Raw genomic sequence first — 135,138 nt, 5'->3', positions numbered from 1 at the left:
CTCTGTCTGTACCGCCTCCCTAGCTCCTGCAATTCAGTGGAAGTGTAAGGGGCGTAGGTTGTGAACTCAGTCACAGCTGGGTTGCCTGCAGCAACGCCCCCGGGGCCCAAAGGTTGCTCGCGTTTTACCCTTTGCTTCAAGATTGGCCGTGGGGGTTGGGAGCTTTATTGTCTCCACTCACTTCCTCTGCCTCTGCCTCAGGGTCTCCACTGTGGGGCCCCTCTTCTAACAGGCGCACCGAGCTTCCAACGCTTCCAACCGGGACACCTGGTCTGGCACCTGGGCCATTTCATTAAGCGCATTTTCCGTGTTGAGACTCAAGGCCGTGAGGAACATCCAGCCCACGCGGCTGGCTGTAGCCTTCTCCTCCTCCGGCAACCGCTCAGCCAGAGCCTGCAGGGCCCTCTCCACGCTGGCCGGAGAGCCGTCCATGTTCTCTCACACCTCCTTGGGGGTCCAACTCCTGAGAACAGTCACCACTGGACACCACACACTGTGTGGGGGCCACACATCCTCCTGCCCAGAGTCAGACTCTATTCCTACCTGGTTGGAATCCTGCTCGCCATGCCAGGTGTCTGAGTGGGTGGTGGCCTCGGTGTATAATGTCCACAATCCTTGGAGCCTATAGCAGAAGCACATCAACAAAAGGAGGACAACGCCTTCCATGGCCAAGAGGGAGGTGTGCCATCTGGAGGCTCGAGTCTCCCAGGCAGACCGTGCCTCCCGCTCCCAGTGTCGCTCCTCGCGGGCCTCCCGAAGCTTAACTTTTATACGCATAAACTGCTCCACCATCCTTCAGTGAATTTTGGCCAGCACCATACCCTGCTCGCTGCGCCATTTGTCATGCGGGGTGTCATGCAGAGTCTCAGCTCCCGCTCCCCACACAAGAACACAGGATATGGCTAGGCCAAAAAGGAACACCCACGGAGCCATAGGTAGGGGAGTCATACCACTATAGTCTCACTGGAGGGTGGGTTCACACGATGTGCGACCTGCTGTCTGCTTTTCTGCCAACCGATCGACTCCCCCTTTCCACCACAGCCGTGGCAGTTATATCAGTGGCCAATTGGCTAACCGGATACAGCTGACGGCCAACTAGCCACAGCCGACTGCCATCTACTACTACCCGAGCCAGCACCTTTCCACGTGAGGCCAAGAGCCTGGAAACTGCACTCCTGGCTCTGTCCCCACAGTGGAACCTATCTTGCCTTTGGGTTCCCTAAAACATCTTACCTATGAGGGGCCCTGTTTTCCAACAGGTATTCCAAAACACCGGGAATTGTGTGTTTTCCCCTCTTTTAAACAGAATGGGTGACTTAACTAGAAGCTTCAACAAACAGAAACAGATACTAGAAAACAAAACAGAAATAGACAAGCCTGCACAACAAAGTTGGGGCGCTCAGAAGGAAAAGAGAGCAGAGCTTGGATCCAAGAGAGACTCACCTAGGAACCCCACATTGGCTAGAAAATAAGTGAGTGCAAAGGGCTCTGTGGGTACCAGCATCTGGTTTGCTCACCGGCCTTGGAGTTGCAGGGTTTTCTCTTCTTTGGGTCCCTGTTCAGGTCCTATGAAATGTCAAAGGTTCACAAACAGCCAAAGTAAAACCCGTGAATCACTGAAACAAGAATTAGGAAAAATTTATTGTGCACACACCAAAAAGACAGTTTGCAACCCCGGAAGCACTCAAACCAAAACACAGAATGAGGCTTAGGAAGACGGAGTTACAAAGCAGCTTATATAGGGAGGGAGCAGTGACTGTATTCCTCCCAGTGATTGGCAATAAACTAAATTAATGACTGAATGGTTTTGTTTGCTCAGGGAATCCTCAAGGCTGCTCTCCATTTGCTTTTGATTTTAACAGTAAGTAGCTGGATGTTGTTGAAGTGCAGAGCACAAAGCAAGAAACACATTTTTACAGATGCAAGCACACCAGTCAGTTCTGGAACCATGGAGCTGTTGCCTCTTAGTGCTTGAGGCCACTCTGTAAAAGGAAAAGAAAGGTTTTTCATCTAGAGGGCAGTTCTGCTGCTATTTTCCCGGGGCAGAGACCTGTCTGTCTTGTTTACAGTTGTAAGGGATCTGTTTTCACATGGGTGAAGGACACTCTTTTAGGAATTTACAGCCAAAACAATGAGTAATTCAGTGCTCTAATGAGTTGCAGAGATTTTGAGGCTTCTGGAATTACCTTATAGGATTGTTGTAAAAATTAAATGGTGTCATGGCTTATCTAAAACACAGAAAGTGAAGTGCTTGGAAAGTACAAAAATACTTTAATAGTAACAGTACTTAGCACAGTAAGTGCTCAATAAATGCTTGCTCTTATTGTAATTATTATTATTAATGAAAGCCCCACAGTATGCCAGTATTATGATCAATTATCAATAGTAAGAGTAATTTGATTATTCCCAGTGTTACTAATGATAATCAGTAATATTATTAATAGTGATAATATTTATGACGCTTTCATTCACACCCCAGACGGGACTGAGCCCCGAAGTTTGTTGAAAGAATGGTTGCTGCACATGCATGAATAAATAATGAATGAATGTCCAGCATCAGGCTAGCCCCTGTGGTGGGTACAGCAGTTAATCAGGAGAGTAGCAAAGGAACCATATTCTCTTTGCTTTTCTTTCAGGAGCAGCTGGGAGATTTCTTAGTGGCACCTGCCAGTCCCTCAATCAGTAAAGGAGCTGCCCACTTGGTCTGGCCAGCTCTGTGCTGGGAGCAGGGCAGGGACTAGGGAGAGGTAAGCGGCTCTCAGCGTGGTGGGAAGTGATGAAGGATGGAAGAGAAGGAGCCTTATACTCGAGGGTGGTCCTTGGGGTCCCTGGCACGACAACAGGATCGCTATCTCGTATGGTGATTAAATTTGGGTGCTGGAGTCAGACAGCTTGGGTTTGAATGCCTGCTCTGCCTCTCAGCAGCTGTGTGATCTGATCTTGGAAAAGTCACTGAAGGTTGGTACCGACTTCATAAGGTTTCATGAGGCTTCAGTGAGAAAACAAACCGAAACCGCTTCGTATAGACCCTGGCACAAACTTTAACTTCAAATAAATTGCTTTGTGGAGAATCTGCAGGCAGAGATGGAAATCGCTTCTGCCTCCCCAGTGACTTATTTTGCATACACCGTGCTCAACTTTAACTTTTGGGAGGCTCTGTGTGTCTACACTCCCTGGAGCTAGAGGTTTAATAAATCTATGCTATGGAAACAACCAAAATGCCCACCAGTAGACGACTAGATTAAGAAACTGTGGTACATTTATACAATGGAGTATTACGCAGACATAAAGAAGAATGAAATCTTACCATTTGCAACAACATGGATGAACCTAGAGAACATCATGTTAAGTGAAATAAGTCAGACAGAGAAAGACAAATACCATATGATCTCACTTATATGTGGACTCTAAAGAATAGAATAAATGAACGAACTAATCAGAAATAGTCTCAGAGACATAGAAGAAAAACTGAGGGTTGTTAGATGGCAGGGATGGGTGGGGATAAGGGGGAAGGTGAAGGGATTAGAAAGCACCATCGGTAACCACAAGATGGCCACGGGGATATGAAAGTCAATTTGAGGAATATAATCAATAATGTCATAAAGATTGTGTAGGGTATCTGATGGACACTTGTCTTATTAGGGAGACAACTTCAGGGATGGTGTAGATGCCTGATCACTGCACTGTACACCTGAAGCTGAAGCCGAACAATAATGAATGTCAACTATAATTATATATATATATATGGTTACAAGAAGCGGGGAACAGCATTAGGAATAGAGACAGTGGAAATGTAACGGCTGTATGCGATGTCAGAGGCCTAGTAGATTGGGGGAGGAGGTTTATCACTTTGCGAGGGGTATAAAGGATAAATGTCTAATCATTACAGTGTTTTGTACACATTAAACTAACAGAAAAAAATAATAAATCTATGCTAGACTGATCCAGTCCTTTCTGAGGACTGTTCAGCTAATGAACATACATGGATCAAGGGTTGTGCTCATTATTTCACATTTGCAATTGTAGGTAATCCTTACCTGGCCTCCCTGATCTCACCCTTGTATCCTATAATTCCTTCAGCATTCAGTAACCAGCCTGATCTTTTTAAAACTTGAATCCTGTACAAGCCTTAACCATTTTCATTCGCTTCCCACTCTGATTAGAATAAAATCTAAAATTCTTTATTATGACCCATAGGTGCATATGACCTGGTCTCTGCCTACCTCTCTGACCTCATCTTTTACCACCTGCCCTCTTGGACACTATGCTACCCTCTGTTCTGAAAACACAGTATTTTCCCCATCTCCACACGTTTGTGCTCAGTGCTCCCTCTGCCTGATGCTATTCACAGCTCTTCCCATGGTTTGCTCATTCTCGTTCCTCATGTCTTGCCTCAGTTCCACTTAAGTAGCTCACTCTATTATTTCACCCTGTACATCTCCTACATATCATCGATCACATCCATTACAATCTTGATATTTATTAATTCAATCATTATAACTCCCCCCACTAGACTGTAAGAGCTACAAGAACGGAGATTTTGCCTATCTTCTTTGCTGTGAGATTCCCGAGGGCCTTGCACCACAGGCAAGCAACTCTTATATAAATGGATGACACTGGTAGGTATCGTTATTGTGAATGAATAAGACTGTGGCTCAGAGACGTTAGAAGTTTTCTCCAAGGTCACACAGCTATTAGAACAGAACAAGGACATAATGCCAGGTCTAACCACCAAGTCTATGTTTTTCTAAAGAACAGAAGGGGTGGGCAGATATGGCAACCTTAACTGTAAAAAGGAGAAGTGGCCGTTGAGGGTGATCTATATCTATGAAAATATAGACAGATACATACTTGGCAGGAAAACTCAGCAGTTTTTCAGTGTCAAGCAAATGGCCGAGAGCCTGGTTGAAAATGAGACCTTTAATGCTGGTAATGGATGGATGAAGGTACCATATAAAATGGAGACTGACAGTCTCGGAGGCAGTCATCCTGAGGACTGCCAAGGCAAGCAGCCTGCACCCACTAGCCCAACCCCCCTTTGCCCTCAACCTTGGTATTTGGACCAAGAAATGGAATCTGTGCCCCAACCACAAATGGAATGACTGAGCTAGCCCATTTTTTCCCCTGGGATTCATCGGCTGGACCAAATAATTTATTCTGAGTTAAGAAACATACTTCCAACCCTCACTTTTCTGTATTAAATGCCAGTGGCCATTTGAAAGCATAAAGCGTCGTGTTCGTGATATACAAACCTTTGCAAGTGCAGGCGGCGGGCCAATTTTTGTCCAGCAGGTGGCCAGGGCAGGAGTCAGAAGGCAAAAGAAGCCAGTTGGGTGTCAAGCACCACGCTGAACCTTTTCATCTGTCATTCCCCTCATGTAACCCTTCCAACCTCCCTTTGAAGGAGGAGGAAATATTTTCACTTCAGAAAGGAGACTGGTTTCTTTGTCATCCTCTGTTCAGGTCAAAGCAGAGGCAGTGAATATTTGGGGAGCTAAGTAATCTACAAATTCCTCAGCAAAAGCTGAGTCCCAGGATTCAGATCTCAGCATGGAGGTCCCCTCTCTGGGGACTCACATTTTACAGAGGATATCTCTAACCATACCCCACTGCTCCAATTACTCTCTTTCATAGCATTTCATTTCACGAATCATGGCACTTTAGCAAATATTTTCAATTATCATATTCACCTCTTATTTGTCTTTTCTTCTAGAGATAAAGTATAACAGAGTTTTAGAGTAAAAGTTGGCAAACTTTTCCTGTACAGCTCCAAGTCGTACATATTTCAGGCTCTGTGGACTACATGGTGCTCTGCTGCAACGGCTGGACTGCCATTGTCACATAAAAGCAGCCCTAGGCACCATGTAAATGAATGAGAGTGTCTATGTTCCAATAAAACTTTATTGACAAAAGCAGACATCAGGCTGGACTTGATCGGTGGTCTGTAGTTTGCTGACCCCTGTTTTAGAGCATGGATTGTGGCATCGGGCTGGCCAAGATGGAATCCCAGCTCAGCCCTTACAAGTCCTCTAAACTTGGACAAGCTCCTTAACCTCAATAAACTTCTGATTCCTTCTCTGTAACATGAGACTATTAACTAGTCTTATTCTGGGGTGATTGGGAAGCTTAAATGAATTAACATGTAAAATACTTAGAACAGAGCCTGTCTTGTGTAAAGATTGTAATGTTATCAACACTAGCCTTTAAGTTCCACGATGGCAGGGCCACATCAGTTGTAACCTGAGTGCTCGGCTCAGTGCCTTGCAAAGAGTAGGCAGTCAAGAAACTCTTGTCAACAAGTGAACAAATAAATGAATGATCTCTGACTAGGCCTTAGAAAACCAGGGTTTATGCTCTGTTGTTGTTGTTGTTGTTTTTTGAAACATAAAAGTAGGCTTTTCTTCTTCTTTTTTAATAGTAGCATAAAAATTTCACCCAAGCCTAACTTAGCTGGGTTCTCTATACAGTCTGGATCTCAGCATCAGACTGAAATTCTCTCAAAGCCAGAAAAAAGGGCAGCTTCCATTACACAAACCAAACATCCTCTCCAACAAAAACATCCCAGAGTATTTCCATAAATCCTTGGGGAAACTGATCAAAATACCAGTTTGTTTAGGAAGCATCTCTCTTGGCCAAGCTGACTACCTCACAGCACCCTGTGTCTTTGAGGTCAAGACTGAAAGAATTCAGTAACACCTGGAACATACGAGGTCCTGTCTGAAATATAATTTGGCAAATAAAGTATTTGTAGATCTTTGCTATTTAAAACATTAATTATGGCCCCCTTAGAAGACTTCTTGGATGAATAAATATTTAATAAGTATTCACAAATATTTTAAAGGCACAGATTATGAAGGAAAGAAACCAACTTTCCCAACTTTTCTGTCATTTGTCCAATTATCCCTGTGTTTAGAGATTGCAGAAGAAATGACTTGTTGATGTAGGACTTTTTTTAACGATGGTATTTCAACTCAAGCTTTTCAAAGAGCCTAAGACAAATAAAGCTATATGACCCACTGGTGAAATCTCATTTTATCTCCTTGTGTTCTTAAGTATGTTCATGCAAGTGCACGTAAGGTACATTTTCCTCTTTATCATTGAATTTTATACTAGTTCAATCCCTATCTGGCATTAGGAAATATATGGCTGTAGCAGGACACTAATATGGAAGTAATAGAAAAAATACCAGCATCTCTGGGAAATAGGGCTAAAGCTGAATAATTTAAAAATACTCAGCATTTACTTAGCACTTCAGAAACTAACCCTTTGTAATTGAGTATGCATGAGTGTGCTTAATGTAGATTACTTTGTTTCTTCTAGCAGCTCTGAGTTAGACAAAGCATGCATTTTCCCCATTTTACAGAAAAGAAAACTGAGAGCTGGAGGAAATTGAGAGCTGAAGGGACTTGCTCAGGATGACCATGATAGCTAGTGGCAGAGTTTCATTTGCACCCAGAGAGGCAAAGCGATCTCATAGCACAAGAGTTTGTCTCATATGTTCCATGGGCTCCTTTGGCAGTCCACTGGAACTAATGGACTCCTTAGAGAAATGTTTTTTAGTACATAAAACAAAACATACAGGATCATAAAGAAGATAAATTATATTGAAATAAGTTACTGAAATATTAAACATTTTTGTGACATAAATCATATTTGTGAGATATATGTATATATAATCACATCAAATATGGTAGGTGTAATAACTACCATAATTTTGAGGTAATGGTAAGCTAAAACTATATTTTAACATATCTGAACAACTATAATATGCTACAAAAAATCTGATCTCTTTTGGTGAAAAGTCATGGGTTCTGCTAATATTACTGTGGTAGTCTGTTGCCTACAGCCACAATAGAAGAAAATGTTAAATTTTAACTAGAGGTTAGTGAAAATAAGAATACAATATTTTTCCCTAACCAAATTCATGACTCCCTCTCTTGAATTTTATCCATGGCCTCATAGGGGTATGTAGACCCCAAGTTAAGAACTCTTTATTTAGTCCAACCCCTCATAAAACAAATGAGAAAACTGAAGGGCAAAGAGGGAAATTGATTTATCTAGGATTACTTAGCTAGATAATAGCAGGGATTAAACTAAAATCCAGAGGTTGGAAAGACCTTCCTTAAAGGGTTGTTATGAAAAATAAATCCAATAATATATAAATGCTTAGCACAATATCAGGCACATAATAGCCATCCTGCAGAAAACAGTGGCCACATGACACAGTGGAAGCACATACTGTAGATGGGACTTTCTGGAAACCTCTTTAAAAGGGGGATGGAGTCAGCCGTATGTGCCTTTTGCCCTTGTCCCTTTCCTCTTCCTGACAGGAAGAGGGTCATTATGGCTACATCAGAAGGATGGTGCAGGAAAACATTAGAAGGGACACGGGCCTCTCCTGAAACCATGGAACTGTGACATTATCCCTGGACTGCCCACCTTCAGACTTCTCACGTGACAGAAACAAAAAATCTGCCTTGTCCAAACCACGGTTACTTGTGTTCTGTTATGTGCAGCCAAATGTATTCCTTGATTGACACATACCTCTTCCTGACTGGGTGATGACTCGCTCTGAGCCTCTCATCTATAAAATCACCATTTAAGGGTTTTTTTGGCAAGGATTGGGGGATAAAAGGACTTAACACAGTGCCTGGCACATTAAAAGGCAGCTGTTATTCTATTACTGTTTCAGTGCATTTGCAATTCAGTGTGCTTTCTATTATGTTGGCTCACAGCTTCAAAACTCCCCACACAGCCTCAAAATCTCTGGCACCCCGACTTTCCCAGCCCTTTCTGGCCACAGTTCTGGTACATATGCCTCCACTCCAATTCCGTCTTGATTAAATGCTTATCATGTCTCACAGAAAGGAACAGTTTACGAAAATGCTGACGGAGACAAAATACCTAATAATTAGTGGCTGACAACCACAGACATGGAGGCAATTAGGAGGTTTATGTAAATCCAGAGGACTGAAGCAACATCGCTTTTATTCCTCAGATTTCCTGCATAAGCCCCTGAGATGTTATTTCTGCCAGCAGAGCTGACTTCACAGAAGAATGTGGGATGAGAATGATTGGGGAGGTTGTGGGGGAGCTGGAAAGGACCTTTGGACTCCAAAGACCCCCCCACCCCGTTACCTGCTCCAGTGGCCACTCTGCTGGACCTTCTGCCATCAGAGCTGGGGACCCATGGGGGATGCAAGGCCTGTGTAAGCCCCACGGGCCTTAGAAGGGGCCAAAATGTAAAGACGCGGTGGAGGTTCCTAACTCGTCTGGCCCATAGTTTTGTCACAGGATGCTATTTCCCCACCAGACCTTAGCACGGCTGGACTGGGGACCACTTGGCATGCGAATGCCTGCAAAGTAGGCTTCCTGGGGGCCTAGAAGTGAGGCTCATGATTCTCAACGTTCACGGCTGGTTGGCTTCTGTTGACACACGGGGCAGGTTAACATGTGGCACCCCTTCCAGTTAATATCCTTTTATCATCATCATCATCTTGTAAAGCAACACCACTTAAAAAATTCAGGTAGAAGACTAGGACTAAGCTGGAACTCAGCACCACTCCCTAGAAATATTAACAGTGTGCTGTGTATCCTTCCAGAAGATTTCCATACTCTGACTGTCATGGAATGAATTGTGTCTCCCGTTGAATCACATGTCAAAGCCCTAACTTCCAATGTGACTGTATTCGGAGATAGAGCCTAGAAGGAGGTAATAAAGGTTAAAAAACCTATTAGAATAAGGCCTTAATCTAATAGAACTGATGTCCTTATGGGAGGAGCAGACACCAGGGAACCACACAGAGGAAAGGCCACGTGAGGACACAGTGACAGGGAGACCACCTGGAAGCCAAGGAGAGAGGCCGTGGAGGAACCAACCCCACTGACATCTTGATCTAGATTTCCAGCCTTCAGGCCTGTGAGACAATAACTTTCTGGTCTTTAAGGCCCCCAGTCTGTGGCATTCTGTTATGGCCAGACTTCATGATATAAATACACAAGCTGGACCGTTGATCAAAATATTAAATTGTGCTTAACCTCTCTCTGTCCCCCCTTCCTCCTTTACTAAGGCAGGCAGTCGGCTTTTGCAATTCCTTAGCTCAGGGGTGGCTAACGTGCCCCCCTCTGGAGGATGAGGTGGGATTTGGGAGACCATTCTTTTTGTTGTCTGTCTAACCCTTGCCCTGCTGGGGGAATTCTGTGATGGAGTCACAGCAGACCCCCAGTTACCCTCAGGCTCATCTCGAAAGACCTTGGGCCAGAAGTCTGCTCCTGTTTCCTCAGCTTTAATTTCCAAATTGTAGATCTCCCTGGCCCACTCCCTTTACTCCATTACACGGTGACAGGATGGGGTGCATGGGGGCTGGTACAATCTGAGCTCTTAGCCAGAACTTTGCCCACAGCCTATAATTTCTCAGGGTTTTATGGGCTAGAGCTCCTGAGAAGTAACAGCAGTAATTGAACATGGCACTGTTTCCCAGACTTCAGTTATTAGCATATTCACATCATGATTTTGGCTATTTCCATGGTCTTCTATTATTGACATACATTTTAAAATAATTTCATCCCTTTTCACTTAATAAAATGTATATTGAAAGGAAATTTTTGTGTCATCAGCACAGTTAAAATACCAGTGGCACTTACTCTAAAGAGGTTTTCAGTAAAAATAAATACAATGAAAATAAAATGATTAAATCTGAGCTCTGAGATCACCTGCGGAAAGCTCTGAGCCTCAGGTCTGCTATTTCTTACCTAAAAAATATATACAGATGGGAGAGAGAGAGAGATTGGCAAGTGTTAGGGGGGTGTTAGAGATTTACTAGCACCAAACTGAGACTTTCAACATGCTATACGCAATCAGAAGGAGTGAAAGAGACTAAAAAGAGAGTACTTTCTCATTTTATGGTTCGTATTATTGTCTATTCAGTGTTTCACTTAAATCATCCTACAGGGAGGCAGAGTGAAAGTACACCACCTGAGCAGTTATGGCACCTTAGAAAATTAGATCAGAAGGGCATGATGAGAGCAACTTCATCCTTGCGTAAAGGAAGGAACTAGGGCCCCCAGGGGGAGAGGAGGACAAACTAACTTAAAAATTGTTTATTGTAGAAAAATACACATGACATAAAAGTTATTATTAGTGACATTTAGTACATTCCAAATATTGTGCCATGATGACCACTATCTAGTTCCAGAACATTGTCATCACCCCAAAAAGAAGCCCTGTACCCATCACTCACTCCTCATTGACCCTTCCTCTCAGCCCCGGCAACCACCAATCTGCTTTTTGTCTCTATGTATCTGCTGACTATATATTTCATATAAATGGAAACATACAACATGTAGACTTTTGTTGCAGGGCATGACAAATTTTGGCGGTGATGAAAATGTTCTATATCTTGATTGTGGTATTGGTTACATGACTGCAAACAACTGTCAAAACTTATCAAACCATACATTTATTAAAGAGTGAATTTTATTTTATATAAATTGTACTCCAATAAAACTGACATAAAAACTTACTTGAAACTCAACAAAGAAATACATAATTCCACTAAAAAATGGGCAAAGGACTTGAATAGACATTTCTCCAAAAAAGATGTACAAATGGACAACAAGCAATTTGAAAAGTTGCTCAACATCACTCATCATTAGGGAAATTCAAATCAAAACCACAATAAAACATCATCTCTCATCCATTCAGATGGTTACTACAAAAAAAAAAGAAAAAAAAGAAAGAAAATTAAAAAAAAAAAAAAAAAGAAAGAAGAAAAAATCCAGAAAATAACAAGTATTGGTGAAGATGTGGAGAAACTGGAACCCTTTGCACTGTTGGGTGGAATGTAAAATGGTGCAGTCACTATGGAAAACAGTATGACAGTTCCTTAAAAATTAAACATAGAATTACCATAGGATTTAGCAATTCCATTTCTGCATATCTATCTAAAAGAACTTGAAAGCAGGGGCTCAAAAGGCTATTTCTACACTCATTTTCATAGAGGCATTATTCACAAAAGCCAAAAGATGGAAGCAACCCAAATGTCCATCAATGAAAGAATGGATAAACAAAATGTGGTGTATACATACAATGGAATATTACTCAGTCTTAGAAAGGAAGGAAATTCTGACACATGCTACAACATGTTAGGTGAAATACGCCAGTCACAAAAAGACAAATACCATATATGAGGCATCAAGAGCAGTCAAACTCATAGAAACAGAAAGCGGAGTGGTGGTTGCCAGGGGAAGGGAGGGGAAGTGAGGGTTGGATGAGGAGTTGTTTTTTAATGGATATCGAGCTTCAGTTTTGCAAGATGAAAAGGTTCTGGAGATTGGTTGTACAACAATGTGAAATATGAATACGAGTATATTCAATACTACTGAACTGTATGCTTAAAAATGGTTAAAATGGTAGATTTTATGTTATGTGTACTTTACCACAATTAAAAGAAAACTGTTACTTGAATACTTTAGGAATTACCTGTGTAAATTATCTGTGTAAAAACAAAAACAAAAACCAAGAGATAAGGAATATATGAAATAAAAAAAACCTTCCCTACTCCTCTCCTCCTTCCTGGTACTCTCATTCCCATTTCCTGCTGGGAATCACACATAAAAACATACATCTTGAAAGTGCATATAAACGGAATGCAACTATGTATGGCTAGGTAATCTGCCTTTGCCATAGTGTCCACCACATTTCAGAGATTTTTCCATGTCCCTACACGTGGAGTGACCTCATTCTTTCTAACTATGGCATAGTATTTCACAACATGGATGTGCGTAATTTGTTTAAGCATGTTTCTCCGGGTAGACAGTTACGGCATCACCATTTCCCCCTTCTACAGACAATGCTGCAGGAAACATCCTTGTACATCTTTGTGCGTTTACAGGAGTATCTCTGTGGGTTTACAGGAGTATCTCTGTGGGCCAGACTCCTACCAGTGCTCTGCGGGAAGGAATGTTTATTTAAAATATTTCAGACGTTGCCCTCCGAAATTGCCCTCCAAAATGTCTGCACTAACTCACACCATCTCCCAGCTTTCTATGAGGTTGCCTTCATCTCCATACTCCAAATAGATTATCAACTTGAAAACTATTTCCTACTGCACTGTCAGAGGCCTCTAGAACACCTTTTTCTACTGGCACGGTGGCCAACGAGCTAGGTTGTGTTCCTTGTGGTCTGTCCCTCCTTCCCCTCCGCTTTGCCTTTCCAGGTCCTTCTAGGTGGGCTGCAGTTCTCCTTCCTTAGCAGTCTTCCCGGATGCTCCTCCCTCACCCTGGGCACACTCCTGCCTCACCTAACTGCACATTCCACTGCTTGTTCAACATCATCATCTTTTTCTTAATCTGGAGCTTTTCGGATTTTCCCACCAAAATATCAGCAATGGCAAGGGAGAGTGAATGCAAAACTCAGAATAATTGGGAGGCACAATGGCAAGTGGCTATAGGGAGAGGAAAATTTCATCAAAGTCTTGTTTATCTTAAAATTCTAGTTTTATACAAGCATACCGCGCTTTATTGTACTTGGCTTTATTGTGCTTCCCAGATGTTGCATTTTTTGTTTTTAACAAATTGAAGACAAGACCCTCCACCAGCAAAAAGATTAGAACTCGTTTGATTGTGATACTTGCTTTATTGCGGTGGTCTGGAACTGAACCTGCAATATCGCTGAGGTGTGCCTGTGTTAAAAATGGTTTCAATCTTGTCTCACCCTGTAAAATTGGTGCTCGGGAGACGCCCCACATTTATCCTATAGCTTTGTGGAGTCCCTGGCACATCTCTGTACAGCCTAGGTAGAAAAATGCAATCTGAATTTTATCTTCCCCACTAGACTCCAAGCTTTCCAGGAAAGAGACTCAAATGCAGAATTACCTCTTTGGAGCAGGGGATTTCAGGAAACCCACTACCTCAGTGTTAGGTGCACTTTCTGTCTCTTGGACTTGTCTCTTCCTGGAGAGGGGGAGGGCCAGTGATACAGAGAACTTCAGCACTGGAAAGGACTGTGAGTATGTGGTTTCTCGCCACTTTTAGGGTCTGCTAAGTGGTATATTAGTTTTCGGTTACTGCTGAAACAAATCATCACAAACTCAGTGGCATCAAACAACACAAATGTATCCTATTACAGTTCTGGAGGGTGGAAGCCTGAAAGCACTTTCACTGGGTTAAAGTCAAGGCAACAGCTGTTCCTTCTGGCAGCTCTAAGGGAGAATCTGTTTACTTGTCCTTTCCAGTTTCCAGAAGCTGCCTAAATCCTTTGGCTCATAGCCCCCTCCCCCATCTTCAAAGTCAGCAATGCAGCAGCTCCAAATGTCTTTCCTTCCCTGTCCTTCCCCGTCTGTTGTCACACTGCCTCCTGTCTCCGTATCCCTCTTGTTATAATGACCCTTGTGATTATATAGGGTCCACCAGGATAATCCAGAATAATCTCCTCATTTCAAGATATTTATCTTGATCACATCTGCAAAGTCCCTTTTGCCATGTAAGGTAACATGTACAGGTCCGGGATCAAGAGGCGGACATATATGGAGGCCATTATTCAGCCTACTATACAGACTGTAGTCAAGTTCACGTAAGGTCCATGAGGAGAAGTGACATGTCTGTTTGGTCATCACTTACCACTAATAGTTTGCACGTTGTGGGATACATGGTCTTCAGACCGTAAAATATTAATAGTAGTTAGACTCATGAAATTTATACATACCTCTTCCAGAAAAATGTACAGAGGCACTATATTCTGCATAACATTTTAGGGGGCTCCCAGATCCCCTGAAGCCAACACATGACCCCAAGTTAAGTATCCCTAACCCAGATTTCCAGAATGTCTGGCTGCAGCTGAAACACCAATGGGGAGCTCAGAGGAAGCCGGCAAAGCAGCGCAAGATGTATTGCAAAGCAACTTTGTTCCTTTATACTTCCGTCGCCTAGGAGCGTTGGACAGCAGGTGGCGCCCGGGTCCGCCTCAAGGCCAAGCTTGCTCGAATCCGAGCACCTGCTAAGGGGAAGGGGGCGTGGAGCGGTCTCGGTCACTGCAGTGTCTAAAGAACTGTTTCTTAGTCTCTGCACGTACCAAGAGGACGGACGCAAAGCTCCGAGTGGCGAGGAGCAGCTCCGGCAGGCTTCGCCTTCTTTGGGGCGCGCAGCTGGAGACGCCGCGGAGCCGGCACGCTGCGACCGCAGGGGAGACCCGCGCACCTGGGCGCGTACTGCGCCCCCGCCCGGGCACCAGCGATCAGAACTCCTGGCAGTGGAATAAAACAGAAACCGAACGCCAAATACGTTTGAGTCGGCTAAAGAAGGAAACAGAAACCTTCCGGCGTGATTGAAGAGGCATGAAAACAACTGCTGTTTGATTTCTGGAAACGGGCCTCCCTGAGCTTCTTACAACATCGTCCTTGTGCCCTTGGGCCTGGCTCCTTCCTCGATGGAGGCTGGAGTGGGGATGTCAACAATCTGGGACATAAGGGTCCGATGAGAAGGCTGCGTTCTCAGAAGCCATCCTGGGCTTAAGGCGGAGCGTAGGCATAAGGCACGCCAGGTGCTATCAGGCCTCGGAGCTGGAGAGAGGAAGCAGCTCCTGCAATTCGGTGTTTAGCAAAGTGGATCCCAGAAGTGGGCCCTGTAGGGGATCTCGAGGGAGAGGAAAACCTGGTCCTTTTCCCGATGGGGTGCATGCTGCAGTCCAGTGCTTCTTAAAATGTGGTCTGTGGACCACCTGGATCATTTGCTAAAATGTGGATTACTGGGTTTTCTCTCCACCTACTAAATCAGCTGGAGGAGGCCAGAGGTGGTGGAGTGGGTCTGTATTTTTAATAAGCCCAGGAGTCGTGCTTCTACTCTCAGAGTTTAAGAACCACAGACCCAACTCTTGTACCAAAAGCTCTTGGTCCAGATGCTCAGCCAGCCTCTGAGCATCCATCATCTCCCAATGTGACTAGCTCTAGTCCCACCAGTCAGGGGGTGCAAATTAGGTCATGTGCATGTGAGTAATTAGTATTTCTGGCTAGTAGCCCCCACCTAGCAAACCTCGGGCCTTCTTAGAAAGTCTCTCCACATATTTCTGGGAGCCCCTGTGAGTTCCTTTTCTTCCACCACGCATTAATAACTGCTTCCTGCAAGTTGCATGAAACAGTAGCCACACGTGTAACCACTGCAGCTCAACCTCCTGGTGCTTCCTGTGAACTCACCGCCCCCCTTCGGGACAGGTACCAGGCCTCTCAGAGCTGCAAACCCTCAGAGGCCAGATGGAGTATCTTCCCTTCAGGGCTCACTGCACACAAACATGCTTTGTTCCAAGCAGAATGCCCCTGTTTCTAACTCAGAATCAGATTTTGTCACCAGGGCATCCGATGCCCCCTGACATCTCCCTGCAGGTGTTTCCGAGGGGTGGGGAGGGAGGGAAGCCCTGCTCAGCATGGACAGGTCACAGCCCGGGGCTGGGCAGCAGGGTGGTTTAGTTCGGATGGGGAAACACTGCTGACTGCTGTGCTGGGAAAGCCTCTGCCCTGGGAGCCCCTTCCTGAGAAACCTGCTGAGTTCATCCTGGAATCAGGTGGGGAGGCAAGGAAGGAGGCTGCCTCAACCCTGAGTGCTGCACAGATGCTTCCTCACCAACCCTTCCTGTGCATGCGCTTGTGAGGGGTGGCCTGGTGCTGCATTAGCTGTGTGCACCGGCCCCCTGCACACCTGGTGGAGCCGCGCTTCATCCTCCACGTGCGCATGCAGCCACATGGAGCATCTCTGTACTGAGGCACCCTTCAGATGGGGATTGATGGGACATTGAGGTAGTGAGATTGATGATATTTTGTGATATTCATTCGTGTTTCTGCCCTCACTCAGTCCTTTCCCTTCATTCAAATAGGCAGCAGGCTGTGTGCTTCAAGGCTTCAGGTGAGGCCTGGATAGAAGGGAAGCAGAAGCTTGCAAGGTTTCTGGGCTTTTGTTTTCTAAAAGCCCAAGACCAGAGAGAGGGCAGAGTTGGGGGGTGGAGGGGAGAGAAAAGAGTTTGCAGAAGCAGGCAGGTGAGAGGTACTTCCTCCCACATGCAAAGGCAGGCTCTCCAGGCTGCGGGTGTGCGGAGCAAGGTCGGTGGGCTGTGTGAGTCAAGTCCTGCCTCCTCCACCTGCAATCACACCGTCTTGGACTAGGTACTTAAACTTCCGTAAGCCTAAACTTGACACAATACTAATGCCTGCCTCACTGATGTCCTCCTAACGTTATGACTTTAGTCCCCAGGTTCTGGAATATTGATACTTGTTATGGGCTAAGTTGTCTCACCCCCACCCCACAATTCATATGTTGAAGTCCTGCCCTTCCCCAATACTTCAGAATGTGCCTGTATTTGGAGACAGGGTCTTTAAAGAGTAAGTAATGTAACATGAGGTCATTAGGATGGGCCCTAATCCAATGGCTGTGTCCTCATAAGAAGAGGACATCTGGACAGAGATACATCCAGAGGAAAGAACGTGGGAGGCCACAGGGAGAAGACAGCCATCTATACGCCAAGGAGAGAGGTGTCAGAAGAAATCACTATGGACACCTTGATCTCAGACTTCCCGCCTCCAGAAGTGTGAAAAATAAATGTCTGTTGTTTAAACCAATCAGTCTGTGGTACTTTGTAATGGAAGCCCTAGCAAACTAACATAATACTAAATAAACTTTGGAGGTCCTTGAGGTTGGGGAGCACAAAGTTACCCGCCCTCACTTAAAATATTATCCAGCCTTAAAAAGGAAGGAAATCCAATGGTGGTTGCCAAGGGCTGGGGTAGGGGAAATGGGAGATGTCGTCAGAATACAACGTTTCAGTTATGCAGGATGCATAAGTTCTGGAGACCCAGCATACAGTATGGGGACTACAGTTAACAGCACTGTATTGTATATTTGAAATTCTCTAAGAGAGTAGATCTTAAGTGTTCTCACTACAAAAAAAGGTAACTGAGTTGATGGATATATTAATTAGCTTGAGTGTGGTAATCCCATTTCACAATGTCTATGTATACCAAAATATCATGTTGTAACCTTAAATATATACAATTTTTATTTGTCAATTATACCTCAATAAACCTGGGGAAAAACAATCAAACCGCCCGATTTCCTATTCTTTCCTATCATGCCCTCTGTCTACTTTGCCAGTCAAGGCCAGACGGTGCCAGACCTCAGATCTTGCCCAGCATTTTATTAGCACTGTGGAGAAAGAAGGAACACTTGTTGGGCACTAGTTAGGTGATAACTGTAACAGTTATGAACATTAATTCAAGGTCAGACTGTGTCAGAAGAAATCTTAAGTCTTCCCTTCGTTTCTAGTTACCTGTTGCTGTGTAACAAACTCGTAACGTTTATTAAATTTCATTTTTACTTTTAGTTTGGGGTGATCACCTCGTCGCGTAACGTGTTTCTTCACACTGTAGGACACAAAATTCTTTTACTCTGTCATAAATTTGTGTCTTTCTCCTTCAAGATGGACCCTGAGTCCTAAAACACTGGAATCGGATGAATAACAATGAATTTATATCACAGTGAAGAACTGAATAAAGAATACCTCTGCTAATAGCTATGGTTTCTTGGATGTTGTCCAGGTGACTGGCATGGTGTTGTTTTACCCTCAAGATCTCATTTAATCCTCCTAAGGTCCCTATGCAGTAGGTACTATTGTTATCCTTATTTTATAGTTAAGGAAACTGAGTTTACACCCATGTCATGAGTTGCCCAAGGTCACACAGCTCCTAAATGGCAGAGGTAGGATTTGAGCCCAGATCTGCAGGATTAACTATTATCCCATTCTGCCGAGCTACTTACCTCTTTGGTTGGCAGGTGTCTCTCTGTGCACGCCTCCGTGATGACCAATGCCCAGCAGTGTTTGGATGGCTGGAGAGAATAAAGTAGGTCTGCATTGCTGACAGTTGGAGGTCAGAAAGTAGAGAGGACCTGTTTGCCCCAAGGTCTCTTGATGAACTCCAGGCCCTCCCTGGGCCTGACAACAGGGAGGTGACCCGCAGAGGTCAGCATAACGCAGGCTCTGGCTGGAGGTAGGGAACCCAGCACTTTCTGGGGATGTAAGCCACTCACTGTCTGGCCTACCTTTCTTCTGGAAAGAGTCAGGAGGCTGCCACTGCATCCCTATGCTGCCTGGGTGGCCTCCAAACACCAGTAATGTGTGAGATCATCAGAACTGAGCGGCTCAGGAAATGCTTTAGTGCCTGTGGCTTCAGATATTCAAGGTCCAAATTATAACTTGCATTGGCCCAGTGATTCACAGTTCAGTGTTTAGACCACAATGATCTCATTGAATCCTTTGCACTTCTGGGTGGGTTGTGATGATCATGTCCATTTGATAGATGGGGAAACAGACCAGAAGAGGCAAGGAGAATTGCTCAAGGTCACATAGAGTCCAGACTTGAACCTAGGTTCCACTGACCCCAGTCCTATTCACCTGCACTAGGCCAGTGGTTTTCAAACCTCACTGTGTGGAGTCCTCGGGTGCTTGGGGCAGGCCAGAGGCAGGGGCTGGGGAGCAGGATGAGGAGGCCGAGGAGGCGGGGCTCTGTTCTCCTTTCCCCACTTCACTCTGGGCTGCACCTCTATCAGGCTGGTTTGAAAAAGATTTGTGTTGCTAACAAATCCCCCAACTGTTCCTTCTCCCCTGGGAATTGGGTTCAGTTTCCTCTTTCCCTAGATATTTTTCCCTGCCGGCTACAAAAGAGACCTGCTCTCTGTTAGAGGATATACTCATCCCCAGGATGGCAGCACAAGGGAATGTAAGGGTACTGGACAGGGTGGCAGCAGACCTGTGTCTACTTCATTCTGACGTGGTCAAGTTATTCACCTTAGTCTCCCCGTCTGTAAAGATGAGGGGATTGGCCTAGATAATTCTGAAAATCCAGGTTAGCTCAAATAATCTATGGATCTGGGCTATCATGCTTAGTTAATCTTAAACAGGATGAATCACCTAAAATTGTATGAAAATGTAAAAATTTTTTTCTATGTGCGTTTTTCTGCTAGGAATATCTATAGCTTTCATCAGAGTCTTAAAGGGATCTACGATGCAGAAACTCGAGCTTCCCATGACTCTTTCTTTTTCCTTTTTTGGCAGAACTGCTGGGAAATTTTTTCTTTTCTGGAAGGATGAGGGTTCAAGTTGTAAGAATGGTATGAGAAAGCTATTTGCAGAAAGGGAACAAGGGCATCATATAAAGATAAGCAGAGCTAAAAGATGGGAGCTAGATAAAACAGTAAACCCGTGAGCAAGCTAACAGTTTTGTTTAAGTCCCTAGTTCCAGCCATGCCTGATACCCCTTACATTTTTCAGCTACGTGAATGATTGCCCCTCCCCACTTAAAGCATTTTCTGTTAATATTTCAATCACCTATAGAATAAAAGATTGATGTCCTAATATTAGTATAAGAGGTTCTTGCCCTTTGAAAAATTATTAAGCTCAACTTAGAAAAAGCAAAGTAAGGGGTTGAGGTGGGGGTGTGCCTTTCAGGCTTTTTTGGAATTTCAGGGAAGAAAAATGCTCCCTGTTTGTTCCCTGTCCTTTTTATTCTTTTTTAGAAAACTGGAGGCTTTTCGAGGCAGAAAAGACCTTAGAATCAATTCATCAATTACACAGATGTGAAACCAAGATTCAGAGAGGGGATGTGACTTTCTCGAGGTCATACAGTAATTTGTAGCAGGCCTGAGACTGGAACCAAGGTTACCTGGTCACCTTCTCCAAGGTAGGCTCCACCTCCCTGCATGACTTTCCTCAGTGCTTCTTTCCCAGGCAGGCTAGTCAGTTAGGAGAGCTTAGAAGGGCTCTTGAGCCCATGTGTGCAGCGTGGCCATATGGATCCATATCTTAGCCAGAGAATTCTGCAGTCTAGATTTCTCTTTCAGGTTCTGTGGGCACAAACAATGGAGTGTTTGGTCTAGGGATGTGGGGAGGAGGTGAAGGGAATCAGCCTATCTCTCAGCCTGGGTCCCACCTCCTTTCTGGTGACAGGGTCACCTAGGGTCCTGGCCACAGATCCCCAGCTAGAATTGGGGTCCTAGGGGTCAGGGCCAGGCCAGACATTGCCCAGGGCTACCCACAGCAGGAGGATTTAGAAACTGCTAAGAGTCAAAAGCAGGCACGCAGGATTTATGGGACAAGTCCAGGGGGTCACTTTCATCCACAGGGTCAAATTTGTTTAGTCCTTGGGGACAGTAATGGCAAAAGCAAAAATGTAGGGGGAGGGGGTGAGATGGGATGGGGTGGGATGGGGTGGTCAGCACAACTATCGTCCATAAGACCTGCGGAAGGGACAGGGACAAAGCTGAAGTGTACGGAAAAGGAAACTCCAGACCCTGCCTGCCACCCAGATCACAAACTACTCAAAGCCGCACAGGAGAAATGACCTTTAATGTCGGACTTTGTTTCCAACCCCGCCAAAGTGCCATCGTTCAGTGTAGTACAAGGAGGGGCTTGAGAGGTACGAAGTCACGAGACAAACAAGGCCCCCCCCACCCCGCTGCCTCCTGGGCGCACACTTGCTCTGCCCCACACACGCACACATGCAGACCACACATACACCGCACAGACACACGCACGTGTACCCACGGTTAAATACATATACAGAGGGACTCTTTTATATATATACACAGAGAGAGAGACATAATCCCGGCTGGCGTCGGGTCCCCCAGGCTCTCAGCATGCTCGGCCCAGCTCTCGGTGCTGTACCTGGCACCCATGCCCCTGCCAGAAAAGCAGCTGCCCCTCTCCCTCCCCGCCCCCCCACCCCCCGTTTCCCCTTGGGCCCCGGGCTCCAGGGCGCCGACACCCCCTCAGCCCCCCTCCCCCCTCGGTGATGTCCTCCCCAGGGAAAGGAAGCCGTGCGCGGGTCCCTACAACGGCCCCGGCGCCAGGGGCATGTTGCTTTTGAAGCCCGGCTGCCCGTTGGCCACGTCGGGCGCGGCCTCGCAGCCCCCATTGCTGGAGCCCCCGTCGGTCCCGGGGCTCTCGGGCTCCGCCAGGAGCTTGAAGGTGAAGAGCGGGCCCGAGTCCTGGCGGCCGCGGCGGCCGGGGGCCTCGGGTAGGCTCAGGAGGGCACCGGGCGCCTTCCACTCCGGGAGGGAGCACAGCTCGACGGGCGGCTGCGCGCCGCGGCCCAGGTAGCCGGGGCTCGGCGAGGCCGAGGGCAGGGTCCGCTGGCTGCCACTCAGGCAGCTGCCGCTGTCGTCCAGCGAGTCCTTGCGCGACTGCGAGCGCTCCAGCGAGCCGCCGCGCGTCCACGGCCGGTAGGTGTAGGCGCAGCCGCCCAGGCGACGGCGGCGGCGGCGGCGACGGCGACGGGCGCGGCACTGGCACCCGAGGATGCGCACGAAGGCGCGCTTGAACTCCTTGCTGGAGCACGGGTAGATGATGGGGTTGAGGCAGCTGTTGAAGTAGCCCAGCCAGAACACCACCTTGAACACGGTGTCGGGGGGCTTCAGGGTGGAGAACAGGGAGCCTGCAGGGGGAAGGGGAGGGTGGGCACGGGCAGGAAAACAGACAGCAGTTGGTGAGTACTCAGGCCCTCTGCGCTGTGCTCCGCCTAAACACTGCCCACCGGCAGGATGCTGCCAGCCCCCTTCCTCGGCCTGGCATGCTCGCCTTTTTGTCTCAGAATGAATGAGTCTTACATTCACTCTTAGGGCCAACTTCGATTACTTCCCTTCGCCCACGAAAGCTTTCCTGCTCTAGCTAAACAGCATCTGAGCTCCTATATCTCTAGATTTCCTAGGGCAGCGCTTACCACTTTCTACTCAAATGATGATAATCACCACAATTGCACACCTGTTCCGGGTGGGAGGCACTGCGCCGGCACTTTGGGTATATTATTTTAAACTTGACAAAATGCCGTAAAGTAGACGCTGATTTATCTCCAAGGCAAATATGAGATGTACTACAAATCTGAGTGCGAAAGGTAAAACTTTCAAGGCAAAAGAAGACAAGGTAAAGGACGGCCTTTTTGATCTGAGGTGAAGAAAAATGACTTAAGACTTCAAAAAGATAAACTACAAGACAAGGGTGGGAGAGGATATTTACAATGCCCGTGATAGTCAAGGGATTGATCGTTAGACTATATAAGGACTCCTGCAAATCAGCAAGAAAAAGACAGCAGTCCCAGTGGAAAGGTGCACAAAGAAAAGGAAGAGGCAATTTACAAAACAGGAAAGCGGAAGGCTAAAGAGCACACGACAAGAGACTCAAAATACTAGGCAGTCAAATAGATTAAAATGAAGAACACAAAGAGGTATAATTTATACCTGTTGGACTGGCAAAAATTAGGAGGGTGGACAGTGCCAAGTGTAGGCAGGGCTACAGTGGGACACAGGTTGTGAAGACCTGGAGAAGACTCTGGTACCATTTGGTCCCATTAAATATACACACACCTCCTAACCTAGCAATTCTGCTCCTGGGCATAGATCTCAAAGGATCTGCCCAGCTGCATTACATCCTACTGTCTGGATATATATCGTGTTTCCCTGAAAATAAGACTGGGTCTTATATTTATGTTTGCTCCAAAAGACCCATTAGGGCGTATTTTCAGGGGATGTCTTATTTTTCATTACAACAATCTTCATTTATTCAAATGCAGTTATGTCATCTTCTTCTGGAACATCGTCATAACATACTAAAGGCGTCCGTCTGGCTGGCAGTCTTAACTGGGGCTTATTTTCGGGGAAACGTGGTCGTAGTTTACTTAACCCTTTCCTAATGATAGTCAAGTACTCATAGGTGATTTCCAATTTGGGGTTGTTACAAACTGCAGTAATGAAAAGCCTCATGCATTTGCATGTTGAGGAATAAATTGAGGAATCACTGGGGTGAGTTCCACATTCAAGTGCTGACCGTGAGCCAAGTTGCCCTCCGAAGTGGGGCAGCCGTTTACCCTCCCATCGACTGTGTATGAGTACCAGGTGTCTGCCTGCCACCCGCATCAGCTCTGCATTAACACTAACTAACCAAATAATTATTATTTCTCCAAATCACTGATTGGGCTGGAAATGTAATTCTGGGAAACCTACTATGTGTGGGACCTATGTTTGGTAACTCACTGTATCATCTCGGGTAAGTTGCTTTCCCTCTCTGGCCTCAGTTTCCCTCCTTTAGGGGAGCGGTTTTATCTGGGTCCTCTCCAGTCTGTGAAGTCTGTGATGGAAGTCCTGCCCCTCCCGGCTGGGGTGTGCCAGCTTCTCTAGACCCACCACAGAGGGGCAGTGTGGGTGAGGGACTGGAAGGCAGGCCACCTGGAATTCCACGCATATGTCGGCCCTTTTCCTCCTGCCTCTCCCCCCAGCAGCACAGTAGCTACTGGGATGAGGGATCCTGTTCGCCAGGCCACCGGCCTGCCCTGGTGGGATCCAAGAAACCATAATTAATTAGGGATGAAGGAGGATCAGTGACAGGGATCTTTTACTCTGCGCACCCAAACAGACCTTTGGGGACCAAGCAAGCTGCCAGGAGAGGGGAGCAAATATCAACAGGAAATGAAGGTTTCTGGAGCCTGCTCTCTGCTGGAAGTCAGGGCTGTGCTGGGCTCTGCGACACGGCCACTGACTCACTGTGCATGTCTGAGCCCGGCGCCACTTCTCTTGCATATGAAATGGCCTGATGCTCCCTGCTCTGCAGTTGAGAATTATGGCAGGTCAGTGAGGGTGGGTGACTTGCTCAAGGTCACTCAGCGGGTGAATGGCAAAATGACCACCAGAACCTGTTCAAGTTGTCATTCACTTGAGTCTACAAACATGTATTGAGGCAGTGGGGGTTAGTGGTTAAGGACCTGTTCAGACATCACAGGTAGGTAGACTGTGTTCAAAAGCTGACCTTGGCTTCCCAGCTGTGTGGCCTTGGAGAAGCCCCCTGAGCTGGGTGAGGCTCAGTTTCCAGGAAAATGGGGATGCTGATAGTTCCTTCCTGCGTGCATGCGATGACCTTAGGCTTGGTACATGCCTGGCATGTTAAAAGCACTCAAGTGCAGCTCTTCTTACGGCTTCAAATACAACTATTATTACTACCGCCAGTGCGGCGCTTACTGGCAGCACCACCTACAAAGATGAGGGTGGTGGGGAGAAGGATGAGATCTGTGCTGGCCAGCTGTCGGGACTCTCACCCCACTGCCCTTTTCAATACAGGCCCAGGGGTTCTCGAACCAGCTGAAATTTTATGTGACATTCACGCATTTTTCCAGGGGAGAATCCATAGCTGTCATCCCAGGCTTGAAGGGGTCAGCAACCCTCAAACGGTTAAGCCTCACCCATCTCACATCCAGGGCTTTCTCAGCATCAGTCACTGTACCATCTGGACACGTTTTGAATGCTTTTCGTGAAATCAACTCATTTTTTCTTCTTTTTTTCTTCTTCTTTTTTTTTTTTCCAACTCATTTTTCATATCTAAACTAAAAAAACCCACAAAATTTCAAGGAAGCTTTTTATCATTATTTTAAAACCTGTATCATTTGCTATATAAATAGAGTGTCATGGGAGAGAAAAATATGATGGAAACGAAATGGTGTTAGTTCTCTGGCTCACTCCAGACAGGGGTGAGCCTGCGGCCTGCCGTCTTTTTCAAAAGGGACATTAGCAGGCTGGAAGGGTGTTGAAGACTTGCTGGCTCTAAAGTGAGAGGAATTCCTCTCTGAGGAACCTAAAGGATTGAAAGACAAGTGAACAGGGAACAACTGTCTCCCCGGCATAATAGAGACTAAATAAACATTTGTTCAGTGACCAACGGGTTGACCAAACATGTGATTCAAAGATTCCTGTGCCATCTCCAGGCGTCCTTTCAAGCTATCTCGCATACCATCAACTCTGTAGCGAGAGTGAGCAGAAGTGTAGGCAGACTTGGGAAACCACTGGTGGGAGGGCGGCCCCATGGCTCCATTCTGACGCCACTCATAGCCTCTTACTGAGGCTTTTTAAGCAGCTCAAATGAGACTCTACTTCTGAGGGCTTGGAGGGGTTGAAAGCTGGATACTTGGGTCGGGTGCACAGGAGGTGGAGCTTGTGGGGGGAGGGATAAAGGGGCCAGCAGATGGTACAGTGAGCCTACCCCCTCACTTGGGCCTTGCCTGCCCTAAGGCGATTTAGAGGGATTGCGAAGTGCAAGGATCAAAGCTAAGGCAGAGTAGGATCCTCCAAGGGAGAAGAATTTCTCAGCTGGACTTGGTCTCAGCGGGTCATCCTTAAGGGGCCATTCAACAAATCTGAACACTGAACACAAGGTTGCAACCGTCTGCGAACCTCCACCCTTTAAAAACAACGGGCACGTTTGTGGAATAGCAGCTACCATGTAACAAGCTTACTCTGTTGCTAGTCACGGGGCTAAATGCTTAACCATCCTTATGCCAGTTACTCCTTCAACGTGCACAGCTCTAGGGGGCGCCATTGTACACTGTAGTCTACAGCACTCCTGGTGACTGGGATCAGGAGCGTTTGCTTGCTGGAGGCTATGACTATTACACTCCCGGGAACAGAAGGTAAGCTGCTCTAGGTCAGACAGCTAGTGGGTGCATCCAGGCAGCCTCTAACCAAGGGTCTGAATCACTGCCCACACAGCTCATGGGGACACACCATATGTATGTTGATGTGTACAAAGGACCGGAAGGATATACAGGGAAAGAAAAACACTGTTTATCCTTGGGTGCTGAAATTATGGGTAATTTTCCTTCTCTGTGCTTTTTGGTGTTTTCCAAAATGTTCTCTATAAACATGTATTACTTTTATAATGGGTAAAAATCCACTGAATACTATTTGAGAAATAAAAAATTAACAAGATACTGTGTTTATTGGGTCCTTGTTGTATGTCAGCCAACTTTCTTATGTTCTATTTCATGTAATCCCCGTAACAGCTTTATGAACATAGTGGATTATCCGCACTGTAAAGACTGCAGAAGAAATAGAGGCCCAGATCCTGCACAGTTAAGACAGAGACGGTCTGAAACGAGATCTTCTGTTGTTAAGCCCAGTAGCCTCCTGTGTTAGTTCCTGATGTCCGTGTGGGGCCCCTGCCCTTATCCCCTCACTGTGGGGCAGAAAGGGGGTCCTTCTAATTCTTTATGTACTCCTACATCCATAGATCTCAGTAAACACTGGATGAAGGAATGACCCACGGGAGGCCTTGGAGACCGTAACAGAGGCCTGAGGACCCAAAGCATCATTTATCTGGACCACCCGGGGCTGGGTGGTTTATAACATCCCTCTGGACTCTGACATTCTGGGACTCTAGGATTATAAATCGGATTTAACTTATTTCACAGTCTGCATCCAACAAGCCGGTGACTTCAGGGGAGCCAGTAGGTGGTAAAACTTTTGATCAGCTTGTAAATATAGTGGAACTCCTTTCGAGTTGTGGCTCTTCTTAGGAGCATTTGGCTACACTTACAGCCAAGCCGTCTCCTCAGCTGAAGCAGTTTGGCCCAATAGAAACTCAAAAAAAGTAAAACGGTTGCCGATTCTTTCAACACCAGCTTTGTATGGGAGGTTTCCTTGGATTTGGAAATCCCCTTCAAGGTTTTTTTCATTTTCATTTGCCACTTAACCCTGGAATGAGATCATAAAATTCTCCAACAAATACAATATCTTTGAGGCCAAAAGTCTCATGTTATGTTTTAAAGCAAATGCTGAAAAAATAATAATCACCACAGCTACCATTTACAATGACCTAGGAACCAGTTATTAGGTACTATGTTTACAGATCTTCGCACACACAATCCTTCCAGCAGCCCTGTTCTATGGTGTCTCATTTCACAGATGAGGAAATCGAGGTTTAAGAGATTAACAAAGTCACATGTTTAGTAAGTGGTAGAGCTAGGATTAAAAATCCAGCTCAGAAGTCTGGGTTCTTACTGTTTAATATTAAGAAAAAGAAGCTTCTATTTATTTCCTTAGGCACCCAGGCAATTTCTCCCTCAACTGGGAACAATCTCTCTCTGCTGAATTGTCAAAGCACTTTATCTGAACCTAATATATGGCATTTATCACTTTCTACCTTGAATTACAGTTGCTTAGGGCTATGCCTCATGCCCCGATTAGACGGTGAGCGTCTAGAAAAGAGAGTTCGCGTCTGATTTGTCTCTCTCTCCCCAGGGCCTACCACGGTGCCTGATATGTGACAGGCCCTCAATCAACATACGCTGTATGAGTAATAATAGTGATAAAAATAATAAAACTGAAATACATTAGCCCCTGGCTACTCAAAGTGAGGTTTCTGGAGAAACAGCATGGATACCACCTGAGTACTTACTAGACACGCAGAATCTCAGTTACCCAGTGAATCTGCTGTTTAACAAGATCCCAAGGTGAGAAGCATCACCTTAGCCCACACTTTAATTTTAAAAGTTGTTTTTATGGGTGTCTTGGGATTCACAGATGAGCAAAGGCTGAGCTGAGAGCCACCTCACCATGGGATCGACCTCCTTGCCCCAAACCCTCCAGCAGCTCCTATAGTTCATAGGATAGAGTTCAAAGTGCTTAGGCTGGCTGTGATGGATGGACCTGCTCAGCTGGGCTGTGATGGACTGATTCTTCACAACATGAGCTGACTTTTCTGGCTCCTTTCCCTTTACTCACATTGCCCACTCGTGTGACAAGCCCTTTCCTTTCCTCTCTTCCTCTCCACCCTTTCCAAACCTGGCTTAAATTCCTTCTCATAACTACAGCCTACGAGTATGCTTCCTCTGAAGTGTGGAAGCAGGAGGAAGCAATAACCAGGCTGTGAAAACCTGCCAAGATCCAGGTGACCCACACAGCTTACCTAATTTCACCCTCATAACAGGCAAGAGGGATGCGTGGGTCCTGTATTCTCAATTTCCAGATGTGGACATTGAGTCTCTGAGTGTGGGGAACTCACCCAGGGTCACACAGCTATTCAGTGGTAGAACTGGGATTCAAACCCAAATCTGCCTGGTACCAAGCTGGGCAGTTTCTGAACTCTTAGAATACTGCTGGGCTGGGGGAAGGCTAGAATTGTTTACTTGCTATTTGTAATGGTGTCTTTACATATATTTTATCTGGCCTATAAAACACAAATATCTAGAAGTCAAGTATTTTGTGTCACTCTACCCCGGTGGTTCTTAACCTAAGAATGCTGGTTATGCAAATAATTCAGCATCATATAATTTTAGAACTCAGAGGCTCACTGAATCCCACCCATGGTACCCATGAGGTGCACGCTTAACCAAATTAAGGGTCTCTGCTATTCTCTCCACAGCTTTCTGTCATAACAGCCGTTGGACTTATCTGCTTAAGAGTCTGTTTCCCTTGTATACAAGCTCCTTGAGGCCAGGGTAGACATTACTCATTTTGGTTTTTCTAGCATCTAAGGCAGACCTTGGTTTATAGTGAATGTGTAATAATATTTGTTGAGCACATAACTTCCTCTTCATGTGCCTAGCCCAGTATCAGGTTCATAGCAGGTGTGGACTAAATGGTTGTGGCATAATCCCTTGCCTGTACTTCGCTTCCTTCCTCTTCTTTATTATTTAAATGGCAACCAAAGGACAATGCCCAGTTTGGTTCCCACCTCCTTCCTGAACACTTTCCTGACTGCTCCAGGCCTCTTCTCCTTTATTTCCCATCAACGCAAAGTCCATAGCACATGGGATAATATGGAAGCTTATTAAGGGATGTAACTCTTGACTGTTCAGGCAGGCAGCATCAAAGCTCCTTAAAGATGGGGGTCTGTGTCCTATATTCCTAGCACAGGGCTGAGCATATGGTCAGTGCCATCAATTACCCACTGATCAATTGACTGAGCCATTCCATCTTCCGGAAGGGAAGCTACCTCCTGGCTTAGGTCCAGCGTTAAGAGCAGATGGGATGGAGTGGTGTTCACAGCATTTAAGGGTCCACGTTTGATGCCAAACTGAGTGTCTTCCATGCTTTGACCTTACTGGAAATAGCAATTTCCCTGTAGAATACTTTTTAGAAACTGAGCATTGGTGGGACCTATGTGAAGGAGGCTATAAAACTTTATAAAGGGGAATAAAAAGAAGACATGTATAAATGGAGAGACACAGCTTGCTTTAGAACAGGAAGTCTCTGTCCAAGATAATTTCAGTTCTCCCCAGTTAATCTGTAAATTCAAAACAACCTCATGAAAAGTACCAACAGGAGATGTTCTTTTTTCTTTGAGGGAGGTACTCAAGTGATCGAAAATTAAATCTATGGAATATAAAAAAATAACCATGAAAAGATAGCCAGGTCAATTAAAATACATAAGACGAATGGTGGGTGGTATTGGGAAGATGGGTGCACCACCCCTAATATGTGCAGATATTAAAACCTATCATAAAATCACAGTAATTAAAAAAATACTAGAGCAGAAAGTGCAAGCAAAAGCAGACAGATCAATGAAATTATATAGTTTATAAAGAGAATCATATATCTATGAGAATTTTATATGCCATTTCAATGTTTATGGGGAAAAATATATTATTGTATAAGCAGTGTTGGGACAACAGGCTAGCCATTTAGAAACAAATAAAGCTGGAGCCCTATTTTATTTTTTACATCCAAATAAACCCAGATGGATCCAAGATTTTAAATATAAAAATTATTAAAATATTAGAAGATATAAGTGAATATTTTTATAATTTTGAAATGAAAAGACCTTTTAAAGCATGACAGAAGTTCAGGATCTGTGAAAAGTATTGATGAATTTGCCTAGACATTTCTATCAGGTTGCAAACTTCAAAAACAAAGTTAAAAGAAGAATTGGATAATTCAAATGTCAGTAAAAGGAATAATATTTCTAATACACAAAGCTCTGTTTCAAATCAAGAAGAGAAAAACAACTCAATAGAAAACAAAGCAAATCATATGGACATGCAAATAAGTACAAGGGACAGCTGATGAATTCATGAAAACAATAAAATTCCTTTAGAAAATAAATAATGCAAATTAAAAAGCAGCAAAATATTACAGATCTATTAGTTTGGAAGGGATTTAAAAAACTGCTTGAGAAACTAAAAAACAGAACTTGAGAATATCCAGATATTGTAATTAGAAGGTAGCATAAATGTTTATTAATTTAATGGTATGGTGAAAAAAAAAAAAAAGAAATCATGACCAAAGTGAAGTGGGGCGGAGTTTGGGCCCTCCTAGTTTTGCTAGGGAAGGCCTGAGACTGAACAGTTGAGAAGGATCTGGCCAGGCAGAGAGGTTGCAAGGGAGGGCAGTATATCCTGACCCCCAGAGGGATCAGAATGTGCAAAGCTCTCTATGCATGAAGGAGCTTGATGTGTTTCTGGGACTGAGGGAAGTCACGGGGCCAGAGTGCAAGGGAGCCATGGAGAGAATAGCAAAAAAAAAAAAAAAAAAAAAAAAAAAAAAATTTGTTTATGCTCCATTTAGCAAAGGTGTGGGGAAAACAGACATTTTTATACATTCTGGGTAGGGGTGTAAATTTTGGGTAGAAAATTGGTGTTGTAAAAGAAAATTAAAATGTGCCCAGCTTTTGATCTAAGTACGCACATCCAGGAATTTATCCCACAGAAGTACTCTGAAAAGGGAACAAAGATAAAAATACAAGGAACTGCAGTATTGTTCCCCCCCAAATGGGAAATAACCTAAATTCCAACATAGGGGATTGTGAAATAAATCATGTAGCATTCATGCAATGAAAAAATCATACATCTGTTAAAATGGTAAGTTATTCTACATGTAATGATGTCCATGGTAGAATTAAGTAGAAAAAAGCAAATTTCAGGAGAGAATGCATAGTATGATCTGATTTTTATACAAAACATTGTATGCCTGCATGTGTATATTCATAGAAAAATAATCTGGGTAAATATACACCAAACTATTGGGGGCAGAGGGAGAGAGAGAGAGAGAGAGAGAAAGTTGAAAATACAGGGGAAAGAACGAGTGTATGCTGGGAGCTGGCTGACCTTTAGGCCAGGTCATCACATTTCTGGGCCCCAGTTTGCTCACGTCTGAAACAAGGGGGCATTAGCTACCAGGGCCTTCTTCTACTCAGATTCTAAGCTTTATGTTCATCCCATTTTAGAGGTGGAACGAAAATTACGGAGAAGGTACAAATGTACCTGCAGCCAGTGTCTTTGAGCCTAGACCTAGAACAAACATCCATGCATCTCTTAATCTTTCCTTCTGAGGTAGCACATGAACCTGCTGCTTGGTGGAGAGGCCTGGTGTCTTTGGATGAAAGGCTCCAGGAACAAGAACAAAGGTTCCAGAGAACAGGAACAATTACTGGTCTTGGGGCATCAGATGGTAAAACACCAAGATTGGGCCACTTAGGCCATTAGGCTCCGTGCGATGCCTGTCATTCCTTCTCTCAGAAGCTGTCCCCTGACTTCCCTGCCTTCCTCTTTCTGACTCATGCCTCTGTTCTGTCCTTTGGCTGGTGGTAATCAAAACGTCTCCCTACATCCAAACTGATTGGCTGGGTTCAGGTTGGCCTGGAAACCCTGGACAGCTCTGTGTCTTATATCTGTTAGTTGAGCCTGGTTGGGGACGCACTCCTCCCTGAGGGGACACAGCTGGGGGTCATGCCCTCCTTGTCAACTGCAGGCCTCAGTTTCTCGACCACAGAGGGAGAGATGCCAGCCTGCTGACCCTAGGGTGTCATGGTTTCTCATCAGAGCACTCTCCTGCCTTCTGCACCCCGAGAGCCAGGTAGCTGGCTGGTAGCATGAATATTGCATAATGAAATGATTAGTTCTTGCTGCTGCATACGAGCCACTCTCCAGGTTTTAGCAAAGCAGGGCTTACTCCTGCTTCTCATTCCAGGGCCAAAGGCGTGCCATAAAAAGACCCTGAAACGACTGCCCTTTCTCATAGCTCCTCACCCACTAGGAAACTTTCCAGGTGGAAGTGCCTGGAGGATAATTCACTGCTCAACTTGGAAATGTCCTGTGGGACAGAGAGCTGGCTGGGCTTGCTGCGGCCATGGAGAATGTGTCTCATGTTACTGCCCGTGCTGTAGCCCACACATCAGCTAGGGGCCCTCTCACCCCTTAAAAGCTAGATTATCTTGAGTGTCCCTTTTCTGTAATCCTGGAAGTCTCCCTGAGCAGGCACTCGAGTGGAACAGTTAATGTCATTCCTGCTTCTTGGGCTCCCCTCCCATGACAGCCCCTCTGCCTGTAGCACCTGGAGGCAATGATTTCACAAGAGGAAACTCACCCACCCCAAGCATTTGGAGCAATACTTAATGCCAGCTCGCATCCCCCTCCTTGCCCTCTCCTATCTCAGCTTCTCTCCTCCCAGATTGCTCCAAATTCTTATTGGTTTTTTTGTTTTTAAGGTGAGCATTTCTGTTCTCTCTCTGGTAGCTTTGGCATCAGCCTTGGTGAGGGCAGCGGGGAGGAGAGAGATGGGGTTGGTGACGGTGATAGATGGGTTTTCCCTTTCCATCTTCAGCTCTAATTAAGATATTCTTTCCAAAGAAAATCTAGATTTTCAGAAACTACAATTTTCTCCACCTGCTTCCATGTAAATAAATGCTCCATTCTCAGTTTGATGTAGGTTTTTTAGATTCTTGCTCACAGCGGGTACGTGGAATTGTCTGAGCATTTAACCCAGGAGATTAACCTTGGTTGAGGAGAGTAAGGATTATTTTATACAGTCCCCACAGACCTATGGGGTGAGTACAATTGTTATGCCCATTTTATGGGTGAAAAAACTGTAGCTTAGAGCCATTAAGGAAACAGGATTCAGTTCCAGGCCTGACCCCGGAGCAATGGATGTTTCTACTGCCCCAAAGCTAATTCCTGTAGACTGAAGACTTGTTATTTTCCTTGAATATTCGGTGTGCAGCTACCTAGAAGAAAAGTAGGAGGTGCTGGTTACACATAGGGATGGAGAGATGTGCGTGGGAGATAGTTCAGGAAGGAAGTGTTATTTGACTTTGCTACTCTCAGAGAACTTTGCTGTAAAAATGATTCCATCTTCACGCATTTTGGGGAGACAGGAGCTGGAAGGACAGAGCATAGCACCCCACCCCCTTGGTGGGTGAGGGTGCCGTGGCAATGGGCCAAGCGTGGTGCAGAAACTGGTAACGTAAGGTCATTTAGTTCTTGAGAGGGGGGCCTGACTTCCTGCACTGCATCCTGATCACACGGAAGGTAGGAAATGTGTGCTGACGCTCACAATAGTTAGAAATGGACTCACTCTTTACGCTGTTTTCAAAGAAAATCCTATGGAAGATGGTAGTGCTTTAACAATGGCAGCAATAACACCGGTAGCAGTTGCCATCTATTGAGAGCTTATAGGTGGCAAGGGCTGTACCTAACCCATACCATGCACGATCTCACTCAGTACCCAAAACAATTCTATGTGGATGGTACAGTTACTGTCCCCATTTTACAGACGCTGAAATGGAGGCGTAGGAGAGAAGCAATTTGCTTAGAGTCACAGAGCTATTCAGTCTCATTACAACTCCCGAGTTCCTGCTCTCCCATCTTCTGCTGTTTTGACCTGAGTGGCGGACCACCAAGACACCAAGGACTAAAAGGACATTTGAAAAAGTGGTGCAGATTCCACAGGGGACTGCAGGGTGCAGAGGAAAAGTAGAGCCAGGCTTGGGTGTGAAGACAGTTTTCAAAGGACTCATCTTCGCAGCCAACTCCAGGAGGAACTGTAATTATTTAGAATTGAAAAGTCATCCTTCTGCCATCTCCTGGCCTCATGAAAATGAGTCTGGGGCATGCAAGAAGGAGAGAGGAGAAGGGATGTTTAACCCAGAAATTCTTCCACCATCTGTGGATGGGCAATGTCAAGAACAAAAGCAAGAGGATAGGGCAAAGGGTAAATTTTCATAGGATGGAGAAAAACAGATCTAAAGGTAGGTTTAAGCCAGGCAGTAAAAGGACAGGACAGCCTCCTTTCCCATCACCACTCCTCCCCTTATTTCTGAAAAGGATGCGGTAGCCTTATGCAAAATGAGATGGTCCTGGACAGACAGCAAGGCCAGGGCAACTCAGGTTCCAGCCAGAGGAGCTGCCTGCATTCGTGTGTGCAGATGGAGTGACATTCTCCACTGGGTCACCCAAAAGGGCAGTTCACTCAAGTGTGCTAATTCCTCTGTCCACCTCCTTCCTTGCAGGCTTGGACCAGATGTTCCACCCCCAATTCTGAAAATGTCACTGAGCCTCGATGGATCGTTATGAAAAACAACCCCATTACTTCCAGTAGCACGGGCTCATGCCAAGGAAGGTTCCTAGAAAAATCTGCCTGGCATAGCAGCATTCACAGCAGATGGACAGGTAAGGACCTGGGTCTCATGTTCCCTTCCCCCGCTGTCCTAATCCTGTGCTTGTGACACGAGGGGTGGGTAGAGCTGGTGGAGGCAGGACTGATCCTGGATAAGGCTTTCCAAATCATAAAGAAGCAGGATGCAAGGGGAGATAATGAAAAACACCAGCGTGTGAAGAAATGCCTCTGGCAGGAGGATCCCAGACTGCTTCTTTAGAGGCTGCTGAAGTGTATAAGTGGAGGCAGGCTGGTGCTGGCCGGTCCATCTGCTCTGAGGTCTTGCAGATCTGGCGGAGGACAGCACGACCTCAGGAGAGAGTCTTGACCTGGGTACCTCCTTCCCATATGGCAAATGCATCATTACAGTGCCTGGGCATTTTCTTCCAGCCTCTTTTGAGCTGGTTCCTTATGCTACAAGATTGTTTAAAAGAACAATCTGGTCAAACCAGCACTTTACTGGGTTTATTAGTCCTGTTTTTAGTTTCAATGTTGTTGATGTAGCAATCCTCTAGCAAGCATAGGAGTGCTGAATGGTGTGTGCAAACCCCTGAAAAATAAAGGGTCATTTGATGTGCATATGTGCATTTTCTGTGTAGCTGCTTCATTGCTTCCATCAGATTCCCAAAGAGGCCCATGTACCAAAAAAAAAAAAAAAAAAAAAAAGGATAAGAACCATTGATTGAAAGAAAATCAGTGTGTCTCTCAGGAACTGGGTTGCATGCATGCTCTAAAGAGTATGGATAAGCTATCGGAAGTCTGGGCTTCATTTCTCTAATGAACAGTAACAATTAATAGTACCTGGTATTGGTGATGATGTTAAGTGAATGGGCACTCATACCTTGATGGTGGGAGTATAAATTGGGACATACTTTCTGGAATAATATGACATAGGGAGCTTACAATACCTTGCATTTAGTTACCCTGAAATTAGAACTCTAAGAGTTTATCTTAGTGGTTAAGGGTACTGGCTCTGGAGTGGTTTTGCAACCGTGGATAAGTTACTTAACCATTCTAGGCCTCAGTTAACTTCTCTGTAAAATGGAGGTAATATTATTTATCCATAGGAGGGTTAAACTAGATAATACATGTAAAACAATTAGCATAGTGCCTGGGACACAATGCCCACTCAATAAATATTAGTTATGATTTAGATATAGGGGTTTTGTTGTTGCACAATTTACCATAACTGAAAATTGGGAAGAACCCCAAATATCCAACAAAAGTGAATGGTTTAATGAACCATGCAACTCAACCATTAAAGAGTAAATTTGTTAATATGATTGGGAAAACGTTCATAATGTATCAAAAGACAATGAGCAGGTTGCAAAATATTATGTATGATGTAATCCAATAGAAAAATATCTGAATAAACTTGCATTAAGTATTTCAGTGGTTATGTTTGGGGGATGCCTTTTTGTTATCTTCCTTTTGTTTTTATGTATCTTCTAAATTTTCTACAATGAGCATGTATAACTTGTTGCAATAAGACAAAACTAATCCAACAAAAGATACTTTTTTAAAAAAAGGATGACTAATCTGCATTGAGAAACACTTTGTAGCCTTGAGTAACCATTTCTGTGAAGGTTCCCTTTTTCATGTCTAAAATGAAAGTTGTACCTTCTTTCCTTCTTCAGATACAGGGAAACTCAAACGAAAGGGTGATGGTGAAAGTACTTTGTGAAGGGTGGTACCTGGCAGGTGCAGAAAAGTGGGGCTTCTTAACCTGAGGAGCTGTCATGAAATGGTCTGCGTTGTAATGCAGGTGGACCCCAGAGACCCAGCTATCTGGACTATGAAAACCTGTCTGTAGCCCTGGGCTAAGTCCTGTTCTGATTAACTCGGGGGAATTTGGTATGGATTGAGGATGAAAGGAACAGCAACGTTCAGCTACGGAAATCGGTCTGCACTCAGGATCCCAAGTTTAATCTCTGTGAAACCTACGGGCAAGTGTGGCCATGCTTGCTAATTAGGCAGCAGCAATGTAATTGATCAAATCAATTCCCTTCATGACGCAGAGCCAAAGAATCCAGGGACAGCTTGAGCTATGAAGAGCTTCCAGAAAGCCGGAGAACATGACTCGCCCCACTCAGAGATGTTAACATGGTTAACCCAGATTGCTTTGCTAATTGTTGGCTCCTTTCTCAGTAATGGATAACATGGTCACACAGTGAGGCTCTTGCGTCCCTCACGGGGCCAGACTCTGGCTTGGGTGGTTTCAATTGTGCTCATTCATTTCTTCCCTGGATTTACAGCAAGCATTAAATGTCATCAGGCTTACAGAGCCCTTGCTTTCTGGAAAGAAGGAAAGTTACTACCAGGTGCCCTTTTCTGTTTAGGAATAGCTTTACTGTTAGTGGAAAGTCAGTGTATTGAAAAAGAGTGTAAAAGAGAAAACTGTTAGAAGAAACGGGGGTTATTGCAGCAGCCAAATGTTGAGACCAACATTTTCAGTTTATTTAGTATAGATCAAAGGAAAAAAGCACGACAGAGGCTGCTTTCGCTGAGGGAAAGGAACAGGGGATGTGGGGGCAGACAGAGCTGGTTCCAAGCTCAGCTCTTGTCATTTAGGAACCCTGAGAACTTGAGCCAATTATTTCACCTTTCTGAGCCTTGGTTTTCTTATTTGCACAATGGAGAGAATGCTACCATCATCAAAGGGTTATGAGGATTAAATAAGATAACATACTAAAACACCTAGCTCAGTGCCGGGGACACAGTAAGTGCTCAGTAAATATTAGTTCTCTGCCAGTGTCTTGTCTCCTGAATAAAGCATTGAAATCATGGCTTTCAATGTTGAAAGCCATGTTGTGTTATAAACTTATGTATTTTAGTCCTCCCATCTGTGCCATTGGATTTCCAGACTGTTCTCCCAGGAAAAGGTAACGTGCAGTCTTTCCAGAATTTGCACTGTATGATTCTTAAGAGGGGTTGTCATGCGGGGTAGCCTGCGGGGTCTCTGGTCCTGCTCCCCACATAAGAACACAGGATATGGTGAGGCCAAAAAGGAACACCCACGGAGCCATAAATAGGGGAGTCATACCACTATAGTCTTGTTGGCAGCTGGGTTGGAGACACAGGAAGCAGGAGCCACACTGTCTGCAACCTGCTGTCCACTTCTCTGCAATCTGCAACCCACATTCCGCTGTGCTAACTGCAATCTGCGCTTGCCAGCCACCACTTTCTTGCTAGCCCCCATTTTCTGCTAGCGTAGCCACAGCAGTTATATTAGTGGCCAATGGCTCACTGGTTACAGCTGACGGCCAACTAGCCACAGCTGATGGCCATCCAATCACAGTTGATGGCCATTTACTATCTGAGCCAGCACCTTTCCACGTGAGGCCGAGAGCCTGGAAACTGCACTCCTGGCTCTGTCCCCACAGGGGTCATAACAGAATCTGAGGTGGGGAAATTTATCTCAAGTTTGAAAAAAGCATATTGACTATTATACTATAATTTTTAATGTGAAGAACTTATGGTTTTCATAATACACATCATGGAATACAAAGCTCAGACCTTCTTGGCTGGTGGTGTAAGATAACCAGGATTGCAGAGGGCATGTGACTTTCAGTTTAGAAGAAGGGGTCGTGGGTTAAGCAAGACCGAGCAAAACGATTTACAAAATGTCATTCTGGCAAAGCACACTTGGAAGCTAGCGACTGACTGGAAAGGGGCATGAGGGGAGCTTTGGGGGTGGTGTGGATAACCTTTCCTTTCTTGTTCTGGGCGCTGCTTACAGGGATGTGTTCATTTTGGGAAAACTGACAGGGCCCTGCCCTTATGATTGGTGCACTTTTCTGTATGGATGTCACATTGTAATAAAAAGTGCAAAGAAAACATAAGTGGCACACACTTTGCACACGTTCAGCATGAGATGGGACAACGCCTGAAGATGTCTCGTGCTAACATATTAAGGAAGGTGAAGAATTCTCCATAAATCCTAGATCAAGCTTTTTCCTTGGTGGTCTAGACTTTTATGTGGAAGAACAAAACGCAACCTCAAGCCACCATCGCCGCCCTTCTGGACCCCTGCGACAGCCTCCTGAGTGGCCTCCCTGCCTCCACTCTTGAGCCTCTACATTCCATGCTGTATCTATCCGCAGAGGTCTTTAAAACACGTACATCAGAAGATGTCATTTCCCTTTCCAAAGCCCTCCAGGGTCTTTCTATTGCACTTAGTGAAATCTCAGCTCTTTATCCTGACCTACGAGGCCGTAGAGAATGTTCACGCTCTGTTTCTATCTGACATCGTCTGTCCCCTTTCTCCTCTGCTCTTCTCTCCGGCACGCTGGCTGCCATTTTCCCTGCTCAACTATGCCAAGCACATCCCTACATCAGGGCCCTTTGCACGTACTATTCTGCTGCCTGCAGTGCTTTCCCCCAGATCCCTGGAAGGCTGGTTCCTTCTAGCCACCCACGTTTTAGCTCGTGGCCTTAAGGAGCCCTTCCCTCTCGACGTTCTCATGCTTTTCCATGATCTTCACCACCCCATCCCTCTCTAGCACACCGCAACATTTTATTTCTTCTATCGTCCTTAGAATGACCTGATATCCTATTGGCCATTTATACAGAGACTATTTGTTCCTTGCCCACTCCTTCCCTGCCTCCCGCGACTAGACTGGAAGCTTCATGAAAGCGGAGGCTTTGCCTGTCTTGTTTACTCTAGCATCTGCACTGCTCAAAAGAGTGCCCACCACATAGTAGGTACTTAATAGGTATCGGGCAGTTTAACCTTTATAAGTCTTTCAATCTCTGAACTTCAATTTCAAGATCTGTAAAATTAGACTAATACTGAGCCTCTCCCCACCCCCACCCCCAGGGTTGTTGTAAAGATTACAGGAGATAATAGATGTGAGGTATTTGCACAGCACCTGGCACGTTGTACAAATGGTGGCTGTGCTGCCTGGGTGCTAATTGCAAGGCTTTGCTAATCTTATACCTACTAGAGGCGTCTGATTCATTTACCGTGTGCAAACAATCATCTTTTATTAGGGGCACTTTGACAAAATTGTAATCTGGCATGTCAAGAGATCAGGTTTCCCAACATTCTTCTGACGTGTCTTTGGCAAAGCATGAGCCATTCTCTGTGTGCTATATAATTATTGACTGATTAGCAGAGACCTTGCGCTGTTTCGATCTTTCTTCAAAAGACAGGGCAGATGGAATTTGTATCTAGAAGGATGGGCAGCCTGCAGGACACTGCACCGGTCAGGCATGTAAGAACTGAAAGCGCAGGAGCAGAATCCTTAGGCCAGGAGGCGGTGGCCAGGGAGAAAGCAGACTGCCAAGGTTCTCTGCTGTAACAAATGGGGCCATTTGTTCCTGGGGCATCCTGAGTGAACTGCTGTCTTTAGAAGTGTCTTGTTAAAAACCCCAAAAAACCCTGCTCAAAAGGTTCAGAGGGAACAGGACCTGTCTGCTTTCAGAAGTTCACAAAGGGAAAAGTGGTCTCTGTAAGATGCCGATGTACAAAAATGGGCAAATCTTGGGGAAAGAACCTCATTGAATGATAAAGAGCTACTGATTTGAAAGGAAGAGAGAACCCAGAAAAATAAAATTGGGGAACGAGAGTTAGAGAGAGAGAGAGACAGAGAGAAAATGAGAGCCAATTTCAGTAGTTAGCCAGTCACCTTGGTAATAATATACTGATTAGAAGAAAATCATCACAGAATTTTAGCTACAAAATGAGAAAGTGTTCCATGGTGTTACTTTTCATTTTATCTTTTTTTCCCTTGTGATCTGGGGAAGAAAAGGTTGAAAAAAAGTGGGGAAAGAGCCAATGAAAAGCAAATCTCTTCTTTTCCACAATGCCTGGGAACAAAATTTCCCTAAGTAGGTCACTCAGTGTGTCCTCTCCGCAGAGGCACGGGCTCCAGGAAGCATAAACGAATTTCCAGGCATTACCTAGACAGATCTGGTTAGTGAGAGGTGATGACAGGTGACACTGAGAGGAAGTCATGCAACTAACAACTTTTCATCAGGCAGGAGCTGGGGAATTAGGGACCTTCAGATCCAGGGCTCTTGTAGCCCAGAAGCCAAAGGAAATAGCCCTGTGGGGGCAGTTTTCAGCCTCCCCCGGGAGTTTAGGGTTAGGCAAAGTTTCAGAGTAAGTTTGTTTTCCTTGGGAGACTGTAAGAGCTCAATGAACAAAGTATCTGATTATACCCAGGTAGTTTCTTTCTGTAAAACTTGCTCTTTATTATAGTTCTCTTTATCTCCCACAGACATTCTCTCCACATATACTTTTATTTTAATAAAGAGCTTTAAAAATGAATTGTTAATTATGCCTTTGAGTGAGCACGTTTTCCATTCTGTTGGGTGTCTACTCGGACTGGGATTGCTGGGTCATAAGGCAACGAACCCTTAGTGTAACTTTTTGAGGAACTACCACACTGCTTTCCAAAGCGGCTGCATCCAAAAAATATATTGACACAAACACATTTTTTTTAGACAAGAAAGGACATATTCATGGGCAAATGGATGTCTGTCCTCTCGAGACATCATCAACCGTGTTTGGAGCGATCTGAGAAACACGACCTTAGCACTGTCCAGCAGAACTTTTTGCAAGGATGAAAATGTTCCAAAGCTACTGTCCAATATCCAAGTAGTCGCTAGGTAGCCCCGTGTGGCCACTGAACACTTGAAATGGGACTCCTATGATGGAGGAACTGAATTTTAAATCTGATGTAATTTTAATGAATTTAAATTTGATTTACCTCATGTGTTCAGTGGCTGCTGTATTGGATAGCATAGGACTTGTTCACTCCTGTCTATAAAAACTCACAGTTCCCAAAAGGTCACCTTCAAGATCCTGGGCAAGTGACCCTCCTTCTGGTCTGGACCTCGCAGCTCCCAACTAGCGCTCGTGACAGACTGCACAAGAAAGAAACTCAGAGACTGCGACACCTTCAATCAGAAGTCCACCACATAGAAATTTAGGTAACTCCCAACATTTTCAGGGATGTGTTTGGAAAATTCACATTTCGTGTATCTCGTCTATGTTTCCAGCTCACTCGGTTTAAAGAACTGTCTTTGTTGTTTTCTTTCTTATTATTATACAAGAATAAGACCTATTCACTACAGAGAAGAGTAAGAGAAAATTAAAGGAACCACAGCTAACTATTCTAATATCTTTGTGGTGTGTGTGCGTGTATGCAAAGTGAATTACAGGCATTTGAATATCAGGATAGTTGGGAACGATGCAAAAAAGAAGTGAAGGCTAATGGGTCGTTTGTCAACATTTAAATTTAATACAATCGTTTGGGACCTGCGTATTTCAATGGAATAAAGCTTCATTAAAAAGTATATTATTTATATTTCAGCTCTGAGGACAGGAGCAGAAGTGACACAGGAACCAATCTTGTTCCCTCCTCTCAGTTCCTCCTCATAGTTCCTGTGATAAGATTTTATTCACTTACTGACTTCTCACTGTGTGCCAGGCCTGTGCTAGGTGAGACCCAGTCTCCTGGGGGAGGTGGCCATCAAAAACCCATTCCAGTCCAGCATGACAAGCTTCTGGTGGGGATGGAGGGAGGGTAGAGAAAGCAGTCATTGCCAGGGGCGTTGTGGAAGCCTGCGAAGGGGAGAAGGCACTTGAGCTGGCTGGACATTGAATTGGGAGAATTCAGGATGCAGAGAAGAGGGCGAGGGATTTGGCAGGCAGAGTGAACAGCAAGTGCAAAGGCTTCAGACAGGAGCGAGCCAGGTGTGTTCAGGGAAGGGAGGCTGCTCCTGTGTTGGTCACGTGTGGCTTCTCTGCTTTATTGCCATTTCATTCTCCTACTGGCCAGAGAAGCACAATGTCACCTCTCCCCCTCCCCCATTTTAAAGGCAGAAAGTGGAAGCTGAGAAAGAGTAAACAATTTGCCTGAGGTTGTATAGCTAGTGAGGGGCAGAGCTGGGATTCCGGTTTGTTGAGCACAAAGCTCAGTCTTGAGGGATAAGGTGGGTTGAAGCTCAATTGGGAAGAGACTTTTCTGCCATGTACAGGAATTCCGAAGCTACCTCGTGGGAAGTTCAGCGGGCTCCTGCATGATCCCATCAGTGTTTTAGGGAGATCATCGTGGCAGCAATGCAGAGTTTTGGAGAGAACTCAACCCACATTGTAAACAGGTCAGCAGTTTACCTGGGACTGAACCACTCTCAACACACACACACGCACGAGCACACAAACACACACACACACATGCACACATGCACATGCAAACATGCATGAGCACGCAAACACGCACACATGCACGCAAACACGCACACATGCACACAAACACGCACACGAGCACGCAAACACACACACATGCACATGCAAACATGCATGAGCACGCAAACACGCACACATGCACACACATGCACACATACACACATGCACACACACATGAGCACGCAAACACACACACACGCACACATACACACACATGCACACACACACACACAGCTTCAAAGATAAGAGCCTCTGGGAATCTAGCACTTTTTGTTTCCTTCTCCCTTCCCAAATGAAAATCCATACTAGCAGCTTCACTTCCGTTTATTCCAGACCATGTGGAGAAGATTGGGGAAGGGAACATTGCTCCTTGCCGGGGGATCTTGGATAAATCACTTCCTCCTGGCCTGTTTCTTCTTCAATAAAATGAAATTCTTGGAAATTTCATTTTTACATGTTGTTTTCATCTTTAAAATTTTTCTGGCTCCTAACTGCAGTGAGACTTAAGGTACTTCACTCCGGCCGCACACCATGATTTTGGGGAGCTAAGATAGCTGCGGACTGGCTGCCCCGAAATGTAGAGCCTTTGAGCATTTCCTGCAGGAAGCCAGAGATCTGGCTTTCTAGGCATCACTAAAGACATGACAGAACCTTCTTTCATTCTCAGGAGAGTCCAATGGCAGCAAATAACCTAATTAGGACCTCACAAGCAGCTGGCCCAGTGAAAGCTAATTTAATTAGGGTCTTATTAGTTGTTATAACTACTTTTTAATGAAGCTTTATTCCATTCAAGTACGCAGATCCCAAATGATTGTATTAAATGTTGGCAAACGACCATTAGTCTTTGATTTCACTTCTTTTTTGCATCGTTCCCAACTATCCTGATATTCAAATGCCTGTAATTCATTTTTTTCTTTTCTCTTCAAAGCCAGGTGCAACCCTGAAGGCATGTTTTCTTTTTTATCTCATTTCCCATTTCTCTGGGACTCCTGCCCACTGGAGTTATTTTGGAGTGATATGAAGGCTGGAGAAAGGCTCCCATTGGCCTTCCGTATTCCCTAATATCCCCACCATTAGTCACTCCCGATCTACACAATTTGGAGGACTAAGGGCCCCTGGCTGAAATGCTGGTGGTATCTTAGAGGCAACACAGACAACCATTAACATGAATTAACACCTTGGTGAGGATTAGCTGATCATATTAGCTAACATTATGGCCAGTAAATGAGACTTTAAGATAATCAATCCCAGACTGAGTAGTTATAACAGTCAGTGTGGAGAAGAGGATGGGAAAAAACCCCCAAGAGTTAACTATTTTCTACGCGGCACCAGGATCTGGGCTAGATATTTTCATGTTTATTATCCCAGTGCATCCTCTTAACAACCCCGATATAAATGCATTATTAGGACTGATTTACAGATGAGAAACAGGAGCACACAGAGGTGGAGTCAGCTTCAAAGTCACAGAGCCAGTAAGAGGGGAGTGGTGATTTGAAGAACCAGGACATCGGGCAAAGGCTAGGAGAGGGTTCCAACACAGGGAGCCTTGGCCTCTAGGGGGGCCGTATCAGGACACTGGGGGGCTAAGCACTCTGGGGGATTACCTGTGGGCAGGTGAACCCCAGGAGACTGAGGGGCACGAAAGACAAACTGGCTAGGGCTTATATTGTGGCCCCAGCAAGGCTGATCTCTTTGTGTTCTGGCTCTGTCATCAGTGGGCAGTGTGATGTCATCCTTACAAGGATAGAATTGGCATCAGGCTGGCCCAGATTCAGACCCTGGTCCCAGCCCTTTTCTGTAGGTGTGACCCTACGCAAGCTGTTGAAGCTCTCTCAGCTGCGATGTTCTCCTCTGGGAAAAGGGATACTGGTCTCCCTCTCATATTCTTGTTGTCAGAGTTAAAGGATATGTGCCAAGCACCCAGCCTAAGAAGAGTGCTGGTAAGTAGTGGGCCCTGCCCTCCTGAACTGGCGTTGGTGAGCTGTGTGGCTACAGCAGGAGGGCCAAGGGCAACAGACGATGGACCCCCTCCCAGGGAGAGTGGGATCCGATCTTAGTAGGTTAGTGGTTCTTAAACTTGAGTTTGTATCAGAATCACCTGTAGGGCTTGGGAGACTCCTGGTCACCTGGGCTGCACCCCCAGTTTCTGATTCCGTAGGTCTGGGTGATGCCCAAGAATTGTCACCTCTATCAAGCTCCTGGGCAACATTGATGCTGCTGGGCTGGGGAGTATTCATGGAGACCCACTGACAAGGCCACTTGCAGTGGGTGCTCTCTGGCCAACACTGACGGTGGCTCCGAGCCCTTGGGCAGCCATGGACAGAATATTCTGAGTCAACCCGAGCCTAGAGTGTATCAGAGAAGCAGAACCCTGACCTCTCTCCTCTTCCCTAGTTGCTACCCTGCTTCTGTGGTTTCTTGAGCTACGGGGAGCTAGTCCTTGCAAACAGGGGCCAAAACTGTTCATTTATTTTTGATGCTTCATTTATTTTTTGACATGCCAGTCCCTGGGCCTGCTTAGGTTGAAGGGATATTTGTGGTTTAAACGAACCAATTTTGTGGCTGAAAATGCTGACACAATTTGGTTTTCACTGAGAGGAAGGAGGGGTTAGGCTCTGAGGAACAACTTCCAATTAATCAATTAGCCTGATATTATATTTTTAATAAGTTTATCACTGATTTAATGAATAGGATAGATATTCTCAGACATATAGAAGCAACGGTGCTTACTTTCTATCTTTTGTTTTAAACCAGAAAGGGGCAATTCACTGGATACCAGTGAGATAATATATGTGAAAGTGTGTACCGTGTTTCCTCGAAAATAAGAGCTAGCCAGACAATCAGCTCTAATGTCTTTTGGAGCAAAAATTAATATAAGACCTGGTCTTATTTTACTATAATATAAAACCTGATCTTATGTAATATAAGAACAGGTCTTATATTAATTTTTACTCCAAAAGACAATTACAGCTGATTGTCTGGCTAGGTCAATCAGTTGGCATAATGTTGTATAAATTTTAACAAAATTATTTTTATCAGACAATTTTTTTAGTCCTTATACTGACAGCATGCTTTATTTTAGGGTTTCTCTACTTTGGCACTATTGGCATTTTGGGACTGATTAATTCTTTGTTGTGGGGGCTATCCTGTGCATTGTAGGATGTTCAGCTATATCCCTGGACTCTCCCACTAGATGCCAGTAGCACCCCCCAGTTGTTTCAATCAAAAATGTCTCCTGACATTGCCAAGTGTCCCCTGGGGAGCAGGAGAGAAATCACACTTGGTTGAGAACCATTGCTTTATGTGAGTAATCTTATTTCATCCTCACAATCACTCATTGAAGTAGGTGTTATTTGTCCCATTTTAGAGAGAGGGGGAAGGAAGAACAGAGAGGTAGAGCAATTTGCCAAAGACCACACAGCTAACAAACGAGGTTGGGGTAGAATTTAAACTCAGACTGACAGAACCCAGAGCCTAAGTCTTGACCACTCTTCTTTTTGCTCCTGAGAGTACACGTTTAAGAAGGTGTAGAGAAGAGAGTCCATTCGATCTCATGCATCCTGGTAGTTACCTCTGAGGAGAGAGATGAATGGGAAGAGGGGTTGGGGGGCTTTTTTATGTATTTGTAACATTTTATTTCTTCGAAGAAAGAAGAGGTGGAGCAAGTTCAGCAACATGTTAACATTTGTTAAATCAGGGTGGAGGAATTTTGGGTGTCTCCCTTAAATTATTATGTTTTGGAATGACTGAGATAGCTCATAATTAAATATCAAAACAATTTTAAGAAAGAGAAACATGAGTAGAAATATAGTCTTCTGATATTTTCCAAGCACGTGACCATCACACCCAGCACTCTATTTACTTAGTTTTTTAATTATTTTCATCTTCCTTAACAGAGGGATCCCCCAACCTTTCAATGAGAAGAAAGTAGTCCCATTTTGTTTCCCCAAAAGACATAGCTCATTCATAGAGTTAGTCATAACCATGACAATATTAACAGACACTTATTAAATATCACCTCCAAAGTTATAATATATTAGAGGTTTCACAGACATTAACAGCTGATGTTTATGAAATATTTACTAGTATTTGGCACCTGGCTGACTCCTTTTCATCCATTTTCTTATTTATTTCTCACTACAGTCCTATGGGCAGATAGTTTTGGTCCCATTTTACAGATGAATTAACTGAGGCTTAGAGAGATGAGCTGCAGAGCCAGGATTTCAGACCTGGATTCATCTGATATCTATGTCCCTGTTCTTTCCAGGACTCTAAGGGACCACTCAAACAGGTGGCATGAGGGGCTAACAAGGATGTCCCAGAGAAGGGGACATGGCAGTCCTCTTTATTGCATGAGGGGGTGAGATGGCACTGACAGAGACAGGTGGCAGGAAAGGCTTTCCCGGTCAGGTTCTGAGAATCCCTGGTTGATCCCAGGCCCCTGGCTTAGCATCAACTTGATCTGCAGACCCGATGGCAGTGGGTCAGGGTTCACCCCATCCCTGCCCTGTCCTAGATGCTGATGCCAACACCTCTAGATTTAGTATAGCCTGAAAATAACTCTGCCTTTCTTTCCAGATCAGCCATTCAAGGTCAGGATTAAATTATGCCCTCGACTGACCAGGGCCCATGGACTGCCACTCGAAAAGCCTCCTTCCCTTTTAAAATCCGCTCAATGGTCCACCTCTATGCTTCTTGAGTGGCGCTCAGTTCAGTTTTTAATTTAGGAGGCTGGCATCTTCCAGAGACAATTTGAATTTTGCAACTAAAATGTGGTGCATTTGTCATGCGCTTGTCTAAATATAGGCTGTCCACTGCGTTCCCTGGATCCACAGAGGCCCCTGCGGTGGGGTGGGGCAAACTTGGATGCCCGCAGGAATCCTTCCTTATGAACTCATCCTCTGAAGGACTCAAATGCCATTGTTTTCCTGGATGGGAAGTGGGGGGCAGCATTTTATTTCGTTACGGTTTTAAATCGGGAAGTCAGCCCCCTTGCCTTCAACCCCTGATGTGGACTGTGGTGGTCCTGGCAGCCATGTGAAAGATCAAATCCGTTTACACACCATGGGTGACTGCTTTTTGTTCTCAGATCCGGGGTAAAATACATTCCAAGGCCGCTGCTGGCTCTGGCTCCTCTGATGGACGGGGTGTTGCATTCCAAGAGGGCAACTTGCTGGTCCTGAACTCGGGAAGCTGACACCAAATTAATTGGAAGGATTTGAAGCTTTCGAGCTATCTTATCACCTCTGAGGACAAGCTGACTTGTGACCCAGAGGCTTGAAATTTCCCGGGGCCCCGTGCAAGGAGGAGTGATTCAGTATAAAACGCGGTTTCTTCAGCTACGCTGAAACACACTTGTTGGGAGTGTGCATTGCACCCCACTTCCCAGAGGGGAATGTGACATTATGTGTCTGAGGCCTTTTACATGAGTCCACCTTTTGATCTAACTATTCCAAGTGGACTTTCTCCTAAGGCAGTCCTAAAGGGCAGGTACACAGAAGATACTGAAAACATGTGGGTAAGAATATTTGTCACCGCCGAAAATTTAAAAGAAATGTACCTCAAGAGGGAATGGAATGGTAATAACTATGTATAGTGCCGGGTGGGTACTAGGCTAGTCGGGGATCACTGCGTAAATTATACAAATGTCTAACCACTATGCTGCACACCTGAAACTAATATAAAATAACACTGAATGTCAACTGTAATGGGAAAATTAACAAAAGGACGGGAAAGGTGAAGGGGAATGAGTGGTTCAAATTTCCAGGTGTAAAACCAATAAGTCATGGGGATGTAATGTACAACATGGGGAATATAGTCAATAATACTGTGATAGAGTGGTACAGTGTCAGATGGTTGCAGGACTTATCGTGGTGGTCACTTCTGTAGTTATATAAATCTGGAATAACTATGGTGTACCCCTGAAACTAATATAATGTTGTATGTTAGCTATATTTTTAATAAGAATCTTTTTAAAGACCTCAATAAATAAAAGTATTGACATTAAAAAAAAGAGGGGATGGATTGTCTTACGATTATCTTACATATGAAAAGATACTTAGCCTCATTCATAAAAATTTCACCTATCAAATTGGCAAAGATCCAAAAGTGTGATCACACAATCCTAACGTGTGGGTATTCTCAGATGTTAGTTATGGAAATGTTAACTGGTACATTCTCTATGGAGGATGATGGGGCAATATTTATAAAAATAAAAAAAAATTAGAATATAAAAAAAATAAAATAAAATAGGATTTTTATCTTACAGATAACGTGGAAAATAATGTCTGTACAAATATATTTGCTACAGTATTGTTTGTAATAACAAAAGGTTTGAAACAACATAAATATCCTTTAAGAAACGTCTATTTGGAAAAAAGAACAAAACAACCCACAATGGAATACTATGCAGCTGTCAAAAAGAATGAAGTCGCTCTATGTATATTGAAGTGGAAAGATCTCCAAGATATGTTATTCAGTGAAAAAAGCAAGGTGCAGAATACTGTTTATAATATTTCTATTAAAAAAGAACATAGACGTAGTTTTTATACGCATAGAATATCTCTGAAAGGATATGCAAGAAACTGGTAATACCGTGTTTCTCCGAAAATAAGACCTAGCTGGACAATCAGCTCTAATGCGTCTTTTGGAGAAAAAATTAATATAAGACCCCGTCTTATTTTACTACAATATAATATACTATAATTTTATACTTATTTTATACTTATTTTACTATAATATAATTTACTATAATATAACATAATACCGAGTCTTATATTAATTTTTGCTCCAAAAGATGCATTAGCGCTGATTGTCTGGTTAGGTCTTATTTTCGGGGAAACTCGGTAGTAGTTGTCTCTGCGTGAGGGGAATTGGATGGCTGGGGCCAGCAAAGTGAGAGGGACATTTTTTTCACTCCACACTTGGGCCTGTGGATGTGATACCTTGTGTATGTCTCACCTGTTTACATAAGTGGGTTGTCATAAGTGGATTGGTTAAGAACAGTATGGTACCTTCTATGACAGAATGCACTGCAGCATTAAACAAATGTGAAAAGTGAAAAAATGAAAAGATTCAGATTTATTGAAATGTCATGAAGTCCATGCTTGATGTCTAGTGATAAAAGCACGAGGTGATTTGATTTGTGTACACACACACACACACACACACACACACACACACACACGGTGAATTCTGGAAAGTTCCATAGGAATATATTAAACATGGATATAGAGAGGGCAGGATTATGATTATGGGTGACTTTTCCTTTCTTTTTTATATCTTGCTGTTTTGTGTGAATTATTTTTGCTACCGAGAGAAAATTCTTCTCACTTAAAAAAATACAGAAACAAAAACCAACAAACAAATTGAGAACATGTTTTTGAACTGAGGGAGTGCACAGGGGTATACCTAGCAGAGGAAGAGGTCAAAGTAATTTTTAAGTGTTCTAGAGCTGGTGATCACATAGCAGGATATGTGGATTATTTAAGTAAAATTATATAAAATGTATGTCAAGATTAAAAATGACTAGAGATAGCAGTCTTTTCTTTTTTGGCCATTGATTTTGTTTTTCTCCTAAAATCATGAAAATGTAATAGTCACTTATAATTCTATTGAAATGCAATTTATATTCTATCACATCTTCTTAACAGTAAATAGGATATTTGCTCATTGTAACATGGGAAATAACGCAGAGGTGTATAAAAAAAGTTAATCTACTCCTGCTCACTGCGTTTTACCCCCTGAGGTGACTAAGTTAATAGCTTTGAAGAATGGATTACATATTACTCTATATCTTACTTTATAAAACTTAAATATCATGAATAACCCTTCTAAATGATAACTTAGTAGACTTAGATCTAGCCTATTTGTTTTAACACTACTTTACATTTTACTATATTTTAAATTCCATATTTAGTAAAATTGAACATAATCAGGTTAAACCTAGAATACAAAATATTCCTTGCCCCAGTGCTTCCATTTTTAGGAAGTTATTCTGAAGATGTGGGCACAGACATATATGCAAAAGTATTGACTGCAACATTGTTTATAGTAGTGAAAAATTGAAAACAGCCTAAATGCCAATCAATTGGGAAACTGGTAAGTAAAACAGGATACTCCATAAAATGGATTACTATACAGCTAGGAAAAGGAAAGCAGTAACTCTATACCTTGTGAAATAGAACTATGTCCATGATATGCTGTTGAGTGTAAAATGTAACCTTCCCTGTAGTGTTTATAACATACCATTTGTAAAAATAAATAGGAAATATACATATTCCACACACAGAGACACTCAAATATATGCATATGTATTCTTACAAATGAATAGAATATTTCTGGCAGTGTACACAAATAATCTGGTAACTGTTTTCTTCTGGAGGAAGAAAAAACACTGAGGGTGCGAGATGGCAGTGGACCTGGGGTCTAATGAGGACAGAAGAATTTTTTTCCTTTCTGATTTAAATAAAAGCCTATGCATTATTTTTTAATAAAGAAACTAGCTGATTAAAAAATTGCTACAAATAGTCATGCAAAATACTCACAAAGCCAAACTCCCTGTGGTCCCAAGACTGTATTTTTGCAAAGAAAAAAATAGAGAAAAACCTCACATCCTGAAATACATCTATATAATGTTGGGACGCAGGGTTCATATTTTGGGGTTTGGGAGTCCGTAAACTTGGGTGGGAAAAATTACTTTTTTGAAAAAAAATAGTCAGCTTTGTCTAAAAGTTACCATTTCGTTCAATAGGAATGTAGGCAACACACCATACTCGAATTAGCAGAAATTTTCACCAACGGAACTCTGATTTATGATATCACACTACATTTGTTGCAGATATCTTGAAGAAATATTTCCACTTGTCACTACTTCAAAATGATAGGAGTTATTTGACTTGCTGCTACATCTTGTTTATTTAATATGTTAGTAATAAAATACATTTTTATACTCTACCATAAAGGTACTTTTTCAACGTTATAATAACTATTTCAACGTAATTGGTTTCCTTTGAAATCCTATGTCTTGTATTTTATGTGTCTGCTGTGCGAAGGGTCTTCACCAGATTGCCAAAGGGGCCCATGGAACCCTTGGCATTAAGATGAATTCGGAAGGGCTGGGGACAAGAAGTCACAAATGGACGCAGTGAGGGTGTACTGGAAGCAGGGAGAGGGGCCCCATCACCTTCTCTTGATGCCAGGGGGTGATTTATGACCTGAATATATAATTTGGAGGTGTAATTTGTTGTTGTTGTTCCAGTTGGTAGCATTTGCTCCGGTCCCACCAGCTGCCTCCCTGGATCTCTGGCCAGCCGTGTTGGTGCTAAGATGCCTGGGGCCCATGCCTGTGAATGACAGAGAGCCCAGCTTGCCCTCAGTCCCATTTTAACCTCCTTTTGGGACCCCGTCAGGGTGCTGAGCTCAGCCTCTAAGCGATGCACGTTAGCCTGATAGGAAACTCTATGTTAAAGAAGAATTTTAAAAAGCGTGCAAAGCCAAGCCCCAAATGCATCCCAGCTTCGGGGGAACAAGGCACTGTGGGCTGATACCATGGGAAAAGTGAAATGGGGCTCTGTGAGAAATGGTACACTTGCGTGTGCTAGAACATTCTGTTTCTGAACATTGTGGCCCGAACTGTTCATTGGTACAACTTTTATAGCACAATTCATGGGCTCACACCAGAGAGGGACACTAGAGTGTTCAAAGGGGGTTCAGATGTGCTGCCAGCCGGTAGGTGTGGTCACGAGTGTGCTGTTGACAGAGTCCTAAGAACACAAGCTTGCCAGTGAGGACTGTACCCCGGGCTGACTCACACTCTGTCATGCCAGGAGGGGTGATGGACGGACCGAAGATGCCCCTCCCCTACAGTTATTCCAGCCTTACAAGTCCTTAAGACACAGCTCACTTCTTTCTCCTCCCCTAAAATCTTGTTTCAATCCACTCCTCTTTCTGTCTCCTCTATATTCCTCAACACTCATCATTCCGATCACACCATTTGTCTTGTGCTGAAATGGATCCATTCCTTCACTTACTCACTCATTTGCTAAGTATATAGGGTTAGCCAGCCACGGATTGAGATCCCAGCTCACTCACTCGTGTAGCCAGGGTAAATTAACAGAAGATGAAAAAATTTCAAACCAGCACTTACAACAATTCCTGTTTCCCACAAAAAACCACACATCTGAAGTTGCATCTTTCCTCTTTAAATTGATAGTCACTTCATTCTGTCTCTACACTTTCCCTGGGCTATTGAGGCTGTGGGTGCCAGATTCTCTGTCCTCTCCATCTCAGTCTCCTTTCAACATGCTTCATGTGGTGGTTTCAAGGAATGTGACAGGTCACTTAACCCCTCTAAGCCCTTTCCTTAGTTATAAAATGAGCGAAACAGTAACACCTATGTAATGGGCTGTTGCGAGGTTCAAAGAGTAGAAGAACTCAGGCACACACTGAATCATAGCTGCAGTTGCTATATTTACTGAGTCTATTAGGTACATAGTGTCTGGGCAGGGAGGACACGTCTTTTGGACACTGCCCTCCAGGTTTGCAGCCAGGTCGCTGTGACAAATGTGCGTATCAGTCCTGATCTCCACGGACAAATGTGACAAGCGCCATCAGGTACAAAGGGAGTGAACTCTGCCAGGAAAGGGGGTAGGAACCAGGAAAGACCATGAGAGAGGTGTCCACAGAATGAAGCTTTAGAGGTGGGCAGGATTTGGATAGTCAGAGGGTACAGGAAGAGCACTCCTGGCAGAGGGAACAGTATGAACAGGCGTCGGGGAAGGAAAATGCAAGGTGTATTTGGAAAATGGCAAATAATTCTACTACAGTACACTCCTAATTCTTCTGCTGAACGCACAGTGCTGTGCATTCATTATTTGTTTAGCTTTTGTGAGCACCGGTGTTAGGCAGAGAAGAAAGATGTAATCACTACTCAGGAGAAATCCACTGTTTGGAAAGGAGAGAGGGAAGTCCAGCAATCACAAGGTTGCTGGAGAGATCCATCCCTGCGCTGTTAGCCTCAGGGCCCCTCTCTTCATGGGATGCCCCCCAATGCCCTGGGAGGGACCCCAGCATGTTTCCTCATGCTAGTATGATCTTGTAAAGTTTCCAAACGTAAGCTCTATTAACTGCAATTGGTTGGGATCGCTGTCTATTTCGGTTCTGACTCCCCTCTGTCATATTTCCCCTCACAGGGGTGTTAGTGTAAGGGCCATAGGCATTTTGGGGAACTAGCTAAGAGTTAAGATACATTTTATTTGGGTCCTGTTGGATATATGTATGTGGTTTGCAGTCTATTCTTCCTGTATAACTAGGTTACCGCCAGCCAGAGTTAGTGCAAGGTGGAGAAACAGCTTCTAGAAATACTCTCTTGTCCATGATACCCACTTCCCCCACCTGGCGACACTGAGAGGTAAGAGCAGAGACTGGTTCCTGACAGGAGAGCAACCTGTGGTGCTGGGACCATGCAGATGTAGGTGGTGAAGGTGAATCAAGGTCTGAAATGTATGCAGCCTGAAATTACACTTTTAGTGAAAAAGTCTTCCAAATTTGTTGTTTTCCCAAATTTGATAAAAATCTTAAAAATGTGCGTGACATTACCAATAATAAGTTGTAAAGGTGAATAAAGTCCAGAGTGCCTGTAATAGAAGAGAAATTTTGAGTGATCTTGCTGGGGGAAGACCCAATTATTTTCATATTCTCTATGTTCTCACTAAGAAGCAAGGAGAGAGGGAGGGATGGGATGGAAAGCAGAAAAGAAAGGAGGGAGGGAATGGATAAATGTTAGCCTCAGCTTTGCAGTGAGATTCAGAGGACTTGGGCAGACTGGGGAGACGGGGAAAGGTGAAGTGCGGGGGCTCACGCTTGCAGGTATGACAGGGCCATTGGTGGGGGCACCCAGTCCTGCTGGGGCGAAACAGGTCCCAGCAATGCCAGCGGGTGGGTGTGTAGCTGCAGTTAAGATGGGTAATGCAGGAGATACCTTTACCTGAGTGTATGCGTGGCTCGGAAAAATAACTGATGGCCGCCAGGCCACACTGGAAAATTGCTTTCTCCCATGTCTCCCTGACCACGTCTGAGAATAGTAATACAATAGCTGCCATTTATTAGGTCTGGCTGTGGGCCGAGCTCACCGTGCTACAGCGGCCTGCTGGTGCTTTCTACGCATTTTCTCATTCACTCCTCTCCAGAGGCTTATGTGGGGGGCACTCTTCTTGTCCCCATTTTATAGATGAGGAAACCAATGCTCAGAGAGACTGAGTGATTTGCCTCAGGCCACACAGCTGATTAGTGAGAGAAAACCTGGATTCAAATCCAGGCAACCTGATAATGCTACACAGTTCATAGGTATGGGGACTGATCCCAGGGTGATGGAAGCCCAAGAAGAAACTGGAGACACCAGCTCCTATTCTTAGAAGGAGGAAAGGAAGAACAAGGGGCTGCCGAACACTCAACAACCAAGGAGCGTCGTATCCTAGTGAGCACTCCTGCACACATGGGAGAAAGCAAATTTCCAGTGTGGCCTGGCGGCCATCAGTTATTTTTCTGAGCCACGCATACACTCAGGTAAAGGTATCTCCTGCATTACCCATCTTAACTACAGCTACACACCCACCCGCTGGCATTGTTGGGACCTGTTTCGCCCCAGCAGTACTGGGTGCCCCCACCAATGGCCCTGTCATACCTGCAAGCGTGAGCCCCCGCACTTCACCTTTCCCCGTCTCCCCAGTCTGCCCAAGTCCTCTGAATCTCACTGCAAAGCTGAGGCTAACATTTATCCATTCCCTCCCTCCTTTCTTTTCTGCTTTCCATCCCATCCCTCCCTCTCTCCTTGCTTTCTCCCACAAATATTTATTGTGTCCAACTACCGTTGGGTCTCCCATGATTCCAAAATGTTAGGAGGCTCACAGTGCACAGTGAAATTTCCAAACCAAAATTTTTTGGAGGGACTGAGAGCTACCAACTTTTCATTTTGCCAAGTAAGATGTTAAACACACACACACACACACACACACACACACACACACACACACTATCACTACCACTTATTACCATCATTCCATAAAAACAAAAATGCTATTTCAGTGTCCCAAAATAGAAAGGACATAGTCTTTAAAATAAAAGGACAGTCATTTATAGTGAATACGTTTGGAAAAACACAGAATTTTCCTTTTTTTTTTTTCTCATTTTGTTATGAGCCAGTAAAATTTTTATCAGCCATGGGCACCAGACCTCAGACAAATGTTCGGGAAGCACTGTAATAACAGCAGGAACGACATAATGAAGGTTTATTGAATGCCAAATGTGGAATCTGATAGATTTCACCATTTACTAGCTGTGTGACCTTGGGCAAGTTACCAAACCTCTCTGAACTCTTGTCCCCTCACCTATAAACACAGGGATGACGAAGCTTGCTCTGCAGAGGGACTGTGAGAATCACGAGCGATACAGAGCGTTCAGTGTTGAGCAGTGCACACACTCAACTGAAGATGCTGCTTCCACAGGGCTTGTTTTCTTCCTCTTCTCCAAGGAGGCTCTAGTTTAAAGAATTCACCTTCCCTCCTGCCAGCCTTCCTGCCTTCCTCCATGCGGACCATGCAGGATTGGGGTGTTCTGGGGGAAGCTTAATCAAGGTTTCTGGGCTCTCCATGGGGTGTTGATACAAGGGGTTCCCAGGCAGGGGGAGGACTGACGCTATCTATGCTCGCTGTGTAAGAATCACCTGGGGGAACCTGTTGAAAGTCGAGATGCTCAGCCTCATCATAAGAGATTCTGACACAATAGGTCTGCGGTGGGCCCCAGGAATCTATCCTTTTTAAGACAGCGCCCTGCCTGAAGTTTCTGATGAGCAGCTAGGTCAGCGGTTGGTTGTGGCTCCTGGCTTTTGGGTTGGGACATTCTGACTATTCAACTCATAAGAGTGTCTGGCAGATCATTCCTAGTATGGTGTCTTATGGGCCCTGATGAATGAGGTCCAAGGAAGATCCTGGGATGGATTCTCTTGGCCATGTGTTTCATAGCACCAGCCCCTTCCCCCATCTTCCTCATCTCAACAAACGGTGCCTGCATCACCCAGGAACCTCAGGGTTATTGCAGACACATTTCCTGCTCTCACTAACCATCGTACATCATCACCAACCCATCTGCAAGTCCTTGAACCTGTCTACTTCTCTCCATCTCCACAGCTACCAGCTTAGTCTAGGTCACCACCAGTTCTCAGCGGGATTGTGGCCTGTCTCTAGTGTGTTTCACACGGCAGCCAGATTCTATCTCTCTTCGGCTTCAAACCCTCCAGTAGTGACCAATGCAACTTAAGATATAAATCTGGAGTCCTTCCTGTGGCCTGAAAGTTCCTGCATAGCCTGGCCGCTGTCCACACTTCCAGCCGTGACTTGCTCCTGCCTCCCTTCTATTCTCCAGGCTCTTTTAGTTTCTCACCAGTTCCTGCCTCAGGGTCTGCCCAGACCCCTCTTCTGCTACCTGCCATGTGTACTGAATTAGCTTCTCCAAACTGTTCAGGATTCTGTCTAAACGTCACTCAGGATCCTCAGTGATACACTGATTCAGGTCATAGACTTCTAATAGCATCTCAACCCCTTCCTTCAAGTCGCTTATCATAATTTGTGTTCATGTTTATTTGCATGCATATGCTTTTCAGATTATCTGTGTTCCCCACTAGAACTCAATTCCTATGAGAACATGGTGCAAAGCTGTTCTGCTCACCACTGTATCTCCAGCGCAATGCCTGGACATAATAGACATGCAATAAATACATATTATTCAGTGAATGAGTGAATGAATGAAGGCTTAAAGATGCAGAGCTAGCACCTTAGATGAAGGGTAAGGGCCTACTTTTTCCTTCTGGCTGGTGTGATGAGAGGTCCAACCTTGAGAGACCCAATCTTACACAGTGCTGAAGGTGTGGAGAAAATCTAGCCCTGAGCTAAAATGTGGATGAACTTCCCTGATGGTTTTTGGGTGACTCTTTTCGGGGGTGAATGGGGAGTGGAAAGAGGGCTAGGCTTTGTCACGGAAGTACGATAACCAGCTTTTGACGAGATGGGTCTGGGTTCCTGGAGGACATTTGCTGTAAGAGTAGGTTGGGACTAGAGAGCAAAAAGGCCAGACTCTCCTGGGTGCACAGTGGAAGAGGTACGTGCCTGTTCTGACAGATCTGGATTCAACTCTTGGCTCTATCATTTACTTGCTGTGTGACCTGAGCAAGAAGACTAACCTCTCTGAGCTCCAGTATATTCATCTGTAGAGAGGGAGCAATTACTGTTCCCCGTCATGGGTAGCTGTGAGGATTAATGAGATAATGTCCGTACAGGGCCTAGCAGAATGTCTGGCACATAGGATGTGCTCCATGTTTATAGAGTCTCACTACGCTGTAAGCTTCCTGCAGGCAGGAGCTATATTTGTTTTTGGCCCAACAACCCAGTCATTAATAGTGCTTAGTACGTAGTAGGCGCTTTAGCACCTAATAGTCTTTATTAATGATTTCATCAATGGTCAAATATATTTTCCTTGTGTAGGATTTCCCTCTTCCAGGAAGGATTCCCTGTGTGTAAATAATTTCCCCTCACGCAGACCAACTGCTTTCCTTGTAAGCAACTCAAATCCCCGTGCTTGGACACCTCTAAGTAGTGTGTGTTTGTGGGGGTGGCTCTGTCCTGAGTCATCTCTGAGACCCTTCCCCTCCCTGGTGCTCTTGTGCAAGGTGGGGATTCCTTAGCCCCACTCTGAATGAGACGACTGGAGCGCCAAGTCAAGGGTGGGAGGAATTCCTATTGGGTTCCAGTACTATGGCGAGTACAACTGTTTCTTTGAAATTGACCTTCATTTATTTGGAGGGGAAAGCAGTTAGTTCAATAATGGCTTCCTGGTGCCTTTCAGCATTTTAAAAGACGGAGGAAAGATTTGGAACGAGGCAAGGTTCCAGTGTTTTCTAAACAGCGTACTAAGCCCAGCTACCAGTTGGCTTCCTGGGACTTCCTGCTACCCTGCCCCCCTCATCTTTCCCCGCAATGCAATGCACTCCCTTCAGTAGCCCAGCAGCCACTTCTTGAGACCCTGACCAGGCCTTCCCCAGGCGGGTGGGAGCTGGCCTTCATTACAGTGCCAGGCAGCTGAAGAGCCCTTGGACATCTTGCACATGGCCCATCGAGTAGGAGTACCACTATATTATATTCCAATTATTTCCTGTCCCTCCATGGCCTCCTTCCAGGGGCCGAATAAAGAGGTCCTTGTTTGGTGGAGTCCATCCTTGCTCCCGAGTAAGTGAGAGCTGGTCCCTGGCCCAACTTGGTCTGAGGCCACAGGGAAAGGGTGGGGAGGACGTAGGGAGGGTATAACAGGTGGGGAGGGCTCCACAGGAGACCGGAGGCCCCCACTGCGGGCTGCCCAACCTTGCTCCCAAAAATAAAAATAAGGGAGGAGGGTAAACAAATGGAGCCCCTGGCAGGACCCTGCAGGGGGCATGGCTATTTTCCCTCCTTCCTAGGAGGAATCCCAACCCTTCTCTCCCACAGGGAAGACAAACAGGGCAATGGAAATCTCCAGCCATCCAGGCCCCTGGAAGTCCATCGCCAATTGGAAGTTGCTCTTACCTGCACTTCTGTTCGCCAACCACTGTCTCCCCCACGTCTGCTTTCTCCCCTTGTGAGCAAAACGTCTTTCATGGAAAATTTAGAATTTGGAACGTTCTTCAGATTCCAAAGGAGTTATTGTTCTACATCATGCTATTTGTATTTGGGTGTTATTTGAACTCAGAGGAAGTAGAAACCCACACCTTGGTTTTACTTGGATGCTCTTGCTAAACTATTAAGAACACATTAATGAAGCACCTTCTCGGTTGGAAGCTCTTCTGAACCTCTCGGAGTCCATCCCCAACCCAAGGCCTGGAGGCCAAGGCAGGAGTTTCCAGGGGAGAAGGGTAGGGGTGGAGTTGGCTCAGGGAGAGCACAGTGGGAGATCTCCAGGGATAACGGCATGGATGATCAGAAAGTTTTCATGGCAAGGAGAGGAGAAACAAGCTCTGATAGCGTCATGGTGGCAAGAAAGTCTTCCTTTCAATGGCATGGAGGCCAAAGACCTGAACTGTCAGAGAGATGAGGTCTCAGGGAGGCGTAAACAGAAAGGGGGAAAAGTGGAGAGAGTGTGAGTGAGAAGAAACTGAGGGTGGGCCTGACGAGCAGGACCCAGCGAGAAGCCACATCATCCTGCAGCACTGCGTGACTGGGGAAGGGCTAAGCTTTGCAGCATTTAAAACCTTGGCACCCAGGAGGCTGGAGCCTGAAGGGAGCTGGGAGGTCCTCTGACCGTTGACTCTGAAAGCCTGGTCTGTACACCATCTCTTCAGAATCACCTGGGATCCATCTGGTCTACTGAGTCAGGCTCTCTGTGGGGTAGGCCCAAGAAGCTGAATGTTTCTCAGGTTCCACAGATGATGCTGATCCTTATTAAAGTTTGAGACCCCTTGGTCTGGCCCAATCCTCTGGTTCCTTGGAAGTGAGAGCTGAAGCCCAGAGAGGTAAAGCAACAAGCCTGAGGGTACAGGGCTAACTGATGGCAAAGCTCACCCAGGATTGCTCCTGACTCCCAGAGCAGTGCTGTTTCCATTTCAACATGCTGGCAGCCTCTTTACCTATTTTGAGTGGTTTCTTGTGACCCCTAAAGTGAAAGCCTGCACCTCTGACCCATCCCTGCCTCTTGCTGGGGCCTTCTCCTCCCTGAGGATACTTTAGTCATATAGCCTCCTCAGGCCAGTGGGCAGCAGCAGGAGGCAGAAAGGCTCAGTTCTCTTCTGAGCCTTTAGTAACAGGTGTGGGTTTGGCAAATGAGTAAAGAAGGAGAAAACACACAGTTATAGCTGAGGGCTTTGGTTTGTAGTACTAACAGCTAATTTTCCTTGAGCATTTGCTGTGCACCAGACATTGTATTAAGTCCTTTCCACGCATTAGTGCAAACCCCATGGAGCAAATAGTAATTAGCCCTATTTTACAGACGAGGAAACTGAGGCCCACAGGAGCGGTTATGTCCCAAGGTCATTTAGCTAATAAGTGGCCAAATCAGTTCCACGTACAACCATGATCTTTGTATGGCCTAATGCAGTGTGAACTGTCATCCACTTTAACCCAACAAGCCTGCAAAAGGCCCCCTGAGACCTTGGGAAAAAAAAGAAAGCTTCTCTGCCATGGGAAGTGATCACTCCTGGGAGCAGAGCTTCGAACCCTTTCCACTTAACACATTAAAAATATTTCTGACAGGCATTAGCCTGCCTTAGAAAGAACAACATAGTGAGTACGTTAAACAGCCTTTTTTGTCTTCATCTTTTTGAAATGGAAACTCCTGACATCAGTTTGCTTTTTTTTTTTCCATTTGCCCCTTTCTCTTGAAAGCAGTGTGTCTTCCGAATTGTAGTTACTTGAGGAATTTGGTGGGTTTGCGTTCTAACTAAGCCCCACGGGGGAAGGCAGGCGTGTGTGGGCCGTGCACATAGCAGCCCTTACCCCTCGCGATGTCACGGCCCATGACGGTGCTGTGACCATGTCCCTCCATTCATTTTCTGGAGTGTCCCCCAGGGATCGGAGACGACATCAAAGCAGAGCAGTGCCTCCGAGGAGAGGGACAAGTGTTTCCAGGCCATGTGGACAGCATATCACAATCACAGTACCCTCTGCTAGGTTTGCCTCCTACCCAGACCCCTTCTTCCTTGGAAGAAATCAGTCAGGTCGACTTTTGAACAACTCGGTAGGACCACCTTACACAAGAAGCTGAACATGTTTTCATAGGAGGGGAAGGACTCAGTTTCATCCTAGCAGGATCTGGTGTCTGGCAGCTGAAGGTGAGGGATAACTGCAATTTAATTCTGAGCGTTTCATAAATCACCAGAGGTAGGGACATTTTGGGGTGAAAACTGAGAATGTGTAACCCTCTGGTCATCTTCCCCTTCTTTCCCATCTCAGGCTCTGGATAACTTAAAGGCTACTTGGGGCAGTGTGGCTGTAAAACGCACTTATTAACTTAAAATGAAGGGATTGCACTGAGGTGACAGCAAGCGGTGAAGGGAGGAGCGGAAGCACGCAGCCTCTGCAAGCGCCCTGGAAATGCTGAATGAAAACTGCCTTTCTGCGTACGAGCTGCCTCCCTGCTTCCCCAGTGCTGCGTCTGCGGTAACTACAAACTACTTTGTATGCTGCATTCGTGACGCTGCCTTAGCCGGCACATCATTACTACCGAAATAACGCTGGTGTGATGTTCAAGTCCAGTGGCCTTTTCAATGATTAAACCGAGGCTGTTGCATGAGTCATTTCTGCATACCAGATTTTCCTCCCGTGCTTCTATTTTGAGTGACTAGTACCTTAGTCGTGTTCCACTAACACCTGAGTTGGTTCTTAGCCAGCTACCCAGTCTGCAAAACCTTTGCAGAACAAACAATCTTCTCCAATCTCTAAACACACACAGAGCGCGTAAAAAAAGAACCAAACCCACCAAAACAAACTTTACAGTAAGCTCACCGGTAAACCCGAGATGGGGAAACGCCCAGCCTCCCCCGCTCCCCCATCGCCGACTTACCGAGTGGCAGAGCGATGAAGAAGGGGAGCCAGCACAAGATGAACATACCAACCACTATGCCCAAGGTCTTGGCTGCTTTCTTTTCCCTGGAGAACTTAAAAAGTTTGACAGCTATGGAACTCCTGGGGTTGTGGCCCTTGGCCTTCGTGCTGCTGAGGGTGACCTCGTGAAAGTTCTTGGAGTGGATCCGTAGCGTCAGCTCCTTGGAGTTGGACATCTCCCTCATGACCCCAGCCTCCAGGTTCTTGGTGGTCCTCTTGGCCACGATGTAGACGCGGCAGTACATGACCAGAATGACCGCCAGAGGGATATAGAAGGAGCCCAGCGAAGAGAAGAGGGCGTAGAAGGGTTCTTCGGTGACGCCACATTCCTTGTCGTCGTTGGGCGCCGGCTCCTTCCACCCAAGCAGAGGCCCGATGGAGATGACCGTGGACAAGACCCAGACGCTGAGGAGCGCCAAGATGGCCTTCCTCCGCGTGACGAGCGTGGGGTACTGCAGAGAGTAGCGCACCCCAATGTAGCGATCGATGGAGATGGCGCACAGGCTCAGGATGGAGGCGGTGCAGCACAGGACGTCCACGGCGGCCCAGATATCGCAGAAGATCCGGCCCAGCACCCAGTAGCCCAGTACCTCCAGGGTAGCTGAAAAGGGCAGCACAGTGAAGCTTAGCAGCAGGTCAGCGATGGCCAGGTTGACGATGAAGTAGTTGGTGGGCGTCCGCAGGTGACGGTTGCAGGCCACAGACAAGATGACTAAGATGTTGCCCACGATGGCAAAGAGGATGAAGGCACCCAGTACCAGGCCCACGGAGATGGCCCTGGTGATGTCCAGCTGGGGCAGGGTGAAGTTGCTCGAGGTCTGGTTGGGGCCAGTGAAGTTGGCATTTTTCAACTCTCCCCAGTAGCCAGGTGTTGATGTGTTGTGGCCGGTGTCCAGATCGGGATTCATTTTAGAGTCTGCCCTCCATAGCCAGGGGGTTGATAGGGCGAAAAGGGCTGCAGCGAAGGCTCCTTAGCTGCCCTGAAACTTTGCCTCCCCCGTGGTGGTCTTCCCTGAGGCGCCCTCCTGGAGAGGAGTCATCTCCTCCAGCAGCCCAGCCCGGCAGCACGTCTCCTCCTGCACCGCGCCGCTCGCTCGCCTGTCAGAGGGAGGAGGGGACAGGGGACGAGGCGGCAGCTCCAAGTTAACGGTCCACGTCAGGCGCTCGGCCCGGCTCGCGGGGGAGCGGCGGGCGGCGGGAGCGCGGGCGGCGGGCGGCGGGCGGCGGGCTTAGCCCGTCCCGCAGCAGCTCTGCGGACAGCGGCGCCTCTGCCCAGCCAGCGCCGAGGAGGGTCTGCTTTCAATGAGCCGCCTCTGGGCTGACTGCACGGTGGTGACATCAGGCGGGGGAGCCCGGCGCCCTGACTCCGCGCGGCACTAGGGGGCATTGCGGGTCCAGCGAAGGCGCCAGCAGCCCCGACGCCGCCACCCTGTCAGCCACAGGCCGGCCGCGCCCCCGCCCCCCAGGGCAAGCCCTGTCGGGGGGCAGTAGGAAAAGCAGCCCAAGCATGGGGATTCCCCTGTCCCCCACCCCAAGGTGGCTGGCATTCTTTCCCCTCCTATATTCACTCTTCATTTTCAAAAGTGGGGTGGGGGTGCTTACCTCTAATGGGGGGGATCGTCCGGAATCAGCACCCAGATTTAGGGGCATATGCAACTTGTGCGGCACCTAAAAGAAAAAGAATTCCAAGGTTAGGCAGGTGAGAGGGATTTGAGTCAGATGTGAAACCAAGCCTCATCCTTTACTGCCCAGTGAAAATAAAAATAAGGCTTCTCTTCACTCACTCATTCACTCACTACTCACTCACTCACTCTCTCACTCACTTACTTGGACACTCATTCTTATTTATTCAACAGCGGAGTTGCCACTACCTGCCCTGGGCTCTGTTCTAGGCACTGTGGGGATAGCAACTGAACCAAGTGGACAAAGATCCCTGCCTTCCAGGAGCTTACATTCTAGTGGGAGGAGACAGACAATAAAATAAGTAAGCAAATCCTGAGGTGTATCCTATGCCTATGGGTGTAACAGAAAAATAAAGCAAGGAGGAGAGGGAAATGGGGTGTGTGTGTGTGGAGGGGGGGACATTTGAAATTTTAAATGGGTGCTTGAGATGTCACTGAAGTGATATTTGAATCAAGACCTTGAAAGAAATGAGGAACAAGCCAGTGGGCTCTGGAGGTGAGGGTGGCAGCGGTGGGGGTGTGGGGGTAAGAGATCTGCAGACAGCGGGGGAAGGGACGTGGGGAATCTAGATTGTTTGTTGACTCCTGCCCCCCCCCCCCCCCGCTTATGACTGACATCCATGTTGGACGTTCATCTATAGGGACACACTCCCAAAGGTGGGTGAATGGCACCTAGGAGAGACGATATGGGCCAAAAGACGCTGAGGGAGAGCCTTATGTTGTTAACGTTTATCCAGCACTTGGTGTGTCCCAGACAGTGTGCTAAGTAAGTACTCTTTGCACTTTCTCATGACCCTATGAAAGGACTATTCGCATCATCCTTTCCACTTTGTAGATGAAACATCAAAGTACAGCGAAGTTTAACTCGTTGCCCAAGTCCACTCCGCCATCAAGGAGAGGAGCTGGGAATTGAACCCAAGTGTGGGTCCATCCAAAGTTGAGCGCTTAGCTGCTGTGTCACACCTGTGCCCCGGAAGCAAGATAGGGGATGAACTTCTTCCCCCCAAATTTATTGAGATATACAACACTGTGTAAGTTTAAGGTATATAAAATACTGATGTGATATACTTATATATTGTAAAATGATTACCATGATAATATTAGCAAATAACCTCCATCACATCACATCACATGATTACCATTTCTTTTTTGTGGTGAGAACTTTTAAGAGCTACTGTCTTAGCAACTGTCAAGTACATAATACAGTATTATTAACCATAATCACCATGCTGTACGCTAGATCCCCTGAACTTACTCATCTAATAAGTGGAAGTTTTGTACCTTTGACCAACATCCCCCCATTCCACTCCCCCAACCCCTGGTGACCACCACTCAACTCTCTGTTTCTGTGAGTTTAACTTTTTCAGATTCCACATATAAGTGAGATCACACAGTATTCGTCTTTCTCGGTCTGACTTATCTCACTTCTAATGCCCTCAAGTTTCATCCATGCTGTTGCAAATGGCAGGATTTCCTTTTTTTCTCATGGCTGAGTAATATTCTATTTTTTATTATGTTCTATTATATATATTCTATTATATATATTCTATTATATATGATAGAATATATACATTCTATTATATATAATTATATAATTATATACACACACACACACACACACACACACACACACACACACACACATATATATATAATATCTTCTTTATCCATCCATTGGTTGATAGACACTTAAGTTGTTTTCTTATCTTGGTTATTGTGAATAATGCTGCAATTACCCCTTTGAGATCCTATTTTCATTTGCTTTGGATACATATCCAGAAGTGGGATTTCTGGATGATATAGTAGTTCTCCTTTTAACTTTTTGAGGAACCTCCATATTGTTTTCCATAGTGACTGCACCAGTTTAAATTTGAGGAAGGGGCGGATTGATTATTATAGGTGGGGAGCTGTCTTCCAAGTAGTAAATTTTGGAACCCTGAGCTACTAACCTGAGCTCCTTACCGATAGCTAAGCATTTACTCATTTTGCTTGATTCTTCACAACAACCCTTTGAGAGAGGCATAACCATTCTCCACTGGCAGATGAGAAAACCATGATTCAGAAAGTGTGTGTATATTCTTGAAGTCATATGGCTAGTAGACGTGTGGCAGAGCAATGCGTAGTGACAGCTGGAGGTGGAAAAGTAAAGCCTGATGCCTTCTTTTACTCTTGTCCAGAGGCCTGCATCTCGGGCTTCCTACCCCTTCCCTTGGTAATCACTATGATTCAGGGCTGGGGAACCAGGAAGTCACTCAGGGTGATTTACACTTAAGCTCCTCAGCCTAGAGCAGAGGTGTCCAAACTGCGGCCCACGGGCCTACTGCGGCCCACAATCCATTTTTAATTGGCCTGCAGCAAATTCCAAAAATATATTTAGTTTACTTAAATAAACCAGGTGAGGCAATACGTCCTTCACCTCGAGTGAGTGGCCCGGCTGTTTGTGCATTTTACCGCCTATGGCCCTTGGTGAAAAACGTTGATAAAAGTTTGACACCCCTGGCCTAGAGGAAGGTTTATTTTTATTTTTTTACGGCGGCAGTTGGTTATCACATACCTACCTAAGATTTTAATCTTCCATCAAAATGCGCAGACTCCCCAAAATGCACAAAATACACAATTTCAAGAGGTCCCCTGGGATTGAGATATCTGTGGTAGAGACATCTGTGAAAATAATTTTTTTTCTACTTCAATTAAATGGGCTGAAGTTGTTTTTGAAGATTTTAAAATAAGAGATTCACAGGTTTATAGTGATTTAGCGCTTCCAGAGCTATTAGAACCCTTGCTTGCTCATCTCTACATTGTGGAGGTGGTCCAGGAGGCAGAGGGAATCCGCAAGGTACCATAGCTAGTCAGATGCAGAGCTGGTTGTCAAACAGTTTCCCTGGACCACAGAGCAGTGCTCCTGCCTCTGCCCCACCTGTCAGCTACTCATGACTTACACAGTGGGGTGTGAGACGGAGAAAACTCGGACAGCCCTCTGCCAAGGATCCTTAAGAAAAGGGGAGATTGTCCTTGGTCCTGGGTGGCTTATGCACTAATCTGTCTGGAGATAGAGGCTGGGCAGATGGTCTTTTGAAGACTTCTAGCTCCAGGTGGTCAGCTTCCCTGGCTGGATAAAGTGGCCCCTGAAGTCCAACTTGCTGTCCTTCCTCCCACACACTGTCCACATGGTCGGGGGAGTGGAGTGTCACACATCCAGTTCCCACCATTCTCATGTATCTTCAAGTCTAGGGTGATGATGCTTCTCTTGAACTGGTTTATTCCCAAGGGGGAGTGGGAGGAGGAAGAGAATGCCAGTAAGTTTTCAGAAAGCTGGTGATTAGCACAAAGGCAGGGATGTGGCAGAGAAAAAGTGGGACAGAATGAAGAGTAAGTTCCGAGCCCACATTTTGATTGTGGCGACCCATTTCCCACTTCCCTGGGCACTAATCTCACCAGCTATGGAAGAGCCAGCAACACACCATTGAATTTATGGAGTCGGTTCTACATAATCACAGTAACAAGCTGCAGTGCGAAAACTCAGCCTATCAGACATTTTTTTCTATGGTGGCAAAAGGCCAGGAAAATAAAAAGAGCAAGTCTGAGACTCAGAGTTGGTTTATACTTGTTATGAGAGAGAATAGTTTGTTACCTTGATGAAAACTTATGTCTTGACTCAGGTGGAAGGGATTATTGAGCCACAAGTTTCAAAATCCTTGTAGATTTTAGACATGTTGTCATTTATCGGTGTCTTTCACGAAGACAAAACAAACACCCCACTCTAAGGCCAACAGGTATTAGCCTTAATGGCAGCCATGCTCCAGGACTCCACTAAGCAACCTTTGCTAACGGTCCTTTCCTTACTGTTCCTCCCTGTCCTTCACTGGAGATGCTTCTTAGCACTGCTGGCTGATGTTTGACCCATGGAATTGACCATTTGTTTAGGTGTCATGAGGATACAGATGATATTTTACTTTCTCAGTGCTCCCTGGGGCAAAGCCAAGCACAGAACTCTGACTCATTCAAGGCTGGGGGAAAAAGAACCTTTTCATTATCCACCTGATTACGTTAGAAACCCTCTGATGTTGCAAACTCCCATTTCTGTGTGTTATCTAGCTGGAGCTGCCACTGAGTTTGACTTCTGGGGAGACCAAGGCAATGGGAGATTCAGAGATCTGCTTGGAGGCCCGATGGGAGGAGAGTGCTCCCTTGTGATCATGCAGCTTTCTGTGGCTTTCCCTCTCTAGCTCGCTCCAGTTTTCAATTCAAGCAGCCACATATAGGAGCATCTACCCTGTTTCCCCCAAAATAAGACTCAGCTGGACAATCAGCTCTAATGCGTCTTTTGGAGCAAAAATTAATATAAGACCCAGTATTATATTATAATATTATATTATATTATATTATATTATATTATATTATATTATATATTATATTATATTATTATATATTATATTATATTATGCTATATTATATTAAAGACCTGGTCTTATATTATAGTAAAATAAGACCAGGTCTTATATTAATTTTTGCTCCAAAAGATGCATTAAAGCTGATGGTCCGGCTAGGTCTTATTTTTGGGGAAACACGGCACTCTGTGTAAGGCACCATGCTAGGTGCTGTGGGAGAATCAAAGATGAACTAAATCAAGCAAACAATAACCTAGCACTGAGCTAGGCACTGCGGGCAAGGATGAGGATGGGAGAGCACCGTTGAGAGAGTACTTAGTATGTGCCAGGCAGTGTGCTCGGTACTCTGTGTGCATTTACGCACATCTTCACAACAATGCAAGGTAGGAATTATCCCCATTTTACATATGAGGAAACTGAGGCTCAGAGAGGTTCTGTGACGTGACCAAGCCCATTCAGTGAGTAAGTAACATTGGTATTCAAAGCATTGTTGTTTGGCTCCAAAAGCTTGCATCCTTCTCTCTACACCAGACTGAGATTTAACAAAAAAAAAAAAAAAAAAAAAGGTGGCAGAAGATTCAATGTTCGCCCTAAAGGAAATTACAAAATTACAGCAGAAGACAGAATGTGATCAGGTTCCTGAGCAAGCAGAGGTCAGGGAGGGGACGGCAAGGCAGAGCTTTCTGGGCGAGGAGGTCCTGCAGAGGATCTCCTCAGGTCAGGCTTTCTGGTCTCCCAGGCCAGCACCCGGTCTGCTGAGGATTTGAGAGCCGACTTGCATTCTAATCCTGCTTACCTCATTTAATAGCTACTACTAATGTGACCTTGCACAGAATAGTAAAGCGATTAAGAGCCTGAACTCTGGCATCAAACAGACCTGGGTTTATGTCCCAGTTCCACTAATTTATTAGCTGTGTGTCCTTGGGCAAGTCACCTAACCACTCTGAGCCCCAGTTTTCTCATCTGTCCAATGAAGATCATAATAATAGTCCCTGCCTCACAGGGCTGAGGCAAGGATTAAATGCAATCGTATGTGTAAAGTGCCTAGCACAGAGCAACCGGAATACAGTCAGCTAAGAGTTAGCGATGAAGTGCGGACTAGGTGTTGGGCCTTGTGCCCCAAATGGCTGCTGGACAGTATCTGATTTAATCCTGGTAATAATATTATGAGGTGGATGCTATTATTACTGACATTTTTCAGATGACGAGACGGAGTCTCAGAATGGTTGCCCAAGGCCACAGAGCTAGCCGCTGGCACAGCTGGAATACAAAGCACGATGAGAGGCTAAAAATGAAAAAAAGAATTGGAGGTGGGGCGCATCTACTTCATGCCCTTCTATGGGGTTTCCAGGGACTTAAAGGAGTTTTGCCCCTGTGGTAGCCCGGTTGGTGGCCATGAGAGGTACCCTTTCTTATGGGCAGTGGAAGCTAGCTTCAGCAGAGGCATTTCCTCGCCTCCAAAGGCAGTAGGTCGGAGGCTCCATGGAGTGAGGGATTTCAGCTCTCTCTGGGCAAACTTGCTTTTCTCTCTGGTAATTACAGTTTATCAATCTTTGCTGAGCACAGATTCCCCCAACCCAGACATTCCTGGAGCACAGCATTTCCCGGCGAGGTAGAGAACTCAGGAGCAGCCCTTTGCAGGAGGCTGGTGAAGATTAATTGCCAAGTCATCCAGGGGCTGAATTCAATATCACATGTTTGGGAAGAGTCCTGAATTGGGGGCTGGGCTGTGAGCGCACAGGGCTTGGGTGTGTGGAAGGGGAGAAACCTACTGACTCTGGAGCTGGAGAATGGGTCCATTCTCCATTAGGCCCTGGTTTGAAGGTGGGTGTGCAGCTGTGTTTGCACTGTGCCCTCCGCAAGACAGATGCCATTGTCCACATCAAAGACTGGGGGCAGGGAGCTGATGGAGATTTTACTGGCGCTAAAGCTCTCCCAAGCTGCCGTTGTGTTGCCACTGCCAGAATTTACTTTCTAATCACATTTTTTGAAACTATTACAGGTTAAAGCAAAACACAATGAAACAAAACATATGGCCATAGGCTCCTTACAGCTGACCCTTCAAGGCTACTCTGCTACAGTTAAGATCTTGCCCTTGTGACATGTTAGAATCTGAAAGATCCTAGAGAGCATCTAGTCCAGGGGTCAGCAAACTATTGCCTGTGGAATAAATCCAGCCTTGTGCTCATTTTTGTAAATAAAGTTTTATTGGAACACAGCCATAGCCATTTGCTTACTCATTGTCTATGGATGCTTTCATGCTTTAATGGCAGAGTGGAGTAGCTGCAACAGAGACATGTGCCCTGCAAAGCCTAAAACATTTGATCTCTGATCCTTTCTAGAAACCCTTTGTTGACTTTTGATCTAGTCCATCCCTTTCATTTTACATATGGGGACACAAAGGCCCAGAAAGGGGAGGGGATTTGCCTAAGGCAGAGCCAGAGTTGGTAGCCAGGAGATGTGATTCCACCCCTATAACTTTTTTTTCCCCCCCACTGCTGTCATCTGTTTTTGCAGCCTGGTGCAGGCTCTGAGTTTGAATCCCAGCTTTAGTTGACCAGATGTGTGACCTTGGGCAAGCTACATAAATTCTTTCAGACTCCATTTTTTTCTTCTGAGACCTGGGGATAATGCTTTTAGTTTCTTGAGATAATGCACATACTAGGTGGTTGTGAGAATTAAAGGAGCTATAGTTTGTACTGCTTGGGCTGGACCTTGGCTCATAAAAAACACAACCCCAAACAGCTACTATTATTATATTGATGTCCTCTGCAATTTTGTATGCATTAAGCTTATCTCTCCCACTCCAAATTTCATACGGGAAAGGGCCACCCCTCACCAGTGGTTCTTTAACTTTTTGAGTCCTAGAACTTGTTGAGAACCTACTGAAAGCTGTGGATGCGTTGCTTTCCTCCACCCTTTTCCTGAATTCCTTACAGGGGCTTCCTCAGTGCCAAGTTCCTGGCAGGGCCCCTTGATGAATTGATCTTCACTCTATTACTTCTTATTTTTGTTCGCGGGGCCTGTCTCTTGCTAACTCCATCTCCGTGTAAACTCTTTCAGTCTCAGGCAACATTCAAACAAAAATAAACAACAATTTCAGTGTTTCCCCATTCATCACGGAGCAGAACTTGAACAGAATAAAGTGAACGAACACTGGTCTTTCTTTTCCCCCCGGAGTTTGTGGTCTAAGATGAATAACGGGAGTGTGCATCTGAGGATGCTCAGAGAATTGTGTCTGACAATGAACAGGGATATGAGTTAAACAGGGAAACAAATAAGTCCATGACATAGGTCTCAAATTTCTCCATCCTTCTTCTTCCTCTCTTGTGCTCTCTGAACCAAACCAGTTGACCTTTCGGGGGGATTTTCACTGGTGGTGGCCACCAAGTTCAGAAAGGTCTAAAGGAAGTGGTGGGAACCCTCTTCCTTGGGGGCATCTAAAAATTATATCTGGATAAAGTGTTAGAGCCCAGCTTTGGAGAGGACAGACCAGGCCTCTAGGGAGTAAGGCAAGGAAGTGATGTCAGAGGCTGATTTCTGCCTTCTCATCTCATTCTCTGGCAGAGGTGACAGGGTACGACCCTGGGATGGGGGTGGGCATGCTTGGGCAATGGTGTATGGCATCACTTTGGGGCCACGGGCATGGCAACGGAGGGAGGAGGGAGAGAAGGAGGTGGTTTTCTTTGCCCATCTCCATCGTGGACTGAGGAATGCTGGAACAGGAAATGCCCAGCGTATCTCAGCTGTTTACTGGACACCAAACTGGAGGGTTTGGAAGGTTGCTTTGGGAGTCCTGAAGAGATGAAGGGAGAAGGAGGAGGAGCCTTGGTTTTTCTGCCTCTCGTGGGACTGTCCTAGTAAGTGCTTGGGGGTGGGGTAAGGAGAAGGTTTTGTGCAAACTTCTAGACAGGAGCAACCTGGTATAATGGCAGTTAGCTGCATGGTGTGAAATGCAAGTTCCTGGAAGAGACTTTGAAGTGCTATCCATTGAGAGATAGGTACTGCCCTCTTCCTATGGCTCCATTTAATTAACTACGACTGAGTGCAGCTAGGCACCACGTATTGTGCTAAACGAATTCACAGGCATAATCTCACTTAATCCTCCAAACAATACTTTTGTGGACGACATTGTTGGCTCCAATTTGCAGATGAGGAAACTGAGGGTACGAGAGATTAATTAACTTGCCCAAGATTACCCAGAGATGGGATGAGAGCAGAGGCAGTTTGACTCAAAACTGATACTTTTCACCTCCCAAACAACCCAAATTTGGCTGCAGGCTGACCTTGCTGCTAAACAAAACTATAGGAATGTCTCGGCAAACCTCAGCAAGCCAGGGAAGTGGATTGAGAGAGGCAGAAGTTGTTTTGGGCCATGGTCTAGAGCACAGTGCAAACATGGACCCTTCTCTGGGGTGGGGTCAGAGGATTTCATCTCTCCTCCTAACCCCTCCCTGGGAACCTCAAGTGAGCTCAAAGACTTCAGCCTCAGTCTCAACTCTTCCAAGAAGAATGGGAAACCTGATTTGATAATTGTCCTAAAGGATGCAAAAGTTATTGATCCCATGATGGTAACCAACTGTTGTCTATCTCAGAGAGAAAAACAGAGGGAGAGACAGAGAGCAGAGAAAGACTCCAAAGACAGTTGAGAGATGCCAGTCAGGCCTCAGGAAGTAGCTCATTAAACATCAGATCAAATTCTAGTTCTTGGCACTTTCTAGCTTTGTGACCTTGCGCAAGTTACTTCATTTATTTAAGCTCCTGTCTGTTTATCTACAAAACGGATATTTTAAATATTTACCCCATTGAGTTGTTGTCAGGATTACATGGGAGTTTGGCACCTAAAAAGCTCTCAATAAATATGTTGTTGACATTTTGTATAATCACAGAAAATATAACAGATTTCTCAGTATCTGGAATATTAAGGTACAGATTTTTCTAGTGAATCTCAGTGAATCTTCTAGTCCTTTACTTGCCAATTGATGTAACCGAGTTCTTTCTTTTTTTCTGATATAAATAGCCCTACACGAACAGTGGCTGGAAAAATGACAACGATACAAATAACAATAGCTAACATTTGTGGAGAGTGTACTGGGTGCTAGGCTTGTGGTATGGGCTTTCCAAATGAGACAGTGTACACACCATCTTATTGTAACACAAGCATCCTATCAGGCAGGCAGAAGGAATATTCTATCTGGCCTTTGAGATACGACTTCTGAAACTGACTCTCCTACACCCAGAGAATCCAGGGCTTGCTGGAAATATTTCTTCACGCAGAGAATGCCTAGTGAGGTTGGAGACTAAGCCAGAGTGGGTGTTGGTGGGCTTGGGGAGTGGGGCGTGGTGGGCAGTGGGCCTGTGAGCTCGCTGTGGAGAGGCGAAGGGAAACAGCTTGGTCCAGCAGGCAGGCGGCAGGCTCTCAGCCTATAATTCTTGGCCACGGGTGCAATTAGTGTCACCAGGAATTTTCCTTGTGAATCAGGCCAATTAGAAGCTCACAGGCTATAAACCTTCACATCAGAGGCCACCCATTCATGCCTAGAAAGGCAGGGAAGGAAGGGGGGCACAGGAACCTCCACCCGCCCCCGATCATCCGATACTGCAGAGAGGTCCAGATTCATGAGAAGGGGAAGAAGAGAAGGAGGGAAGAGGGCCGGGAACAGACTCCAGTGAATATACAGATATTGTCAGTTAAATCCCAGGGACTGGGTGGAGAAGCAAAAAGAAAAAAAATGTATTTAGTGTGGAAGTGTTTTTTCTCAAGTCCAGCTAGGGAACTTGTCCCGAAAATAGCTGGACCAGCTCCAGGAGTGAGAGTTGGTGTCACCTGAAAACTTGAGAATATTCCTTCGCTCAATCTGGAGAACTGCCCACTCTACCCCTTCTTGGTGTTGCTCCCTTGGGAGCCTAGGAATTTCCTAAGGAGGAAATATTGAGCAGGCAAAGGTTTGCCGACACAGCCAGAGATGCCCCAACTTCTCTGGGCTCGAGTCACCTACAGGGGGCCTTAAGATGAAGATTCCTGGGTCCCAGCCCCAGATATTTTGATCTAGTATCTGAAGTGAGGTCTAGGAATGTATAGCTTTCACAAGTCGCCCGAATGGTTCCGTGCAGAAAACCGACAGACCACATTCTGAGAAACATCGTTTTAGTCCATCCTCCACCACCATTTTACAGAAGGCCAGAAAGTGCAAACCACCTGGCTGAGTATCTCATAGAGAAGGTCCTTGCAGGGTCTAAGTCTTAAACCCGGGTCTTCTGATGACTAATCCTGGCAGTCTTGCCTCAGCTGGACCTACTAAAAATGACTTTGGCCTTCGCTTGCTATGGCTTATTCTTTGCCAGGGGTCTACCTGTTCTTCACGCCTCAAATCAGGGGTCACTTCCTCAGGGAAGACTATCTTGTCCCTCCCCACCCCGGTATAGGTGAAGTTCCTATTTACTCTGCTCTCAGAAAACCACACCCCTCTCCTTCACAGCATTCACCCTGGTTTGTAGGTACATACACCCAGGTGATTATTGGATCAGTATCTGCTTCCCTCCCTAGACTTCAGGCTCAATGAGAGCAGGGACAGCGTTTCTTTTTGCTCTTCCAAGGGCCTAGCACAGTGTCTGATGGATACATAGTAGGTGCTCAACAAATATTTGTTAGATAGTAAGTGAATGAATGAATGAATGAATGAATGAATGAATGAAAAGGGCAGTTGATTTCAGCCTTAACTGAAAGTCAAAATAAAGCAAAATTTGTGCAACATTTGAGATTTCTCTTTATATATATGATATTATATTATATTGTTTTTGGCCCGGACCATTTGACCCCAACTGCCCATTCCATCCCTGAAACTAGAGCTTCCTGCAGGCAAAATTGTGTAGGAAGAGGTCTGCTGCTTTGATTTTTCTGTTTGTCTGTTTGACTCTATTTCTTTAGTCTATTTTGCAGTGAATTATATGTTGGGTATCCATTCTCTTCTATGCAACCCTCTCTTCCTTTCAACTCTAGCCCCTTCCCAAGATCTCAATGCCCTCATGTTGGCTCAGCCACCTTTAAATCTGACCTTTTCTAACCTCCTGTTCCTGGTCAAAGTCCACCAGTCCAATGTCCTATTTCCTGAAGGCCCCGTGAGTGTTAGGACAACTCTTCAAAGTGACGGCTTCCTGCCAACAAGGGATAATGACCTCATCCTTTGCCTCTTCTCCTCCCCTTTCCTTTGAACTAAACCCATCACTTTCTTAGCCAAAGGTATGTGCTTCAATGAGCTGGTGAAACCTTTGGCATCAGGAATCATTTTCTATGGAGCCCAAGAAGCACTGACCATAGCAGGAGGATTCTAACGATCAGCAACCCTTTTTGAGCCCTGTGTTAGGGTCTGAGGGACGTACAAAGACGAATAAAGAGTATTTCTTTCTCTCAAGGATCTTTAGGGGGAGACAAGTCATGGACTCCCACTTACGAACAGTATGGCAATTAAAGAACACTTCTGGAGACTTTGTCGCTTGCCAAACAAATGATGATAACCACAAGCGCTATGAGTTTAATTAGAAAGTATGTATAATGCCCTTTGGATTGGGCCTGACACATAGTAGGCCCACTTAGTCATGCTAATTCTTCTTCCCTCTAAGGGATGGAGACATGTTTCAGGGCTGGAGTAGGTGAGCTGGTCTCCACTGAGGAAGGGTGCTCTCTCTTTATGGCTCTGGGGAACATATTCAACTTAGGAAGAAACTTTTTCAACTCTATAAATGTACCTGTTTGCATTCAGAATTGATGTCTATTTAAAAACAATTACTCTCTTTGCATTCAGGGGGTCCCCTAGGACCCAGCGGGTGCACACCCTTTTACTCACTGTCTATACACAGAAGGAGAGAGGCACAATAGTTTTTTAAAAATTATCAGAGTAAATTGTGCTATGGTAAAGCTATGGAAAGGTACAGAAGACGAAAGGGGAATCACCCTTTATTCCACTATCCAGAGACAGCATCACTGTAAATGTTTTGACAAATGTTTTCTAAACTTCACACATGCGCACACACACATTTACACACACATACCTGCCCATGTGCACACACATCTTTGTACACACACATGTGCATACACACATTTGCACATGTGCACACACATCCGCACACATGCACACACACATCTGTGCACGCACACGTGCACACACACAAGTGCATCTTGTTTGGGGTGTTAGCCTCTGTGCCAACCCACAGCTGTCTGCTGAGTTCCCCACCTCTCAGACCCAGGCTGACCCTCACTAGGGGTGGACCCTGAACCAACCAGAGCCAATCAGAGCCCAGGGACTCTTTTGCCGTGGGATTTGAAGATGAAGGGACGCAGGGTTTGGAACAAAGTCTCGAGATGTTGCAGCCATCACGCTACCAGAGAGAGGGCACCTCTGTGAGTGGAACTGAATGGAGCTGAGTGACATTGTCCATCCTTCCCACATACTCCCACAGGACTTATTCCCACGGGGATAATCCCCATGCCTTCGAGTAGCTAGTGGATCCAATTCTCAGTAGAAGGGTTTTGAGCAAGTTGCTTAATCTCTCTGAGCCCAGTTTCCTCATCTGTACAATGGGATAGCACTTGGGAGATTTGTGCGAGCGTCATGCCATGCTACTGCTATCAACAATACTACGACTACTAATTAAATTTACAGCTGCCTCTGTGAATGCTTCGTTGTGGTCAGAACTTACGCCAATCAGTTTAACATATTGTTTCATTTAGTCTTCACACCCACAGGGAGCGGAAGGGGGATCCGTTATGATTGCTTGTGTAGCCGTGAAGGACTGAAGTGAAGACCCGATTCCAGCTACGCTGATTCCGGTCACAGTCATTTGACTAACTGATCCCTTTCGCCTCTTTGAATGTTTGGTAGTTGGATCTTGGTTCTTTTCAGGGCCTCTTGGCTGAGGGGGACACCTTGCCCTCTGCAGGGGACAGGGCACTGGTTCCAAACGAGAGACAGTGGGAAGTACCTGCTGGGTTGTCACCAAGAGGGCTGGGACACTGGCCAGAGCCCTCTCTGTCTGCAGTGCCCTCCTGCCTGACTGTGCCTCAGTGTTCCCTAGGTAACCACAGGGGACACAGCACAGATTTATGACCCTGCTGCTCTCAAGCAAGTACCTGACTTGTTCTATCCAAGACTGATGGTGTCTGGCTCCCAGATGACTCATCAGGAGGGGAACAGACACCTGTGGGTGGCGCAGAAGGAAGGGAAACCCTCCACCACCTTCTCACCTCCCACAAGCAGAGAGACTGAGAGGAATTGCCGTATCACGCACTGTTAAAAAGGCAGAGATATTCAAGACTCCCATTTTATGGATGGAGACCGAGGCCCTATTCCACCTGCTCCTTCATTTATTTCGTGAACACTGGTTGAGCTTTGTGCCAGTCTGTGTTAGATCAGTGGGGAAATGATAACACGGGAAAAACACAGACTCTGCCATCAGCACTGCTATTGACTACACAGGGGGGTAGGTCACGGCACAGGGAGCTATTGTTAGGGGGGGAGGTTAGATTGTGGGAGGGCACTAAGAGTGGCATGTCAATCATTTGTATTTAAATGGGTCCAACTTCACTTCAGTTCATTCTTTTAGCATCTACTCGGTGCTGAGGACAGCTGAGATGAACAAGAAACAAGTAGCACATTGCTCTAAGGCAGAAAGGAGAAAATAAGATTTCACTGGGTCCTTGCAGAGAGTGAATGATCTATCTTTGGTGTCCACAACTTGGGAGCTTGCTGGAGCAATGCACATATTTCACATAGTGAATAATTCTACATTAATGTGCCTACTTGAAAATAATACCAACACATCCATACATAGGTTTTCCCCTTTCGAGTAGTCACCTCAGGAGGCAATAAGCTTGTTTCAATGTTCCACTTAAAACTTTTGTTCCTCTTTTAATATTGTTCTCAAACCAGTGCACATTCTTGCGACCATCATGGTGAAGCCAAGCACTCATTATTTGAGAACAGAGGTGATTTGTAGAAGTAATCAACAGTCCTTACGAAGACATCTAGCCCTGGTCTGTGGCCTGTCTGCCCCAGACCCCTTCCATGACTTCCCTTGTGCTGTTCTAAATGGCTGGGGGCTAACCCTTTACCCTCCAGGGCTGGTCAGTGGGGGGCATGGCAGGAGGAGAGAAACAGGAGAAGTGAGGACATTTCTCTCTCTCTCTCTCTCTCTCTTTCTCTCTCTCTCTCTCTCTCTCTCTCTCTCTCTTTCTCTCTCTCCCCTCCTATTTCTCAGGGGCTGTTTCTGGTAAAGGTTCATCACTTCCATGGCTTCTGCTCCACTAGAAACATCATATATACACACATATGTATATATGTATATATATATGTATATATATATATATATATGATATCTCAATGACTTGCTATATGGCAGCATGAACTTGCTATAAAATATTAAAAAAAGAGATTTCACTCACAATAGCATCAAATATGGAATACCTAGGAATAACTGTAGCAAGAAATGTACAGGATCTCTACGGAGAAAATGACAGAATTTCAGTGGGGAGGAGGAAAGGTCTTGAATGACTGGAAAGCTATGTTATGCGTCTCAAAGTATTGCAAAGATAAAGATGTCAATGCCCCACAATTGAATCTATTTAACGAAATTCCATCCAAAGTATCAATGGGATTTGGAGGGAACTTAACAACGTGATTCCAAAGTGCTTCTGGAAGAATAAATGCTTGAGAACAGCCAAACTGATTTAGAAAAAGGAGGGTTTTGTGCAGGGAATTGCACGACCCAATTAGAATGCTGGATAAGGTGACGGGCAAAGGGTTAGGCCGGCAGATCAGTGAAATAGAATAGATCATCTAAAACCAGATCCAACTCCACCTGAGAATTATTGTGTGACATTTCCACCCTTCACAAATGGTATGAATTTTGGACATTCGGGGGAAAAAAATAAAGTTAGAGCCTTACTTTTCACCTTCCATAAAATATGAATTCCAGATAAATTAGAGATTTAAATGTAAACTTCTAAATAATAAAAATACTAGAAGAAAATATAGGTGCATAATTTTAGCTGTTTAGGATTAGGGAAATTCTTTTTAACAATGGCATCAACTTTAGAAACCATAAAAGAAATGAGTAGGAATATAAATAAAAGTGTAAAACTTATGTGGCCATACCTCCTGATTTAAAGATGAAGGGACTGATTTAAACACAAAGGCTGTATTAAAGACATATTTTCAAGTTACATGAATAATAGATCATTAATATTCCAGATATCTACAAAATCCTTATAGATCAATCATGAAAAGATGAATAACATCCAAATAAAAATGTGAAAAGGACATGAATAGATAAATCTTAACTGAAATATGTGTGTAATCAATAATCAGGCAAAAATTTGTGTAGTAATAAAATAAATGACACCACAACGATGCCTAGGTTTTACTTACTGTGCAGATAGAAAGGAATAGAACTAAGTGTGAAAAGTCTGAGAAGGATCTGAGGAGAAAGCTGATCATCTCACTCAGTGTTGGTAGGCGAGTAAACTGGCACATTTCTAAAGGGCATTTGACAAAATGTGTCAAAACACTCTAAAATATGTATACCCTTAACGTAGCAATCACACTTGTTGGAATTTACCTTAAGAAAACAAGCAAACACATGCAGAAAGATCTCTTCATTACAGTTTTGACATAAAATCAAATTCACACACACACACACACACACACACACACACTCACACCTAATTGGAAGCAGCATAAATGTCTGTCAAGAGGAAACTGATTAAGATATTTACAGTACATCCCCACAGAGAAGGCTACGCAGCCATTTAAATGACAATGATTCAACTCATCACAGTATATATTCGATGACATTCTGTCCATAAAATATAGAAAGTGAAAAAATCCAGGGTGCCACACTGTACCAATAGCCACATTTACAATATGTAAGTGTTTAGATGACTTAGAAAGAGGTAATAAGCATATATACAAATATGTTAGCTGGGATTATGTCTGGGTAGGTGGAGCGACGATAGGTGATTTCATACTTTTCCATATTTTCTAAAGAATTTCTTTTCTTTTTAAAACAATAGACATGTAATCAGCTGTCCCCATCTCCCCAAAAAATTATTTGGAAAGGGCAAAGTCAATTGGAGTCAAGTGTGCTAAATAATGCAGGGGTTGGGATTCCCTGAGTGGAAAGTCCACACCAGACTACTTAACCAAAAGGCATTGATCGGTTCATATCAGAGAATGTCTGGCTTCAGGTGAAGTTTGGTACAGTATGGCCAGAACATGAATTGTCTATTTTTTGTTTTTGCTTCTTTGGTAAGGGCTCTATTTATAATCAGGATTTCCCTTTACGCTCCCCCAAATTACTGCCAACTCTTCTTGGGGCTACATCCTTCCAGCTTCACATCCAGTAGGAGAGATGAAGCCCACTTCTATGCTAGCTTTAGAAAAATCCTTCACCTTGAGTCTCCTGGTTAAGTTATGGGTTCAACTCTGAGCCAGTAAAACTGAAGCCACCGAAAGATAAAGAGCTTGTCCCAGGACTCAGGACAAAATTAAGGGCAGGCCCTAGGGCTCAGGACTTCACATTTGGAGCTCTTTGTCCTAAAGCACCTACCCTTTAAAGACTCATCTCTACAGCCCACGTTATCATCTCCTACCTCAGTTTTTATTTCCACGAGGGAGCATAGGAGGAAGGATACCAGGTACAGTCGTGCAGGTTTTGGACTGCACCATTCCAGGGGGCTCCATTTACATCAAAATCCATATGCATGGCACCCTTTAGAGTTGTGCAGAACACAACCTATATGGGCATAAATAGGAGGATGGATCTGGAATTTGTTTTTCAGCAGGGATGGCAAATACTTGTCACATGTAGTGACACTTTTCCCTCCAGTACCCATGACAGGCATTGCCTGTCAATCATGTCACTGTTTCCCACTAAGCTCAGGCTTAATCTCAGAATTTTTCTCAACCCAACTCTCTAGGTTCCTACCAGTTGTTAACTGTGGTTGGCACTTGAGCTAAAAATCTATTTGCCTTCCTGTCCTAAAGTAAGCAGCTCAAATCTGTCCTCAGAACGACCCCCTTCCCAGACCTCTACCTTGGTGAAAAAACTTCCAAACATAACAGCCAATACTGCCATGGTAACGTAATAGAATGGCATAAATATTAAATGAGAAAATACAAGCAAAGTCCTTAGATTAGTGACTGGCATCTTGCCAATGGTTAATAATTAGTAATTTAAAATAATAATAAAATATTTAAAAATAATAAAATATTGGAATTTATAAACATGTTTGATGTGCTAACAGCCCTTAATGTCAGTATGTATTATCGATCTAACCCCTAGGTTAGAACATAAGTCAAAGGTGTAAATTTCTGAGTGTTACTGAGAATTAGATGTTTATCACAGTTTCAGTTCACACACGCACACCCTATCTGGAAATCAGATATTGTAATCCAGGGGGGATAAATCTTTCTGTCCTTATGCCTTATATCTTATAAGTTGGTCTCTCTCTCTCTCTCTCTCTCTCTCTCTCTCTCTCTCTCTCTCTCTCTCACCCCGCCCCCCCCAACATGTTCATAGGAAACCAGTGAGCTTGAGGGGTTGTAGTGGTGGCAGGGCTCAGGGGGGGCGTCCTTTGGTGGTTCTCACTGGCAATGCAGAGCCAGCCACATGCATTGGGCAGGACCACAGATATCAGCATAGCTAGTTTCTTTAGTGGAATCAGGCAGAGCCAGTGGAGACACCACAGAGCAGCCTCGCCCAGGGCTTCTCTGCCTGTGGTTTGCCAGCCTGGCAGAGTGAGGAGAGAGGGAGGGCAGGAAGGAGGGAGCAGGGAGGGGTGGTGAGTGTTATTAGCTTGATGGCATTAGAATAGGGAGCGGTGCCAGCCTCTGGCAGGAACATTTCTTTTCAGGCGCCAGTGCCCCGTGTCCTTATCCTGCTATTGGGTTTTTATAAGTGGACAAGGAAGAGGTGGCCAGACTCCTTAGATGTCGGCTTAGATCAGAGTGACAGAAAATGTCCCAGCAGGAGGGGATTTTGGAGATCACGTGACCCAAACTCTTCATTTTACAGACAAAGGCACTGGGAGTCCGGAAGCAAAATCTTGACCCCAATGTTCACCAACAAGGACAGACCTGCGCTCTTTTGAAGACCCAGATGGGTCAACTTGTTGACACTTGACCTTGAAGGAGGTGGGTAAGGATTATGGCAAGTGTTCTTGTGGAAGCATTTCAATAGAACCTGTAAAGGTCACAGTTCAGAGATTGGCAAAAACCAAGCATCTTCAAAGGATAACTATTACTTTTACTTACCAGGAGAAACCTGAATTTCAAAATTCAGCATTGGTAACTCAAGCTTTTTGATTCCTATTCCAGTCATGATAGAAACCTAAAGTGATTCTTCCCCATCAAAACGGGGGCCTAGAATCTCTACACTATTGAGTGGTCTAGAGTTTGTACCCAATTCTGGCTTCCCTGACACCCCTGTGCCCTGGCTTCACACAGTCAGGCCTGGCCTCCAGCCAAAGAACTGAGGGAGCAGGGCTGCCGGTGGGCGTTAGCAAAATTCTCAGCAATGAGTCACTGATGCTTTGCCTGAGGCTAAAAGCACAATTTATTTGGTGCCTTTCCGCTTCCAAATTATCCAGGTCCTGCCTGATCTTTAGCTTGGGAAGCTTAACTCAAGTTGGCCAGGGCCCCCTCTTCCTGCTGTATGAACCACCCTTACCTGGTTTCGTCCCCCACCTCAACAGCTTGCTGAAGTGGATGGAATACATTTCATGCTGACGTGTCAGCCTGTGAGGGGCCGGGTCTTCGTGACTGTAATTCAAGGTGGCAGAAGATAAGCTGGGAAAGTATAGCATGAGCAATTTTCAAGCCACGTTTGTTCCTAACACTGTGTCGTTTTACTTATTTACTTTTTTTTTTTTTGTCAGAAAAGTCATCTTGGACTTTACTGATTAAATGAGCCTATATAAGCAAAAGCACAGTGTGAATTATAAAGCAGTGTGTAGCTCCGAGGGGTTATTGAAATTAGTTTCTTTGGGTTCCCGTGTGCAGCAGGGAGTGCTATGGAGATGACATTTGCGTTTATTTGCTTTTTTTCAGCAGAAGGATCCAGAAGACAGTTTGGGACTCACTGAGCACAGTCCCCTTCTTAGAAGGTGGGTGGGGTAGGGTGTTCTAGACTCAGGGAGGGTGGGTATACTTAGAAGGGTGGATGCAGAGTGAGTCGCTAGGACAATGAGTCCAAAGAGGCCTTATTAACCCGTGAATTACTGGAGGTGACTGTGGCAGAAAGTATTTTCCCAAGATGGCTGCATCAATGGATCTCCCATTCTACAGGCTTGTCTTACAACGTGACACTGACACTCCTCCAATGAAATGTGGGAGTGGGGAGAGTTTCTGTTTCTTCCCCTTGAAATGGGGTGAATCTTAGTAACTGTCTTGACCAACAGAATGTGGTGGAAGTGATGCCATGTGACTTCCAAGGTTAGATCACAGAAGGCAATACAGTTTCTGCTGTAGTGGAACACAGGTGGCTCTTGGAACTCAGCCTCCAATTTGTAAGAAAGCACAAGTCAGGGAGAGGCCATGCGTGGAAGGTGTTTCAGTTGATCACGCCAGCTGGGCCCCCAGCTGACAGCCAGCACCAGCTGCCACATCTATGAGTGAATGAGTCTTACGATGAGTGGAACTGTCAGCCTTTGGGTTTTCTAGCTGAGGCCCCCCAAACATTGTGGAGCAGAGATAAGCCATCCCCACTGTGCCCTGACTGAATTCCTGACCCCCAGAAACCATAAGAGGTAATAAATGACTATTATTGTTTTAAGCCACTAAGTTTTGAGGTGATTTGTTGTACAGTAGTAGATGACTAATTTAATAAATGACAATTTGGAATAAGAAGAGCAGGGCAAGTATCCTACCTCTTGGAGATCCTTGGCTGGTATTGCAAGGATGCTAGAGGTCCCGAAATGGTAAGGGAGTAGAGGTCAAATTTTCTGACAGCGTCTGGCCTGGGAGAGCCAGAAGATGCAACTAAGCCCAGCGCTTAGTAGATGGAGTGAGTCTTTGTGGGAGAGGCAGGAAGATGACTCAGTCTCTGCCACTGGGTTTTGAACGTAGCCCTCAAGGTAAATGACTCTTAGCCATGGTCACGGCTGGAGATAGCATGCTTTCACACTTCTGGATGCTAGAGGCTGGCAGCAGACCCCAGGCCCTCAGGACTTCTGGAGGGTTCTATGCCAAGGCCTACTTATCCATTATCTATTTCTCTTGGATTTTGTAGGAGATGAAGCTCCCTAAAACCTATGGGTAATCATAAGTGCTAGAGTCAAGATACAAGATCTCTGGTCACAAAAAAGGAAGAAGTTTATGCTAGAAGAGGTTTTTTGTTGCAAGCAACATACAATTATTCCAGATGAGTTAAGGTGAAAATGAAATTATTGGAAAGATTTGGATAGTTCTCAAAAATCCTAGGAAGGCTAGAGATTAAGGGCCAAATCACATGACATAAGCAGTTTAGTAAAGGCATAGTTGACACAGCCCTTGGAACCTGGATGTGGCTACTTCTCCATCATGGTGGAACTTCCATGTCTCTACTTCTTTGTGTCATTAGCTCCTAATTCCAAGTTCAGAATAGATGCATCTGATTGGTCGAGTTTTGGTCATGTGCCATTTCCTTGCTACAAGGGGAGCTGGGGAATCGAGGATCTAGAGTTCATCTTTGTATAACGGGGGATTCTTCCTAAATAGGAAGAGGCTTCAGGTACTGGACAGACAAAAAATTACAAATGTCCATTACTGGACATTACTGTTCTTGATTTTCTCCTATTAGGGGTGTGTCAGTGTGTCAATACATGTGTGTGGAGCAGAGGTAGCACAGACCCTGGGGAAATTTCTGGGAAAAATATTACATTTAGAAAATATGAGATGCTAGGTATTTCCTGCTTATTCTCAGCACCATTCTTGCCCTTCCATGCCCTGCACTGTATCACAGGGCCTGGTCCCCAGCAAACCACAGATGCCAGGCCCCTTGGTAGGTTCAGCCAAGGGGAAGCGCTGGTAGGCTTGCTGTTTCTTGGGATCTATGGGAGGGACTGCATCTCTGACAATTCCAAATTCAGCCACGATAGCTTAGCACCGGCCTTGGATGGCCCTCCTGGTTCTGTTGGTCCTAGAACTGAGCCGGTGGTCCCTTCTCGGGGTTCCATCATACTCTCTGGCTCCCCCAGTGGCACGGTCATAACTGCATCCTGTGCTTGGATAATAACTTGTTCTCACCTCTGTTCCAGCCCTCGGAGAACTAGCTGCTTTCTGCCTTTGCCTAGTCCCTGGCTTACCTCACCATTAGCTTTACGTTCTTTTAGCAGTTTCAATACTTTAGAACTACCGTGTTCCCCGAAAATAAGACCTAGCCTCAATCAGACCTCAATACAATCAGCTCTAATGTGTCTTTCGGAGCAAACATTAATATAAGACCCAATCTTCTTTTACTATAATATAAGCCTGAAATACTAATTGAAATACTGATCTGATTACTGTTTCCTGACTGGACTCTGCTACACATGGCAATTTGGTAAAAACAATCTGCCTTACATTTGTCACATGCTTCTCAATCAAAGAGACTTACAGTTTGCAATGCTCCAATTTCTTTTCATTGGTAGACTCATACGCATTATTTAAAACTTATTTCAGGCATTAGTTCTCCCAAAGCCTTCTGACGCTTGTCCCTGCACTTTGCCCCACTAAGCCCAAAGGTGCTAAGTACAACACTACCCACTCCCAGGTCGGTGTGTGACAGTAGCATTTGCTGAGGTTCATAGTGACAGTCATGAAGATTAGAGGTGTACATTTTCAGGAGAATGCTTTAGCAGTTATTCTTAGGCAAGTGTGCTGATCTCTATGTCTGGAATTTCAGTCCAGACTCCATTAGTAGCTAGCTGTGCAACCTTGGGCAAGTCAGTTGACCTCTCTGGGCTGCAGTTTCCTCTCCTGAAAAATGAGTGGGTTCAACAGAAGGGTGATTTCCAAAACTTTTTTTGAAGTTGTGTGTAAAATTATGTGGACGTCCCATCTGGAAACCAGTAATAGACGCTCTGGTTGAAGCTGGGGTGGGAGTTCCAGAGTTCTACGAACTCCGGTGCTCCCCCAGGCACCTCCCCCACACCTGCAGGACCCCATGGAGCAAATAAAACCCTGCACTAGATCACCTCTTCTATGTGTGTCAGCTTTATACATACGGGCACAACAAGTAGGTGAGCCAAGTAAATATGGTGCCATGCATTGCTCAAACGATAGTTTGCGTATAGCCTTATTACAACCAATAAATTTAGAAACCAGGGTGTAAATCTTCTCTGAAACCATGTCAAATAAGGCATGTATATTTTAGCCAACTGGATAACCACACTCTATTCACCGGCAGATGTAAATGGAATCTTGGCGAGATGTTTGAATAAGTCTTTTCACCATGAACCTGATAAGATCATTATAATAGCTTTGAGTACGGAGGCTTAGTTAGTTTCCTTCTGGAAACTAACCATATCTGCGTTGGTTCACTGTTTCCAATTTTGTATGTAGTCTGACTAATTGGCTCTACTGAGCTGAGGTAGGTGTTCACCATTAACACAGTTCAATACAATAGGAAATCATCTTTGTAGCCAGCCACAGAAGAGCGGGTTGATTGTATGGATAAAGTTCAAGTGCACTGAATTGTGCTTTCCTGAAGGAGGGAAGAAATATGGGAGCAAGGAGCAAAACAGAAGCAGAGAGTCTCTTCGAATAAGGCTGAGATCTGTCTGAAGTTGTTATTCAGAAGGAGAAACTTTGACCATTAACACCCATTCTCTAGTCACTCAATTTTTCATCACTATTGTCACCATCTTTGCAGCCAGTATCATTATCTTCCAAGACATGGAACATTTACGATGTGCCAGGCGTAATGCTCATCACATCTAATCCCCCAAACCATCCGACTCTTATTGGTTTACAGAGGAGGACACTGAGGTTCAGAGAAGTGTTAGTCCTCATTCTTCTCCATTCATCAGCTAGCAAGTAACTGAACTGGGAGGCAAATCCACATTGGCTTAGTTATAAAACCATGCTGCTAACCATAGCATCCTACTGCCTTCCCATTTTCAGAACCCCACCATGCAAGGGTGGGCTCCTCAGTCCTGTTTGTCTTATTAGCACGATAAGGCCAGTCCTCTCATGCACAGACAGTCCAAGGCTGTGAGGGTCCTATGGTGGAGCTCTAGGTGACTCAGCCTCTGCCTGAAGCAGGTTCAAGTGTTTGCCTTCTTCCCATGTCTGGATCTGCTGGGGACTACTGAACTGTCACCTGGCTTGGGAGACCCACTGAATCAAGACTGGAACAAATTAGCATGGGAAACATGCCAACTCACCCTCCATGCTCCCAGCAGGCAGCCCAATTTCTTTGCTGCTGAGAACTCCTCACTGGCAACGATCTTGCCCCTGCTCTGGGGGATTTTTCCGGGAGAATGACATGTCTCCCTTCAATGGCTGCAAACAGTCAATTAGTGAGCTAAACAGACAGAAATGAAGGAGGTAGACCAGAGATGAACATAGAGAGCCAGGCAATATAGCCAATAATGAGAGAGAACAACCAGTCGTTGAAGCCAGACTATGAGTCCCATGAGAAGGGCTCCTTTGGTGAAAGGGTGGAGAAGAGACCACATTGGCTGCTGATCTCTGAAATCAACACCATCCACATAAGCATTGAAAAAACACTGGGCCTCAGTTTCAATCCCTGAATGATCCTGACTTACGGTGCTTTTGGGAGCAAGTCTTTCCCTTTTCTGGATTATACAGCATGGAGGTTAAAAGCGCAGTCCCTGGAGTCAAACTGCTTACATTTTTGAATCTAGTCTCCACCCATTTTAACTGATTCTGAGCAAATTATTTAATCTCCTCAAGACGTAGTTTCCTCCAATGTAGAATGGGATAAAAATAATATTCATCTCATAGGGTTGCCGCAAGGATTAAGGAAAATAATGCGTGTAGGGTACCAAGCATTCTTGGCACATGGTAAACATTCTCTAACTTAAGATGGTTTTGGCTGCAACTAATTGAACCTCCAGCTCAGAGTGGCTTTTAAGAGGAAGTGTAATCGTTCAGGTAACCAGAAGTGCAAGGAGAGGATGTATTCAAAGTTGGTTAAATTAGTTCCTCAGTGATGGCATCAAGAACTTGGTTATTTCCAAATTTCTGTTTTGCGATCCTGAGTGTTGGCTCCACTCTTAGGCTGGTTATCAGGATGGCTGCCACATTCCCACGTACCATATCTACATGTGTCAGTATCCTGGGGAAGAAGGCTGTATCTCCTGAGACTCTGTGTGAAGCAAAGAAACTTATTTTTTTGCATCCTACAAACAAACTTCTGCTTATATCTCATTGGCCAGAATTGGGTCATAAGCTTGTTCGGACCCACTACTTGTCAGAAGCCTTTGACCAATGGGACTCACCCTGGACTGGAGGGGGACAGTCAGCTTCACCTGAGGCTACATGAAGGGAAATTGGGTGCCTGCACAAAACTGATTCTGTTAGGAAAGAAGAAAGGAGATATGAATGCTGGCTAGGCATACGACTGAAATCTCTACCATCAATAAAATTCACTATTATCATTTTTATTATTACAGTTTCTGTCATCAGTTTGTGCTTTGGACTGCTTGCTTGCCCAGTCCCTTTCCTGTTCTGAGAGTCCTGACTCCAATCTTACTTAGCATTCTCAGTGTGTGCGGGGCTAAGTTTGGTCCCTGCCTCTGCTGATGAGAGGGCAACTAAAACGTACCATTTCTGCTTCCAACTTTCATTCCCCTCTCAGAAATACCTCCAGCCAAGCTGCTAAGAACCAGCCAAAAGAAACTGATTTCAAGATTACAGCATCTGTCACTTACAACAGTGAGCTGTGTGACTGAGCTGAGGATACAGTTGATTATGTACCAAAGCATCTGCTTTCTTCTACTTCGGGAACCGACCTGGGAATCCTCTACCCAAGAAGGCAAACCCACCTCAAATAGTGTTCTGGATTGAAGGGCGGTAGATTTGAACATTTGACTTATTGAGATAGATCCTCTGTGTTTCGTGGTCACAGATTGTGTGGCTAACAATTTTTCTTTTTAAAAGAAGGACTAGTATGGATGGTTTGGTGAGAAAAACATTCCCATTTTGAAGAAACAACTTAAAACATAATGGCGTGCCATTTGGGAGCTGGAAAAATATTCCTTAGTTACATGGGACTACCAAATTTTTTTTAGCTTTCCCACCCCAAAACATAGCTTAGTTTCTCATGTTTAATTGAATTGGCCACAGCGAAGGCTGTTTGTTGAGCAGGTGGCACAGACCATTTCTCCTTTCTGTTGCAAATGGTCCGTTGAATCAACCATCCGCAACTGCTCCACTGGCCTGAGTCAACCAGAAAGTGATGCGTTTGGTTCTGAGCATAGACCTGGGTCTACTGCCTCATAGTGTAGATAACATTTTTCCTCCAAGGGTCAGGTCAGACCCTGCCCTCTGATGTCATAAACTCCCAAGCAAATGGCAGAAACTCAGCACCACGGGCGTGCTCTCAGTGATCAGCCAGGAAGTTTCCAGAATCTGGCAGAGTGAATTATGATTCATTGAATAAGATGGTCATCACCTCCTTCTTATAAATAAATTCCCTTTGCTTCATCAGAGGATCATGGTCCCTTAGAGCTGGAAGTGACTTTGGAGGTTATGTGTTTAAATTTTTTTTTTTTTGCAGCAAAGTCCATGGGTGTGGGGCTAACTCTGAAAGTCTGATTTGGTTTGTACGAAGTCCCCATAGACCTTCTAGGAGAACCAGTGAGGGATTGCATTGAAGTTGACTGTTTACTCTGGGCTAACATTCTTGAACCCAGATGGGAACAAGACTTGCCCCTTAACTTTTGAATTGAACTGACTCTGAGTTTCAGTCCAGTCCTTGGATGGCCTGTGAAAAAAGGGGGATAATTTTGGATGCTGACTTTTGGCATCTTGTCCTCTATTCTACTCCCAACTCAACCTCTCCCAAGTTCCTGGTAATAAATTGTATGTGTGAGTCCAATGAAATGATCATAATACCCGGCTGCAAGATACTAAGAACAGAAGGAAACTCTGGGAGACTGATGATTGATAAGAGCTTATGATTGATATGACTGATAAGAGCTTGGTCTTATGATTCTTGGTGTCGTGGAGGCATGACAAGAACCAGAAGAGGGGAGAAGGAGCAAGACCACTTGTGAGCTAGATAGTAGGATGGCTGCCTATCCTACTGTGGCTGCTAGAGCCATGCTACTCAAGATTTGGCTCAAGGGGAGCAGTAAATATGGTGATCTGGAGGGCCTGGAACAGCAGCTGGACAAGAAAACTTCAGTGGCCACTAAGCAGGTGGTCACGTAAACCGAACTCATCCATTGGGCCCCCTCTTTGAGGACCTTACAGCTTGGGAAGATTGGTTGACCTTTGTTCATTCCAACCATGATGCTTTGACTTTGTCAGCTTGGAGACCTCCTCAACATTCTTTCAGTCTCTCTCTCAAGCTAGTTAGAGTTGGGTTCTGTTCATTGCAATGAAATTACCCTAACTGTTATAGGGCCCCTTTACGATTTAGCTAATTACAAAATAGACAGACATCTAAGGAGTAAGTTTGACAATTTAGGGGGCTGGAACCCTGAAGCTACCAGTTCCTCACTGTCCTGCAGCTTGAACACTGCCATGCACAGCTGTATGCTTGAGCTTTTGGGCAATGGAAATGTGTCAGTCGTGAATGCTTGATGCTTTGCTGCAGGTGGAAGACACAGATGGTTAGCTGTCATCATACTTATCCTTGTCAAAAATCACTGTGCTCTTTCTTGTTCCAATATGACCTGCACTGGCAGAAGGAGGGCTCTGGGAAACAGCAGAATTGGCACCCAGCAAAGCTCAGGTTCTAGCTAGTTGTGTGACCATGAGCAAGTCACTCTACCTGTTTCCTCACCTATAAAGGTGTAAATAGGTAAGTTTCCTCACCCATAAAAGAGCAACACACTGCAAAACAACATATAATATTAAGAAAAGCAGAATTGTTCTGGTTGCTGGAAGGATACCGGGGATACTCGTGGGCCAGGCAGTGGTGGTTGTGGGTGGAAATCTGCCTATACAGTCTTCCCTGTTACCTCCTCTTTTGGTTCTTGAGGTACTTCTGGGGAGCCCTAGATGTCTGAGGAACACTGTTTGATGACCACATGGCTAGATGATCTCTGAGGGGCTTTCCAGTCTACTATCCAATTAATTTCTTTTGCCAGATTGGAAATACTCCCCCGTTTTCCAGCCTTTCTCTAACCATACCCTGATTACTGCATACACACATACATTCTTTATGAATACAGGGAAGAAGGAAATGGGCTTTTTATGTGTTTAGTACTTGCTGATTGACTCTTCTGTGTTCCTGGAGACGGCCAGGACCACTGACAACATGCTGAGGAGTCACTAATAATTTTGGTGAACACCCTCCCACAGAAGGGAAGCTTGAGCACTCTCCAGATCACATATAAGTCACTGGCCAGGCTTTTCAGGGCTCCATGGCTACCTGAAGCTGAATTACAGAAGCACAAGAAGTTCTGATGGCCCCTAGTCCCTAGGACACCCTAAGGATGAAATGGTTCTCTGAGAGCATCCTGGGCCTTTCAGATCAATTTATAATACTGGTACTTAAAGGTGCACAAGAGATGCCAGCATTTCTATTCACCCATAACCACTTCCCCAAAGAATCTTGTCTCCCCTCTAACAAAGCCTTTGAATCCTTGTGAAAGAGGTACTGAAGGACACATATTTTTAGGAAGAGATCCCTCCCTTTGCCTGCCAGTTATCACTGATTGGTCTAGAAGTGACCATTGGACCAAGTGTGACCAACGAGGTCCTCTCTACTGGAACACAGAGCCACAGAGTTCCTGTCATTTAGATAATGATGGACATGGAGCTAAATGGGAATATAGCTCTGGAACAGCGGCCATGTTGGGCCATGAGCAATAGAGGAAACCAGCATGCCAAGAGAACATAGAAGACACATAAAAAAAAGGTAGAGAGTAGAAAAGACAGGAAGAGAGAGAGAGAGAGAGAGAGAGAGAGAGAGAGAGAGAGAGAGCTTTCTGATAGTGTTCTCATTCTATAGGTCTTTTCATTTTCCTACAGTTAGTTAGCTTTCTTTAGACGGTCCCTTGGATCCTTCCATCAAACCTGAATTTTTACTTGGACTAGCCAGAATAGGCTTGGTTCCTGGCAACCAGACAGTCCTTAATTAAGACAAAATACTTAATGAAACAAGTCATGGCTCCATTTACCCTGCAAGGGCTCATTCATCTCTTTATTCCCTCAACTGATGTCTACTTAACTTGAATGCACCAGCACTGTGCATACCAGCGGAAGGGATCCAGTGCCGTACAAATATTTAAGAATTCAAGATTATTTCAAGTGTGGAATGGCTGGAGGGCCTGGCTAGGTGAGGAAAGAGCATGGCGATGGGTGTCATTGTTCACTTGGAGGGAAGTAACAGGAAGAGGAATTCAAGTTGCATTGTTAGTCCCAGAGGGCAGGAGGGAGTTGATGGGCAGAAATGAGAAGAGGAACTCAATGTAGGAGAGAGCTTTCCAGCAATTTGGTACTGTCTAAAGATGGAACAGTTTGTCTTGAGAGGTGAGTTTCTCCCACCAAGGGGCTGAATGACCAGTTATCAGTGATTTTGTAGGGTAGATGCAAACAGTAGAAGATTTATGAGGTCGGACAATTAAGTTCGCAAACTCACCCTAGAAAAAGTGCTACCTACCTCACTGCTGAATATCACTACAGTCACCTTGGAAGTACATCCCTTGGGAAGCTATACACCGACACCAGCACCTAGTCCACCTTCAAAGCTTTTTTGGAACTCTTTTTCTGGAATTGCCATCAGAGCTGTCGTCGTATTACCCTTGATGTCCTGAATGTCATCAAAATGTCTTCCTTTCAATATTTCCTTTATCTTTGGGTAAAGAAAGAAGTCACTGGGGCCAGATCAGATGTTCCAATACAGTTATTTGTTTATTGGCTAAAATCTCCCTCACAGACAGTACCCTGGGAGCTGGTGCACTGTTGTGATGCAAGAACCGTGAATTGTTGGCGAAAAGTTCAGGTCGTCTCACTTTTTCATGCAGCCTTTTCAGCACTTCCAAATAGTAACCTTGGTTAACTGTCCAGTTGATACAAATTCATAATGAATAAACCTCTGATATCAGAAAAGGTTAGCAACAGCGTTGCCACTAGTTTGTGAACTTAATTGTCTGACCTGGTAGATGGGATGAACTCTAAGACTCTGCCCCAAAGCCCAGGGTTCTAATTTTACCTGGACCTTCATGGTCCATGTGAGTGATCTAACTTCTCAGGGGCTGTTTTCTCACCTGTGAAAACTGGGACGAGAAACTCTTGTGTTGTGTTGCTGTAAGGAGTAAGTTGTACAGTACATAGGAAGTGCCTAGCACAGAGGAGGAGCTCAGTAAGTGAGAGTGTTCTTGATTTTTCTCTGCTACAAGTCGGGCTTTTCTTTTCGTGAAATGCTACTGCTTTCTCAACTGCTGCTGCCGCTTTGAGGATTTTATTGGCTTTATGCAGCTGTCGCCCGTGAAGATGACATGGCTTCTGTCTTGTTCTCCTTGCTTAACATAGGGCTGTGCACAAAGAAGGACCTTCATAAATACTAGTAGATGAGATTTAACATGGAGTTTTGGCTTACCATCCCCACCATCCCCACGAAATATGAGCACACATTTCTCCTCTACCCTTTAAAAAGAAACACAGAGCCACCACTAGACACACATGTACATGAAGAATTCCACACACACACACACACACACACACACACACACACACATGCATGCACACCGACAACACCCAACTAAATGCACATAGCATGCAGATAAGCATGGCCACGCACACCCATGGACACCCACAGGAAGCCTTGCACTTCCCTGTCCTCGTAATCAAGAAGATGGAAGAAGAATCTGCCTGTGGGATGAGTCACAAGTGGCTGGGATGAAGGGCAGGATTCAGCATCCCCAGGGAGTCTTTATTTAGAGCCCCAGCTGCTGGAGAAGGGGTTGAAATCATTCCTAAGGAGCTTCAGTGATGGAGAGTGATAAGGTAACCACGACATGGCGTTCCCACCGTCGTTCTGCTGTAGAGGCAGGCTCCTGTTGCGGCCGGAGCCAGAGATGCGCTGTGGCTCTCCAGGACTGCGGCCCAAGGGGGAGTCGAACTGACTGCATTCCAGCTGGTCCATCAGCAGCCGGCTGGGCCCTTTCCCTGGTGCACAGGCAATCTCTATGCTAATCCCAGCAAATCCCTCCCAGCTCCCAACAAAAAGAAACCTCTCTGGGTCAACAGCGGCCACTGATCACAGAGGAAGCAGTTTAGATTCAAAATGATACGGTTGAATCTGCTGGCCCAACAGTCCTGCCTCTGTCAACAGTGTGGTTTCTGTAATGAGCAGAGCAAGTGGCATGAAGAAACTGGCCCTGGCCCCAACCTGCCTCCCCGAGGACCAGGGTGGGAAGAGGCAGCTGGCTGTGTGCTGGACTTTGAGGAACAGCAGCAAAATCTGGTGTGGGGGTGTGGTGGTGGGGGGAGTTGAGGGCGGACTCTGTGTCTCATCTCCTAGTGCATCCCTACTACCCAGCACACTGCCTGGCATAGAGGAAGTGCCCAGATGTTGACAACCGGGTACACGCACAAACTTTTTAATTTCCCAGTGTAGGAGGACACAGTTACAGTTCTTGGATACTATGCATGCTAGAGAGGAAAGAACATTTTCTAGGGAGCCAGGAAGACTGCGGCTCCGATCCTGCCTCTTCCTCTAGAAGATCTTGGGCAGGTCACCTAATCTCTCCAAGCCTCAGTTTCTTCATCTATACAATGGGGACTCACTGATACCTACTATGTTTTGGGGGCTGTGCCAAAGATTAGAGATAGCACAAGTGTGTTACTTCACTACGACACGTGTCACTTGGGAAGCATGGATATGAAGTTATTATCAGCCAATGACACGTTAGTTGTGTTAATTGATCAGATAGCACCTGGTAGGAAACAGGGACCCCCCAAGACTGCTTGGGACTGTTCACCTGGCTCTTTATTTCTCTAAGTATGGGTTCTCCTCTCAGTGCCCACTGCTCTCAGTTGGCACATATGTGCACCTGGACCTTTGTTCTAGGCTGAGGGAGACTGCTTGGACTGGATCCCATCTGTCAGTGCCGACGCTATGCTCTGCCCTCACACACTCTTTCTCTTGGCCCTTGAACCTCACTTTGGCTCCAGGCCCTGAACACGGCTTAGGTAACAGCTGCTGCTTGCCTTTGAACTCTGTTGATTCAAGTGGGTCATTTGGGCCTGCTGGGCCTGACGGTCCCAACATGTCAGGGTTGCCTGAGATGGGCCTGCCCTTTGGTCCTGCTTGTCAATTTCCACCTCTGACTCTTGGGCCCTGGAGTCCTGATGGGACCAAGATGAAACTCCTTGAACCTGCTATTGTAGAATACAGAGAACTAAATCCAGTACTTGAGTTTGAAGTTATTTCCGGGGGAGGTCAGAGGGCAAGGGAGAACAGGAAGCGAGGCTGCAGAGAGAAGGAAGAAACAGGAAGTGGAGGACAGTCACTTCAATGATAGAATGCCCATCCTTATCCTCAAGATAAAAAGTAGTCATTCCAGCCACCATTAAAAGGAGTCCACCGCTCCTTAGACTGAGAGAGCACTCTGCTGTAGTGGTTGTTAAAAACCTGGGCCTTTGAACCAGACAGACCTGAACTTGAAGCCTGGCTCTGTTGCTTGCTGCCATGTGGCTTTGGGAGAGTTGCACCATCTTTCTGAGCTTTGTGTTTTCACTTATAAAATGGGGTCAGGAACAGTCCCTGCCTCATGGGGCTGCTGAAAGCATTAAATGAGATGATGGATGTAAAGTGCTTAGCACAGTGCCTGGCGTGCAGTAGGCAGTCAATAAATGGGTGGCAATGATGACAGAGTCGTTCTTGTGACCCCGTCCTAGTGGCTGCTCAGGGTCATCAGGAGGATCCAATGAGATAAGGGATTTCAACGTGTTTAAAAGAAGGCTGGAGAGCATGACGTCAACATAGAACATTAAAATAATTATGTTATTTCTTCCTTTTTACAACTTGCTGACCGATGTGCTGTTGGCCATGGATCGGGTACCTGGCTGACAGAGGGCATGATGGACCCTCTCAGACCTGGCTCCTGGATGACATTTCAATCTGGTACAGTGGGAATAAGGGGGTTTGACGGGGTCTGCCTCTGCCCCAGGGCATTCTGAGGCCATCAGCGTGGCCCAGTTCTTCCAGTTTAGTGGAGTAGTTTATAATTGGGGAGGGCACATCAGACCAGTAGCTAAAGCTCGATTTGCTGTTTCCCAGAGCCTGTGGCTGTGAGGCTGCTTGGGACTGAGGGAGCCACAGGTGAGGTGAGAAGGGACCAGGCAACAAGCCCTAATTGTGACCCGAGACTCCCATTCCAAAAGCCACCCTGTCAGTCCCTTTGGGAAAGAGCTTCCACCAGAGGAACTGCCCTCTAGTTGCAGGACTGAGTCTCGGGGCAACCTCTTTTAATGAACCCCTTAAAGGGAGGAAAACCCTGAGAACAAATTCTGGGACTGGGTGAGGATGAGGACCTGCCCTCCTACTGGCCCGTGAATTCCCGAAACACAAATACCAGGACCCTAATGTGGGGAGGGGTGGTAGAGTTCATAACAAAATGTTCTGACAGTCAGCTGGGCACACAGAGTCCAGAAGAAGGAACAAAGAGTCTTTTACTTTGTGTTCTAGCCTTATCTAACAAGCCCTACAGACACCACAGTGGCTGATTCTGCTCAGCCACATTTCAGTTCTTCCCCCAGCCTCCTAGTTGATATGGGGCCACTATAGTAGAATCTTGGGGTGCCCTGTGTTAGGTGTTTCACAGGTGTTAGGTGTTACAAACCCCTACTATTCTGTCCATCATCTTTTTTTTTTTTTTAGCAGATCTGTGTGGGTAGCCGTGTGCTAAGGTGGACCTCTTTGCTACATCCAGGGGTGAACCATGTTGGGTCTTATTCAAACATGGTAATTCCATCCCCATTTAGCAGCGATTAGTCTAGGGATGGTCCTGTGGTCTAGCTTTAGCCAATGGGACCGAGGCAAAGTCTTCTGGGAATATTTTACTCTTTGATAAGAGGTGACATGAGACACTCTGGTCTCTTTTCTCTTTCTTTTGTGTGTCATTGGGTGAGGATGTGGTGCACGGAGCTGTGGCAGCCATCTTGTCACCATGAGGAGAAAGCCAAGAACACTGCAGAGAAGCTGACCCAGAGACTGGAAATTGCTGAGCCACTGATTTAACCCTAACAGCATCTAACAGCCAACTTGCAGGCTTTCCGTTAAAGTATTAAAAGTCCTTATGCTTTATGCAACTTTTAGTCAGATATTCTGTCACTTGTATCCCAAAGCATTCAAAGTAATCCATAAGGGAAATTTCTCCTAATTTGACTTTCTCTCTTTCTTCTCCCTTCCCTGCCTTAACACTAGGGACTCAAACGTGGATGGCTGCAGGGGCCAGGGCAGTAATACAGAAAGGTGAAACTGGTCCAGGGGAAGAGAAGCAAATTGGAGAGTGAGAGGTTGGTCTTGGCTACTCAGCTCCGACTGGTGGTCGCCATGCAGGAGTGCTGGCAGGGCATGGCCACATATTTTTATTTTTAAAGATAAGTAAAGAAAACTATGTTTTTATGTGGAATCTCTTAATTTTATATGTGCACTTAAATTTTAAACAAACATACTGTATGGACCAAACCAGTAGAGTCCAGAGGGCACACATTTGTGACCTGGCTTTAATCCCAGAGTTCCATCACTTCCTGGGCTTGATATCAAGTGTGGGCTATCAGTGACTTCTTTCAGATTTTGCTGTTGGGTGGGGCTGTGGCTGTGGACTTGGGTGAAATAGAAATGGGAGCTGGAGAATGGGGAAAGGGAGGACAAAGGCTATAACTGTGCCTGCCATGAAGGTGGAACATCTGCAGGACAACAAACTTGTACCCTGCAGGATAAACCTCTTCACATAGGCCCTGTGTGTGAATTTACTAAAAGCCTCACGGTGACTTCCTCCATTAAGTCCCGTTACTGGAGGCCCGTTCTCTTCTCTAAGCATCACTATGGTTAAGGCTCTAAGAACGGGGATGAGGAGAATCTATTCCATCAAACAGCCATGACCTAGGAAAGTGCCATCTGATATCCGGTATGACTTCAATGGTCTGTAGAGACACACGTTTTGTCTGGGAGCAAGCCTTCTCCGTCCCCTTTAGCCCAATAAGGGCCCAGTTCTTTTCAGCCAAATAAAAATATCTCGCGGAAAATCCAAGGACACTGCAGAAAGAGGCCTGCACGGCAGTATCAATCCCCTTCTGTGCTGAGAGCATTGTGGTGTATGCGTAAGTGCAAACTAGGAAAGACCTCTGTTATACTGACTTCCCATGGCCCTGGGGGCTCTGTTCCCCAAGGGCCAGTCCAGAGTCCTGGTCCCTGCATGGCCTAGGTAGGTTGCTTAACTTCAGTCCACAGGCTGGAAAATTGGAACTCTTCATGTTTGCCTCTAAGTCTTCGAATTAGAAAGTTTTCGGAGAGCCTCTGTGAAAGGCATCAGAGAAGAGCTAACGAGAACCGCATGCAGGATATGGGAACAGCCCACTGCTGCCCCTCGATGAAAAGACAGGCTGAGTCACCACCGGCATCAGGGATTGAGAAGAAATGTCAGTGAAGTCATGAATAATAGGTGCTGTACTGCCACCTAAGAAGGTTAAGGGCAGGATTAGTTGGCAGGGAAGAAAACAGTATGTGGGGGAGGCCAGCTACAGTCCTACGGAGCTTCTGCAGCTCATTGCCATCTGACGATCGGATAGTCAAGAAAATAGGGCAATGCTTTCTTTTTTCCTTTTTTAAAAGAAAACAATGTGGGTGTTTCAGAGAGAGGGGTCCTTCGTGAAGGGCAGAGAGGTGGACTGTATGGTTTCTAGAAGCCACTTTAATCTCCAGGTTTTACCACAGCTGAGGGGGCAGACAGTCAGAAATCAATGAATTTGAACCCTTCTCCAAGCATTCTAGGCCCCTCAGAAGGAACATTCTGCAGAAAGGCAGAGCCCACCCCTGGCCACGTCTAGGCAGACCCCAGTATTCCAGAAGGGCCAAGGAATGTTAGGATGCGTTTCGGTCCCTGCCACCACCAAGATAGTAAGTGGTTCCGAAGACATTTCCTGGCCTCTGTGTAAGAAACAGAGGTGAGGTTGAAGAGCTGGTGTTTTCCATAGACCTTCTGATCAAATACTTTGCCGGTGACTTATTCCGGGGGGGAATCCCTGATGGTCATCAAGAAAATGACCAAATGCCTTACCATCTGATAGTATTATCTTCACTTGCTTATCTAAATTAGCCAGAACACTCTCAGTGAAGGCAGGTTTAGAAGCTTGTAGACTGAGCGTAATGGAGGTGATACCAGCCCTACTGCTTCGCACTATGGTGGATGTTAACCCATCATCAACAAGTATGTGTAGTTTAAGAGGTTATGGGCCAAGATGAGAACATTAATGAGAACAAAGCCTGTCATCGGTCGAGTTCTCTAAAAGCAGGCGTGGAGAAGGGTTTGGAGATAGGGATCAACACCGCTGGAAAGGACTGGGCACTGGGAGAAGTAGAACCGCGATGCTCAGTCACGTTATCCAGCAGTGAGCCAAAAATACTGAGCCTTTATCAGTCACTGGACATGGGCTGCCAGGGCAAGTCCTGGGCGGGGTGGGCCTCTGCAGCTGAGATAGCCCTGCTGGAGCTCAGCACACAGAGCAGCGGGCATGGAGAGCTCTTCTTTGAAGGGAGATCTCACTGGGGTATCTCTGTATCCTTCACAAAACCCAAATCTCAAACCCAGAGAAGGTCCTCTTACTGAAGTGATAGGCATGAGACAGGCTGTCAGAACCCCAAGCTATCTCCCTGGCCAACGTAGTTAGAGAAAGCCACTCAAATGTCTGTGCGCGTAGTGGGAGCAGAGTAGAGCAATACTTAGGCTTTAGATTTAGATTCAGACCTGGATTCAAAGTCCACACTAATACATATTAGCTATGTGACTCTGGGCCATTAATCACCTTCTCTGAGCTTCATGTCCTCCTCTGTAAAATGGGGAAAACAGCATATGCTGGTCCAGGGTCTACGCCTTTCCTTCCCTTCTCTGTTGTGCGTCACGGGGAGCGGATGGCTCCGGCTGCTGTTCCCAGGCTCCTGCGTCAGCTGGCTTCTAGCTGGGTTTGGCCAATAGTGGGAGGTCTGGGGGCAAGAAGAATGGGCTAGCTGGGGGCATTTTGCTCCTCCCCATCAGCTTCAGGTGGTGTCTTCGGCAGCACTGGGAAGCCGGTACTAACAAGATCACACTTTAAGGGCTGTGTGTACAGGTTTTAACAAAGTTGACAAGCCAGTGCCTTAATAAAGATTACTTTAGTTGATGAACCATCACTCGTGTAGAAGGTGGGATATGAGATGGGAATTTTGATTAGAACATGGAAAAGCAGATGTTAAATTATGTCGTCTTATTTGTGCTGCAGGGGCCCTAATGAGTAATGAAAGTAGAGGACGGGGGCGCTTCAGGGTGTCAGAAGGTGACAGTGACGCAGAGGAAGAGACTCTCCAGTGTAAGGTGTCTAAATAACAGTGCAAATCAAGGTCGCCAGCATCACCACTCTGCAAAGAATGAGACTCTCAAAGATAACTGAAGCTGGCACTCAGAGCCCGTCAAAATAGAGCTTCCACCCATTTTTATTACTCTCTTTCATGAACCTGACAGTGGGTTGAATGGTGGCCCCCCAAAAGATATGTCCAAGTTCTAATTCCAGGTACCTACGCATGTGACCTTATTTGGATGGATGAATAGATGGATGGATGAACTCATCAGTTTATCAATTTAAGAGAAAAATCAAGTGGAAACTAATCACTAAGGCAAAGAGAGCCTCTGTACACTTAGGTTGCCTAAAGTGAGGCTTGATGCACAGGTTGGAGGCCAGATTGACAGATGACTCCCTACTCTGTGCAGATAGCTGGCTTCTTTCCTCTGCTGACTTATAATAAGGCCAGGCATCAGGGCAGCTCTTTAAACCCTGGGTGGTGGGATACATGTGTACTGCAACTCAGCTTAAATGCCATTTCCTCAAAGAACTCTTCCCTGCACCTCCCCGTCTAAATGAGTCTCCCTCTCCTCCATCATATGTTATCATGCTGTCCTCTCTTTTCCCTTCATAGCAATTGTCAGAGCTGGAAGCTATATTTGTATTTTTGTGACTTTTAGTTTAATATCCTTTATATTCTCCCACCTCCTGGCTGACTTTAAACTCAAGGCAAGGAGGGTTCAGGTCTGTTTTCTTAACCCCGGTGACCTAGTATGTAGCTCAGTGCCTGATACATACTACATTGCTACCAATACCTAATATTAATCAGCTGTGTGTTACGTGTCAGACACTGTTCAAAAGTGCTTTACCTAAGTCATCTCCTTTCACCTTCACAGCAACTCTGCGAGCAGGAACGATGATCATTTCCAGCTCATAGACGAGGAAACAGAGACACAGAGAGAAGTGAAATGGAGACACAGAGAAATTAACTTGCCCAAAGTCTCACAGCAAGAAAGTGGCACAGTTGAGATCGAAACCCAGGCAAGGTGGTCCCAAACTCAGCCCCAGTCACAAAATATTTGTTGGATAAATGAATGAATCATGATAAATACAGAGAGACTTTGGGACTCAGAACTGGGGAGGACACGTATGTATCTTCTGAGCTCACCGCGTGGCCATGCAGCAATGTCTCCTGCAGCTACGCTGAGTGTTAGTTCTCCAGATCCTTCTGAAACACTTCTGGCAACGCAGACTCACTATCTTTTTTAACCGGGGAACTTGACTCATTGGGATGCTCTTCCTTACACGAAGCTGAAATCCACTGCTGTGGTACTCCCACCTGTGGCTACTTGTAGTTTCCAGTCCCTCCCATACAACTCTGATGAGTTTCCCCATATACTGTGACTGGCTAAGTGCAAGCAGCGCTACCTTTCTGTACCACCAGCGCCCTAGCATAGTGCTTGCCAGCCAATACGGTTTGTTGCAGGAATGGATTAATGAATGAACACACACCTGTCCTTGCTACGTCTGTGAAACCCGAATGAGTTAATGAATATAAAAGAGATTTTTAAAAATCCATAACTTTCTTGTGTATTAGCAACCTCATCAGCTAGCTGCCACGTTGGAAATTATAAAGCCAAACTGATTTATTTAAGGCATTCCTCTTTGAGAGCTAGCTTTATGGGTTACCTCGGCTGGGGGCTACTTGCTTTTTTTTAAAGGGTTTTGGGCAAGAGGATTTACATATACAAAGGGAATTTAATTAACCCATGGAATTATGGACAGCAGTCACCGGCATATCGACAGAGGGATTTTTGGACAAGAGGGGGCTTTCTTGGTTTCTTCAAGCGAGAATAAAATCTGCCAACTTCAGTCATCCCTGCAAAATACCATGACTACAGCCTCTTTTCTATGACTCTGGAAAAATGCAGTACAGCTGTGACAGGCTATATGTTTAACTCAGTCTCCATTAAAAATGAAGCACATCAAGAAGCCAGAAACAAATGACCAAGCCGCATAGCGATTGTGGGAATTAGCGATCAGCCTGGGCTAGGAACCACGTGAGTTCCGTTTTTCTTTGGGCTTCATGCAAAATCTTCTCCCATTTCATTTTAAGTTGTATCTGCTTTGCACAAGTGATTTTTTTTTTCCAAAGCACCATGAATGATTTATGACTTTTTGACGCCGCATCCCACAAGATTACATAAGGAAACAGAGAAGAAACAAATGATTGAGCCAAACTTAAAATACAAAACAAAAAACCCACAAAACATTTTCAAAAAGTAGATTTTACCTTGGCTTTAGTCAAGTAACAGTTTTCCACTTACCGAGAGTGCTCCCTCATTCCAAAGTGTACCCCGTTTCTGCAAGGATCCCCCCGATTCTTTTCGTTGTTGCCAGCACACTACCATCAACTTAACGTTTGGCCCCCAGCGATGTTCTGGAATGTCCAACTGCTCTGATTCCTCCCCTTGTCTCCCAAAGTGAACTTTGCAGTGGGACTGCATAAACAGCCTCATTAGTTTGGTTAATGATTGGACAAAACCACTGAGGGGAGTAACATCTACAAGGCTTGTCATTTCTTTAATCAGAGGATAATAGAATGTCAGAGTTCGCCAGGGCCGGGGACCATCAATTTATACCTGTTGCTTGACAGATAGAGAAACTGATGACAACAGAGCTGAAGCGACTTCCCCCAAGCCACACAGTGAGATGACCTCAAGCACAGTGCAGAATATAATTCAACCTCAGGGTTGTGTGGTCTGTGTATATTTACCAAGAAATTCATCTCTTTATTTACGTGGAGGTGGTCATGTTGGATATTGTTTTTCAACTACAGGGAATTTGGTGGTTATCAGTTGGAATTTCTGTTGCTGATGTGTTTATTCAGCCAGAGCCTATCTCGGGAAGGTGGTAGGCGAGTGCTTGCAAGGCAGGGGCTTGTGTTAAGGGTTCAAGTACTGCGGAGCAGGCTGGAGGAGTCAGGTGACTCACCAGAGTGGTCAGATGTGGCCCGATCACAAGGATGAGGGCTTCATTGACTCCTGAGGTCTCGGTCAGTGAGCCTGTATGCAGTACCTGGTTTGAGGAGTAGGTGAGAGCAAAGTGAGGAGTTGGGAGTGACAGAGGGCAAGACGGTTGAGAGGGGTGGTCAGGGTGTGGGCTGTGATCGAGCAGTGGGGCCACCAGGTGGGCAGGGGCCAACTGTTGACCCCAGCACTGGGTCATATCATTTCAAGTTTAAAGGCGAGGATTAAAAACCCACTGCCCTTCCCTGTGAGAAAAACAAACATGTTTACTGAACAGTGTATATGGAGTACGACTCTATATATGTATAAATCTGTCTCACCTGGTGGAAGAGAAGGTATCATGTTGTTTCCTGGTTAAGAGCATAGACTTAGGAGTTAGAAACCCTAACTTTGCTTTTTGGCTCTGTCTTTTGCCAGCTGTGTGATTCTGGGTAAGTCACTTAACCACTCTGTGCTTTAGATTTCTGAACAATAGAATAAAAGCTACTTTATCAATTTGCTGTAAAGGTTTGAGATGATACATATAAGGCATTTAGATAGTAAAGGTACAAAAAATGATTACTATATATTTTTTCAGACTTGATCTTTGGCATAAGGTAAACCTGGATTTGAAACCCTGCTCTGTCATGTGCTGTGTGCCCTTCGGCAGGTCACGACTTCTCTGAGCCTCAGTTTTCAATCTATAAAATGGGGATAATAATGGCCACCTTGTGGAGATGTTGGGAGGAATAAATGAGGGCTGCTCAGCCCAAAGCACTTAAAGTTCCAGGGGACTGAAGCACCAGGATGAGATTAAAGTGTTGAATGAGGGATTGAGAACAGTGAAAGGAAAGATGCTCATAAAAAATGTTGATGGTGATTTTTATTTTCTTCATTGTCAGTGTTTGTGTTGTTTGAAAAGAACTGTGTTTACAGTGAGTCTGTTTCATTGAAAAGAAAAGAATGGCTAGTAAATAGCTGAACTTAGACAGAGAGAAAGCCTACCGCTTGCTTCAGTGCTCTAGTGCTAATGATAAGTAGGTAAAGCCAAAGAAAGATAAGCTCAGGCTGCAACAGAGACAGATGGATGCCTGGAGACTTCTCTGTTAGGTGGAAATCACTGTGGCTGTTTTGAATCAAAATAACTCCCTGTCCCCGGTTCCAAATCATATCAGGCTAAGTGTTTTGAGCATGTAGATGTGATTGTGGCCAGCAGCAGAGATACCCTAGTTTTGAGTTAACTGGTGTACTGGATCATAGAATTTTGGAGCTGGAAATAATTTCGACCTTGCCACGAGACAAGCTCTGGATGAACTCCCTGCCTTGAGACATGGGGAGGGGTCTACAAACCCTCTGAAGACGGGCTGCTCTGTGGTTTCCCTCAAGTGCTGCCAAATGCTGCTTACTCTCCATCACTCCTCCTAATTTTGAACTCTGAACCGCATCACCCTCCACGTTGCAACCTCAACTCCTAGCGAGAACGCAGTTGATCTAACACATGTATGCTCGTACCATTTGGAAGATCGCTGAAGGTCAAAAAACAGGCTTTTAAAAAAAGTCCCAAGCTTTCCCTCAGAGAGGAGCTTCATTCAAATACAATCCTTCAACATACGTATAGAATCCTTTGACAAATATTTGATGAAGGTTTACGTGCCAGGCTCAGAGTTAAAAATTAAATAAATAAGTACAAAGAAACAAAGGAAGAATAACAAAAGAAGAGAATAAACAGAACTAAAGGTAAAAAGTTGAGTTTTACTTAAATTAGAATAGAAAAAAGGAACTGGACCAGGAATTAGAAAAATACCCGAAACTTTAGTTGTAGATGTTCTATTAAACGGCTGTGAGATCTTAGGCAATTACTTACCCCTCTCTGGGCTTCAAATTTTCATCTGTGAAAATGAGAAGTTTGGGTAATGGTTGCAATGATCCATTGAGTGTTCCTCTTTGGAGAATAGACCGGGACAGAGAAGTAATTTCCACCAGGGTTCACACTGAATGATTCCTTATTATTTCTTTTCTCTTTTTGGTCAGTGGAGGGAAGGCCCAGGTGCTCAGAGAGACAAAGGAAGAAAGATTGTCCCTCTTGCATCGGTAAAACTGGCAGGTAGCCCTGCTGCCTCATCTGGTTTTCAGACTGATGTCAAGGCTGGAAGGAAACTGGCTGAGCTGGGAGTTTTCGGTCTTGGTTGCAAGAGACCTAGATGCAGAGGGATGGCCGCCATGCATGGATCCAAACTTTGCTACAGAAAATCCAAGAGCTCCTGGAAATCAATGTTGAAATCCTTCCTTCCACATCTCAGTCTTGTTCCTCTGCCCAAACTGTGAGTTCACTCCAGTTTAGTGGCCCCAGACTTGGCTTTTCTAGCACAACTTGTGTTTCTAAGTCTTCAGGATGTTTGCTTCCAGCCACCCCCCTCACGATGTGTCTGGCATGCCTTCCAGTGGAGAAGGGACCCAATTCTGCATGAAATGTAGTCTGCCTGTCCAAGACGACCGCCCTTCTGGCAACTGTGGAAAGCAGATTCAGCGATGGTGACAATGGAAGGTGCTGGCATTCCCACCGGCTGCTCACATTTGGTTCTGCAGCCATGGGATGAGAATCACAGCGCACGTAATCACTGTGTCCTTGGAGATGGTCGAGGTGTCATGACTTTGCAACCATGGTTTTCTTTTCCCCTGTCAGTCTTGGGGGAAGTGCATCGAGTGCTCAGTAAGGGCTTCCCAGGTGCTTTCAGGGGAGGCTCCTGTTGAGATTGAGCCAGCGCTCAGCTTGTGCCATCGCCCCATTCTCCTGGGCTGCCTTTGGCTTCCAGCACTAGTTCATGGTGTCAGCAGGGACACGGCACCTCAGTTATTCCATCTATAAGATGAGCGGGATGACTGAAATCAGGGCTTTCTACCCTCCATTCCCAGGTACCCAGGCTGTTCCTCACAGGGGTGTGTATAGGTGGGGGAGGAGATGGGACCTCGGGTCCTTCAATCAGGCAACTCCTCTTTAATTTCTTTCACATTCTGAACTTTTCTCATAAGGTTTCCTTTGAAGAAAGCATCTTCCTTTAAAAAAAAATACAAAAAAAAGTTTTATAAAAGCAATAGAGTAAATGCGTGCATCTGTGCAACTTTGTTTTTGAGCACCAGCTCCATGCCAGGCACTGCTCTAGGCCCCGGGGAGTCCAGCTGTAGCCACCGCTGTCAGTGCCCTGCTCCTAGGACTCCCCAGGACGCATCCTTTCCTTGCTCGCTAGCTCTCCCCATTCTGCCTCAGGGCTTCTTGGGTGGCAGTACCATGCTCAGCCCATGAGCAGGGCAGTCTGGGGGCTGGCAACTGCAGGAGGAGCCTTCAATTCACAGAGAGGAGTTGGTAGAAAACACCCCTTAGTGGGGGCAACTCTGGCGCATGCCCTCCAGCTTCTCCCAGAGGTCCCCGTTGGGAATATGGCTCAGTTGCTCATTGGCACATCCAGTCTTGGCTGCCTTCCCTTACATCTTACTTCCCCAGCCCCCGGAGGGTGCTTTGTGGGATCACCTCCCAAATGAACCACTTGCCCTTGTGTCCTTGGCTGCCCTGGGAATGGGGTATCCCAATTTGTCCTTGTGGAGTTTACACGTGTGTGTGTGTGTGTATGTGTTTATTAGCAGATGAGGAAGGTCCCCGTGTCTGTACTCTGGTCAAGGAAGCAGAGCCAAGGACCTGAAGCTGTCTTTGACTCGGGCCAGCCCCAGTCAGCCTTTTAACCAACCTCCTGATTAAGTTGCCAAATATGTACCAAGGTGCCAACTGTGAGCCAGTCCAGTACTGGGCTCTTGGGAGAGGGAGGCAAACATGGGGTGGGATAACGGACCTTTAAGATCCCTCCTTTAAGGTCCACTGGAATTCTCTTGATTTAGGGAAATGAGAGGTATTTCTAGTCTGGAAAGATAAGGAAAGACTTACTCTCCAAAAACTAGTTTGAGAATAAAAGCAAGGCAACAGGAGATGAAGTTTCCTGGGTTTGTATTACAATTCACAGGTAACAAGACAGATGTAGCATTAATATTAATTATATATATATATGTATGGATGGATACACACACACACACACACACACACACACATTCCTAAAACTGGAGAGAAAATGGGTACCTGCCTTAGCCTTTGGAGGCAAGAGGAGCTTGGCTCCTTAAGCAGGCTGGCCTGCAGAGCGTGTCTGGTTAGGGCAGAGGGACCCACTTCAAGGGGGAGACCACAGGAGTCAGGGGGTATTGCGTTACAAAGTGAAGAATCAGCAGCAGAACGGTTCAGTCTAGAACTGCGCTGTTTCTGGGTTCTTGACAATTGAACCTTCGCTGGGGGAGGATCTAACCCCTTAATAGTGTCCATTCCAAGGAGTACTGCTTTCTACGGAGTTCCATGGGGGCTTGAACCTTCATTGCACATAGACTTTTGTTTGTCTCCTCCAGCAGTCACCTTGGCTCGGAGCCCTGGATGATTAAGTTGTATGTTTCATCAGCCTGGGCGGGCATGCAAAAGTTTGTGAGAAACTTTGCTAAGTTGCAGGAGAATACGAAGGCTATGTTGCCTGGCACTGAAACAATTGTCTATTTGTTCGAATAAAACGGGTCAATTCGTTTAGAGAAAACAAAACCAACATGGCTGGTTGTTTGGCAGGATGAAGACAAAACCACTGGCTGGAGGAGGAAGTCCTCATCTTTCACCAGGCGGCGCAGCCATGGGCGGTCTCAGACTCTATAATCACCCTGGCTCAGTTTTTTTTTCCTCTCCTCCCTTTTAATTTTTAATAAAATAAACCTCTGGATTCAACAGCTCAGATCCTAGTTGGCTGGAAAGATCTCGTTTCTTCTCTTGGCTCCCCGCTCTTCTGTCATCGAGATTATGAATTATCAAGTGGTCAGTTGCCGGGGTAGGGAGGGGGCTGATTTGGATGGAGAGAGACTCTGCAGCCTCATGTCTAAGTCCGAGGCCAAGCCCAGATGCAACTGTGCCTCCCGGCCAAGAAGCTGTCCCCTTTCCTTTCCCACAGACCCAGGAAGAGCCCCGCCACTAACCAACATGGTGCCCACCGTGCGACACCTGGACTCTCCTGCGAGGGCACAGCTCAATGTGGTTTCCCAGCTCCCGCAGCCTTCAGAGATGAGATTCAAATGCCCCATCCAGGCTTCTTTATCAGTTGGCTCCTCAGCGATCGGCTTAGTCCAACTCCTCATTTGGCAGACAGTGAGGAGGCGTCTCCCATCTGGGAGGCTGATGGCATCGTGAGGACCAGCAGCTGGCTCTTCTGCCTTCCATCAGGCTCTCTGTCGGTCCAGAAACAGGAGACATAATTTCTAAGGAGACTGGGTTCTAAAATGAGCACACAGGGGAAAAATGGGGTGTGGTTGAAATTTCCCTCGAACATCCCTCAGAAGGACTTGTCCCTGTTAGAGATGGCAGGAGTCAAAACACAGCCATTTTTCTCCCAGTATTGGACCAGACCACTGTGGCCTCTCGGAGCCTCCGAGATAACATAGCTGGGGTACATTTAGGTGAAATGGAAAAATGTGTTTAGAGTCACTCTCCCTCTGTAGTAGTAATAATACAACAGAAGGTGGCTGCGAACTGACATATTCTATCTGATACTCGCCTTGGGAGTCCATGGTCAATGGTTAGAAGGACAGTTGGAACCACCTACAACATTGGGTGATTTATTCCTCTCTTTCTTTGTTCTTTTGCTTCCTTGCTTGTTTGAACATATCTAGTTGAATCTACATATGCGGCTGTAGGGCATATGAGTCCATCGTATACCACGGTTAAAAGCAAGAGTGTTGGAGTCACAGTGACGTGACTGATTTTGGCTATGCCCCTCTGTTGTGATCTTGTGCCGTTTATTTAATATCTCTGTACTTCTTTCCTCATCTGTAAATGGGAATGCTAATACTGACCTCGTAGGGTTTTGGAGGGATTCAGATGAGGAAACCTGTGCAAAGCGCTTGGCACAGGGCCTAGCTCAGATACACACTGAACAACGGCCAGCTCTGAGGAAGCACGTGAGGACAGGGCGATAACAACTTCAGAGCGTTCCTGGGGGACAGACACTCCAGATGTATATCTATGTCCAGCACTCTTCCAGTTTGAGATTTCATGCATTCTTTTTTCTCCCGCCCTCCTTATTTCCTCGCTCTTTCAATTTGGCTTGGTTTGCTCTTCCACCAGTATGATAATAACAGCTAAAGGAAAGCAACAGGAAGGTGAAGGTTTTTTAGGTCGTACTGCAGATGGTAGAGGTGCCTAAGTGAGATTCCCCAATCTCTCTGGACCTGAGATGAATGGCATTTTTAAGCCCATGTCTCCAAGAGAGAAGGAGTATATTGGACTGGGTGTAACTGATCTGATTAAGGACAGAATAGTTGCATTGGGGATATTAATTGTCTAATAACTAATAATGTAGACTAATAATGTAGACTATTAAGCTTAACAGACGTTTGGAGATGTAAAAGCTAGTCCTGTGTCTGTTACATATTTACAAGGTAGCCTTGGATAAGCCACTTCTCTCTGGGTCTCTGCTTCTCTCTTTGTACAATGAAGAGGTTGAATTACTTACTAGTGAAAACTTTTTATCAAGCAAAACCTTACACCGAGCTCCCATATAAACAATCAGATCAAAAGGGATCCATTTTGGTTGAAGAGTTCGTGGGTGACCTCGAGCTCTTCTAATTTGTGGGTCTTTGTTTCCCACAAGAGCTTCCTGTGAACCTTCAAGATACCCTCTGGCTCGAAGGGAAAACACAACACCCTGTCCTCAACACTCTTAATTACATGGTGCTTCCACCTTTAACAGTCTAGAATCCTGCAGATCCCACTGAGAAAGGGGCTTGATCTAAGATGGAATTCTGAAGTGGCTGTGGAAGTACACATGCTACCTACCGTTTTTGGACTGCTTTCTCTGAGGGAAGCATTTTGCTTAATGTCTTGCAAAGGTCATCTTCTTTAATCCTAACAAACTCTTTCACAAGCAGCTACTGTTATGATTCCCATTTTACAGTTGGATAAACTGAGTGGTTAAGTAAGTGGCCCAAGGTGACAGAGCTAGGAGGAAGCAGGTCTGCCTCCGGAGCCCATGTTCTTAACCATTTATCTAGCTTCTAGCTGCTGGGTCAAGGAGAGATACTCTGTAGGCTCGAGGATGCCTGTTCTATTATCTCAGCCTCTACTTAAAACCATAGCCACTGAAATTGTTTAGAAGTGGCTGCCAGATGTAATTTTTGTTAATGGATCTGTGTAAACTTGCATGTTATGAACATAAATAATTCACACGCTGATGAGCTCGTTTGTTGGAGTGCCTTCTTCACCACCACGGAGACCCTGGAAAAATTGTTAGACGTGTGCTCTTGGAGAAAGACTGTAGAATGAGTTTCACTGATGACCCAGTTGTCCTTGGGCTGGACAGGAAAGGCTGTTTTCTCTTTTGGCTGCCGTCTTAGCTTTCTCCAGTCACTGGCCAAGTTTTGGGGCTCCTCCCAATTCAGTCATCCAATCAGCTTGAAGTCCAACTCCTCGCTGGCCAGGCACCTGTTAATCAGAATGACTGAAGCCAAGGGCTACGCCAGCAGCTGTCTTGACACATTAAATGATGCAGACAGCCCAGGAAACATGTTGGCATCTCTGCACTTCTGACTCATCATCAACTACGTGACTTGACTCTCCTGCCCCCATCTCCCACTTCGGAGGTGTTTTTCGTTTACAGAGCATTTAAAAAATCCATGGTCTTACTTGATCCCCAAGCCATCTCTAGGAGCTAGATAATCCTGCCTCCAGTTTCCAGATGTGGAAACCAAGAGCCCGTGGGGTTCCATGACTTGCTCCATATTTCATGACTCCTAATGAGCAGAGCAATGACTCAAGTCCAAGCTTTCTTTCTCCAAATGATATATCCCAACTTTGACTCAGGCTATGGGATTTAAAATTCTCTACCTTTCTTTTCTCCCCGAGTTTGACCTCTGATATCATCAGCTCCAGTCTTTTCATCCCTGATTCCATTACAGTGGTTGGTAATGTCTGTTTCAGGTCATAATTCTTTATGAACAACACGGTGACTCCATTTGTCTTCTGGTTCATCCCTTCATTTTGTCATCCAGTCACAAACATCTATGAAGCACCCACTGTGTACCAGGCACTGTGTTCAGGATTGAGGCTACAGCAAGAACAAGAGACCATCGCAACCTCTCTGGCATGTGCATGCCATTGACTCGGTCCTCCTTCTATCGCTCCTTCATTGCCTCTTTCTCCATCCATGCCTTAAATGTTGGTCCAAACTAAACAACAACAACAAAACCAGGAGAAAGGCTGGAGCTGAGAAGAGCAGATCTAGAATGCTGGAGAGGGCCAGGCTGGAGCGTGGCCTGGGGAGTCATCGCTCATGCTTTGTGCCTGCAGCTCAGAGAGGAATGAGACTACCCAGGGAGAGAGTACAAAGCAGAGGTACCCAAAGGCTAGATTTGCAGCTTAGAGGCTTGTGTTGAGCTTACACTGAATTTTTGAAAAGCAGCAAATTAGTCATCACCATTTAAAAATCAGAAAAAAAAATTTATATAAAATCTAGGTTCCTGGCTTCTCTTTAATGACGGAAAGGTCTGGCAATACTGGGCTCACCTTGGAAGGCAACAGGTAACTAGAGCTGAGTTGCTGCCGCCCTTTTAGACTGGCACACAGGTTGTCCCCGAGGGCCTGCTCCTCTCATTTCCAAACTTCTGTGTTTGCGACGTGCATGGTCATCGGATAATGGACTCCCATGGAGATGCTTCTTCTACTTTCACATCACACTCTTCCTCGTTGCTCCAGATTTTATTCGCAAGACGTGAGATCAATCTTCCTAAAGGGAAGGAAGGACCTCTTCAGAGGAGAGACCCAGCCCGCTGATCACTGCAGTGGGTGTGGGTGGAGGTGGTTATTCCCTGCTGCTAAGAGAATGAAGCCCGTGCACCGGGCTCGAGAGCATTTGCAAATAATCAGTGCAGGAAAATTGGAATTGAAAAGATCCTCCCCTCCCTGTCCTGACTATAGAAGAGAAAGGAGAAAGAAGGTTGAGAGTTCAATGTTCCGTTTTGGAGCCAGTTAGCCCTCAGACCGGCACGGAGGAGCAATTTGTTTTTTGCTCTCCAGCCGCCACTGGACTGACCCCTCACCCGCTGCGCTGTAATCTTGTTATGCTGTGGTTACACTGGACCACGTAAATTCCGCCTTTGTTCTCCAACGAGATAGATACCCTCTTGCTTGCCCTTTTTGCTTTTATATAAAAAAAATCATTACAGTATTTTCTATTTCAGCCTGAATGTGCTTTTATGAGAAAAAAAATATTAGGAACCCATATCTTGCTCATGATCCAATGAAAACAGTATCCTGGATTCTGAGTTGTTTTCATGTCTTGCTTGAATTTTTTGAAAACCCTGAAAATGATATGATTTCTTTTCTTTTCTTTCTTTCTTTTTCATAAGCAAAATGTCTCATTGTAGCTGGAGCCTTCCGTAATAACACCCTGGGTTCTAGGTCTTTGAAGGGAGTGGCTACTCACTTCAAAGGTGCCTTTTAACTTGTTCTTGCTTAAGACTCCATCAGCTCAGTGACCTGAAAATATTACATTGGGCAAATCACTGGGCTGGGTCCTAGAACCACTCTGCTGCTAGCTTGCTATGTGACCTCACAGAAGTCGCTTTCCCTCTCTGGGCTTCAGGTCTTCAGTTGTAAAATGATGCACTCGGGCCAGATCAGGCTTCCCAAAACTCTGTTGTTCAAGTGTCACGTTTAGTGATTTTCTCACAACCTCACATTACCTGTTTTATTGTTCATATACTATTTTTGGCTGAATTTTTAAGTACCTCTCTTTTACAAATACATTTTATATTGCTATTAAAAATGGAAAGCAAATATGGTGTTCCCCCATGTAAAACAGAACCTTACACATAAGTACAGTGAGGATAAAGCTATCACAGCCCATTCAGATTGTGCTGGCTGCCAAATAATTGTAGCTCATATTGGCAGAGTGCTCTGTGCCCAGCCTGCTTCCTATGAAGTTATTCATTCAGTCCCCATGGTAACTCTGTAAAAGAGGGACTATTATTATCCCCATTTGACAGATGAAGAAACTGAGTCACAGAGAGGTTGATTCATTTGCCCAAGGTCCCGGCGTCAGTGTGTGCCTGAGCTTGGATTTTAACAGCTGCTTTTCTGTTCTGTGGTTGGGAGGGCAGCTGATCACAGAATATGGTGTTTTGTCACTCTCTGCTCTAGAAACAGCTCTGGAGTTGGAGGTATAAGGACTCTGTGCTGTGTGTTCTTGGGCAAATAATTTAATCTCTCTGGGCCTTAATTTCCTTATCTGTAAAATATGAGTTTATTTGCCTGTTGGTGTGGGCCAGCTGTCTCTGTTAAAAAGGAAGATTAGCTTGTGTCAGAGGGTGTTAAAGACACATTCGCTCTGAAGGAGAGTTTGTCACTGATGTAATCAGAAGACAGAAGGGAATCAAAAGAGGACGATTTGCTTACCAAGTGATTCGGTGTCGTCTACTCCTGAACTCATCCTGAGTGTCTGTTGTCTCTAAGGTCCACCTGACTGAAAACAGTTCTATTCCGTGGTTCCCTGGCTTTGTATCTAAGCCCTTATCTTACTCATTTTCAATGAATGAATATCACATTTTCCTCTAGTTATTTCTCTTAAACTAAATTTTGGAAGAAAAACACAAAATGGGATTTTCTCACACGGGGTTGTTCCCTTCTATTAAGAACACAAAGGGAGTCTGAGATTAGCTGCAAATCAGCTAAGTCCCCATAATGTCACAATAACGACTTGGAGTATCTTTTAATGGCAGTTAACAAATCCTGGAGGGCCAGTGGGGTTCCTGGGCAATTGTCATTCACGTGACTCAACAGCCTTGTCTTTCATCCTGGGTTCCTGGGGGTTCAGGGTGGTGGCTGGTGACAACAGGTAGGGGAGGGAAGGGAGTGGGAAGCAGACAGGGTTGGAGACTGTCACCTCAGGTCCATCTCTGGAGGAGTGGGGCACTGCGTGGAACTGCAAGGCTGACTCATAGGGGGCCTGGGGCCAGAGTCAGGAAGGAGTTGACCCAAACATTTGTGCAAAGGGCTTACGTGATGTGTGATTAAAGGGCCCCCATAAGTGTGACACGGTCCCCATTTTCTGAGAGGCAGTGTCGAATACGGCTGGCAGGCAGGTGCAATGGCCTGGAACTTCCTGACAGAAGTAAAAGTTGTTCACACTGCCTGAGCCCCCGCACCCCGGTGGCTTCTCCCAGCCCCTGAGGAAGGGGGTCAGGTGTTTCCGGGCTGAATGCACAGTACAGAGGCTGCGGGCTGGCCTGTTCTTACTTTTGCCTTAATAGTCATACCAAGAACAGTCGTGGAGCCCATGCTGTGGCTCTGACACTGGGCTATGCTCAGCAGGCACGATCACCTTTAGTCCTCTCAACAACTCTATGCTATTATTATACTATTAGTATAGTATAGTATATTAGGCGTCGATACTATTATTATCTCCATGCTACAGAGGAGAAAACCGAGCCTTGGAGCAGTGAAGTAACTAGAAAGTGGCGAAGTCACGATTTGCAGACAGTCTGGCGTGAAAGCCAAAGCTTTTAAGCCCTGTGATGTGCACCAGGAAAGGGTTTACTGGACCTCTCCTATGCGGCCCACAGGATGGAAGGGAGAGGAACACCGGGCGGGATGGGAACCAGGGCAGATCTGGGCCTATTTCTTTCGGCCCGTTGTCGAATGACTCAGCTTTAACCAGCCTTCAGCAGTAGATGATGTATCAACAGCTGCTTCTCAAATCTGAGGTTGGAGGACAGCTGATCACAGAATGCGCTGTTTTATTACTCTCTGCTCTAGACACAGCTCTGGAGTTAGAGGTGTAAGGACTTTGTGCTGTGTGTCTTTGGGCAAATAATTTAATCTTTCTGGGTCTTAGTTTCCTTATCTGTAAAATAGGGGCAAAAATAGGGATATTATGGGGACTAAATGAGTAAATTTTTGCCAAGCGTTTAGAATAGTTCTGGACACTGAGCGAGCACCATAGAGTGACTGTCACCAAGCAGGGGCAGCTGGTTGGACCCTCACAGCTGTGGATCCTAAACATTCGTGCAGGGTCCCATCTCTCCCCTTAGACTATGCTGTCAGCTCACCCTGAGATTCCTCAGTGTGTCCATTTTGCATGGTCCTCTAGTCAATGTGTGGGCCACAGACCAGCAGAAGTATCACCTGCGAGCTTGTTTGAAATGCAGAATCTCAGGCCCTACCCTTGACCTGTTGAACTACCAAGCTTCCCAAGTGATTTGCAGAGATAGTTAAGTTTGAGATGCGCAGCTCAAGAGCTGTTAAAAGCAAATTAAAAAAAATCAGGAATCTCCCTCTCTTTGTTGGAGATTCAGTCCAAAACATGTACTTTGGTTTCCCAAGCTCGAACCTTCAGGATAATAATTCACAGGTAGGTGGCACTGTATAATTTGACTAATGGGTTTTCACACCTAGTTTTTGCTTGCTCTGTAGTACAACCTTGTGAGGGACACAGAGCAGTCAATGTTATTTCCATTTTCTAGATGTGAAAACTGAGGCTCACGGCCTTAACTGATTTCCCAGAGTTACCCGGCTACAAAATGTCAGAGCCCAGGTCTTCTGATATCCGAATTCCAGGTTCATTGCAGTTTCCACACTGTCCATCCACGATGAGAAAATCATTGCCGATTCTTTTTCTTTCTTGGCTACCTAGACACAGCCTGTCACTAAGTCCCATGACTTCGTTCCACCTGGATGATGTGGATTCAGCCTATTGTCGTAATTTCCCTGGTTCCAGCTGCAGCTAAGATATTCTGATAATAATAACAACAAAATTAGCTATTGCATATGGAGACTTATTCTGCTAAGGTCTTTCCTCGTGTTACTTAACTCATCTAATCCTCCCAGCCACCTTATGAGATAGGTACCATTATTATCACAGATGATGAAACTGAGGCTCCCAGTGAAAACGTTGTCCAAGATCGAGCGAGAGCAAGTCGTGGAGCTGGGATCTGAATGTGACCACCTGGCCATGCCTCAATCTCTGCACTAGCTTCTGAGCCAGTCTGCCCGCCATGGTGTGTTTTCCAAGCCTTCGTAGCATGGGCCCGTCTTCTCTCCCCTTCGTCTGCCTTCCCCAGGAAGGCTTTCCTTGAACAGCATGTTCCAGTGACGCGCTCTTCGTTACGCATTTCCCAGCAATCAGAAATATCCACCACACTCTATTGTAAATTATTTAATTTCTTCTCATCCTCATGAGAGTATGAGCTCCACGGAGGCTGGGGCCATCACAGGTGTTGTCCAGCAGTGACCAGGACAGGGTAGGAGCTCAGTAAATGTTTGCTGAATGAACACCGCTCGTTGCACGAGTTTGGGTTCTTCCCCTAGGCTGTAATCCTATAAGAAGAGTATCCAAAACCAATTTTGTATCCCCACAGCACACAAATGTTCTGGAATCGTGTAGATCATTAATATTTATTGATAGAGAGCCACGTGTCCTCTCAGTTAGTCATTCTCTCAGGGAGCATGCATTGAGGGCTGACATTGGTATTTAGTCCTCCGGGGTTCTTATCTCTGCCTAGGACAAGGAAAGGTGAGGCCCTTTTATAATCACTTCGCTTATCACCACCAGGGTCCACGTAGAGATTTCTGGCCAAGGAAGGCCTGTGGTCAGGAGATACTCTCCTTCAGAGGATACCTTGGACTGAGCCTGAGGTCCCGTGTGATCAGTGGCTCCATTGGTCACGGCATGAGTCTGGGCTCATGCGCCAGGCAGGGACCTGGAGGAGGCCAGAGCCTCTCTCCTTCCCAGCCTCTTGGCAAAGAACTAACTGGGCTGAAGAACTAACTACAGGAGGAATTTCTGCCTTTGAGGCATGAGCCAACTGAGTAGCTGCTACAGATTAGCTAAGACAAAAGTCATCCTGGCCTCCAGTGGTTCCCTTAAGAGCTAGCGCCAGAGTAAGAGCTGGATAGCTCTTCCTAGGAGGGTTGGGAGCTGCCGGAGATAACAGCTGAGCTCAGGTGAAAGCTTTCTGGATAGGATGCCCAGGCTTGAGGGTGTGTGACATTTTTATCTTCAGGACATGTTCTCACAGTCCACCTCTTGGTGTGTCTTCTAACTGCTGAGAGGCCATAGCTTACTCAAAAGAATCTCCCCATTGGGTACATTTATGTAATTTGGGTGAGCAGGGGCCCTCTTTTCTGTTCCATGGGGTGAGAAGATCCTTCTGGTTGATTAGTTGTGAAGGAGCTGGCGTGTGTTGTGTTCTGTCTCGCAGTCCAGTACTACCGTGTTTCCCCCAAAATAAGACCTAGCCAGACAATCAGTTGTAATGTGTCTTTTGGAGCAAAAAGTAATATAAGACCCGGTGTTATGTTATATTATATTATATTATATTATATTATATTATATTATATTATATTACATTACATTACATTACATTACATTATAAGATCCGGTCTTATATTGTAGTAAAATAAGACCAGGTCTTATACTAATTTTTGCTCCAAAAGACGCCTTAGAGCTGACTGTCTGGCTAGGTCTTATTTTCGGGAAACAGGGTGGATGGCAGGGCTAGTTCCACACCCCCCTACCACCCACCCTTTGCCAGAGGCCTCTTCCTGAGTCCTGCTATTCTTGTCGTCCCCAGACTAAACCCAGCTGAATTCCCATGGAGGCGTAAGTGGTTCTACTGTGAAGGTCTCAGAAGAGCGCCTTAGCACAGCAGAGGGGTACGTAGAGGGGTGTGGGACTATGGGAGGGGGAAGGATATCCTAGTGTAGCCTTCTGGGAGCTGTCCCACCGGATACCCCTCCTGCCTGCCTCTCAATATTTTTAGTCCCCCAGTGCCTCTTCAAATTCCTTTCTTTCCTCAGCTCCTTACCTCCTCCCTCGGGACACACCCCTCCCCACCGAAGGCCTGAATCCCAGTGATCAGAACCTTCCTGCAAATGACACTTGGCTGCAGCTCAGGCAGGAAGTGGGGGTGTGTAAGGCATCAAAGAGATTTGTGAGGCAAGATGATTAATTTGTTTTTGAGCTTCCTCAGTTCTCTTCTTCCTCCTCCTCGGAAGCAAGCAGCGTGGCCCCTTTGGACCTCTTACCTCAGGGATTCCTGTCAGCAGAAGTGGCCTGCAGCCCACCGCTCATCTGCAGCTTGTGACGTGATGCCTTTCCGTGTCCCTGGGAGAGGGGAAAGGGAAGGCAGTGAGTGTCTTCTGGAACAAAAGTAGATGTCTGGGGCAGGGGCAGACTGGGGTAGCGAGTTGGGGCGTGTCTGCTGGGCACATACAATGCTACTGCTCTGTGTGGGGGTCCCGTGGCAGCTCCCTCAGGAGAGAAGGAGACCTGGTGGGGATGGCAGCTTGGTGTCCCCAGGAAGACAGGACCCTGAGACTGGGGACCTGTGTCACAGTGGAGTTCTATGTCCCTGCAGGGCAAAGAGAGCGAGTAGGGCTGTCACCTTTGGATCACTGTAGGGGTGGGGTTCGAAGTTATAGTGGTTTGCATCACAGGCTGGGGGTTACAGCCTATCTGTTTCTGTTTCTGGAGCATCACATCAATGTACTGTGTTCTTATTCATGGCAGGGAGGGGACAGGGACCCTCCAACAAAGACTTTACTCCTCCATGCCCAGTCTGGCAGATTGAGGGCTCAGAGTAGGAAATAAACTGATTTTAAAAAGTAAAGAAGGTGATATTCCTATCAAACTTGCATTTAAGGCCCGCAGTTTGCACTTGCCTTCTTGATTCGAGTGTGCAGACTCAACTTTTCCTTTGACAATATTTTCTTTACAACTTGCATCTATTCTCTGTTCCTTTGGCATTTCCATTTAGTAATTTATTCCATAAATATTAATTGAGGGCCTACTCTTTGTGAGCTACTTGGTTAAGGGTGGCGCATACAATGATGTACAAAGGCAGCTCCTGCCTCCCATGGAACTTCCAGTCTCCCGGGGAGACATGTGTGTGTGTGTGTGTGTGTGTGTGTGTGTGTGTGTGTACGTGCAAATGTGAACATGCATACGCACACATGTGTGCATGTATGTGCACGTAGGGAGGTATTTCAATGAGAGGGAAGAGCATTCTAGAAGGTCCTGGATGGGAGGAGTGGGAGGAGGCTGGCTTTAAGGAACTGAAAGAAGCCGATGAGGCTGCCAGGGTGAGTCCAGGAAGAGTGTGAGGAGATTGGTCCCCTAAGGCCTCGGAGATCAGACGGGGCAGGCAGGTGGCTTTCGTCTTCAGAAGAAGGAGCGGCCATTGAACGTTTTTAAGCGTGAAAGTTACAGGATCCGATTTACATTTTGAAAAGCTTATTCTGACTGCTGTGTTCTGCAAAGATGATGAGAAAAGGCGAGAACCAAGGCAGGCAGAGCAGGGCTGTGTAAGGAGGTAGATCTAACTGGAATCAGGGGGAAGGAAGATGCTGAAAACACGAGTAAGGGAAAAACAAAAACAAAAGCAAGTGGCACAAACATGAGTATGATTCTATTTGTAATTTTTTCAAAGAATATACATGGATCTGTCTATACAGTCACACCATAGAAGGTCGTGCAGGCACAGCTGGTGTCCTGCCCGTTGCTATTACTGACTCTTTATTATAGAAAGGAAAACGTCCTGGACTCAGGGCCCCCAAGCTTGGGCGACTGCTCCTAAAGACTGACTGTGGGCTTTTTCTGGGCCTCAGTTTTCTCATCTATACAATGAGGGTATTGGTCCCGATGAACTCTAGACACGAATTCCTTCTCCTCTGGATTCTTGTGACTCTGGCCAGAAAGTAAGTACAAAGAAGAGGGGAGGCAGCATACATTATGCAGGCAAGTTGTGTAACCCCAGCTCTATTTCAACATTACGGAGTTCGGGTGACATTCTAGAAGAGCAGCAGCAGGATGACAGAGAGTGAGAACATCTCACAGGCAGCCTGGCAGTGGGAGGAGTGGGCCGCTGTCTCGGGCTAAGATTTATCGCCTGCCTGCACCAAAATAGCCCCATCGCCTGGCCTGCTCAGGGAAGCTCCCTCCTGGTAAATGAGAAATCCACTCACCCAGGGCTGGTGCTGCTTCTATATCAATTATTCTCCTCCAGGATCCCATGAGCCCAGACGAAGTAACGACACTGGAGGAAATGAAAGGCGACCCGACACACAGAGGACTCAAGACCTAGCCAATTTTGGAAGGGGGAGTCTGGGAGGTGGTCCCCTGCCCCTTACGACTGGCCTGATTGGGGTGAGGTATAAGCAGCAGGGTAGGGTATTATTTATATTAGGCTGTACCATAGAACACACGTTTGCAGGATGCAAATAGGTTTTCTTCAAAATGGGAATTCCACGGTCACATAAACTGGGGAAACCCTGGCTGAAACAAAGCGGAGCAGGTTTTTCTACCCTAGGACTTGCAGAGTTTTATGAAGCTAACCTCATAATCCTTGAGGAGGAGGAAAATAGTACACAAGGCATCCACCTTTTAAAAAAGGCAACGTTCAAGAGAGGTCTTCTCAAATCACACTGTGGGAACAGTCGATGAGGCTCTAAGTCTGGGCATGGAGCGGGGGCCTGGGTCTGACCTCCACCTGAGCGCCCAGTACCTGCCACGCCAAGAGGTCCACGGCGGGTATATGATGATGACGGCACTGAAAACTGCCAAACACAGTTTGCCTGTTTTAAGATGGGGCTGGAGGTCCACCTGGATTCTTAAATTCCCATGTATTACAGACTCAATGTTTGTGTGCCCCGCAAATTCCTATGTTGAAATCCTAGCCCCCAGTGCAGTGGTCTTAGGAGGTGGCCAGGGATCTTTGACGGAGACCTTTCTGTAAAGTGGAGGGTCAGAAGCCTGGTTGAGGACGATGCCAAGGACGATGCATGGAGAGGGCCTGACGAGGACGAGGAGAGAGAACTTTTTCAAGGGGGATTTGCGCTCAGGGAGACAGAGAAACGGGGGTAGTTGCGGGAGGGGCTGTGGGTTCAAGGTGATGGGAGATACTCCAGCGAGTCTGTAGGCCTAAGGACGATCCAGTGAAGAAGGCCCGGCTGTCACATAGGAGAGCACAGGGACAAACTTCCTGAGGAGGAGAGAAGCAGTGGGGCTCCCTGCACAGATGGAGGCACTGTCCTTGGTCTGATCGTCAGTGGGGACTTGAGATTTGTGGCCTGAAAGCCTGTCGGTGTCTTCTTTTCAAGCCACCATGAACAGCTGGGCATGGCAGATGGTTGGATGTACACATATTCAGGGTTGGGGTTTTGCCAGGTGGCTCCAACAGAATGGGAGTCCCGCGAGGAGTTGAGGGTGTCTGCAGGGGGCAACACCAGTGATCGCAGGAGGGCAAGCAGGACGTGAGGTGTGACCCCATATGAATGCAGCTCGGAGTCTGCCGACCTCCCCGCGGAGTCTCTGAGCCTCTGACTTTCTGGCCCTGTTCCCTTCTTACCCTAACTGCCCACTTTTCCAGCCCACATGGGGCGGCGTTCCTCAGGGACGTCAGAAACTCCTGGTGCTGGTTAAAAAGGCAGGTTTTCTCATGGGCCCTATTGCAGACTAATCGCACCCAAATCTTTGGGGGTGGGCCCAGTTGCTACACATGAAGCAAGGGCCCCAGGGCTCCCAGCCTTGTGAGGGTTGAGAACTCATGCCTCTGGAGTGTCAATTTACTTTTACAAGGAAACGTCACTTAATACTCCGTCCTAGGTCCTATTAGCTACCTGGTTTGGAGAAACTGCCAGGAAACTCTGATTCTTCCACCATTCTTCCTTCTCATCGGCACTGAAACTTTTCTTTTTTTCTTTTCTTTTCTTTTCTTTTCTTTTCTTTTCTTTTCTTTTCTTTTCTTTTCTTTTCTTTTCTTTTCTTTCTTTTCTTTTCTTTTTTCTTTTCTTTTAAAATTCCCTTTCCTCCTGAAAAGCTACCACTGAGCAATGCCCGTCCAGTGCAAATTCCTGAAAGATGCTAATATTTGGTATCTGGAGGTTCCTGGGATGTGGCGTGTTTGGCTAAGAAAGCAGAGCTTTGTAGACTCAGGAATAAACTCAAAGGACATATTCTTCTCTCCTTGAAAGTTTATTTCCCAACAGGAAAACCATCTGTTTTTCCACCATCACTCTCAGCTCCACAATATATGTAAGCTTGTTTGCCCCTTTCCTTTTAGCCACAAACGTATACCATTTGGCTTCACAGAGGTATCTGTTATACTCAGAAAGTTATTTCACATAAGATGTAAAATAAAATGAGGACCAGCAGGGTACATGTTCAAATACATTTGTTCCTCTTGTCAGTGGGTCAATGCCAGTTGTGGGGAGAAACATTGTCGTTGCTCCTTTGGTCACCTGGCTACCCTGGGCTGCTTTGAGTTTCTTTTTCAGGCCAGGGGCTTTCCTGCCCCAGGACCTTTGCCTGTGCCATTTTCTCTATCTGCAAATCGCCTCCCTCCACCCCAATTTCATATGGCTGGTGCCTCTTCATTCTTCCCGCCTCTGTTTAAATATCACCTCCTCAGAGAGGCTTCTCTAACTATCATGTCTGCTGTAGGTCTTCTGGTCACTGCCACTTCCCCCATTCCTTTTCTCAGCCCCATAATTGTTTTCTCTCTTGTTTTTGTTACAGTTGGTAATTATTTTATTATTTATGTACTTAATCATCATCTATATCCGCCGAGAGATTGTAAGAAATAAGAGGGCAGGACTTAGTTTGCTTTGCCCATCATTTGTTCCCCAGTACCTGGCACATGATACATCCTCAATTTGTTGATTGCATAATTTGAATATTCGTAAGACAGGAAATGATGTGATTAAAATACATTTTGGCTCATATCCCTTCTGTACCAGTTAAGATTAAGTTAAGTAGCAGGTGGCAGAATCAGATGAGTTGTGCTTCTTTCCCATTTCCCTCCAGAGGAGGCATGAGCAAGGAGTGAAGCAAGAGGCCAGAAGGATTGCTCTGGGAAAGCTGAGGAGTGGGGAACAATGTAAACCCCCCTAGACTGCATCATAAAGCCCAAGTTCCTGGCAGAGCATCTGAATACCTCTGTGATCTGTCTGGGACCTATGTTTCCAGCTTTGTCTCTTCCTTCTTCATGTTCCGTCTGCTCCAACATTTCCTCACCCCAGTGCCTTTGCTCGTGCTGTTTTCCTTGGAGGGCCTTCCTTTGCATCTCTGCATGTTGGACTCCAACCCCCCTCAGTGTCCAGAGCCGATGGCATCTTCTGCAGGAGGTCTCCATCAACTGCATCACGCCAAATCCATCTCTCTTTGTTCTGCGTTCCTAGGGCACCTCGTTTATGCCAGTTATACCACCACCATCACATTATTTACACCTGAATCTAGCAGACACTGCTAGTTGCCAGTAGGGAGATGACAAGATGGAGGAAGGACAGTTGAAAGCTGGGAGAGAGAGGAGATAAACGCAGGGCTGCATTTGTTGGCAGCAGCCTGGTGGCTGTCCTGTGCAGACCAGACATCGGCTCTGGTCGCCAGTGGTCTCACCATGCCCCATGTCGGTTACACTGGGTCTGCTCACATAATTACATTGCCTGCCTGGCCCTTGTAGGTGTTTGGCCTTGTGGCCCGTGTTCTACAGCCTCCCTGGGATGCGGCTGAGCCCACTTTGCCTGAAATACTTCCAGAGATGACAGAGAAATGCTCTCATTGGGGCCAGCCCATGGACTTGAAATACCACCATTAATCACGCACTCAGTGGCGTCAGTCCTGTCTTTTGGGGTCACACAGATTGTACTCGCTGCCTCTTGCACATGACAGTTCTGACGTGCATCGTCAGATGTGTCGCCATTGTTTCAATCTCCTCTCAGTAACTCAGTAACTCTCAGTTGTTTTTATGAATGATGTTAATAACGTGATGACTGATTCTTAAATGCCAGCTGTGACCATTTGGCAAATGAGGTAAGCCTGGGTCAGCAGAAGGAAGTCAGAGTGTCAGAATTCTACGGGCATTTCAGAAATCGTTAGCTCAGAGAACACAGGCAGCCTCCTTGGTAAGTGGAGAGTGGCTGCTTGGAAGATGGTGCCGGTTCTCAGGCCGCATCTGGGCAACCTGGGAAAGGATTCTGGGGTGGATTACTCGTGGCTGCCAGGAAGAGGAAGAAGGGGAGTCATTCGCCGGCTCTGATTTTATCCAACTTCCAAGGCCCGGAGAGGTGGATAATGTCCTGTGTGGTGCAGTATGGGATCTAGAAATCCTGACTTCTGTTCTTGAGTTTTCTTCCTTTTGACCAAGCTGCCTCACTGTGGTTGGTGTCATCCAGGGAATTCAGAGGCCAATGAAACGCTTATCAGACTTTCGTGATATTTTTTTTGCTGCTGTTCCCTTGTTTTCTTACCTGTTACCGTAGTTATCTCAGTTACCTCCTCCAAAGGCTGCCGTTTACGTTAATCTGCTTATGCATCTCTTTCCCTACTTAAATAAAAGAGAATCATCCTGCTTCTTCCGCTGCCATTCTTGTTTGGAAAAGCACAATAATCAGTCTTTAATGAGCTTGTGACTCTGAACCGAGGTATAATAATTTCAGTGACTCTGCAGCTTCCATTGATGGAAACGTATTTATTTTAGAAGCTGATGATCTGTGGGAAAAGACTATCATTCTAAATATCATGATGAGGTCATGGGAGCTGATAGAGAGCTTGGAGAGCGGGTGAGGAGAGAGGAAGAAAACCAGTGAAAATTAGAATTGCATATGAATGAAAAAAGACTTCTTTCTATTCTGAGCAAGAGATGCCAGTTTTGTGATTCTTTAGGGGTGTAGAAGCGAATGCACACAGATGGAAGTTTCTTGTGCTGGCCCAACCTTTGCTTAGCGTTCCACTGGATGACATGGTGACATGAGGGATGGTAGCTAAGGTCAGCCTTAGGTCCTAGGTCAGAAGACTAGCAGGTGCTAGGAGTAGAGAATGGGATGGTTGGTGATGACGCGTCGTATCTTTATAGGATCTTAGACTTGTTCCTGTATGGAAATTTTTACATAAAGTACTACACATTCTATTATGTAAAAGCTAGATTACCAGAAAACAAACTAATGAACAAACAAAAGTGCATAGTCATTCATAATCCCATTCCTCAGTCAATACTACTAAGGATACATATTTATACATACATATATGTATATATATGTATTTTGTAAGATGGGGCTTTTAGTAGACATATTCTTTTTAATCTAATTTTTGACTACATAATACATTGTGATCATCTACCTTGGTCAATAGATATAGGTCTGTGGTGTTGTATTGGACATTCATTGATTGTTTTTGAAACAATTCTTCTCAGTTCTTGACAGAATGCAGACTTTCTAGGCTAAATGGTTTGGGTGAGTCATCCTATCATCCCCAGCTCCAGAGTGGACTTGGATTAGATGCAGCCAATCAGCTTATCTTATTCCCCAGATCTTGGTTATTGGTTCAGGGATGGGTGCTTGACTCAAGAAGAGACATCAGCTGAGGCTCTTTGGGTCAGAAAGCTTTTCTCTCTTTCATGGAAGCTTCTGGAATTGACACTCTCTCTTACCTCAGGTGATGTGGCATAAGAAGGTGAAATTAGAAGTCCAGTGGTCATTGTTACTAACAGGTGAGGTGGGGGACTCGCTGGGATGGAAGCTATACAGGGCAGAGTTGGGGGTACGGCACGAAGAGGAAATCAGAGCCTGGACTCCACCAGGAACCTCTGGATCAAACCATGCCCGAGGCTCATGCCACCTCTAGACATCTCAGTTGAATGAGTCAATAAATTATCTGTTACTGACAACCCAAAGCATCCTAAATAATACAATCATTTAAAATAATGGTATAATATTCTATCACATGGATTTGTTAAACGTATTTCCATGCCTATTATCCGATGTAATCTTTAAGCAGTCTTATGAAGCAAACGAGGATCTATTTGGCAAGTGAATAAACTAAATCCCAGAGGAGACAATTGGTCTATCCATAGCTACTGTGTTTCCCCAAAAATAAAACCTAGCCAGATCATCAGCTCTAATGCATCTTTTGGAGCAAAAATTAATATAAGACCCACTATTATATTATAATTATATTATATTATACCTGGTCTTATTTTAATATAAAAATAAGACCAGGTCTTATATTAATTTTTGCTCCAAAAGACGCATTAGAGCTGATGGTCCAGCTAGGTCTTATTTTCGGGGAAACACAGTAGTTAGTGGCAGAACCAGGCTTCCTGACTTTTTTGAGCTGAGCTTTTAATAATTAGTTATACCTTAAGGCAGAGAGATTATGGACCAGTGAATAGAATAATTCTGAAGGATAGGACCACATTATTAGGCTGACCGTTAGGATGTAAAAGTGACTTGTCATGTGAATCAGCTGTACCTTGGATATGAAACTTAGGATATAAAGTATGAAAAGATTTAGAGATTAGAGCAGTGGTTCTCAAACTGCAGTCTGGGGACCTCTGGGGGTTCCTGAGATCTTTTCAAGAGATTTCTAAGGTCAAAACTATTTTCATAGCAATGTTAAAATATTTTCTCTTGCCACCATTCTTGCCAGCAAAATCTCTTTCTTTGAGTTGTTCTCTTGGGAATCACAGTTTATAGGAATTCGGCTCTGTTGCTGCTACCAGCTGTAAGACCTTAGGCAAGTCACTTAAACTCCCAAAGCCTCAGCGATCCATTCTGCCTCCTTGGGTAGATGTGATGGGTAAGTTAATTTCTGGGATGATGGTAACATATAATATTGTGTGTACCTAGTAGGCACCCAATAAATGGTAGCCATTCATATTACCCATCTGTAGGCTCTGCAATCGAAAGACCCATTTTTCCCTAACGGGGTAAGAGGAAGCCGAGGCACAAGGAGACCAGGGGACTTGCATCAAATTTGAGCAAGAACTAACATGAGGACATGCTTCTGAGCTCCCTGATTCTGGGTCCAGCTCCTAGCCTTTTCCCAAGCCCATCACCTCCTTGTGCAATCAAAAGTTGGCAGAAGTAATAAAGACCTTATGTTAGCAGGTTATTTTTGGGTGGGAAGATTCAACATGAGATTTACTTATATTCCTTACTCTTTTCTGTGTTGTTTGAAAATTGACTGAGTCCATAGTATTAAAAATAATTTAAAAAATGCTTTAGATAGAAGTAAAGCTGTTTTCATTCTGGGGAACAAGGATTTGAAAGCGGAGATTATGCAGGAGGTGATCGAAGTCTAAGTCCCGGTTTTCTAACGAACTAGAGGGGTTAATCTAGTTGGATTAGTGGTGAAGAGAGTGTTACCAGGGATTACCCAAATACCAGGGTTCTATGGTGAATTGAGTTTGGTCAGACCCAAGTCTGAGCTCTGAACATGCTCCGCCGGCCTGTAGGGACAGCTGTTGGCCTCAGCCATGGGGAGGCAGTGCGTCTGTTTAAGAGCTGAGAGCAGGAGAGTCTCCATGCTTCCCTTGGACCCTATGTCCCTCCTCCCCCGTCTTCGTGCCTCGGCAACAAACAAGAGAACTTGGAGGCTCCTAAACCTTTTTGTAAACAAACAGAGCACCTTTAATGTTCATTTTTCCCTTGTGCTGGACTGCTGGGCCATGGAATGTGACCTCTCTCTGTGGAAAGAGCCAAGAGCGAGCTTTGCCAGCGGAGTTGGCAGGTACCCAGCTGCCCCCGGTGCAGATACCTCTTGTTGAAATATATTTGTGGATACCTACCTCCTGGATGCTCACTGCCCCCAGGCCCGGCTCCAGCCTCTGATATGTGTCACTTCTGCACTGCCATGGTAAGACCTTCCGACTACGTGCCCAGCACAGGTTACTGAGTGGTTAGGGGTGCACAAACTGATTTAATGCCCATATTGACTATAAAATAGGCAGGCCCCCCTCCATTTTACTGATGAGAAAACTGAGGGCCAAATGGATGAAGGGACTTTCCCCAAGGTCATAGAATTAATTTATGGTAGGGCTTACACTCTCCTAAGAAAGGAGCTTCCCATGGAAGACCTGGATGTTGACCTGAGAAAGTAGAGGTGCAAGGCAGTAGGTACCTGGCAGGCAGAGGAAGGGGCAGCTGCCTAAGGGAAATGGTGAGAAATGGGAAACTGGGGGGGCCCAAGGACCCCAGCTTTGGAGTCAGAACCAGGTTTGAACCCAGCTTCTGCCAAACACTAGCTGCATGACTGGGCTAGCTGCTCTCTGTGCCTTAGTTTATCTATTGAACAAAGAAAACAGTGGTACCTACTGCATTGGCTGTTCTGACCATTAGATGACAGGATACACATATTCACTTGGTGGCCAGCTCCATGGGAATCACTGAGCATGTCACAGGTGTGACTGTGGTGGTTGTTATTCACTCTGCATCTTTGCCGGTGAACGCTGCTTCCTCTGTGGTAGGTGGGCTCAATTTTGGAAAGAAGACGACCACACCGATGAGGGGTTGAAGGTGGCTGCAGGGCAGGAGAGGCCCTGGGCAGCTTGTGGGAGCTGGGGAGCGATGGGGGGAGCTAAGCCCGCAGAGGCTGTTTCGGCAGCGCACTCTAAGGGCCTAAGAACAAAACAAAACAAAACATGGTGAGAAGTTTCCGGAAACGCCCTCAAGTGCTGTCGAGCCTGGATCTGTTTTCTGAGCCTCTTCGAAGCAGCTCCGTTGTCCTTTCCCTTCAGCAGCAAGTCGCTGTGACCCTTTGGGGCCAGAATCCACCCTAAGCAATGTAGCAATTGATGGACCACACTTGTTTTCCCAGGGAGGTTCCTCTTGGCTCCCACCTCTGTGCCCCTCACACTGAGTTGCACCGAACAGTGAAGAAACAGGATACAATGGAGGGGCCAGGAGTCTGCTCTCTGGTGAATATTAACCCTCTAGCCCCTCAGGTGTTGAACAAGTGACACTTCCTAATGGTTCCTAATAAGAGTCTTCCTAATGGTTCCCTAATGTCTATATCGTATGAGACGAAGTAAAGTTCCTTAGCCTGGCATTTGAGATTGGATCTGGCCTCAGTCTTCCTCTGCAGCCTGTCCCTTGTTGGATCCCACATGAACCCGCATTCCAGCCATACCCAGGATTTGAAGTTCCTCAGAGATACCGTATCTTTGCTTGTGCCCGTGGGAAAGATTGGTATAATGGAGACATGGTGGGGGCTCCATATGTATCTGTTGAATCAAATCCTGTTTTATTTTTCCCCCTTGTCATGTTTAAAAACTACAATAAAGACACAGACAAAAATAGCTATGGAGACTGTGCCTTACACAGCAGGGATGCTTGAATAAATTCCTGATTTTGCCCTGTCCATCTCAAGCCAGGATTGTAGGAGGCTGGTCCTAGCATTAAAAAGAGCAAATTGGAGCCGTTGTCCTGAGCTTTGCCTGGTGGCGAATAACCCTGGGGTGGAATATACCACCCACCACTCGACTCCATCACTCTTTGCCCCTCACTCCGCATTACTTACTCAGGTGGTGGTGGTAGTGCCGGGGGGCTGCAGAAGAAGCCTGATGCCAGAGAATATGAAGGTGGAACACCATTTTGCAAGAAGGCGTTTGTCTTTTCTCTGTAGGAGACCAATTCCTGCTGCCCCTGATTTGGTGGCTAAAACCATTTTGGATGTAGCATTCTTGGGTTAAGAAAGATCCATTAGCCCTAGTAGCCTTATGGTACTAGCTATTGCAGGGTGTATATCAGTTCTCAATGGGGGGCATTTTGCCCTCCAGGGATATTTGGCAATGTGCAATGTCTGGAGTTGACTTGGGGTGCTCTTCTCCAGAGCATCTCATGGCAGGTTAAATGGAGCCCCCTCAGAGAGGCTTTCCCTGTCTATTGTACAGTCACTATCTGTGATAATCACTTCCTTGAATTTTCTTCATTGCATTCAACGATATCTGAAATTATCTTATGTGTTTGTGTACTTGTGTATGTCCCCCACTAGGAAGTTAAGTGCTGTGGAAGTAGGACTTGCACGTGTCTTGTTAACTCCTACATCCCAGTGCCCCGGGCAATGGCGGGCAGTGGGAAACTTTCATCCTTGGTGGGTGAAGGAATGACTGCAACCTGTGTTCCTTTCTGCTCATCCTCATCTATTTATCTTTCACTACCTGTCTAAATTTTACCTCCTTAGGCCTATGGAACTCCTTCCTTTCTTGACTCCTCTGACACTTTATAATTCTGATAGACTTTTATCTTCGTCTGTCGGTGTATTTGGATTCTGGGGACATTGTGCTAACTTCCCTGTCCTGCTGTACTCTCCTTGAGGATCAGGACTGTGATTTACTCTGATTGCATTTGCTGGCCTCCTCCCACAGTCCACACTGCTGCAGAATGCTGCCTAGATACACGTCCATGTCTGTTGCATTCAATTCCGCTTTGATTATTGCCCCAGGTGTGGACAGGAAGCTTTCTTCTCCTTAGGAATCTTTAAGGTGGGGACACAGTCTTCAGCAAACTATTTTTCACACTTAGCGAATTCTCATGCAGACAAGCAATTGTTAAGACAAGAGACCGTTGGGTCAGGCTATTGTTTGAGCTTCTCTAAGTGTGTGTTCTCAGCAGAATCAAAGAAGCCATGACAGGATAAGTAGAGAGCTGTGAAAATTACAAAATTCCATGCTATCAGTGAAATGTGGTTTCTGATCTTTTCTCAATTGCTCTCCTAAGCTTGGACCAAACAAGGTTCTGAGACTCTCTTTTACTAGAATGAGTCCACCTAAGAATAGTAAGCATTAAATTCAAGAGAGTTAGAAATAGAAGGGACCTGAGAAACAATCCAGCTCAACTCTCCTTAATAATTGATGAGGAATCTGAAGCGTCGGGAGGCGTTGTATTTAATGTCACCCAGAAGTCGGGCAGATGTGGGCTAGCTGCCCAGGAAGGCCTCCTGACCCTTGGTCAGTGCTATTTTCATCCCTTTGTCCCAGCAGCTCTTCTGATGCTGTCACATATGTGTTTTTTTGCCCTCAAGCTGCGGGTGTCAATTCTCCATGCACCCTGGCTGGTGGAATGGGGACCGGCCTCCATGGCCTGATTTCAAGGACATAAGGAAATCTCCCCCTTTGTCTCCCTGGCCAGTCACTGCTGCCACAGAGCGTACCATAAGAGACAAGCTGCTTCATATCTGGACGTAGTCTGTCTTTAGACCAAAGGTTGCAACTTCAAATGCCTCTGGGGGCTGAGCAGGTAACATAAATGGAGAGCAGGGACATGTGGGGCTGTGGGGATCCGGCAAGCATAGGCCACAGCCATAGGGCCTAAGTGGGCAGCTGTGGCTCCCCTCCAGCTGTGGCTCCCCTCCAGCTGTGGCTCCCCTCCAGCTGTGGCTCCACTCCTATCTTTCGTGTTTTCGAGAGAAGCCAGAAATGCCTTTTTTTTTTATTTGAACTCTTCTGAATTTTAAGCATTGGCAACAACAATAACAAAAATATTACAGTACTATCTGACCCAAAAAATTAAAAAACAAAGACACTTCTCTGTCTCCAAGCTGGATTTGATCTTTTACATAGAAGCATGAAGCCATCCATCTCTCGATTCTTTCCAATGGATGGAGGATGAGAGAGATCAAAGAAATAAAATGCTTCCTCAGGGAACCACATGGACGGCCAAGTTTGGGTGGCAAGTGCAGGACCTAGAGTAAGGTGAGGTCCGTGAGGCGGCTAGGGTGCAAAATGGAATGAGGCGTTCACTCTCGGCTGACCCTGAACTTGCATGACCTGAGGAGTGAAAGCCTCCTCAAATTTTGTACCCTAAGTGCTTAGTCCCTCACCTGAGTGTGGGGGTGTATAGGGGAGGAAGGAAGGCCAGATCTGAGTCAGGGGAACCATATCTACAGGTCAGGCTGCGTGGAGAAGACCCCAGGGAGCGGACAAAGTGTGTGAAGGCCACAGCAGGCCAGTTTTACAGGCGGAATGATTTTACTTTGACTCCTCTGACATGGAAGGAGTTGGCAGTGTGTCCTGTGCTTATAGCACCGCTGTTTGCTTTCTCAATATTGCCACACCTTCTGGAAGCCTTGACTCAGTGGGAAGTATGAGAAAGCAAGGAGCAGCAATTGTTTTTATCTCCAAATCAAGCAAGGACAACAGTTGTCAACACTGTGAGGGGGTATAAGGCCTCCGTGTAGCCCTGGAGCTGGCGGGTGGGGCAGGTGGTGTCAGCTAACCCAGAGGCCCCAGGAGCTTGCACAGGCCTCTGCCTCCTGTGAGCCCCCTCCAGGGTAGCGCAAGCTTGCTGCCCTTGAGGCACCTCCTGGTGAACTGTGATAAGGGGGAGGCTGGGCCTTTTTGGAACAGCCTCCCTGCCTCCTGAGTGGTGCTTAGCAGGACCCTGGAGGAGCAAGACTCAGCGTAGCTCTTCCTGCTGCCTATTGGCTTCTCGGCCAAATGCCTGTGGTTTGGGCCCAGCTTTGAGGACAGCTGGGTTTGTTTTGGTGTTCAAACTAGGGGAAGGGACATGGTTTTAACATTGAAAAAATAAATTGTTTAAGAGAGGGAGAGAGAGAGAGAGAGAGAGAGAGAGGAGAGGAGGCTTCCAGTGGGAGCCCTTGAACACTATGACCCTGCTTACTTCCTCAGTGTCAGAGAACCAATGCCTGACGGGAGCCAGCAGTTAGCAGGCAGCCCTCGGGAAATGAACAAGCAATCATGGGGATGGGACCAATTATCCCCAAGATGTTGAGAGGGTCCACATAGCATCTGCATGGGGGTCTCTGGGACCCCCTCATTTACCTGGGTGCTTGCTGCCAGCTACCTGCTGTTTTGAATACATACCTGCAGCACATACCTCGGCTTCCAAACCCTGTGGGGTTGCTTGAGAGAGCCAGGCAGCAGGAGGGACTCTGGGGGGTAGGGGAGAAACGATAGCTGTCTGCAAGTGCAGGATGTTGGAAAAGCTGTCAATTGGAAATGAGAAAAAGTAGACTTCTCTGGGACCCCAGACTATATAATTAGGACCAAAGGTGGAGCTAAAGCAGACACATTTTTCTGTTAATCATAAGCACAACAACAACAACAACAACAACAAGAACAACAACAAACCCAACTATTTTTTTAACAATCGGCGATGTCCGCCAATTGTTGTGTCTGGTCTCGTGGCTTCATCAGGGAAGGCTTCCGTGAACTCCTCCCCTTTTCTCCCATCTAAATTTGATCCCCTCCCCTCAGTTATTCTGTGCCATCAATCTGTTTATTCCCTTCAACTTACTCATCAAAGTCAATAAACATCATGCCTACTGCCTGCTCGCTAGTGAGGTTCCTGTCTACCAGTTTGAGAGATAAACTTCATGAAGGTGCAGGGTCTCTCATGGGGGGGTCTCTGGGACCCCCTCATTTACCTGGATCCTTGTTGCCAGCTACTTGCTGTTTTGAAAACCTGCAGCATGTGCTCAAG

The 135,138-nt window shown here is 45.6% G+C and overlaps 1 protein-coding gene across 2 annotated transcripts; it reads right to left on the bottom strand.

Annotated features, from left to right (window-relative positions):
* Nucleotides 1–21,366: 21,366 nt before the first annotated feature.
* On the bottom strand, nucleotides 21,367–104,253 carry ADRA1B (adrenoceptor alpha 1B). 2 transcript variants are annotated; one of them, XM_033097038.1, is made up of 4 exons: nucleotides 104,124–104,253; nucleotides 64,633–64,698; nucleotides 62,990–64,128; nucleotides 21,813–22,466 (listed from the first exon to the last, which is right to left on the bottom strand). In XM_033097038.1, the coding sequence occupies exons 3-4, from the start codon at nucleotides 63,936–63,938 to the stop codon at nucleotides 21,862–21,864; spliced, it is 1,554 nt and encodes a 517-aa protein (XP_032952929.1). In that variant the 5' UTR covers nucleotides 63,939–64,128; nucleotides 64,633–64,698; nucleotides 104,124–104,253; the 3' UTR covers nucleotides 21,813–21,861. The 2 variants fall into 2 exon arrangements, with proteins under 2 accessions (XP_032952930.1, XP_032952929.1); XM_033097039.1 differs by lacking the exons at nucleotides 64,633–64,698; nucleotides 104,124–104,253 and having other exon boundaries at nucleotides 21,367–22,466; nucleotides 62,990–64,354.
* Nucleotides 104,254–135,138: the final 30,885 nt, after the last annotated feature.

Source organism: Rhinolophus ferrumequinum, chromosome 24 (assembly GCF_004115265.2).
Source record: "Rhinolophus ferrumequinum isolate MPI-CBG mRhiFer1 chromosome 24, mRhiFer1_v1.p, whole genome shotgun sequence".
NCBI lineage: Eukaryota > Metazoa > Chordata > Mammalia > Chiroptera > Rhinolophidae > Rhinolophus > Rhinolophus ferrumequinum.
Note: the sequence above shows the minus strand (reverse complement) of the source record. Positions and strands in the feature narration are given on the sequence as shown.

Excerpts from the sequence above, each read along its gene's own strand:
- ADRA1B (XM_033097038.1), bottom strand. The coding sequence starts at position 63,938 with ATGAATCCCGATCTGGACACCGGCCACAACACATCAACACCTGGCTAC. Across the intron at positions 22,467-62,989 it reads CTTCATCGCTCTGCCACTCG|GCTCCCTGTTCTCCACCCTG; the intron begins GTAAGTCGGCGA and ends TTCCCCCTGCAG.